At 38.9% G+C, this 142,493-nt stretch overlaps 10 protein-coding genes, 4 long non-coding RNA genes and 1 pseudogene across 19 annotated transcripts; 4 read left to right on the top strand and 11 right to left on the bottom strand.

Annotated features, from left to right (window-relative positions):
• Positions 1-2,494: 2,494 nt before the first annotated feature.
• Positions 2,495-3,043, bottom strand: LOC121808833. Its single transcript, XM_042209409.1, has one exon. It carries the CDS (start codon positions 3,041-3,043, stop codon positions 2,495-2,497), a length of 549 nt encoding a protein of 182 aa, XP_042065343.1.
• Positions 3,044-3,809: 766 nt separating this feature from the next.
• LOC121807074 (probable sulfate transporter 3.5) lies at positions 3,810-9,309 on the bottom strand. 2 transcript variants are annotated; one of them, XM_042207266.1, is made up of 13 exons: positions 9,274-9,309; positions 7,828-8,176; positions 7,321-7,522; positions 7,059-7,230; positions 5,782-5,847; positions 5,579-5,689; positions 5,380-5,496; positions 5,141-5,267; positions 4,784-5,070; positions 4,507-4,697; positions 4,363-4,442; positions 4,206-4,282; positions 3,810-4,140 (listed from the first exon to the last, which is right to left on the bottom strand). In XM_042207266.1, exons 2-13 carry the CDS (start codon positions 8,141-8,143, stop codon positions 3,976-3,978), a joined length of 1,911 nt encoding a protein of 636 aa, XP_042063200.1. In that variant the 5' UTR covers positions 8,144-8,176; positions 9,274-9,309; the 3' UTR covers positions 3,810-3,975. The 2 variants fall into 2 exon arrangements, with proteins under 2 accessions (XP_042063200.1, XP_042063199.1); XM_042207265.1 differs by lacking the exon at positions 9,274-9,309 and having other exon boundaries at positions 7,828-8,256.
• Positions 9,310-15,611: 6,302 nt separating this feature from the next.
• On the bottom strand, positions 15,612-22,815 carry LOC121809282 (probable ADP-ribosylation factor GTPase-activating protein AGD14). The gene is made up of 13 exons (XM_042209817.1): positions 22,616-22,815; positions 22,238-22,381; positions 20,084-20,145; positions 19,886-19,973; positions 19,731-19,792; positions 19,539-19,635; positions 18,964-19,377; positions 18,141-18,632; positions 17,813-18,055; positions 16,626-16,706; positions 16,353-16,497; positions 16,214-16,259; positions 15,612-16,127 (listed from the first exon to the last, which is right to left on the bottom strand). Exons 2-13 carry the CDS (start codon positions 22,331-22,333, stop codon positions 16,001-16,003), a joined length of 1,953 nt encoding a protein of 650 aa, XP_042065751.1. The 5' UTR covers positions 22,334-22,381; positions 22,616-22,815; the 3' UTR covers positions 15,612-16,000.
• Positions 22,816-37,421: 14,606 nt separating this feature from the next.
• LOC121807268 (glucan endo-1,3-beta-glucosidase 8-like) lies at positions 37,422-39,455 on the bottom strand. Its single transcript, XM_042207484.1, has 2 exons — positions 38,965-39,455; positions 37,422-38,712 (listed from the first exon to the last, which is right to left on the bottom strand). Exons 1-2 carry the CDS (start codon positions 39,321-39,323, stop codon positions 37,584-37,586), a joined length of 1,488 nt encoding a protein of 495 aa, XP_042063418.1. The 5' UTR covers positions 39,324-39,455; the 3' UTR covers positions 37,422-37,583.
• A 7,582-nt stretch (positions 39,456-47,037) lies between these two features.
• On the bottom strand, positions 47,038-50,738 carry LOC121808567 (annotated as a pseudogene).
• A 3,749-nt stretch (positions 50,739-54,487) lies between these two features.
• Positions 54,488-70,683, bottom strand: LOC121808564 (ABC transporter G family member 32-like). 2 transcript variants are annotated; one of them, XM_042209119.1, is made up of 25 exons: positions 70,382-70,683; positions 70,002-70,292; positions 61,922-62,042; positions 61,751-61,839; positions 61,588-61,672; positions 61,331-61,490; positions 61,188-61,264; positions 60,430-60,483; positions 59,885-59,975; positions 59,502-59,803; positions 59,136-59,417; positions 58,657-58,973; positions 58,406-58,566; positions 58,213-58,316; positions 57,860-58,013; positions 57,621-57,743; positions 57,406-57,497; positions 56,990-57,322; positions 56,628-56,918; positions 56,417-56,500; positions 56,197-56,330; positions 55,887-56,114; positions 55,599-55,770; positions 55,260-55,514; positions 54,488-55,130 (listed from the first exon to the last, which is right to left on the bottom strand). In XM_042209119.1, exons 2-25 carry the CDS (start codon positions 70,274-70,276, stop codon positions 54,858-54,860), a joined length of 4,257 nt encoding a protein of 1,418 aa, XP_042065053.1. In that variant the 5' UTR covers positions 70,277-70,292; positions 70,382-70,683; the 3' UTR covers positions 54,488-54,857. The 2 variants fall into 2 exon arrangements, with proteins under 2 accessions (XP_042065053.1, XP_042065052.1); XM_042209118.1 differs by having other exon boundaries at positions 70,002-70,683.
• Positions 70,684-76,211: 5,528 nt separating this feature from the next.
• On the bottom strand, positions 76,212-80,176 carry LOC121808565 (palmitoyl-acyl carrier protein thioesterase, chloroplastic-like). Its single transcript, XM_042209120.1, has 7 exons — positions 79,904-80,176; positions 78,638-79,271; positions 78,422-78,555; positions 78,188-78,301; positions 77,745-77,916; positions 77,574-77,642; positions 76,212-76,705 (listed from the first exon to the last, which is right to left on the bottom strand). The coding sequence occupies exons 2-7, from the start codon at positions 79,142-79,144 to the stop codon at positions 76,436-76,438; spliced, it is 1,266 nt and encodes a 421-aa protein (XP_042065054.1). The 5' UTR covers positions 79,145-79,271; positions 79,904-80,176; the 3' UTR covers positions 76,212-76,435.
• Positions 80,177-82,555: 2,379 nt separating this feature from the next.
• Positions 82,556-83,888, bottom strand: LOC121806994. The gene is made up of 3 exons (XR_006051728.1): positions 83,476-83,888; positions 83,267-83,364; positions 82,556-82,667 (listed from the first exon to the last, which is right to left on the bottom strand). It is a non-coding gene; the product is annotated as an uncharacterized LOC121806994 (long non-coding RNA).
• Positions 83,889-88,925: 5,037 nt separating this feature from the next.
• On the bottom strand, positions 88,926-90,223 carry LOC121806995. Its single transcript, XR_006051729.1, has 3 exons — positions 89,838-90,223; positions 89,629-89,726; positions 88,926-89,029 (listed from the first exon to the last, which is right to left on the bottom strand). It is a non-coding gene; the product is annotated as an uncharacterized LOC121806995 (long non-coding RNA).
• Positions 90,224-92,690: 2,467 nt separating this feature from the next.
• On the top strand, positions 92,691-99,421 carry LOC121806993. 2 transcript variants are annotated; one of them, XR_006051727.1, is made up of 7 exons: positions 92,691-92,705; positions 92,809-92,925; positions 97,614-97,681; positions 98,015-98,210; positions 98,903-98,960; positions 99,063-99,137; positions 99,407-99,421. It is a non-coding gene; the product is annotated as an uncharacterized LOC121806993 (long non-coding RNA). The 2 variants fall into 2 exon arrangements; XR_006051726.1 differs by lacking the exon at positions 92,691-92,705 and adding an exon at positions 94,420-94,515 and having other exon boundaries at positions 92,911-92,925.
• Positions 99,422-107,318: 7,897 nt separating this feature from the next.
• Positions 107,319-110,567, top strand: LOC121807269 (protein arginine N-methyltransferase PRMT10-like). Its single transcript, XM_042207486.1, has 7 exons — positions 107,319-107,547; positions 107,790-107,982; positions 108,097-108,202; positions 108,828-109,017; positions 109,241-109,426; positions 109,506-109,589; positions 109,993-110,567. The coding sequence occupies exons 1-7, from the start codon at positions 107,374-107,376 to the stop codon at positions 110,167-110,169; spliced, it is 1,110 nt and encodes a 369-aa protein (XP_042063420.1). The 5' UTR covers positions 107,319-107,373; the 3' UTR covers positions 110,170-110,567.
• A 3,243-nt stretch (positions 110,568-113,810) lies between these two features.
• Positions 113,811-114,742, bottom strand: LOC121808832. The gene is made up of 3 exons (XM_042209408.1): positions 114,197-114,742; positions 113,913-114,140; positions 113,811-113,855 (listed from the first exon to the last, which is right to left on the bottom strand). The coding sequence occupies exons 1-3, from the start codon at positions 114,740-114,742 to the stop codon at positions 113,811-113,813; spliced, it is 819 nt and encodes a 272-aa protein (XP_042065342.1).
• Positions 114,743-130,098: 15,356 nt separating this feature from the next.
• On the top strand, positions 130,099-130,569 carry LOC121808299. Its single transcript, XR_006052170.1, has 3 exons — positions 130,099-130,166; positions 130,246-130,333; positions 130,431-130,569. It is a non-coding gene; the product is annotated as an uncharacterized LOC121808299 (long non-coding RNA).
• A 2,355-nt stretch (positions 130,570-132,924) lies between these two features.
• On the top strand, positions 132,925-137,073 carry LOC121808470 (aspartate aminotransferase, cytoplasmic). Its single transcript, XM_042208982.1, has 12 exons — positions 132,925-133,086; positions 133,272-133,343; positions 133,438-133,499; positions 133,576-133,659; positions 134,139-134,238; positions 134,329-134,449; positions 134,651-134,814; positions 134,922-135,059; positions 135,479-135,600; positions 135,794-135,888; positions 136,324-136,444; positions 136,807-137,073. Exons 1-12 carry the CDS (start codon positions 133,030-133,032, stop codon positions 136,889-136,891), a joined length of 1,221 nt encoding a protein of 406 aa, XP_042064916.1. The 5' UTR covers positions 132,925-133,029; the 3' UTR covers positions 136,892-137,073.
• Positions 137,074-137,195: 122 nt separating this feature from the next.
• On the bottom strand, positions 137,196-139,652 carry LOC121806857 (rop guanine nucleotide exchange factor 9-like). Of its 3 annotated transcripts, none has more exons than XM_042207021.1 (7): positions 139,206-139,652; positions 138,965-139,081; positions 138,710-138,864; positions 138,551-138,625; positions 138,211-138,477; positions 137,825-138,145; positions 137,196-137,726 (listed from the first exon to the last, which is right to left on the bottom strand). In XM_042207021.1, exons 1-7 carry the CDS (start codon positions 139,390-139,392, stop codon positions 137,475-137,477), a joined length of 1,374 nt encoding a protein of 457 aa, XP_042062955.1. In that variant the 5' UTR covers positions 139,393-139,652; the 3' UTR covers positions 137,196-137,474. The 3 variants fall into 3 exon arrangements, with proteins under 3 accessions (XP_042062955.1, XP_042062956.1, XP_042062957.1); XM_042207022.1 differs by having other exon boundaries at positions 137,825-138,076; XM_042207023.1 differs by having other exon boundaries at positions 137,543-137,730.
• Positions 139,653-142,493: the final 2,841 nt, after the last annotated feature.

The following is a 142,493-nucleotide window of genomic DNA, read 5'->3' as shown; positions in this document are numbered from 1 at the left end:
GATGAAGTGGCCAATCCTTGTTGGCAGTAATCGAGAATATAGCACCCTTACAGTGTTAATTTTCGCTTTTCGCCACTCCGTATCTTCTCTTCTTCCCAATCTTTTCGGGGGAATATCTCTTTGGTGGAACTCCTCTTGTACTTCGGGAAGGAAGAACATACCTCCCGGTGTCACTGTCAATCGTATTGTTTTCTTCCGATGGTTCTGCACTCATCGGGTCAGTAGAAACAGTATGGAGATACGGTTCAGTAATTACCTTGGTTATCGGCCCAAGAGGATCGAGGGATCGTGGATGAGATGACTCACTTGGCGAGACATGCTCGGCGGCAGTGACAACTAGTTCTGTTAGATCCTCAATCGAAGAGTTTGGAAGTGGCACGACCCAACTTAGATAGTCCAAGGAATTATCGGGATCACTCTCCCCCTGACTACTAAGGTGGGTGTGGTAGAAGAATTCGGTCTCTAAGAAATTACAATTCATGGTGGTGGTTATTTTTCTGGTATTGGGATCATAGCACCGGTAGCCCTTTTGGTTCACCCCGTACCCGACAAAGACACATTTGGTAGCACATGGGGATAGTTTGGTCCTTTCGTGTTTGGTGATATGAACATAGACCGTGCAGCCAAAGATTTTGGGTTGAAGGTTCAAGTATGGAGGAATTTCGGATAGAGAGAATAGGATATTGATGGGGTTTTTTTTGTTTAGGATTTTTGTTGGTAGGCGATTCATGAGGTAGACGGATGTGGCTATTGCTTCTGGCCAAAAATGTTGTGGAACTTTGGATTCAATCATTAGGGCTCGGGCTATTTCTAGAATTGTCCTATTTTTCTGTTCGGCCACCCCATTTTGTTCTGGTGTATAAGCACACGAAGTCTGATGAACCATTCCCTTTTCTTGAAAAAATTGAGTCATGGGGCTATTAATGAATTCCCTCCCATTATCGGATCGAAGAGTTTTGATTGAGGTATGAAATTGGGTTTGAACCATTTTAAAAAACAAAACAAACTTATCCATAACCTCAAACTCATGTTTCATAAAATAGATCCAAGTCATCCTGGTGCAATCATCAACAAATATAACAAAGTATTGGAACCATTCCCTCCGGCAAAAGGTGCGAGACCCCACACATCAGAATGAACTAAAGAGAAAATAGATTGCATACGAGTGTTCGAGAGTTTAAAAGATTGTCGGTGGCTCTTTTCCAAAACACAAGTCTTACAAAAGAAATTAGTAGGAATATAGAGGTTGGGAAAAAGTAGTTTAAAGTAACCAGGAGAAGGATGTCCTAGTCTTCGGTGCCACAGCCAAATTTCTTGTCTCATGGATCCGTGAGCCAGCATCGCATACCATGTTGAGCTATCTCGTCCACGTAGTAGAGTCCACACTTCTCAGTGCCACGCCCAAGTATCTTATTCGTCCGAATATCCTATAAAATGCAGAAATTGAGGTGCATCAGAAGAGTACAATTTAATTCCTTTGTCACATGACTGATAGACATCAATCGCTGAGATAAAGTCGGAACATATAGGCAGTTTTGGAGACGGAGTGTAGAAGAAATTTCAATCGTTCCAGACCCTTCAGCAGTAATCAATTCCCCACTTGCCGTTTTAATATAGGTTTTAGTGATTTTGCTCATGCTAATAAAATCATTCCTATCTGGAGTCGTAGTATCAGTGGCCACACAATCAAAGATCCAACCCTTCGTTATATTAGCCTCTTTATTTACATGAAATGCAGCGAAAATATTTTCTAAGGGAGCAAAAGGGTTTTTTGTCACATATTCACATATATTGGGGCTAATATCAGAATTTCCAACATAAGAGGGGTCAAAATTTAATTCTCCATAGTTTAGGGGAGGCGAATGAGATTTGAAGAAATTTCTAGGGTTTGGTTTAAAACCAAACCCGATACCTCCTGAGTCTGGCGCCGTTCCCTCCCGTTCGGCGAAATTGTCGGCTCCACGGACGTTGCCGCCACCGGTTGATGCCTCCAGGTTCACCGCCGGTCCATGGCTGGTCATTCCCCCATGGTTTCTATTCTAATTCCGTGGTTGCCCCTCCTCGGTTACTCCGACGGCCATTTTCGCCTGAGGTTGCGCCGCTCTCATCCTCTGCCTCTCCTCCCACCATTCAGGGTATCCTAGTCGTTTGAAACACATCTCGTACGTGTGCTTGGGTTTCTGGCAGTGGGTGCACCAGAGGTCGGATTTATCTGGCCGGCTTCCCGGTCGGCTGGCAGCGGCTGCGGGGTGCGGTGGTCCTCCATTCTGGTATGACGGTCGTTGGCTCTGGGCAGCGAATCCACTCCCGATGCCATCCCCAGATGATGTATCACCGGTGTTGCCGCTGACGGTTTCAGGGGTGGGGGAAGACGACGCCGGTGGCATGATTTGGCGTCGAGCCGCCTCCGTCTTCACCCACCCGTAGGCCGATTCAACTGATGGGTAGGGGTCCTCCTTGAGGATGTCTCGTTTGATCGAATCATATTCTTGATTCAATCCGGCCAGAACTTAAATAATCTCTTCTCATTTGAATGGGTTCGGTATTGATTGACTCCCTTGTCACAACAAGTAATCGACTGCTTCTGGCAGAGGTCGACGTTGATCCACAGTCCGTGAATCCTCCGGTAATACGTTTCCAAGTCCATATTTCCTTGTTTGATCGTGATTATTTTCTCCTCCAGGTCGTAGATGAGATATTTGTCTGCCTTGTCTTCGAACGTCACGGTGAGACAATCCCATAGTGCCTTTGATGTTTGATGATGAGCAAAATCGGTGATAATTTCATTCTCAATGTTATCGACAATCCACGAAAACACCACCAAGTCATCCTCTTCCCAGTCATCATACCCCCTGCTTCCCGGTTCTGGGGGTTCTTTCCGGATGTGTGAGTAGGCGCCCCGGCCTCCTATCTTGACTTTCATGAGTCTTGACCACAGTGGGTAGTTCTTTCCATTGAGCTTGAATGCCACAGTGGCATTCTTGCTATTCTTCAATTTCGATGGTTGCTCTGGATCGGTTTTGTTATCCTCTGTATCTGACATTTTTATTGTAGGGTTGGTTATTCTGGTTCTGGGCTAAGGACAGTCGGGATTGGTATCGGCTGTGATGAGAATTTTCTGAGCCGAAGCTTTGATACCATGTTAAACGAAGAACTAGATCGGTAAGAAGGACTTTGTATTATTCGTTGATCAATTCATCATACATTATACACTATTATATAGGACTAAGATAGATTATACAAGAAAACACTAATTAATTACATTGATTGATATCTCCTATGTTTGGTAAGATATAATCTAGCATATCTTCCGTGATCCTCTCCAACACAAAAGTCGACAAAAAAATATGTACTGTATACCCGAAAGTTAAAACGCTCAATCAAACAAAAATACACTAGTGGATTAGTCATTTTTTTCGATTTCAGCTCGAATATATTGTTGGATCAATTAAATTTGACCTACAGTCGGTGACCTGCTCTAATACTATGATAAAAATCAATGGGTTACGTTCTAAAACCGATTGGTGATAGGAAGAGGGCTATGAGACTACTAAGAGAAGATGAACAAGTTGTAAAAGCAAAGACAAAAAGACAAAAAAGAGCAAGTTATATCAACAAATCCGTAGGAAGCAAGGACGACTGTGCAAACTACCCAGCCTCATACACTTGGCCACACAAATACAAAAGGTAAGTGAGCCGAGATACTATTTATACATACATCACAATGCTAAACACTAAATTGGATTGTTATCCCAATCAATTATTCAAGAAACCAAGAAGAGAGCGTAGCAAAGTAAGCAACCCATGAATTTTATTTCATCACCAAGAAACCCATAAATTTTATTTCATAATCATCAAGCCAAACATTAGCTAGGATATGCCACAGCTTTTGCAGCCAAACAATATCTACAATGAACGGAAACGACGCCTATAAAAGTAAATAACTGGCGTTATTGGTGTGTAGTTTAAGTATCACTACAAAGCTACATCCATAAGGTCATGAGTTTGACTTTGTGTGAATTTGCACGCATTAAGTGCATCCTCTGTTGATAAATACACTGCTTCCCTCCCAATCTTATCCACTGTTCCCATTAGTATCAACTTATCCATCACATCAATTCTTGGGTTCACTAACATTATCTGCAACCACACATCATTTACATATATATTTTTTCTCCAAATCCATTGCATAATTAATTAATTACCTTGATCCCTTTGCTACCTAAGGTTTTCCTAACTTCAAGTACAGCCTCCACTCCGGTATGATCGATCGCCGTCACACCTATCACACAATTAAAACTTTAGATACATATGTAGTATGCAATTTCATCTTGTATTTAGAGTAATTTAATTAGCCTTGACCTCCTAGGTCGAGCAACACATATTCGATGTCTTGTGTAGTGCTTGACGACTCATTCTCATCCCGAACCCATCTCAAGATCCTGCAACATATTCATGTTCATCCAATCAAATCCAGAAACATGAGTTATTTCGTTAAGTAACAACCTTTCTTTTATATAATTCGCGTTCGCAAAATAAATGGGCGAGCCAAGTTGCAAAATCAATGTTCCTGAATGGCCAATAGTCCCAGGATACTGCTCCACATCGCGGTACAAATTCGAATTAGGTATGTTTCCTAGCTTGCAAGTAGCGGGCCTGGCCACGTACAACATTGCGCGGACCAAGGCCAGTCCCACCTAACCAGGACGACCGATTGAATCAGTGAGAAACTAATTAAGCATAATTGAAACGTTTGGAGAGAATAAAATAGATGGAGAATTACTGAAAGGATGAGTCCCATGTCCATGCTGATGAACGATACGCCAAAGAAAGCAGACATGCAGATGACAAAGTCGAATTTATCGGTATGGAAGAGGTGATAGGCCTTCTTGTACTTGATGAGGCCTAGCATTGCGGAGATGATGATGGCGGACAGCGCCACGTGAGGCGTGTAGCTGAAGAGCGGGGCCAGGAAGAGCAGCACCATTAGCATGCACACCGACTGCACCACGTTGGCCATCGGAGTCTTGCAGCCCGAGTTGAAATTCACCGCCGTTTTTGAGAATGGGCCTTCGATTTCATTTCATTCCATTAAATACTGTATTTTGTTTACCAATAAAGTTCAGATAATATATATTACCGGTAGTTAAATAGCAAGATGTCATGGATCCAACAATGTTCATCACGCCATAAGCTATCATCTCCTTGTTACCATCAATTTGCTCGTTTGTTGATAGTGCAAAACTTCTTCCAATGGCTATTCCTTCCTGTTATTCCAAATTGGTCAACAGGCCAGATGTCTCCACTTCCAGTTTTTCTATAGCGCCACCTTTAAAATTTAAATTCATTTATCCATAATAATTAAAAAAAAACACTTACGGTGAGAGCAATCACTCCGGTGATTATTCCAGCTTTCAGTGGCGCAAAAACATAGTTGGAACTGAAGATTAGACGATTCAAGGAAAATGCGTTTAATCCTCTCTTCAGAGGCCCCACCTGCAGCAATTACTTACTAATTTAGTAATTAATTAATTTGATTAGGTCAAAATCAAACGATTAGTTGATAATTGAAAGTTACCGTGGAAAGGCCCAATTTGGGACCAATAGAGTAAGCAAGAAGGCAACCGGAAGCAACCACCACCATTGGACCGATCGCCGACACCCAAAATAGGTTGGACTTCAGCTTTTTCTATTAATTCCATATTTTATACAGATATTATTATGTAATTTTTGTTTAATTGACAGTTATTGTTGTAAAAATTTAACATGAATAATACTTACAACATATCTACTGAGTTGGAGAAATACGAGGAATGACATACCAATGAGTGTACATTTCCAGTTCAACTGCAATCAGTTCAACAAAAATTAAAACATGTCGCTAAACAATTACACTATTTTATTTTACTACACCAGTCCTTTAAAAATAGAAAATTTTTAAAAATGACACAATGAATAAAATAACCACGACAGAAAGAAAAAGTGATTAAAGTAGAACACTAGAGCTAGTAGAGAATGGATCTCGTCTCAAATAAGTTTCCTAAAATAGAAAGTTTTTAATTTTAAAGGATGGACAAAAATGGAAATACTCCCTCCGTCCATCATTAAATGTCTCATTTTTCCTTTTTCGTCCGTCCGCCAATAAATGTCTCATTTCACTTTTACTATATTTGGTAAGTGGACCTTACATTCCACTAACTCATTCTACTCACATTTTATTATAAAACGGGAAATTGGTCCCTAAAACCATAAACTTTTCCTCAAATTTGGTATTTCCCACGAACTTTAAAATTGACAATCCCTCCGTTATATAATAGTGGATGCGTTTCTTTTCTGCACACGATTTAAGAAAGATTATGTTATGTGAGTTAAATAAAGGAAGAAAATAAAGTAGGAAATGAAAAAGGTAGAGATATGAAGATAAAATAAAATAAGAGATAGTAAAGTAAGTGAGAAGAAATATGTTGACTTTTACTAAAAGGGGAAATGACTCTATTACTCTGCAATGTACCAAAATGGCAAAATGGCTCTACTACTAATGAACAGAAGGAGTATATAATATCACAAACTTTGCACTTTATTTGGTATTTTCCACGGCATGTCTATACTATATTTGACTTACGGGTTTTTTTTTATCATACTACACAATTAAATCAACGTGGTTTTCAACGTGACTTTTTATCCTACATGTTATGAACTTAAAAAGTGGTTTAAAATATCATAAAATGTATCACGGTTGCCTACGTAAAATAAGATTTTGGTGAAGATATTTTATTTGAGTGAGTTTGGGAAATACCAAACAAAATGCAAAGTTTGTGATATTATAGACCAATTTCAAAGTTCATGGGAAATACCAAATTTTAGGCAAATTTCATGGTTTTAGAGACAAATATCTCTTATAAAACCAATATATAAAAGTAGGCTCACATTACACTAAATTTTCTACCCACTTTCTGCATAAAGTCAAACAATTTTTTAAACTCCGTACTGATCAAATATGAGATATTTAATTACGGAGGGGGGATAGTTTTTATTTTTAAAGAACGAAAGAAAATAACCTCGTTCCTATTTTCGATAATTGCACGCATAACATGGGGAACGCCGGTGTGCGTGGTGAAATGCTTTAAGCCAAGCAATCCCTTCATCTGCTGAAATATTATAAGCACTGCTGTTCCTCCCATGAATCCCGTGATTGTCGAATGCGACAGAAAATCCACCAGTATACCTAGCCTGCATAGGTTCATTTGAATCGATTGATCAAAATCAATAGACGACTAATGCAATAGTAGAGAGGAATAATAATAATAATAATAAAAAGACCTCAAGAGTCCAAGAACTGTCTGAAACAAACCGGCGAAGAGAGTGGCGGTGAAGACTAAGCTGACGTAAAGGTCTGTGGAGGGCGCGGCTTTCTTTTCAATAGTTTCAGAAATAAGCAACGAGCAGGCCGCCACCGTTCCCACGGCCAGGTGCTTCGAGCTTCCGAATACAGCGTACAAGAGCGGTGGGACAAAGCTCGAATCTGTCAATTAATATTTATGAACCAAATTGATCTAATAATTGTTATTTAAAAATGGCATCCGTGTCTAGTAGCTTACTAAGCCCGTGATATTAAAATTAGAACTTTGAGAATTAAAAATCATATCAGTTGTTTGATACATTAATATCACTTAGCATCACAAAACATATCAGTTATTTACTGATATTCATGAATCAACCGAACTAATATATAAGTAAAAAAGCAATATGTTTTGTGATACCAATGAACTGATATAGTTCTGCGTTCTGATTTTAAGAAAAGTTCTGCCAGAAAAAGAAGAAGCTTACAAAGGCCGATAATGGGGGGTATTTGGGCGAGGTTGGCGTAGCTGATGCCCTGAGGAATGGCGAGGCTGGCGATGGTGATGCCGGCGAGGAGATCGTACTTGAATAAGTCGAAGGAGTAATTTGGCAGCCATTCCAAAATAGGGATGAAATATTGGAGGGCCTTGAGGGCCCCACGCCCGACCGACTTCTCTCTCTTGAACTCGAAGAAAGGGTCGTCCGGGAAGAAGGTTTCCTTCATCTTGGACTTCAGCATGATGCCGAAGCTTCGTGCTGGCCCGAAGTTCACGCACCGAGGATACTCCTCATCCGCGCCCATATTAACTCTCTCTATCGTTACTAATTAATTCACCTGATCATTAATCAACTTGTAATCTACTCCTTATATCTTGTGTAGGAATAGGATTTGTTTTTGGACATCATTTAAAACGTTTTTTTTTTTGGATATTTATGTGTTGGTTTACGTTTAGGTTAGTACATGTGAGTATATAAAAGGAGGAAAGATATGAGGTTCTTTCTTTCAGTTGCAAGAGAAATGTGTTTCAAAACAACAAATGGGAAATATCTACATATGTAAGAGATTTCATTAGAAAGAAGAAAGATAGGAGGGACTATCTATACTAAAAAAAGTAAGTATATTATTTAAATTTGTAAAAAGGATACAACTTCTGTGGTGGCATATACATAGATAGTAACTAATAGACATGTCACATGATGAGATTAGGCTAAAATGGGCTTCTTCAAAAATGAGAATACATTCACTAACACATAAAAGTCGTGAAACATTTCATGTGTTATAGTGGCGTTCGGTTTCCTAGATAAAATAGTACCAAGATATAATTTAGGATAGAATTATGAGATTATTTTAGTCACAAGGGGTTAGCTATGACTAATTATTCCATGATTATCCATCTAGGATTGAGTTGTGTATTGAATCTCATGAACCAAATACACTACATATTTAATCCATACATACAATCTTGCAAACCGAACACCTCTATGTTAATTTGCTTTATCCTTTTAATAGACAATACTATATGATTTATTTCAATGAATAAATTTCTAAACTTTATTGGTACATACTCATTTATTTTGAATTAGGGTATCTCATTTCACAGATAGTTGCAGATCAGAGATATTTTAGTGATGTGTGATCAAATACTAAGTAATTTATAGTAATTAATGAATTTGATTAAGAACGGTCCTGAACTGTAGTAGTAGTACAACTAATAGGAGTATTCTGGAAATCACGACAATACTAAAAACTAAAAGAATTTTTTTTTCTCACATTTGATATAATTTTAACCTAGATCTTAGTTTCTAACAAAAGTTAGAACATAGGTTAACAGAGTGAAATCACATAAAAATTCTATATTTTCACGTTCTAAAAAACCCATGAACTAAACAAACAAACACACAACACAAACAAAAGGAAGGTATGAATATTACCAGGGAACTAGAATGTTGAAATGAGAAAGGAAAGAGAATGCGATAATAGTGAGGTGAAAATGGTGGGGAAAACACTATGTATAGTGGATAAACAAGGCAAAAAAATTAGTTAACCGTTGCAAATTTTTTCGGAAGAAATTCTCAAGACATTGATGGACATTGATAGGAGGACATTCAACGCCTTTTTGCATGGGTCAACAAACTTTACCCAAACCAATTAAGGAATTCTGTAAACTTAATAATAAATTTAATAACTAAGACTGCAATGTTGGGGTATATAGGAAATTGTGTATGATACATGGAGTATAATATTTTATTTTTTTATTTTTTTTGGGGGGTGTCTTGCAGCTTACCTAATATTTTGTTATATTTCCCCCAAAAATAAATTTAATTTTGTTAATCGCTATAATTATTCCCTCAAAATAAATTATTCAATATCCATGATATAATATCTTATTCAAAATCTTATACTCCGTCAATCCGCCATTTATAGTCTCATTTTAACTTGGCACGGGTTTAAGAAATTGTTTGACTTTGTGAAGAAAAATGGAAAAATGAATTAGTGGAAAACAACTTTAATTTTATATATGGGTTTTACAATAGAATGTGAGTGTAATGAGTTAGACGAATAATGAGTCCCATTACCTAAAATGTAAAAAAAACTAAAATCACGGACATCTTAAAATAGCAAGATGGGACATTATTTATAGAAGGAGGGAGTAGTCATGATCCTAAGTAAAAACATAAGTATAGACTTTAATACGTATCTTAGCATTCAACGAAAATAGAGATAAAAAAAACACGACCCTTATTTAGAATTCAATTAGATTGCACATGTTGAAGTTGTCTGAACCATGTTAGAAGTTGTTATTGCCTCATTAAATTTCTACAGTTTTATCTCTTTTCACGTATTTCAATTCAATTTTAACTAGTTTAATTAAAATTAGGGATAACTGCCTTAAAAGTCATGAACTTTGCCCGAATTCCGGTTTTTCCCACGAGCCATTTTTTTGGTGTATAAAGTCACGAACTTTACTTTTTGTCTGGTATTTCCCAACCCGACCCGACCCTGTGATTTCCGGCAATTTAAAATCCTATGTGGCATGCCTGAATTCCGACGTGTCAGGCATCGGAAAAATTCAAACGACGTCGTTTCTGATGGATAAAACGAGGTCGTTTTATACATCATCATTCAAAATTAGGTTATATCGCCCAAATCAAACGCTATTCACTCCTCCTCTCTCGCTCGATTCATCCACCCCCAATCATTTTCCATTCTTGGATTCAAGTCGCGATTCATCCACCCCCATTGGAAGCGAAAATCCCGTAACAAGGTAAGACCATTGCTTCATTTTAGGGTTCAATTCGCGATTCATCCTACCGATTTTTCGTTAAAGATGCGATTGATTTCGTTGGGTTTAGGGGTCGATTTAGGTTTCCAATTTAGGTTTGCGATTTAGGGTTTAATTTCGAGTATGAGATTTTGTGGTGCCCGAATTGTGCAGTTGGCAACCTGCAATTTAGCGATTTCCCGTGTGCAATTGGCAATGGGTATTTAGGGTTCATGACTGTTAATATGAGTTTTGATTGTTCAAATGCAGGATGTCGAGTTCTTCCCAGCATTCGAGCAGAACGTGGCTGGGGTTTGAGGTAGTGGTATGTGATCACGGTCTTGAAGCTGATGTGGTGACATCCAATACAGATGCCAATCCCGGACGACGCTTCTATTGTTGCCAAATCTGGAAGGAGGACGACTGTAAATTCTTTCGTTGGATTGATCCATCATTGTCACCGAATCAAGAGTATTTTTTCAAAAAACTGAAGCTTGATAGGGACAACGTGCAAAGAGCATTGAGAGATAGGGTTGCTAAGCAGGATGCACTCGACGAGAGCGTCCGTTCGAAAACCGTTGAAGTTGAAGCACTCCAAGGTGTTGTCGCACAGTTGCAGCGTCAAAACCGGAACTTGAAGGTTGTCATTTGCATGTTATGTATCGTCTTGTGGATCTTGTTGTAGCTTAGCTAACATAACTTCGGATCTTGTTGTATCTTAGCTAACATAACTTCTATGTAATGATCTATGCATGTTGAACTCCAATGTAATACACTCCTATGTAGTGAATTTTCTTCTATGAATGCATTGAGTTTTGAGTTCAAAAGCAGCATAGTGTGAGTTATAGTACTCTGCCTCATAGTATGTTTTTGGTGCAACACCACACATGGTTCAGACATATAGGTTTGGTTGAACACAACACACGGTTTAACACATACAATAGCATCCAATTCCAAAGTCTCATGCTCCCATACAAATTGATACAGTCATTGTTTGGTGTTCACAAAACACATTGCAAAATCACAGTTAAAACAAATTTGTCTTCCAAATACAGTCACTTGACACTTTCAAATACACAAAATATTGTCTTCAAACATTGTTGTTATTGCTTTGCTGCGTTGGGATTGAGCCACGTCCTCCAGTGCGCCCTCCACCACGGCCTCCTCCACGGCCTCCCCTTCTTCCACCTCTCGCCGTAATTGCGGTGGTGCCACTTCCTTCAAGGGGTGGTGTCTTGTGAGGCCTCCCCATCTTCGCCTATAAGTATAGCAGTTGCAATGTTAGTAGATAGTAGTAACATATGTTAGCAAAAATGTTGAAGTATAAACTGGAGTTGATTAACCTTTGGCTTCGGTTGCACTACAACTGGCTCATTCTTGCAAGTTCCGGAGTTGTGGCCTTCTTGTAAACACTTCTGGCATGTCATCACACAGATCTTCTTCATTCTGTTGGGTCTGGCAGGATCCTTCTCGAACAGATCTCTCCTTCTAACCTTCTTCGGTCTGCCGGGCATCTTCTTCACAAGAGGAGGCACAACCGGGTACCCCTCAGCCTGAGGCCAGAGCTTCTCTCCATTCAATGCTGGTAACCCATATCCATATGCCTTCATGTACTTCCTCAAGGAGTAGTATTCATGCACATAATCATCAACATTTTGCTTGAGAAAATGAATAGCAGCGCATGCATGAATACATGGGATGCCAGTCAAATCCCATTTCCTACACCCACACATCTTTAAGGAAGGAGTCACTACAAACCTATCTTCAAAATGTCCAACTTCAAATTTCCCCCCAACCGCAGGAATTGTGGTACAGTTTCTACTTTCATATACCATAGCTTCTATTTTCTTCCTGACCTTTTTGCACACAGTTGAATCACTTCCCATAGTCTCCACTTCTATCCCCTTTCTATAAAGCCTCTCCATTAGTTTGGTTCTCATATCATCTAGCATATCTAACACATGCTTACTCCTTGCTTCGAGTATATAGGAATTGAAACATTCACAAACATTGTTTAGAATGGCATCGGAGCAGTTGCCAGGGGTTAGAAATGCCTTACAGAATCTACTTGGATTCTTATCCATCAAATCTGCATATGCTTGGCCATCTTCCTTCTCAAGCTCTCTGCAAGCAATCTCATACTCCTCCAGGTAAGTACTCCTAACTATCTTCCAGAAATGCTGCTTCAACAGAGGACCTTTGTGTGTTTTCTTCCAGTTTGCATAGATGTGCCTTGCACAGTTTCTATGCTCAGCTAATGGAAGTAGACTTTGTACTGCATTCTCCAGTCCCTATCCAGCAACAATGTTAGTGTCAGTAGACAACATATAACAAGGTAGAAACTGATAATGGTAACTCCTACCCCTTCACCCAATTCCAACTTTTCAGCAACAATTTGATGAACCAAGTCCAGCAAACTTCATTTTCAGCCTCAACCACTGCCCATGCAATGGGGTACATTTGGTTGTTTCCATCAGTCCCAACCGCGGTTAGCAATATACCACCAAGATAAGTCTTAAGGAAAGCCCCATCTAGACCAATCACAGGTATGCACCCCTCCTTGAAACCCTTTCTTAGACCACTGAACCCAATGTACAATGCCTTGAAAACAGAACCTACATCTACATGTAGTTCAAACCTCCCTTCTCTGTCAGACTTGCTCAACTCCAGAATATAGCTCCTTATTTTAGCATAATGAGCTTCCACGGTTCCCCTCAGCATCTCAATTGCCTTTCTCTTAGAGTGGTATAGCCTCCATTTGGTTGCATCAAATGCAAACCGTTGCATCAAGTCCCTACCCAACTCTTTGTAACTGAACTCTGGCCTAATTCTAAACACATGCAAGTATTTTCTGGCTATCCAATTGGAGGTCACAATCTTATTCCTCATAGCCCTAGGACATGTGTGTTCAGGTTCAAGGTTCTTTATCACTACAGATCCATTCATCTTCACTAAACTCCCGGAACAGAACCATTTGCAAGGACTCTTACAACCTGCCTCAAATTGCTTCCTACTTGCTCTCTTAAAATGAATCTCCCAACCATTTTCCACAGCATTGTCTGTCAAAGCATCCCTTGCTTGAAAACCATCAATAAAACCCATACCCAGACACAATTTCAAACTCTTATGATCACACCGTGGATCATACATCACCTTTGCATGCCTTTCTAACCTTTTCCTCCCTTCATCCTGAGAATCAGTTAAGCTAGAGTATATGTCCCCTTCTTCAGAATTCTCATCCTCAGAAACATATTCACTTTTCTTCCCTCCACTCACTGTGCCATAAAATATGTCATCTGTAACAACAAACTCTTTCTCCTTGTTCTCTTTTACTTTCTTCCTTCCCTGAGTGTATTCCTCATCCTCGGATACCAACTCCTCAGCCTCCATGTCATCATCAGTTTCCTCATCTTCAGAAGATGCAATATAACTCCCATCATCCTCACTGTCATCTCCCAGACCCACTCCCAGACTGTAATCAGTCTTATCCCCCACACTCTCCTCAGTTCTATCTCTCATCCCCACAGATTCACTTATAGTTCCCACATTATAACCCAAATCCTCAGCATCATTATCCTCACCTCCCACACCTTCACCCACACTCTTTCCCACCTCCTTAGCTGCTGCCTTCCTATTCCCCACTGAATCACCCATATTTTCAACCACTGACTTCTTGGAAGACTGGAACAAACTTTTCTTAACACTACTTTCAGCATTCTTCTCCACAACATCTTCGGTAGAAATAGACTTTAACTTGCCAGCCCTTGTAGTTGTTTCTTTTCTACTCCTTCTGGTAGACATGCTCTTATTCACAGTCTCAACCTTACTCATTTTCAATGACTCAAACACTTCCACATTGTCTCCCCCACCCACTGATTTATCTTCATCAATGTTCTCAAGCCCACCCTTCCCACCTACAACATACACATCACAAATTTGTTGCCTAACTGTTGTCAGAAACTTCAACATTAACATCACATATGCATCACCCTTTATGTTAAGAAACTCCATTCCCCATTTTCTCTTGAAGCATAGTCTATCCCAGCTATGAAACCCTAGTTTATTCAGTTCATCCACTAGGTCAAAGTACCCAAACCTATCTTGATCAAACCCACTGACTTCCCACATTTCCCCACCTACGTATTTCTCGCAAATCCTCCCATCAGGTATAAATTTACCCCCATGGTAAATCCGCAGCAGAAAGGGTTCACTGAAAGAATCAACGCAACCAAACTTGAGGATACTCCAAACAATTTTGAAAAAATCAACACAACCAAACAATTTTATAGTTTTATCCGGCCACATACTCCAAACAATGGTAAACACAAACTTACGGGTTCGGATTCGGCTTGTCTGGGAAGAAACCCGGCCACATACTCCATGGCGTCGCCTCAACGTTCCTGGTCGATTGGTTCATCGTCGTCGCAGCAAACTCAATGTAGGTTACTTAGGTTTGAAAGCGGCGAAGAAAGGTGAGTTGGGGTGGGGGATATTAGGTTTAGATTAAAAATTATTAATTTTAAATTGTTTTTTGTGTTTTTATTTTTTAATTTTATTACGAAATCAGCTTCCATGTCAGCTGCCACGATCCGCCAGGTCAATTAAAAGCGACACGTCATATCACTCGTTTGCCGGAAAACACACCATGGGAAATCGGCGACAAAAAGTAAAGTTCGTGACTTTATACGCCAAAAAAATGGCTCGTGAGAAAAACCGAAATTCGGGCAAAGTTCATGACTTTTATGGCAGTTATCCCTTAAAATTTTCTTAAAAGCAAATAGTTTGGGAGCTTGTCAAACTAGACTTTTTATTGGTTCAACGCCTAATTACTATATATTTTTGATGCCATTCTCTTGATTGTCTTCATACGCCCATCAATTTACATAACCACAACATGTGCAAGCCTTGTAATTGGAATATTAGCAACATAATTATAAGAGATATGAAGAGAGAGTGTGTAACATAGTATATGAAGCTGCCTTACCCAGGCAGTTATACAGCACAATATAACAAAACCACCATATGTAGTTTTATTTGACCAAAGAATATGAATATCAATGGTTCTTTCACTATGTAAATTACACCACAATAACAACACTAGAAATACTTGAACTTATATTACACATCTCTGGAGCGCAGGTGCCACCACTCACTATGCTACAGACAAATTACTTGTGTCGGAATGTACACGGCCCCGATAGCATAGATTTTTGTTGAGATACACCGAAAACGAAAATTTAAGTCTAAATGCAGCACACTTTACTTTCACTATTTCATCTACAATAAGTTGAAAGGATGCAACAACATTGGGCTCTTACAAAACTGGTTTTTTATTAGTAGTATTATTTTTTTTCTCTATATTTTTTGTAATAGAAAAAAACTGTTTTACCTTTATCTCAACCAAATGGGTTTACACTGGGGGTACTGAAGTTGCCAGAAGTAGGATGAGCTGCTGCTTGAGGATTTGGTTTAAAAGAAGCAAAAGCAGAGTCCTCGAGGCCGAAACCAGGAAATCCATGTGGCCTAGAATATTTAGATTAGCTTTCATCAGTACAGTAGTTTTAAAATAGAAAGGAAATCATTCATAATTTGAGCTAAAACTGTAATACCTTGGTGCCGTGCTACCACCGGCTATTTCATTACCCATGAACGAATCTGGTTTATGGTTAGACATCAGTAACATGCAAATATTTATGCAACCATGCTGTTCCAAAAAAAACTTAAAAAGGAATTTGTATGATTGTTTACTTGTAGGAATTGTCGGTGCATATGGTGGCGCTTGAGCACCTATTTGTGGAGCATATGGAGGGGCTCCATAATTCGGAGTATGCAACAGCCCAGATGGGGTAGCAGTTTTCGGTAAAGCAGCTTGTAAGGGTACCATAGAAGGAAACTGCATCACAATGACAAATCTCGTGTCAGGCAACTTTCTTTAAACAAATAAACAAGCTGTCGACTTATATTATTAATGAAGACAGATAAAAGAGAATAAATCAGTCGAAGCCCTGGCAGTAAACTTACTGTTGATGCTTGAACAGGAGAAGGTGCACTAACATCAAAAGGATTGGTTGATGTTGGCATTGACTGCTGATTTGCTACAGCCTTCAATCAGAAAAATCAAATGTTGCATGAGGTTAATGAACAATGATTTTGGAAAGAGTAAAAGAGGACTAATGTACTTTGTCTCCCTACAATCATGATAGCTAGTATTCCCATTTCGAAATATAACAGTTCATTCAAACTCATTCAATGAGGTAACCCTGCCTCATCTTTTATAAGTAGGCTTTGTCAGAATATGAGTATCAAACCATTTAGCGTAACAAGGCCTGAAGCATATTTCAAATTAGTTTGGACTTTGGAGCATTCCATTTTTTCCTAACAAACAGGTATCAATTCGTAACTGAAAGAGCATTCTTGACCCTTGAGCATATGGTGGTATGGGTGTCCTGATAGGGACCTTGAGAGGTCACCGCCACGAGCCGTCGACGACCATGACGTGGAAGACGGGGAACGTGAGAAGGAGATAGCTCCGAGCAAGCCAAGGGGACGTGCAGCGAGTACAACCCGCGGAAGGAACGACCGGCCCAAACGTGTGACGTCAAGACCGGCCCGTTTCAAAGATTACACGCCATATTAAAGATAGAGATGGAACTTTAAGCATATACTCTTTTGATATTATTTCCTTTTGAACGTTGTTTAATTAGGGTAGATTTTGATAAATCTTTTCGGGTTTTCTTCTTGATTCTTTCCCGAATCGTAGAGTCGAATCAAGCAGGGTTGCGATCCTATAAATAATAGGATCCATTAGAGAGTCATTATCTCGAGAATTAAGCAATAAAAAGGCCTTCTTCTCAAAAACCCTAGTTTCTCACAAACCCTAGCGCAGCTTGGGTGTTGTTTCATTGTTCTTGCTCGTTTAAAACAGGTGCTCGCTGCTCGATAGGCTCTCAAGGCCTATCATGTCCACATCAATTTTATGTTTAAACCAGTGATTAATTGATAAGTGGCCATCCTTATTTGGAATTCATAACCCCCATTTGTATTTTAATTATAATTTTAAATCATTTGTATCCTATCCCTTTCAAATTGAGAGGTCAGTCAACCCAAAATTCTGAGGCAAGAGTCAATTGACTTGGCAAAAAATGCAGAGCAACATCATAGAGGTATTACTTGATGAGCAAAAAGGTAAAAATAGAAATTTAGCTTACCATGGGATTATAGTAATGCATAGGGACTCTGGCAACATAGGGGGCGCCAGGATACCACCCTGGAACTGGAGATGGACTATAAGAGTAATTCATCGAAAATAAGTTCTCAGGAAGTGCATTTCTTCCGCCATGTTTTCCATCAGATGTAGATACTCCAATAGCAGGGACAGGAGCAGGACCCACTTGTGCAATAGAAGCACCAGGCGGAGGCCCATAAGCATTTTGCATAAGTGGATTCCATGACTGTTAGAATCCAGGGGCGAGATTGATTACTCCATGAAGAAGGCAAAATATAGAAACGAAATAAAATAGCAGACACAGGAAATACCTTGTTGACTGAAGATCCTCCAGAAACAGGATGTGGAATACCTCCAGGGAACAGAGGTTGTTGTTGAGGATTCATGGTAGGCCACTGTCCTTCAGTGGGAACATTTGCAGATACAGAGGCAAAGGATGAAAGAGATGCATCACCAGCGGGAGTAACAGATGGTGGAGCAGTATTTCCAAAGGATGGTCCAAACAAGGAGTCTTGTATACTGGTGGAACTGAGAGAAGACATTCCTGGAGGGGCATAGGGACCAGATGAGGATGTTGGAACTGATAACCCAGAAAGTAAAGATTCCACAGAGTTTGAAGCTGGAGTAATTATTTTGGCATCGGACGGAGAATCAAAATTTGCCCAGTCATTACTGCTAGGTTGTTGGACAGCAACTGTTGGAGGTGGTTCAGGAACAGCATCAAAATCAATAAATGAAGCCTCCACTTTAATCTCAGATGGAGTCGCATCTGATGATGCCAAGCTACTGGAGGATGCGGTTCTCTGCAAGAAAAATATTTGCCACTTATATTATCTGGTGAGAATTAGTGGATTTAGTTTTTAAGAGAATAGTACTCAATTATAGTACGCATGTAATAAAACCTGACCTCTCCCTCACTGCCTGGCTTATATAAATAGATGCTATTTTGCATTACTATAACAGTAAAACCATGAAAATTTTACGAATGAAAAAATAATGGTTTGTTGCAGCAGCTGGTGAGCAATAAAATATGACAAAATGAATATGCTCTGCTTTGTTGTCACTGGGGGGTAGAAGGATTATCAAGAAGAAGAGGCACACAACAAAACACATCTTAGAAGGGATACTACTCACCTGTGTAGGTGGCCGACCATCATTTGACTTCCCACCAGTGGCTTTTAGAGGTTCAATAACTCGAAGTGGAGATACATTATCTCCTAATATATCTCTAACAGGACGGACCACAGGAGGACATGATATGTCCGAATCCTTTTGATGATCAGGGGACCTAATTTCAAGCTTAGAGCCTTCTTCAGACATTCTGCCATTTCCAAATCTATCCTCTCGTCTCCAATCATTAACTACTTCTCGGGTAGGACTTTTTCTAAAATCACCACTTCGCTGATTATCTTGATTATATGATGGACTTCTTCCACCCGAACTTGACCTGTCACTATAGCGACGCTCGAAGGAATCATCATAAGGAGGACTCCGACTACCTTGATAGTTGTCTACCCTCCTGTTGCCATTGGAATCATCAGTTTCTCCCTACATAAAGACAGAGATAATAATAAGGTTGTGAATCATCTTTGTTATTCCCCAAGATACGCTATAACTTAGGAAGTATGGTTCATATGAGCATGCACTAGTTATTAAGCAGCTATCACAATAATGGAAACTTTATAACGAATAAGGGTTATAATATATACCATAAATGCCCTTGGAGGTTTTTCCACATTCTTCTCACCAGTATATCTTCTGTCCACATAGACATGCCTGATGAAATCACGTAGTCTGTCTATATTGCTGGGATGAAAAACATGTATATCAGAATATTTAAATCATGAAAAAAATATTTCCAACTGTTGAAAATATATGGCGCCATATTTCTTTAGTTTTACCTGCCATCAGGGAGGGAATTACGCTGAGGATCCCATTCCTTCAAATAAATTTCTCTACCAATCTACCGGGAAAATAATGGTTCAATCATGAGTACTGAAACATGCCTAAAAAAATGAAGGAAATGTGGGCTTTAAAGGGAAACAGTTTCTAGTACCGCATTTCCACCTCCTTGAAGTGCACTGACTTCCTGTGGAGTAAATTTAGCCATAGATACTGACTTCACTCTGTGCGTGAACTCCCGACTGTAATAAGTGAAGAGAAACATCAATCCCTCAAAAATTACATACTGTATCCCAAAAATGAAGGTTGTTATGTAATATAATATGTAAAACTGCTACCCAAAATGACTCACTGTATCCCGCTGCAGGTTGTACAGACAAATGTCAAGAAGCTAGTACATACATATTGGGGGCCCTGATAGGAAGCAAGAAACAGTTAGCCACATCTCTTGAAAAGCCTTGCCATTTCAGCGTGAAATAGCGGGCAAAGCAAAGCTGATTTACAATATACTATAAAAATGCAAAACTAATAGCATTTGCAAATAATTGAAAAACACAATCTGTCATTATCACACTAATCTTAAACATATGAACAGTGCTATATACTTAGGGGAACATGAGTACACTACTCTCAAGGACATGCACAGTTATAAAATCATGCATGAGTAACTTGTCAATTACAAAACCATGCATTAACACCATCATTTAATTATACCCCCTACATTGAGCCTATGTTATAATTCAATAAATACAAGGTTTTGCATCTGCTCCTAGTAACTGAGTTTGCTGATGAAATTAATAAAGCACTTTCATAACTGGCATCCAAACACAAAAGAGGACTGAAGTCTAATCACCATGAATGAAACTGAACATCCACAGACCACAAGTAGGTCATCATTTCATTATCAGTAGTGCATTAAAAGATACAAGCAAAATATAGAACTGATATAATCTGTAAAACTGTCATGCATCAGAATATAACGCGAATCATGCATAAAGAAAGTTACGCTATTGCCTAATGATATTTACCACTCATGCACCTGTGCATGGAAAAACTCTTAAAACTTAAGCACTTACTATTCACGTGTTATTATGCACTACCTACAGTCCTGTGCGTGCAAAAGCACTTAAACTATTCACATGTATATTAGTTTTCCTTTTTCTCCCCCGCCAAGGGATCACATCATCTGGGCTACAAACCCTGGCGCGAATGCGCCAAGGAATTTATTATTTTTCCTTTTTGCTTAGTTATATACAGAATTAAGAATTAAGGATAAAACGAAAAATAAAATATAATTTCATTAAGCAATTAAAAATTACTACATGATTAGAAAACAGAAATGAAAACAATGCATAATTCAATTAAAATTCTTGCATCCTCAAGGCTCAAGGTGGCCGAAGCGTGCCCAAATTTCTTCAACAAGATCATGACTAACGTGTTGGAAAAACTCTTCCCTCGCCGCCAAGGCGCTAACGTGTTGGCTATATGCATGAATAACTTGCAGCCGATACGGAACCAGCGGTGAAATACTCCCGGCCCTCATCGCAGAAATAATACGCCATCAGCCGTCAACTGGCTTCTTCTCTTTCCTGGTGTATGTATTGCTTAAGCCAGCGTTGATTTCGTTTATTAGCCACCATGTGAGTCGTACAGAAAAATTGGTTGTAATCAGTGTCCGGAAGATCGTAGCCGATGGCAGCATTGTCGCCACCGAATAAATCCATATAGAAAACGAGAAAATTTGGTGGACAAAAATTGAGAAATTGGTGTGGGAACAGTTGGGAGTGAATGAATGAAAATGAGCGTGTATGTATATGTAGATGAAAAAGGCAAAAACACAGCCGTTTGAACATATAGCCGATGGCTATTTTAACTTTTTAATATGAGTAAAATATAATTTCAGATTTTTTTAAAAGGTGGCCACATGTCAGCCATCCATTGGTCGAAGGAAATGCATGCTTAAGCGCGCATATAGGTGTAGGTGCCACATGCTTAGCGTGCTGCAGTGGCATGCTTCGTGCGTGCTCAATGCAGCTGCTCACGCGGCTGTTGATGCACTTATTTACAAGCGTTGAGATATTTCGACAGCAATGTATATTTTTCATTAGTCAGCAAACCAAATCAAAGAGAAAACCAACCTATTTTATTGACCACTGTCGATATCACATACTCCAAGATTAAGGATTGTGTGTTAAGAATCAAAAGCGCAACTCGGAACTTCAAACATCATTGCAAATCAGTCAAAGAAATCAGCTAAATTAGAAGAGCTCACAATACAAACTTCCTAGTTCCCTCCATTCAAATGCATTTAAGAATTGTATTGGGGATATACCAGAAGATTATTTGTTATTGCAAGTTAGTCCTACACCACGAAACGTGCCCCAATTCCTAATGCGCACCGAGTAAAGTGATCCATCATATTGAGTGCTCCAAATAACTCAGAGTAAGTGAAATTAAGGAAATTTATTCAACAAAGCAGCAATCAACAATGAAGAAAGCATAATACCAAGCTGTTGCAGTTAATACACCGGCGGTTCTCAGGAAGCTTTAGAAGATTCCTTATTATTCTCTCATTCTTCGCGTCTTCCATCCGGTTCGCCATTTCAATAACAAAGAACAATCCTCGACACTTTTTCCCCCAATTCGTTCACTGTATAAAAGCAACTACACGATCAGCACGAACCGAAAACCACAAAAATCGATAACTAAACACAGAATCTTCAATCTCGGAGACGATCAGATCTGGTAAATTGAACTAGTGAAAGTTGAATTGCCGGCAATACACAACCAAAAAAAAACTGAACAACAGCAAAACCGAGCGCCTGAAACTTCATTTAACTTTAATAATCCAATCGAAGCGAAAGAAATAGATGAATGAGCAAACCTGGTCGGTGAAACGGAATTTCATAAATTAGTGAATGAGAAGCGATCTCGCGTCTATCCTTTACAGCTCAACTTTACCAAAGAGTGGAGAGAGGAGTGAGGGCAGAGAGAAAGACAGCACCCTTTTGCTGTAGAAAAACGATGGAAAAACACGTAGAAAAAGAGAACGTGGAGAGAGAGAGTATTTAATTCGAGGAAGTGAATGAATGCGAATTGATTGGTTGACTCTGAGGGAAAACAGAGGTCTACCCTCACCAGAAATGAATTATTGGATAAGAATATTTTGCAAAATCAAATTAATAGTAGTAACAAGTTAATTTTATTATGTCTAAACTATATTGCTGTAAAAGGACGTGGATAAGAATAATTAGCAAAATCAAATTAATTCTTGAAAAGGACGTGGATAAGAATAATTAGCAAAATCAAATTAATATAAATTAATTTGATAATCTAGCTAAAATTATACTCCATCCGTCTCATTAAATATGCAACATTTAAAAATCAGCACAGGATTTTATGTAGTGTTATTTTGTGTGTTAATGAAGAGAGAGTAAAGTAAGAGAGATGAAAAGGTAGAGATATAATTATTTTCATTTAAGGAAACGTTTCATTTTTAATGGGACAGATGAAGTATGAAATATCGTTGCCTATAAAAAATGACTACACCCTATTCTAATTCATGCATAAAATTTTTTTATAGCTATTTTTATTTTTATTTTCCTTTTCTATCTTTTATAGTATATCATTTATTCATTTATATTAATTATCGTAATATAATAAGAAGTTGGTGGCCATTGATAATTCAATTTTCCTTCATGGATCAATTATTTGAAGCATAATATATGTGTTAATGTGTGTATATTGTAACTAGAAAATGTTAATCAGACTTGGTGTTTTATTGTACCGGTGCAAAATGCTCACTGCTGTGTGCTCAGGTTATTGTAATAGTATGATTTGGTAGTAGTAACTATTTATTGCAGTCGCCTTAATTTAATAAGCGAGATTAATGTCTCAAATTAAATACTAGTAGTATAATATGAACTGGCTAGATTGTATTAATAGATTTCAATGACTTATGCGACATCTTAACTAACTACTAACGAGTATATTAATGCATAAGATGCTTAGCAGTTAGAAGTTAGAACAATCTTTATAAAACTTGATCATGCGGGTTTTTAGGTGCAAATTTATTAGTATAATCAAGAAAATAAAAAATGGAGTAAGAAAATTCTGGGAAATTTTTATCATTTTTTTTTTGTAGTCTCCATATTTTGTATCCCATGAAAATTTATTATTCTGATAGTTTGCGTGGAAAAATATCATTAAATCAATGTCATATGATAATATATCACGAATTGGGGTGAAGATGGAAAATTAATTTTATATTCTAAGCTACCCGGGAAAAGCTATATCCATTCTGCATGACATATGAAAAACAATGACACATAAGTGAAAATACATTCAAATAGAATACGTACACTATTATATGATTTGTGGTTGTCTTTTGTGAAAGTGAAAATACATTCAAATAGAATACGTACACTATTATATGATTTGTGGTTGTCTTTTGTGAAATTTGAGATGAATATGTTAAACTATATTTTATCCCACGTTCATAGTTTAGAAAAATAAAGGTAAGTTTAGTAATATAATCAATCTAATTGTTCGATTTAGTTACCATCCTATTTATTTGAACTCTCGAGTTCTTTTATGAAATTTGAGATGATATTTTAAACTACATTTATCCAAAATAAAAGGTAAGTCTGGACACAGTATAACAAATTTAATTGTTACAAACAGACATAGAGATCGGTGAGGAAATAATTGGGGATCGAAAAAAGAGTGTATTATTATTTCTTGATGAATATGTGCAAGAGATTACAACTTTATAGGTAAGATACAATTTACATATGGAAAATACAATCTCCTAATTTTGGTATATGATCAATTAGAGATCAATTAGAGTCCCGATACTTAACTTGCTTAGTAGCTCTCTGAATGACTTCGCGTTCACAGCCTTGGTTAGAATATCTGCCAGTTGATCTTCTGATTTTACATATGGGAATTCAACAATCTTGGCTTCAAGCTTCTCTTTGATGAAATGTCTGTCGACCTCCACATGTTTAGTTCTATCGTGCTGAACTGGATTTTCGGAAATGCTAATCGCACCCTTGTTATCACAGAACAGTCTGCATGGTTTTGACACGTGAAGGTCAAGTTCTGTCATGAGTCTTTTCAGCCACAATATCTCAGTGAGACCACTCTTGATCCCACGGAACTCCGCTTCAGCACTAGATAGTGATACTACCTTCTCATTCTTGCTCCTCCAAGTGACAAGGTTTCCTCCTACCAATGTAAAGTATCCTGTCGTGGATTTTCGGTCATTTGGGTTCCCTGCCCAGTCTGCATCAGTAAAACCGTTGATCTCTAAGTGCCCATGTTTTTCGAGCAATACCCCATGCTCCGCAGTGCCTTTCAAGTACCGAACAATGCGTAAAACTGCTTCCCAATGATCCTCTTGTGGTGAGTGCATAAACTGACTCACTATTCCCACGGCATATGCTATGTCGGGCCTAGTATGAGAAAGATAGATGAGCTTCCCCACCAGTCTCTGGTATCTTCCTTTGTCTGTGAGTTTCGCCCCTTCCACCATCTGCAGTCCATGATTTTGTATCATTGGGGTGCCTGTCGGTTTGCAGTCTACCATGCCCACTTCTGCTAGGAGATCAAGGACATATTTTCTTTGATTGATGAAGATCCCTCTCTTTGATCTCAAAACCTCAATTCCCAAGAAGTATTTGAGTATGTCCAGGTCCTTCATTTCAAACTCTTTGAACAGGTTTTTTCTCAATTCGCCAATTTCTTTTTCGTCGTCCCCTGTGATGATCATGTCATCGACATAGACAATAAGACATGTGATTTTTCCATTCTTCTTCTTGAGGAATAACGTGTGATCTGAGTTACTCTGCACGTGGTCGTATTTCTTCATCACTTCGGTGAATCGGCTGAACCAAGCTCTGGGGGTCTATTTCAGTCCATACAACGTCTTCTGGAGCTTGCACACTTCTCCGGGTTGAAACTCATCTGAAAAACCAGCTGGAGGATCCATGTATACGGGCTTAGGTAGTTCTCCTTGTAGAAAGGCATTGGTCACATCGAACTGGTAGAGTGGCCAATCCTTATTCGCAGCGACTGAGAACAAAACTCTAACAGTGTTGATCTTCGCTACTGGTGAAAAAGTCTCAGCATAGTCAATCCTGTATGTCTGAGTGTACCCCTTTGCTACAAGCCGTGCCTTATATCTCTCAATTGAGCCATCTGGTCTCCGTTTGATGGTGAACACCCACCTACATCCCACGGCTTTGACTCCTTCTGGCAGCTTTCCTTTCACCCAGGTATTATTCTTCATCAACGCTTTCATCTGAGCATAGCCTCTTTCCAGTGTTTGTGCTTCATTGCTTCCTCGGCAGTTTGTGGGATCTCTTCTTCCTCATAGAGTGCCGCTTCGAATGCTCGTGCCATTTTACTCAAATTTCCTTGCACAAAGTTTGCAACTCCATATCTGCTTTTTGCACCAATCCTCTCGGGAGAATATCATTTTGGGGGAATGCCTCGAGTACTCCGATATGGAAGAACATACTTCCCAGTGTCCCCATCGACGGTGTTGTTTTCTTCTTTTGCAGTGTTAGTATCAACTACAACATTCTCTTCAGAGATCAGCACGGGGCATACCTGGGATATTGGTTGAGGTTGATCGAGAGGTGGTTGAGTAGACTATGGTGGAGAGGCGTGCTCTGCGGCAGTGACCGCAATAGTCTCTGTTGGTTCATCAATTGAAGGACTTGGAGGTGACACAAACCAACTTAGACAGTCCCCATGATTAATTTCAGGATTTTGCTCCCCCTGACTGCTAAGGTGTGTGGGTAAAAGAACTCGGTTTCCAAGAAGTTGCAGTTTATAGTGGTGGTGATTTTTTTTGTATTCGGGTCAAAGCATCGATAACCTTTTTGGTTTACCCCGTATCCCATAAAGACACATTTGGAAGCACAAGGTGAGAATTTGGTTCTTTCATGTTTGGGTGTATGGACATAGACAGTGCAACCAAAGACTTTAGGTGGCATACTAAGGGTTTCGGGTATTTTAGCTTGTTGGGAGAGGATATCAAGAGGGGTTTTTTTGTTGAGGATTTTTGTGGGTAGTCGGTTTATGAGGTAAATCGAGGTTGCCACGGCTTCGGGCCAAAGAAAGGTTGGTACTTTGGATTCAATCATGAGGGCACGGGTGACTTCTAGAATTGTTCTGTTTTTTCTTTCTACTACCCAATTTTGTTCGGGTGTATAGGCGCAAGAGGTTTGGTGAACAAGGCCTCGTTTTTTAAAGAACTCAGACATGTCATTGTTGACAAATTCTCTCCCATTATCAGATCGAAGGATTTTTATGCTGGTTTGAAACTGGGTTTGGATCATATGAAAAAAGACTAAATTTTTCGACTACTTCAGATTTGTGTTTCAAGAAATAAATCCAAGTCATCCTAGTGCAATCATCAATAAAGGTAATAAAATATCTAAAACCCTTTCCCCCAGTAACGGACGCAGGGCCCCAAACATCAGCATGCACAAGTTCAAACACAAATTTCATACGAGTATCTGAAGGTTTGAAAGATTGTCTGTGACTCTTGGCCAAAACACATGTCTCACAGGAAAAATCTCTAGGAATTTTAAAGTTTGGAAATAAAAGCTGAAAATAACCATGGGAAGGATGTCCTAGTCTTCTGTGCCACAACCAAGCCTCCTCTCTCGTGGATCCTTGAGCCAGCATTGCACTACCATGTTGAGCTACCCCATCCACGTAGTAGAGTCCCTGGTTCTCAGTGTCACGCCCAACGATCTTCCTCGTCCGAATATCCTGTAAAATACAACAATTTGGGTGCATTAGAAGGGTACAATTCAGCTCTCTTGTGACATGGCTCACTGACATTAATCTTTGAGATAAGCTTGGCACAAACAGACAATTTGACAAACGAAGATTTGGGGAAATTTCTATGGTTCCGACCCCTGCCACTTTAATTAATTCCCCATTTGCAGTTCTAATATAAGTCTTAGTGACCTCACTAAAGTCACTAAAGTCTGTTTTTTCCGAAGTCATAGTATATGTGGCTCCACAATCAAAGATCCATCCCCGTGTATCAATTTTATCCCTATTTTGCACGTTAAATGCAGCGGAAATTTTCATCAAAGATGCAAAACGATTTCGGGTTTCAATTTGGTCAATATGTGGGTTTATTTTGGATTTTAGGATATTTCTGGGTGACTTATCATAATATAAAGAGTTCACGGGTCGATTTTTGACAGTGGGGTTGTTGAGTAAGTTTTCACAAATTGGAGGACTTAATTGCAATAAAACAGGATTATTAGGGTTTGGTCTTAGACCAAACCCGTTACCTCCATCCATTGCGTCGAAGCTCCATTTTAGTGACTTCGTTGCTCCTCCAGTTCTTGCCACAAAATTCCCGACCCGAACTCCGCCTCCGCCGCCGCTGTTGCTGCCACCGTTGGTTTCTGGGCGAGGGGTATTCGCCTGATTTTCTCCTCCATTCGCTTCGCCCCTGTTCTGATTTTAGGGATTTTGTCGCTGCTCCATCTCAGCGATTCCAACGGCGGCGAATCTCGCATGAGTTCGTGCCTTTTGCTTCTCATCCCACCACTCCGGATAACCTACACGGAGAAAGCAAGTTTCCCTCGTGTGTTTGTTCTTCCCACAGGGGAACACCATAGTTTACTTTTGTCCGGCTTTCCTCCGAAAGGGTGTGCGGCTCCGGCAGGTGGCGACGCTCCTCGGTTGTTCGGTCCTCCTCGATTCGGTCGATCACTCTGAGCCCCGAACCCATAGCCTATTTCCCCCGATGATGCATCGGCGCTCCCTATGCCAGTGGAGTCTCTGGTGGGTGGCGAGGATGTCGGTGGCAAGATTTTCTGTCGAGCCGCCTCCTTCTTCACCCATCCGTAGGCTTCTTCGATTGAGGGGTATGGCTGCTCCTTCAGGATCTCCCGACGGATGTGGTCATATTCTTGATTCAATCCAGTGAGGAATTTGATGAGTCGTTTCTCGCTCGCGTGCTGCCGATACTGCCTGATCCCTTTGTCACAACACGTTACGGGTTGCTTCTGACTTCGATCAATTGTCACCCACAATCCGTGGATTCGACGGTAATACGTCTCAAGATCAAGATTTCCTTGTCTCATGTATATTATTTTGTCATCCAGGTCGTAAATTTGATATGGATCCGCCTTGCTCTCGAAGGTGATTGCGAGATTGTCCCACAAGGCTTTGGACGTTTGATGGTGAGTGAAATCGGCGTTAATATCATTTTCGATATTATTGACGATCCAAGAGAAAACTATCAAATCAGTTTCCTCCCACTCCCGGTACCCCTTGTTGTTTGGCTCTGATGGTTTGTCGTGGATGTGGGAGTATCCCCTCCTGCTTCCAATCTCGACTTTCACCAGCCGAGCCCACAACGGGTAATTCTTCTCGTTCAGTTTGAACGCCACGGTAACGTTCTTGTTTGTCCTCAATTTTGAGGATTCAGTTGCTGGTTTTTCTTCGTCTGAATCTGACATCTTGTGTAGGTGTTGGAGTCTGTTTTGCTTTTAGGAAAAGGTCGAGAATTGGGTATAAACGGCTATGATGAGAATTCTCTGAGCCAGAATTCTTCCTGCTCTGATACCATGAGGAAATAATTGGGGATCGAAAAAAGAGTGTATTATTATTTCTTGATGAATATGTGCAGAGATTACAACTTTATAGGTAAGATACAGTTTACATATGGAAAATACAATCTCCTAATTTTGGTATATGATCGATTAGAGGTCCATTAGAAATCAATCATATTAATTTCTTGATTTCTTTCCAACAATTGGGTTTTGGAGGCTAACGCAGAAATGAACTTGCATTAATTTGGTGGCATTTGCCAATTATGATCTTATCTATTTGGATATACAGTAGTGTTGTTGATTGATTGCTCAAAAAAGGTAGGAATTGATCCATCTATCCCTCAGCATCAGGTTCTTATCCAGCTACCATAATTATTAACATATTACAACGCCACTTAATGTATTATACTATATCACTGCTATTTTTTTTTCTTGTGATCTTGAGGGAAAAATCTGTTTCTTTCTTGCCTCAACTCATTTTAAAAACAATGAGCGAATAATGCAGTTGGAGTAAGTCATCAAACCGGTGATCGGTGCTCAACAGCTCATTAATTTCAAATCAAATCAAATCTAAAAAAGAAGTAAAACAAAATTCTAAAAGAAAAAAAATACAGAAGATAAAAAATCGATAAGAGCGCGTGTAAAACACTTGAACTCCCTCCTAGTATAATCTGCCAATTCCTGCTTAAGTATAAAAACACAAGAAATCAAGCATCATTACCTTTTCACCAATCACACACATAATATCTATTTATATCAATGTATGCGTAGTGTGAGTGAGGGAGAGATTGAGCTGACCTCACTCTCTTGGTGTCTTGCATTTGTAGCATTCGGTCCTGCTAGCGTAATTGTGCATGGCGCATCCTAGTCTGCGTAAAATTCCCGGCATGTTACTTGTCTGAATTTATTGACGTAGCTTTTTCGTATGTATAAATTAAACACGTGATTGACTAATTGTATTAATTTAACAACATTGTTTAAATAGCTGAACATTATATCCAAATTGTTTGCCAAACATTAGTACATAATTTTCCACAAATATGAGATCATGTGACAATTGAGAAAACATTTTTTTTTAAAATGCAGGATTGATCAGAATTTAACCACTTCAATTGGAAATTTGCCCTTAAATATATATAAGTATAAGAATGAATGGAAAAGAGGAAGAGATGGATACCGGTTGCAAATCCAGTCCCCGGTTTTCCAGCCGGGGACGGCGTCGTATGCATAGCCGCAGTAGCTCTTGGCGCCACCGCAGCGGTAGCAGGTGCTTCGGCTGGCGTAGTTGTGGGCGCCGCAGTTCATGGCATCGCAATACCAGTCTCCCGCCATCACTTCGGTTCTCTGCGCCGCCGCGTACGCCTCCACCTCCGCCGGCGTGGAGTACTTGGGGCAGCCGCAGCGCTGGCACGCCTCCCGTTTCTTGAAGTTGATGTGCTGGCACGCATTGCACATCCAATCTCCTCCGCTCATTCTCTCTCTCTCTCTAGAAATAGTAGGACTATATATTATAACTAGTGTGTGTTGTGTTGTTGGACTTAATTGGAAGTGGTATTTGGAAAGGGAAGATCAATGTAGGTGGTGGTGAATTTGGAGAATGGATGTCTTGGGCTTTATATACTAGTGAGGTGGGACCCCAAACTTAGAGTTGATGACACATTTTTCCTTATCTTTTCTTTTCTATGGAGAAACGTGCTTCTCTAGGTGGTGTGGCTAGGTGGCGCTACATATCATCGATTCCTCGTGTTAGATTTTTACGAGGGCTGGAAACTGTCTCATTCGTTGAATCGTATGATGAATAGATATCAACTAAAACCCTAATAAGGTTTTATCTTAAACCTAATTGCTGATAAAAGAAATAATTCAATATCTACATAAATTCTATATGTAACAACTTATATGTGAATATCTCTTAATGCGCTAGCGCTGGTTACCGATGTTGGTTCATCAAAATTCAGAAAGTTAGCTCCCACTAATAATTTTTCCAAGCTGCATGTTATTGATTTATAAAGTAGACATGTATATAAATCTACTATAGGATTGGATGATGATATTAAAACACGAAACGTAATTTGTAACAAAGGGTTCCAAAGAGGTGTGGGGATGTATATGATTAAAACTATGGAAATTGGTAAGTTGAAAAAACACGTGATGACTAGACCAATAATGGAACTTTTTCGATGATTCGATAAGCATTATTACTGAAAAAGAGTTGGAAATATTATTCTGTATTCTATGCCCATTTGTGGGAGTAGCTAGGTATTATGAGGGGTAGATGTTATTTGTGGGGTGGTTCCTTATACTTATAGTATTTCATTTCACGCCATAAATATTTATGTATACTAATTAATTGTCTCAATCAATGAAAGGTATATATATATATATGAGGGGGGTCGACGCCGATCTTGCTAGTAGCTTGATTCTTGTGTTCCGACACCTAATTAAACCAGTTTTATCTCGAATTTCTATATCTTAAATAGGAGTACATACAATAAATTTTAACTATACTAGTACTACTTAATTATGATATCCCTTTTTGTATATTTGAGGAAATGTGAGTATTCTTTTTTCAGTAGCATTATATTTTTCGAAAGATGGAAATATGCATATAGATTTTATATAGTTCCGGTTAATGTGGTTCAGGCTAGTTTTGAAATAAGTATAAAGAAAGGAAACAGATAAAAATGGGAATCTATTCCTCATAATGCACATACATTGTCAAATTCCAATTCATCCTCGCACCGTTTTATATTCCTTCTTTTCTAAATAATTCAATAGCCATCCCGATATGAAACGACATCTCAATCGACACATTTATTTTTTTAATTTTCAAGTTCCTAAATAATAAATCAATTTAATAAAAAGATTAGACTTCTCATTTGATAACATATTAATTATTAGCCAACTTGACCAAGCTAACTAGGTCATGATCAGGACATTGTAGGGACAATATATATACATCAAGAATATTGCTTTTGAAATATGAGAAACACTAAAAAACCGCAAAATTAACCACAAATATTCCATCTTTAATTGAATTAAGCGTATAAACATGGTCAAATGACTCACCGTGGAAATATATTGATAAAACATAGACTAATGCAGAAAACAAAATACTAGAAGAATTATAAAGAAAATAAAAGACTAATGTTATAGAATCTGACATCTGCTTCACCAGGCACATTTCATGTTTTTATAAACTCGATCCGGCTTGAATAATGATGTAGAAGTAGAACCATCATCTTTGAGCATTTTTGTTTGCATACAAATAAGAGTAACTATATGATCATAATGCAATTTAATTAATGATTACGTAAAACCTTTCTTTGACCATTTTTGTTTGCATACTATTGAATAATGCATGCATGTGGTTACTACTCCCTTGCATTTAACATGCTTGAGTTCATTGAGTAACTAGAAAATCTAAAGGCAAATAAAAGTAGAATCTCATTTTCGTCACTAAAATAAGGAGGCCAAATTCCAATTTAATTACAAACAAATGTTCTTTGAAACATGAACAAATTAAGTTATCATCTATTTGCCTCAAAAATAGATAGGGTATATTCTGCACAACTTTTGGCTGTCTGAAATAATTGAGTGAAGGGCTATAAATTTTCATACATGTAAGATTCCTAGTTATTTTACACCAGAAAAGCTGACATTATTATGGGACTGAGAGAATCAAATAGATCGAGATGAATATATAATACTCAATTATAAGATTAATCTATTGTTTTAAATTGGAGACCATTTACTACGAATCAGGTCACTTAATTTGACTCTGGTGATTAAAAAGCTACTTAGATTAAATGTATCTCGTTGGATCAAATATTCTGTTCGCCGCTCTACTTTAATTTGTTTTGAGCCTCATTGCGCACATAAATATATTTTTTATAAATAACAATTCCCGGAAGGCGAATTCCGATTAACTTCTTTTTTAAGTATAAAAAATTTACTAGCATTAGCAAGTTCTTGCTTCAATATTATTTGTAAGCTTATGCTTATAACAATATGCACGCAACAACCATGAGGTAGAGCAACTTAATTAGCTTTTTACTAAATAAATCAATTACTGTAGTATTGCATTATAATCTAATAATAATAATAATAGTATAACTAGACACACAAATTAGTATTTTTAATAGTATTAAAAAATGTAATTAGCTGTTCTTTTTGTTGCAGTGATATAATAACATGAGTACTTTTCTTAATCTATTTAGAAGCGATATAGTTGTAGCATTCACTAAATAAGAATCATAAGAGAATCGTGGTCAACAATTACTTATAAAATAGTGAATTGGCTATAAATATTTTGAAGAGTTCAAAACTATTTTAATGTATTCGACTGAGACATTTATCTATTTGATTTTTTTGTGGCGTACCTGACGTGGCATGATGATAGACTCTAGATCTATCAAACTAGAGCACCAATGATTTATAGCGAAACGAAGAACAAGATAAACCCTAGTTGAGGTGCTAGGATGCGGGAATGAGAATAAATTTATACTTATTTCTCAAAAAATACGATAGAATTCTATTATATAGAATTCTAAACCCTAACATATGTCTTGCTAATAAGAAAGATAATTAAAATAAAAGATTACAAAAGATACGGAAAATAAATAAAGATAACTAACTAAAATATTGGAGATGATCTTCGGAGAGATTTGCTAACATCGAGGACCCTATCACATGACTTCACATTATGACATGTTGCCTTGCCTCGGATTCGATAAGAGAATCGTGATCACCAAATTTTGAGACCATACACAAATAAATACGACCAAAATAAAAATATGAGGAAAATAATTTTTGAATATTTACCGTCCCTTTATTCCTGAAAAAGAGGATGTTTTTCATTCTCCTCAATAATTACATGAAGGAATCCAAATCCTAAGGCTGAGCGACGTGGAAAATAGCCACAGTTTTTTTATTTGTATAATATATGGTCATAGATATAGAGCTGCCCATGAGACCATGTTCGGTACTCAGTGGCGGAGCCATGTGTGAACAAGGGGTACCACTGTACCCCAAAACTTGTCTTCATAAGGTAATTAGATAACTCGGTGAGTTGGTCCAGCGGTATTTTCCACTTCTAACACAGCAAGGGACCGAGTTCGAATTATCATTCGCTCTTACCATTTGCTCTTTTTCTTTTGTTTATTCAATTATCATCTTTAATATTCTAATATGGATTCCAAAATAGAAACTCATCCTTGCAGATATCTTTATTTTTTTGTTTTATTAAATCTTATGCATTTCTTTTGTTTTTTATAATATTTTAATGCATTTGAAAGTTGAAACCTACACAATTCACATATGTATTTATTTTTTCTGTTTTTTCAAATCTCTTAAAGCATTTTTTTATAACTTCACATTTTAGCTTTTTTAAAAATGTTTTATTACATTTAAACCTACACAATTAGCACATATATTTATTCTTTCAGTTTTCAAACCATTAAAAGATTTTTTTTCATATGTTCATCATTTTAGGTTTATCAAAATATTCTAATGTATTTTAATTCCATATATATCCTTTGGTCATAATACATATCTTTTCAATTCTCTTGTGCACATTGTTTTAATAACAAAAATAAAATCATAAATTTTGATTGAGAAACAAATTAAAGAAAATAAAAAGAATTGGCTAGTTTTGAAGCTTCGAAGAGCTATAATAATTTATCGTTCCCCTAAATGAGAAATCATGGATCCGCCACTGTCGGTACTCCATGGTCGACTGCTAGTCCGCCACATCATTCTCAGTTGAAAAAAAAGTGGAAATAATCGGCTATTAAAACTCTTACATCTTGTCCCACATCGACTTGGTGTGTGATCCTAGTTCATCTATATAAGTGTGGATAACTCTTCCCTTTATAAGGCTTTTTAAGGGGTGAGTGACTCATTTCTAATAGCGGCCCTTGTATCTCCTAGACGGAGGCCTCTTCCACGCCAACCGCCTGGTCTCCATCCTATTTTATTTCATCACCAAATGAGATTATGTCAGGATGATGAGATATAGTAGTATTTTTTAAACTTTGTATAGCTTTAATATATATTTAAAAATTCTAAAAATTATATTAAAATTTATAATTTTTCATCCTCTATAAATAGAGACAACATATACTACAGTTTTGCATACAAAAAATATCATCTTTTCTCCTTCTATAATCCTTCTTGTTTGATATAATTTCATAGTATTTTTTAGTTTCCTTTGTTGCTAACTATAGATGATGATGAGAATAATATATTCTCCAAATTAGGGCTGGCAATTTTTGACACGACACGATAACAAGACTCGAACCGGCACAAAATTAATGAGTTTGGGTCAGAGCTTATTGGGTTCGTGTACTTATCGGGTCGACCCACTTATTATTAAAATCAGTTCATTAATTCTTTTTTTTTCTTTCGAAGTCATCAACAATGTAATACCAACAAATGACTTAGCCGAAGACTTTTTAAATGTCAATGACCAAGCTCAAACTGGAAGTTCATAGCCTCCACATCCACTACTTTTGCTACTTCTTGAAAGCTTCATAGGTTAGACTTCATACATGCTTAATTTGTACAATATACAATACATCAATTTAATTGTTACTTCCTTAAATTATGTGTTTGCAGATAGGAAGATCCTGATGGAGTTTGTTGCTTGCTACATTGACCAAGAATTTGTAAGAAAGAATGAAGTATTTTTTGTTGAATTTTGTGAGATTTTTGTTGGATTTTGTTACTAAGAAATTATTGATGTTTTTATGTTTGGATCAGATTTTATAATCAACAATTGGATGTTTTTGGATGTTTTTAATAGGTTTAACCGTTATCAGATCGTGTTGTTATCGAGTCCTTATCGTGTCATCTCATGTACGTGTTGTTATTGTGTCGTGTTGACCCGAAGTGGTTCGTGTCGTTAATGGGTTCGTGTCGTGTTCGTGTCGTGTTCGTGTCTAAGGGTAGCGGGTCGTGTTCGTGTTCGTGTTTGAGGTTTTCTTAACAGGTCGTGTCCGTGTTTGTTGTTATCGTGTTCGTGTCGTTATCGTGTCGACACGATAACTATCCGACATGCACGATTTGCCACCCATACTCCAAATTTCTATCCTTCCCAAAACTTTAACCCTTCCCAAAATTTTAATCCTTCCTAAGATTATTTTCCTAACTTTAATGATTTTTCAAATTCTGATCAATTTCTAAGTTCATTTCAAAACCAACATTCAAGCCAAGACATATCACAAACCAACATAAGTGTTTCAACCATTCCACATGGTTGGAGTGAGCAAGAAGGCATTGCATTAATGTCTGCTTGGTGTTTCATGAGCACGAATGCAATTGTTGGCACCAACCAAACTAGTGCCCATCTATAGCAAAATGTTCTTGATCTATATGAGCAAACAAGAAAAGAAAATCCAAGAATAAGCAAACAAAGAAGTTCGGAGTCATTGAGACAGTAGTGCTACAAACAACTCAATACAAATGTCTTAGAATGGATTGGTCCATACAAACATGCGCATGATCGCTACGAGTGGCCAATTTTCAAATAATCGAGAGATGCAGGTAACTGAAGTGGGTAATTTATAGCGAAATTTCATTTCATAATTACAAATGAAATTGCAATCAATAAGATGTATTTCTTTATTATACTATGTTGTATGTACATGGACTATTAAATCATTTAATATTATCGGTTAGATTCTAAAGGTCTTAAGTTAGTGAACGTGATACAACAAAATAAGAGTTTATTCTAAACAATATTGCTTAGGAACTCTATTCATAATCACCAAACTATCAAACTAAAATTTGGAATTGCATTTTTCTTTATTTTCGTATTCGCCTCCCCTTTGTTTTATTTTTCTGATATTTTTCTTCCTTTTCAATATTTTAACTGACTATGTTGGAGTTTCTAAGCACATCTATTTTTCACAAATGAGAAACCGTTTCTTTAACTTGAAAGAATTAGGTTTAAGGTTTCAAATTGGCAACTAGGATAGCTCGCTCCTCTTGGACAATTTCATTTGAAAATATTAGGCTCAATTGGCTTTCTCTAATGCTTTTTATCCTATGCTATAGCATCGACCAAGTGATATCAAACATCATGCAAGCCAATTTAACACTCTAAAAAATCAATATAAAAAGTGTTAATACTTTTAAGTTCAAAAAGGTAATACTACTAAAATAGGATAAAAATCCACCTATCAAATGGGGTCCTTAACACAAAACCACACCCCAACAACCTTAAGACACAAGAAGCAAAAACACAACACAACCTTAAGACACAAGAAGCAAAAACACAACACAGCCTTCAGCAACCATAAGCAAAATGCTAACCAATTCCCTCCGCAGCATCAGCACAGGACGATTTCCATAGCCAATCATCACAGGAAACATGCATCTGCTATCCGAGGGGTCCTGGTTCGTGATCATCGCGAGCCCCGAGAAATCGCAATCCCACTCATTCTGATCTTTGAGCTGGTAGTACATGTTGAACGCGTACGACGCGTTCCCCTGCACGCTTAAATGATTGCACGACGAGCCGTACCCCAATGCCGTGCAATCAGACAGGCTGCATGCATAGTCCACATTCTTCGCCAAATCCCACTCCACATCCTTGGCGCGTGGGTCCAACACGCACCACCGCCTCATCATATAACCCACCCCTTGCACGGCCACGAGGCCCCTATTCTGCTGCGAGCCCAAGAGATCGAGCTCGTATTTAGGCTTACCATCGAACTCGAATATCCCCCAGTGTCGCTCGAAGCTTCCTGGGTCGATGCTCTTGGCATCCTCGTCGATCAGGCTGAATAGATAAACGTCTATTCGGCCTTTTCTCAGAGGCGTGCCCTGTCCACTCATCACGTGCTGGATTAGACCCTGATTGAACCTTTCAGCACTCTGTACATTTGCATGCCTGTCGCCATCAGTGGGCCATCCCACTTCACCTACCATGATTTTCATATCTGGGTACCCTGCTCTGGTCAGCGACCAGAGCAGGGTATCCAGATTGGCATCAAACACGTTGGTGTAGATGTTGTTTCCGTCCCGGAGCGGCTTGTTGGAGCCGTCGAAGAAGGCGAAGTCGAGGGGGAAGTAGACGTTGGCGTAGAGGCTGAGGAACGGGTAGATGTTGACGACGAAGGGGGCGTTGTTGGAGTAGAGGTACTGGATGATCTGGACCGTTAGATCACGTATCTCAGGGCGGAAGTCGCCTGCGGATGGGACCGGGTTGGAGTCCGGCGAGTTGTAGATGTCGGCGTTGAAGGGAACCGTGGCCTTGATGTTCGATCCGAGGCCAGCCTTGTCGATCGCTTCCTGGATGTTCTTCAACGCCGGCAGCGTCTGGTGCAAGTAGGTCCCGTTGTAGGTCTTCAGGAAAGGCTCGTTTCCAACGGCTACGTACCTTTGAGACGAGATCAATTAGTTAAGTTAATTAATGATTTACTTCCTTCGTTGCATAGTAGTGCAGATATTTCTTTTCGGCATTGCAATTAAGAAGAAAAGTTGTGTAATATAAATAAAAAGATAATAAAGTGGGTCAGAGAAAAAAGTAAAGCTGGAAAAATATGTTACTTTTTACTAAAATAGAAAAATGACTATAGTACTGTAGAATGAAAAGAAAGGAGTATAACGCTATGCTTGAATTTTTATGTACTTGATGTTGACGCCGCCGGGATGAGCGTAGGAGGTGACGTTGGCGTCGACCCAGGAGGCAGCGGCGGTGGTGTCGGAGCTCATCTCGGCCAGCATGTTGTTGGGGACGGCGAGCATGACCTCGATGGGGGAGCCGGATAACGCGTCCAAGATGGTGTCGTCGGCGTCGAAGAGCTTCACCTTGTTGAAACCATTGGCTTTCAGCATATCAACGACGCTCGAAGGAGACAATAGGTGTGTTGCCATTGTGCCCCAATTCACTCCCACGCTAGTGCTACTGCTTGGTGATGGTGCCATCATCATCACACACAACAAAATTACCACATTTTGATGATGATTTGACTCTGTGATTTTCTGCATCTTGATGCTTTTTTTGCTGGCTGTTTTGAGAGGATTGTGTTGAAATAAAATGGGAGAATTGATTCTTGAATTTCTTAATTCTGTTATTCAGTTATGCATGCAATTGCAAGGAGAGCCACTGAGAAATGTGTGTGAATTGAATTGATGATAATAGAGTATAATGCAGAACATGACAATCCCATGCCAAGGTATAATCTCTGATGCTCAATTTGACTAGGCCACGATTATGTCATGTCACTCTCTCTCCATCTCTACATTTAAGATTTTGATATCATCTTTTTATTATTTAATGTTACATTATCTGTTTGACTATTTAATGTTATATAAGTATAATGTTACATTATTTCTAGTGTCTCCTTATAGCAAAAATCAAATATTTTTTAGCTCTTCGATTTGTAACATTAGATCTCATAATTATATTTGTATTATATTTGATTCATGAGATTGAATTTCATGACTTAATTCTACATACATGGATAGTAATTTGATAATTAGTCACAGTCAGCCCCCTCCTACTAAATAATCTCATAATTTAATTCTAGATTATATCTTGCTATTATTTTATCTAGTAACCTTATGCTAGTAGCATCCATTATTCTTGAAGTTGTGGACTCCGTTAACAAAGCGTTCGTACAAAGGCTTAATAACTTGTCACGAACAATCTGGATTTGAACTTCGTGGAAGCATTTCAATGTCGAGGTCAAACAATACACCTACCATGAGTAGCCGAATAGACAATCAAAATAATGTTGAATATCTATAGTCCATCTTATGACTAACACCAGAGATTCGAGGGGCACGCGATATGCATGAGTATAGAAAGAAAGCGAATGAAAGCACCAATTAATTAATTGTACGTATTAAGTTGTTGACACAGGGGTGTTGATTTGAGTATAGACGTGATTTCTTGAGCTTCTAATATGCTTGGTTGGTGTGATGACTTTGTTACAGCTCTTTCCACCCCAAATCTTCCTTTCTTCAATCACTTAGAATTTCTCATCAATGTTTCAGCTTTCAATTTTTTTCTCAGAAACTTTTTCTATAATAGAATGACTAAAGTCAGAATTCCATATTTTTGGGAAAATATGTTTATATCCACACATTTGATACTCTTTGAATATATTTCAAAATGACTAAAAATGCGTTTGATACAAGTGGGAGTATTTTTTCATGGCAGTATATTCCCAAATTTACCCTTACTTTTTTTTGTTGTGTGGCCAATTTACCCTTCCCAACCCTAGCAATCAACATCAGGCGGGAGACAAATTAAGCACGGCCGACGGCCGACATTCCCTTCTCTTCACTCCAGCGGCGGACAAATCTTAGAAACTGGACAAATCTTAGAAATCAAGGGGTTTATGTTCAGGTATTTCACTCTCGTGCAAGAAGCTTCGCATCAAATCTCTCTCTCATGCGAAAATTGAGGTCCAACAAAGATTAATTTAGATAGGATCCAACCTCGTGTTGTTCGTCTAATGTAGTTTGTAGCTTTCATCCATTTCAAGAGCTTGAATTTGTCGAACCAGAAGCAGCGGATGAGAAGAGAAGAATAGCGTTGAGAAGAAGAGGATAGCTTTGAGAAGATTATTTATTTTCTCGCAAATATTAGAGCATCCACAATGGTTTTGGACAAGCAATAGTCCAGTCATAGCCTAGCCACAAACTCCTCCTGCCACATCAGCAGCCCTAAAAACTCCTCATGCCACATCATCAGGACAAGCAACTGGATAAGCAATAGCTCAGCTATAGCCTAGCCACAATAAACAAAATTATAAAAATAAATAATTAACAATCACACAAAATACAGAATTAAATTTTCGACACAGATACGGGAATACTCAATAATAATATTAAAATTTAAAAATTACATTAATTAAAAAAAGTACATTAATTTTTAAAAAAATTACATAAATAAAAAAAATCCTCCTCCACACACGAGCCCCCCGCCTCCGCCTCACTCCTCGCCGTCGCCACCGTTGTCGCCGCTATCCGGACCCCCAAATCTGCGGCATCTGAGCCTGTGTCTGAGGCCTCTGCCTATGCCGCGGCGGAGGTTAAATCGGCCCGCATACTCACGAGCATCGCGTGGAGAAAACTCTTCCCCTCGGGGTCGGTTGTCGCCCTCCATTCAGCTAAGACCTTCCACATCTGAGAGCGCGTTTGTTGACGCATGAAGAAGGCGAGGTCGGCTGTCGACTGGCTAACAGGGGGGGATACCGACTGGACCTCCTAGGAGGCCTGGCGAGCCCGTAGCGCCCGCCTTTGACCAATCGGGCGAGCACGGCGAGCAAACGCGGGAGGGGACGGGAACTCCTGTGCATCCTCGGGGAGGTCGTGGGAACCGCCGTTGCTGCCGCCGCCGCTGTAATCACCGGTATAGTTCAGGTGCTGCTTCTTCGGCCAGCCAACGTCGACACTTGCCCGAAACTTCTCGGAGTCCATCAGCACCTCGTAGCAGTTCTAGTAGGTGAACTCCTTGTAAAGCCCGGGCACGGGGAACTCTTTCTCCGCCATCCTCCTGCAGTCCTCGTCAGTTTGGCCACTGGTCTGCATTCGGAGGGCGTTGGTGTACAAGCCCGAAAATCAGGAGACCCCAGCCCGGATTTGGTCCCACCCCTTCCGGTACTCCTCCCCGCTGCGTGGCCTCCCCTCTGGGCAAAATGCCTTGTAGGCTACTGCTATTTTAGCCCACAAGTTGACAATCCTCTGATTGTTCGAGGCGAGGGGATCATCGCAAACACTCACCCACGCTTTGGACAACGCGGCGTTCTCCACGTCCGTCCACTTTCTCCGTGTCAGGCTGTCGTCACCAGCCGGTTGCGATGACTCGTCGACCACCCTCTTCCCCTTCTTCTTCTTTGGCGCGCCCCAACCCCTCCCTACTCCCCTCGTTTGAGCGGGAGTGTCCGCGTCCCCGAGATCTATCCCCAACTCCTCTAAGGAGAAAGTATCACACCCAGTGATCTGCGTCTCCGCTGGGGTCGATGTGTGCAAAGAAGCAGTCACAAAATCAAAATTGGGGCGAAAGACGTTGTACCCCCCCCCGGCGTCCCCTGCATCCCCGGGTACCCACCCCAGCATCATCTGCATCCCGGGTTGCATCCCCGGTACCCCCTGCCCGCCCGGCATCGCTGGCCCCCCGGCACACCACCCTCGGGCATCATCTGCTGCCAAGGGTACATGTTGTAGTACCCCGCCATCGGACCCCATCCACCTCCCACGGGTACCGTGGGGGTTTGAGACCCGCTCGTCCCTGGAGTAGGCTCGTTGTTGTGCTCCATTTCGCGTTGTTGCTCTTGTACAGAAATTAAGATAGAGAGAGTACTCGTTATAACAAGTGTTGCAAATGAAAATGACGTGCAAGTCGCGTATATATAGTGTTCCGAAAATTAAATTAAAAAAATTCCGCTCGCCGATCGGGGGCCTGCAATGGCGGCCAGCCGATCGGCGAGCACTTCGGCCAGCGCGAGGGAATCGGCGTGCGCTCACCGTTATTCTCGCCGATTTGGCGCTCGCCGGCTGCAATGGTTCGGCGAGCGGACCGACGACGCCAGAGATCGGCTAGCCGGTGGGCTCGCCGCCATTGCGGATGCTCTTATTCCCGCAAAATATAATCCTACCAATTTTGATGGAAAAGTTAACCGGTGAAAGCTTCTATAGAAGATCGGGCTTTGTGCGGGCTGAGTGTAGTTTAGTGGGCTTTGAGAAAAATCAAGTAGGTATCAAACATTGTAATAATTAAGAAATGAGGCTCTTTTCTGGGTTATTGGATGGTATCAAACCAGCCCTAAGGTGGTATCCAGTTAAGAGGGCGCCAACTGTCAACTTTTCCACTCTCGTTTGATAAAAAAAAGATGAGATATAAGAAGATATGTAAAACAAGATAAGAAATACGGGCTTCATGTCAAGATAAGCAAAGATATGATTTTTTTCATTGTTGTTTGATAGAAAAAAAATTATCTAAATTGTATAGTATATTAAATAACATGGCTTAACTTGACAAATTGATGGGTTACGTAAACTTAGTTAAAGTTATAATTTTGATAAGATTGGAAAGGGCCTTTCTCTTAGATTGGACTTTGAGTTAAGTTTAACTATGATATCACTCATATATAATTCTCTATTTTGATATTACTAACTTATCAAACACGCATGTTTGTTGGAGCGCTGACATCGAAGAGCAAGTTGTTACGCGCTCTCTATCTTCGCACCTTATGTTGGTGTAATTTAACATGTTAATTTTAGTTTTGAGGATCCTCTGTCTATAATCTTCATTTTTGGAGAAATTACTTTCATGTCACGTGTTTATTTTGAAGAAATTTAACTTGCTGCTATTTCTAGGCTACTCCAACATATCCCATTCCTACAAGCACATGCTCTGCCTCGGCCTCGATTCATCTTCGTACCATGCTTTGCCTCGGCCTCTCGTCAAGTCGTCCTAGCCCCCAATCAATCCACAGACATCAGAATCGATGCATAGTTTGACATATCCAAACCATGAGATGTAAAGGAAGATTATGAATTGGTTGTTGGGCTTGGAATTAATTACTCCCTCCATCCCCGAATAAGAGTCGCTAATTTCCTTTTTGGGCCGTCTCCCATTAAGAGTCACTCTTCATTTTTACCATAAATGGTAGTAGGTCTCACATTCCACTAACTCACTCCACTCACATTTTATTATAAAATCAATATAAAAAAATGGGTCTCACATTCCACTAACTTTTTCAACCAACTTTTTTTTACATTTCTTAAAATTCGTGTCTGATCAAACAACGACTCCTATTAGGGAACGGAGGGAGTATGTGCTATTGGCCATTTGAATTTGAAAAATCAATCATGAGACATTACTTTAATTACCGATCATCCTTTTTACTTTTCTTTTCTTATCAATTTAAGAAAAGTTGCACGGATTTTTCAGTCATCCATAAGGCCACCCACAACGCTGTCGGCCGGACTGCACTTGGGTCCCAGCCCGCGGCCCACCGCGTTAAATCCCCCAATTTCCAGCCTTCGGCCCGGCGTTAGGCGTGCCTGTGCCGCAGTTCGAGAGTCTTGGCCCGGCGTTGGATGTCTTGCGGGCCGAGCCGGAAGTCCCCTCCTTTTTTATTTTCAATTTTTCATTTTTTTTGCCGGAGGAGGAAGAAAAATGGAAGAAGAAATGAAGGGGAGGAAGAGGAAGAGGGAGAGGACGAAGAGGGAGAGGAGAGTTTATTTTTATGTTGGGAATTGGGAATTTCGGAGTATAATTAATTAATTTTATATTGGGAATTGGAGATTTGAGATCTCATTTTGATTTTCTCAATCAAAATTTCCACACAAAACTCAGACACGGTAGAATTAAAAATGAAATTTATAATTTATAGTTTATAATTTTCTAATGAAATCAAATTTTTTATTTTTTATTTATAATTTTTGAATTAAAAATGAATATGTCATGTTATAATTATTCAACTCTTTAATTTTTAAAAATAAAATAGGTTGAAGTTATCTATAGTGCAATTTAATAATTATGGTATGGAATAGGATTGTGGGCCAGGGGAGGCTCTAAATATCAAATTAAATAATTCAAATCATAAAATCTAAAAGAGAATACCATTAAGCTACAGATATGGGGTTCCAGGTATTTAATGGCTGTAATAATTGGCGAAAACGCAGGAAGAATTGAATAAATATTATTAAATATCACTAAACCACAGAAATCATTCTCTATAAAAAAAATACTACTCCTAAAAAAAGAATAGAAAAAAAAATTCGACTCAGTGAATTAAATAAGTAATCGCGAGCGCAACAAGCATGAGGATGTAAGCAATTCCCTGATCAATCGCAGTGCCTGCATTTTCAAATACCAAAATATCAGCAAATCTTCCATTTAAAAACCTCAACAAAAAGAAATTAAAAAAAACACACAACTCACCGTCGCTGGAAGGCGCCGGCGCAGGTGAAGGAGCGCCGCCCTGCGCGGCGGCGAATTGAAAAATCGCCAACAGTATAAAGGCAATGATCGGAAGGCAGGCGAAATTCCTCATGGCGATCGAAGTCGGATTACGAGCAGAAAATCGAGAAGAAATTTGGGGATCTGACGACAAGGGAGAGAGAATATTAATTTTTGGAGAAAGAATAATGAATGTATGTTTAATTAGAAAATAGGAGTGGGAAAGGGATATATATATGCAACGTTAGTAGAAGATTCTAAATTCCATGCCGCGTTTGGGTTTGAATAAAATCAAAATCAAAATCAAAATCAAAATCAAATCGTGAGGACGTCTAAACAAGGCAGCGGGATAGTCAATCCATGCCTACTACACCTCATATTTATGATTTTCTCTTAAAACCCATTAATTTTTTTTATATTTTATGTTACCAAGATTTTAATGAATAGATATCACAATAAAATAAAACCAAATAAGCTTTTCCCTAAAGAAATAAATTAATATAACCAGTCTTGGAAAACTTGACCTAACTTAATTATCTTAAAAATTGTGAAAGTCGTTAAACACAACTAGAATCGTTTTCCTTACCTTTGTAGTAGTGTTTGTTTTCAAAAAATATTTTTAATTTTATATAATTCAACAAAATTTGACCGGTACAGGTATACAAGTCCGACTCCTCTCTTTCAACTTGAAATAATTGTTCTAGAATGAATTTTATTAATATCTTTTTTCATATGTCCTAATTTGGTGGAAGTGAATAGATTATTAAGAAAGACTTTCCTCGCAATATCATTTGCAATAACTTGTAGTTTGGCTTATATGTAAACTAATAATCAATTGAACTTAAATATACGATCTACTGCCATGAATAGCCAACTCGATATATATTCTTAATTATGAGTTACTGGCATAACTGAAAGAAATCTTCTCATATCACATTAGGTTTCCTTGATTTAATGTCTCAAAATCAATCTCTAGAAATTGAATATATTTTCTCTGATTATGTGAAAAATATATTTTCTCTATTTAAAACTTGATTTTATTATATCTATTAAAGAGTGATCCCAAAAATTTTGTTATAGTATATTTCAATCAGAACCCACCAATATCCGGTTAAGAGTCATTAACTTTTTTAATTAAAATTAACTTAAAATGAATATAGGGAGTAGTAGTACTAGTATTCAAGTTGTGTTATGACATGTGAATATTGGCCTTATTGGGTTTAAATTGTCTCTATAAATTGGAATTCCGCGTAATAAATTAGCTCGATTAAATCAGAGTAAAAAGTTTACCTTGATTCGGTCAATTTTCAACTCTACTTTATGTTTCGTATTTAAATTTTCTTGTTCGCCTTTCTTCTTATTTCTATCTTCCCATAAATAATAGTAACTCCTAAAAAAAAGGTCTTTCAAATTCAGGTTTGTGACACTCATAAGTCATATCTTCTCACATTATGCACTTTATATTTTAGGTAATAAAATTTGTCAAAATTTATGGCTGCTGATATTTCTATCTATTACAGTATATCACATATTAGGTTGTGATAAGAGGTGCGTTATAATGTTAACTTTTCTTAAATTACAAATTTGCTAACTCATCACGTCTTATTTATAAGTGAAGACAAACATCGAGGGTTCTATTAAGTTTCGATGCTTTAAAAAATAAATATATCAATTTTACCATATTTAAAATAAATGTTATAGTGATTTTACCCTCTAATAAGCATATATAGATTGTTTTTGTATGTTTAAAATTTTTGGGAGGATAAAATTTATTGGTGATAATACTGGTTTTTTTGTACAAAGATCAAATCATAACATTGATCAAATTTAGCAAATTAGATAATGGTAATGCCTCCATCTAAAGGTAGCTAGATCGTAACACTATTTTTATTCAAACAGTCTGAGAGCTTATTTCAGTAACATATGGAGCTAAACAGCATAGAGTCCACCAAAATACACGGGAAGAATAACTTGAAAAACTTTCACCTAATCACTGTTTATCCACACATAAAAATCAAACTCTCTTCTTGTTCCATGATTACACAATTGCAGAGCATCTGTAGTAGTACACCTGGGTATATATTGCAATCACCCTTTACACATTCAATTCCTCGATTTCTTGCCCCAAAGGTTCGAAAAGAGCTTTCACTTCAGCAGGATTCACTTCGTCTAGGCTTGGCGGATTCCACTTGGGATTCTGATAAAAGACAGACATCAGAGATGGACTTAAACGTTGGTTCAAGACTCGCTCGATAATTAAACGCTTCAGTTTCGCTACGCATGTTTGTTGTACTAGAGCAACAAAACAATATAGATCTGCAAATCTAATTGCCAAGCTTCAACAAAACCAGTGAGTTTTCAACTAATAAGGGCAATGGAGGAGTAGGACTTCATTAGATCATAAGTATTTCAGCAAATTATATAGGCAAAGGAGGCAGATAGTTGGATGTGTAAGATGACATGTATACTGAAGATGAATATAATTGAAACCCAGGCAGTTTTTAGGGATTACACCAATCAGATGAGAGTTTCTACTTATTAACCAGGTGCAAAGGATATTAAAGAAAACATGTCATCATTCACCAGATCTTTGTCCACTAAGACAGCCCGCACGCACGCCTTCTGAGAAATCATTTCGAAGAGACGACCTTATTGCAATTCGATATTCAGTTTTCATAACACCAGTCAGCTGGAAAGAGACGGTTACAAAACAAAAGCAACGAGGAAATATGTAGATCAATGTCTGAGTAAGCAAACAAAGTTTTTCTTTTCTCCCTACGAAAGAGAGCTGACGGGGGTAAGAAAAGTAAGGCCACTACCTTGGATAACTCGTCATTAATGTTGCCTTGAGCAGACGAAACTCGTGAAACATGCTCATCTGTGAGGCAAAGAGAAAAGGGGCCTCCTTTCTTGAGCCCTTGCAAGGCATCCTTTGCCCACTTTAACACTGTGGCAATAAGAAGAAGAATGAAAACGCACATTAAATTATTTCCCCGGGAGGAAAAGAAAATAAAATATTTGAGGGCAAAAATAAAATGCATGTTACATTCAAAGATGAGAAAAGAACATAGGGATTGGAGGTTACCCAGTGAATCACCACTTAGCTGGTGATTTTCCAGCTCCTTGATAACCTCCTTCACAGATTTGTTACTTCCAAAGGTTGAAATTATCCGGGGTAAAAGCAACTTCAGACGAGGTTCTGACTCCGGGTTTCTGCTATATTTTTCCAACAGTATTCTGATGTCCTGATCAGGGTCCTCAGAACTACATTGTGTAATAGACAAATTAGAGAATTTATTTAATGAAGGGCACTAAAAAAAGTATCCAAAGAGTATGCACTATTTCCTTTTTCATCCGTCCCCAAAGAGTATGCACTTTCAATTTTGGAAACTTTTTTCTCTCTAATGAGGTGGGACCCATTCTCCACTAACAATACTTAAAAACTTTATCTATCTATCTCTCTCTTACTTTACCAATAATGCATTAAAACTCGTGTCGAACCCAAAGTGCATCATACTCTTTGGGGACAGAGGGAGTAGCATTTTTCCTAGAACAATCTGTCCTCTAGATGTAAAAACAAAAGGAAAAAAGATGGAAAACCACATAGATATCAAATGAGAAACATGTCAACATTTTCAAACCTTTGCATCTCAATAGTGTTAAGATCAAGAAGGTTCCTAAATTTGACTACAAAATGGGATTACACACTCGTGCTAGACCCTGAAGGCAGAAACACAGAAGTATAACATGTAGAACATGTTAGAAGTTAAAATTATAAGCAATTTTCAGTGTAACAGTGTTTATCTTATTGAGACAAACATACAAAGTGATTGCCAGGAGATCGTCCTTTAGTGCAGCCAAGCTCCCAGAAGGCACATAATGAGTTCCCAGACCAACATATAGAGCACAGCTGGCGTTGATACTCTATTTCCAGTCAATCCAAGATAGGCCCCTGAAAATTGGAAAGGGATCAGAAACATAATAGATCATGAAATGAAGAATCCCCAATTCATATCATGATAAAATGGATCGTCTTAGTAAATTTATATATGAATCTCTGTTTTCAAAATATAGAAGTTTTATCATGAGGTATACAGCGTGGCCTTCAAAAATCAGTCAAAAGCTTTTAACAGAAAGGAGTCAGGCTGGGGATTCCCATATGTAACCAATTACAAACCAAAGGACTGACCTACTGCTCCTTCTCCAGGACTTTTTGCTGCTATATATGCAAAACCAACATCTGGAAATAGGCCAATACCAGTTTCTGGCATAGCAAGGACTGTTTTCTGAAACAAATGATACACAACAATAGATACTTTAGATCCTCATCTAATATGCAGCTAGGATGTGCTAGAAAATCAATTACCTCAGTTATGAGCCTGTATCGACCATGACCAGATAGTCCAATGCCAAATCCCATTGTAATACCATCCATGAAGCAGATATAAGGCTTTTTGTACTCAAATATCTTGCATATCAGGGAATATTCTGCAGTAAAGACCTAACAATCAGCTCAAAATGATGAGTGACTTTTTTGAGAAGAAATGGATTTATGTAACTCAACAAAATGCTTCTACCAAAACACACCCTAGACGCAAGAGTTTATCCATATTGGTCTGAACACAATCTTTGCATTATGTGAATAAGCAAGTGCACGCCAATTTAAGACAGTGCAGGAAACTTATTCCAGAGTCAATGGCATGATCATACAAGTTCATTGACTCTAAATGGAAACTTCATGTGATTTTCATAAATTCATTAATAATTTCAACCGCTTCGTTTTATGAGATAAACCAATGCTTTCGAATTCATGTACAAAGTTGTAAGTGCCTGCATGTGTGGCATACACATTAAACCTGCATACAAACAACTAAGTTGACGATAAATTATCACCTCACTGAAACACCACATCTAATGTCTCAGTGCTTGATAAGTACTATTACAAGTAGCATGCAACCCGTTGCAAGTTGTTTAGATGGAGCAGTTATCATGAATCGGAATATGCTTTTATAACATGCAAAATAATTCGATACACATGTTCCTACGGTTATTCTTCATCAATTTTCCACTTTTGGATGCTACAAGACCTTGATTTTTCGTTGTAATCTCCTTCACATCACCACCTGCAAACGAAGTAGTTAACTAAAAGTCTCAGCTGCCAAATCCAGATTCCAGCCAGAAGGCACGATTTATACAACCACAAATCAGGAGGGAAAAGGGGAGGTTCGAAGCAAAACTGTAAAAGTCAGTCTCGCAACAGACAGTTCATGACAATAGAGAAACCTTTTGGACAAGAGGAGTGGATTTATCCTTTTGAATTTCAGCAGCAACACCCTTAATATCCATTCCTACATTGATCATGAATGTTTACCCTCAAAAACTTTCCAACACAACTGGCACAGAGAGTTAACAGAATCGCAATAAGGTAAATATCGATGAGCAACAGCTCTATGACCTGCTGAGAAAGCGCGAGATGAACTGCTTTCAACCAAGACACACTTCACTCTCGGATCCGATTCCCATTCATCAAGGTATGTCTTATATTTGACGTCCATATCTAGGGTTTTTTCTTCTTTTGTTCTAGACTAGAGATATAATTCCGTGTTTGTACTAGACTTTTTTTTTGTTCCGATTTTAGGAGAGACGCATGACGATTATGCGTCTTTCATAACGACGCATGAGGGTCATGCGTCTCTCTTTTTTTTCATTTTTTTTAACGACACTTGATGCGAAGCATATTTCCTATACTTTTCCCCTTAGACTACACATTTTTATGTTAATTATAACTCATCAAGTTGTACTTTTATTGAAGTTTAGGAGGGTTGGAAGCTGGAAGTTCGCCGGAAATGCATGTTGGAGGATTCCAGAACTTACACCCGGCCAGGTGAATTCCCAGATTCAAAACACCCGGTCAGGTGAAATCTATAAAGCATGCGGAGTCCAGAACAAACACCCGGTCGGGTGTTTTGACATCACCAAAACACCCGGTCGGGTGAAATCCACGAGGTGTCCAGAATGCATCGCCCGGTCGGGCGTTATGAATTCTAACTGCAATTCTGTAGTTTCTTGCGGCAGTTTTGGAGGAATAAAAAAGGGAGTACGACTTGAATTTTGCGCGTGACGTTTGGGACAGAGGAACTGGGAGAAAGAAGCAAGAGGAGAGAAGAGGAAGGAACGATCCAAACTCCATCTCGGGGGAGATCAACCATCATCTAGAGTTGGAGAACACCATGGAGTTCACGGTTCACGGTTCTTTTGGTGTAATTCATTTTAGTATGTTTGGCTAAATTTCCTTCGTTGCTCCGAATATGTTGTAGGGTGAATTGTGGATACTTTGATGATTTTTTACGGTTTAATTTATGTGAGATTCTTGTTTATGAATTGTTTAATTATTCTACTAATCTTGAGACGTCTAGATAGGTAGAACTTTGTAGCCATTATTCTATTGTCTCTTTAGCATAGATTTTGGATGTTACTCATATGCAAGGAACTCGAGATTTGATACTTGTTCAGAGAGATAGTCTCGAGTGGATCGATAGTTTTTATCTGTAAATTTGGTTTAGTGTCTGTTGCGCTTCCGTGCGGGCATTAAGTTAATATGATCTAATTATCGTGTTTGACAATTGAAGAAACTAATCTAAAGCTTGCTACGCGACCTAGTAATGGTGATAGGTTAGTGAGTAGAACTTGGGAGACGCATTCAGCTTATCCTAGGTATACAATTCCCTTGAAGTGTTCAACGGATAGGGAGCGTAAAAGAAACTTAATCCTCTTAAGCATAGTCTTGATCGTAGTAATCCATCGAAGTATCCCAATTCATATGCCCGAGACATATAGGAGCAATGCTTTCTTCTTATCCTATTTTCTAAATTTTGTATTTTATTTATCTTTGTGCGTTATCATCTCTTAATCATATTTTTTTTTCAATCTCAAATTAAATAATATATGTCTTCATGTGGTTCGACACTCTTTTACTACAACTACATTTGTACTCTTGCAGAAAGGTTGTAATTTTAGAGCTAATTTATTAAGCTTGTGTGTTATTAGTCCATTGATATAAAAGCTCGAAAAATACACATCAAGTTTTGGCGCCGTTGCCGGGGAGGCAACTGGTTATTTAATTAGGATTCTTTTTGTTTTTATTTTTGTATAGTTTTCTAACATTTTATTTTTTTGTTTCAGAGTTGTAGCTAGAAGACTAAGTCGACCCAACGACTTTAAACAAAGGCGCTAGTTGGGAGGCAACCCAATGAGTTTTTAGTTTTTTATTTTCTCTTAATAAATCGAGGGTTTTGTTTGCTCAATTCTTTCCTTCAATGTATTTAATGAATTGAGTATTTTTCTTTTTATGTTGTTTTATTTTATTTTTTTTCGTGTAGGAGCAACATGGAGATAACAATTACATTGGAGATTATGAAAGAATACACCCGCCCTCCCACCCGAGTGCACTATGGACATTATGCCAAGTTTGGGGGAATATTCTATCCCTTTACTTTTATGTTCTTCTTTGCATGCATTGAGGACAATGAAGCATTCAAGTTTGGGGGTGTTGTTTGAGTTTCAATGATTTTTATGCATGTTTCTTGGGTGTATTGTATGATAAATGTGTTTTGAATCAATGTAATTGACGGGTGCATGCTTTATCTTCGGCTTTCTGGTTAGGAAATCTTGTTTGATTTTACTTGATCTTTGAAGCTTAGGATGGATGGAATTTGTGCATGAATTTATTTGAAAGAGTATTTTGTGATTACAACCGATTTCTTGAGTTGAGGAGAGTATGAAAATCACATGTCTTGTGGAAATTATCTTGGATCGATTTTATGAAAATCACATGTCTTGTGGAAATTATCTTGGAAATTATGAAAATCACATGTCTTGTTTGAAAACCACAATAATTGTCACATCCCACTAACTTTCTCAACCAACTTTTTTTTACATTTCTTCAAACCCGGGTGACTCAACTTTATTTTACCCAATTATTACCCGCAAGTGTACGGGGTTATTGTAGCATTTAACAAGCAAGAATTCAGGGATCTGATGCACAACTCATAGTCTAACCCAATTGAAATAGATTTACCATTTAAAGTCTTTAGAATTGTTGAATCAATCACAATTGTAGATTAAACCCCCTCCCGAGGTGAGAAATCCGTAGATTAGGTGTAATAATTGAAGTCCTCTTCTAATTCTTAGACCTAACTCCTAACAGTTTGATTAGATTAATGATCCCACTAACAATCTCAACTCTCTCGAGTTCTATTGAATTAAGGTGTGAATTATTCCTCTTTCAAGATTAATTATTTCATCTCCCGATTACTCTAAGAAACCCTAACACTTCCAATTGGTGATCAAGTAATTGATAGGAAAAAACACAGGAATAATTCAAACAATCACAAGAGCAAGATAAAACGAAGTCAATTGAATTAAAACTATGAATCAATGCATCTTCACCAAGATTTCTACATGAAAAGTTTAGCTACTCGTGTTCATGGAGAAAACCAAGTTTAACACAAAGTATTCCATCAAAAACATGAAAGATGGATGCTAAGAACTCCTGTGGAACGAATCTATGGAATCAAGCTTCAATCTTCCGATCTAGAGTCTTCAATCTTCAATTCTTTCTCTCAAAGGTGTTCTTGGGGTGTGTGTAGAGTGTGGTAGGCGGTAGGTGTAGAATGAATCTTAACCCTAGCCTTTTTCACCTTCAAAAATCGTGTTTCAGCAAAATTAATTCGCCAAAACAGCGCATCCGGCCGTGTGAATTTATAAGGGTAAAATTCACCGGGCCGCGTGACACTTTCGACCCCTTTCTGTCTCTCCAACGCTGAATCTGCGACACCCGGCCGAGTGCATTTATAGGGTAATAATTCCCCGGCCGCGCGAGATTTTCTGGACAGCGCAGTGTTCGTAAAACGGCCATAACTTCTTCTACGGGACTCCGATTGAGACGTTTAAGATACCCACGCCAAGCTCTTTCGAAGACAAAGAGAATGATATGAATTGGGGGCTGATTGGACTTCAAAATCTCCAGTAAAATAGTCTCAAACCAAGGATGCTGCACATCGACATATTTTGTACCTTTTTCTACAGATTCTTAACAAAATGGTCAACATACCAACATAATATAGAAATAGATATAAACACACCTAATAATAGACGAAATATGATCAAATTCATACAAAACCACCATCTTAAACCATGTAAAATCTAAGTATGTCACCCAGAATGACAATTATTATGGGAAAGAGGGAGTATATTCCAACTATACTCAAAGAAATATTTCCAAGGCTATAATTAAGCCTCTTATCCAGGACCAAAATATTTATAGTTTATTACAAAAATGCAATAATAGTAACAACTAAGCGATATTGATTATACAAAAAAGTCTGCACTCGAATTATGAGTCTAGCACCTGTCTATTCTACTATGTTTATTAGATGCTACTCCAACACACGCTAAGTATATCCTCAACCTTTAACAAATCTATTGTTTGATGTAAAAGTTTATTGGAGATGCATGCAAATCAATGATACAGCATCATCTTGTAACAAAATTTACATTTCTTTAATATGTAATGACATGATCAACCAACCCCCTCCTGCAAATCACCTCCTCTGGAAGTTGAAGGACTTGATGGCGAAGGCGAAAATAACGCCAAATAGCAGGCAGAAACCGGCCACCATGGTTCCTGCAACGCCGATGTAATCATGTCTGAACCCGAATACATGCTTGAGCAATGCCCTTGTTGGCATCGTTCCGACTCCATCAGCGAGTTTCACCGGTGCTTCAATATCAGAGAACTGGGAAGCAACGAGCCCATATAGACTCCAAGCCACAGGGTTTGCCCAGTAATACCATCTCCACCACACTGGAATTCTCTGCAGTGGTTTCATGTACCAGAGTTGTGAATCTCATATTTATCGTGTGGGAACATCGTTCATGTGAGTAAGGATAACCGAGCTGCAAATAATCAGGACAGAAAGAGCAAAAGAATTTGGCTTTGTTACCTTGTGAGGAATCATGAATCCGCTGAAGAGATTCCACAGCATGTAGAAAGGGGCAGCGATGATGGCGGCCACATTGTGGTTGGGTGTCACCGCAGTAGTCATCATGCCGTAGAAGGTGAAATACAACATGGTGAAGTACATAAAAAAGACGTACCACACAAACTTTGTAGTTGTCCACTCGAACGAGGCCATTGAGTAAAAAATGGTGCTGTAAATTAGTGCCTGAGACAGTACATAGGGAAACTCGATTGCAACCTGCAATGGAGAAGCCGGTGTTTATGGACTGGCTGAAAATCAAGGAAAGTGAGATGAGTCGGAGAAGTAAGAGAAGCAAAATACCTGAGCAAATGCAAATGGCAAAGCTGAATATGTTCCTGCTGCTCTCTCTCTATATGAAACAAATCTTTCAACAGAAACAACTGGTTGGACAGCAGTGGCGTTTGTAATTCCAATGAACAGCACTGCAGCATACATCGACCCCATAGCATTGAAAATGTCCTGCTGTGTTTCCCTATAATGCATTAAAAAGAATGAATCTGATAGAATATGGTGGACGTATAAGAAAACAACATGAAAGCTAGATCAACTTCTGAATAATCATAATAACAGCAAGTGTGAAAGGTAAACCTTTTGGAACCGAAGTCCCAGCAAATAGTTCCCAGCATCAGTGCTATCATGACTGTGTAGAAGAACCGAACTGCAGTGTATTGTGGGTTTCGCCAGTAAGAGAGGTGTTGCTTCCAGAGGCAAGCCGCAAATTGATCAAAATGTGTCCGGCAATACTTTGTTGGAAAATCAAGATCTTTCGAGTCAACTGTTGGCTTGCTTAATCTCTCAACCAAACGTTTATTAAACCTGAAACAAGCAAGAGGTGCACATTTATATGGTTGCCACAAACATGAAGCACTCTAGGCAAAACTGTATCCCAGGTACATACTGATATAGGTCCGATTTTCTATAAAGTTCAGCAAAATCAACTCCCAGACGGGTTTCCTCTACTGTTGATGTAACCTCTAACATCCATGTCGATGGATTATATCCAGGCTTGATCTTCGGGACTCCATCAATTGCCTATACAACATGTGTACAGGAAATCCGCAAAGATTAAGTCGATGACTGCATCACCAGATACAAATAGCAAATGGAAAATGTCAAACCTCAAAATACTCGATCAGTTTGGCAGACTTCACACCAAGTGGACCAGCATAAATGAGTTCTCCTCCTCGCTTCATTAACAAAAGCTGCAGCATAAAGTGAGATCACTAGATTATCAGCAACAATCGACATCTTAGAGAAAGATGACCAATTAAAACCAGTATATATGCTCTAATACTGGTGTGGATATCTAAAGATTAAGATAGGAAGAACCTCATCAAAGGATTCAAATATGTCGATGCTGGGTTGATGAATCGTACAAACTATTGTTCTTCCCGTATTAACGATATTCCTGACAGTCCTCATGACAATTGCTGCAGCTCGTGCATCCAACCCAGATGTGGGCTCATCCATAAACACTATAGATGGGTTGGCTACAAGTTCAATAGCAATAGTAAGGCGTTTTCGTTGCTCAGTTGATAATCCATCAATCCCTGGTAGACCTACCAAGGCTCCTTTCAGAGGAATGAGCTCCACAAGCTGCATAACCTCATCGACAAATGCCTGGGAATGTGCATATCCATGAGTTGTCTGATGTGGAGAATATATGATTTGCAGTAACCAAGGTACTATACCTTTTGGGTTTCCAAGTCAATATCAGATGGCAACCGCAGCCAAGCAGAGAACAAAAGTGATTCATGAATGGTTAAGCAGGGAGAATGAATATCATTTTGCTCACAGTACCCTGATATTCTAGCAAATGTATCTTGCTTCTTTGGATACCCGGATATACTGATGTTTCCTTCTATAATTCCACCTGTCTTCCTACCTGCTAATACATCCATAAGGGTGGTTTTTCCAGCACCACTAACCCCAACCAGTGCAGTTAGCACACCAGGCCTGAATGCACCTGTAATGTTATTCAATAATTGCAACTTTTCTTCTGATATGCCCTCCTGTTTCAGTTCCTGAAATCATCAGTACATAATGTTAAATGATGAAACACTTATTCAAAAAATGGTAATTAAAAATCAATGAAGGGCGGGCTCACTATGGGTACATCCACATAGTAACTAATATTGCTGAACGCCATTGAAAGTGGCTCAAACGGAAGCACCATGCCTTTCGATTTAAAGCTCTTCTCTGAGGAATACAGTAAAGTGAAGGTTAGTACGACCAGAATAACTGAGTCTACTACATGCAGGAGAACATGAACAAAATTGCATCTGCATCTATCATACTAAGGTAAAAACCATGTTTCCTTACTAGCAAAAGATCCTGAGTATTGTAAGAAGTCTCTGAGCTGGATAACAACAGGTTCTCCTTTCCGCATCTTCTCCCTGTCATCAAGCTCTTCCTTAGATACAACAGCTTGACGTTTCCCCAGAGCTTAAGGATATTTGAAGTTTTGACAGAATAGAAACGGATTAAGTTAGTAGACTGTGATACAGTAAAATGTTTCTTAACAGCAGAAGTGGGAAATTTTGTAAGGATGTTAGACTTACGATTTAGCTTTGAGAGAAAAAAGGTGAAAAGGGAATTGAATAAGATGGTGTAGGCTGTCAAAGCGCCTATCCCAATCCAATACCAGTAACTTTCTGGGAACAAACTGCGGGATTTTAGCAGTGCAAGGCCTATTGTTGAATTATCCCCACTTATCTACAAAGATAAGAAGTTCAAGTTCAGTTTTAGTTTGATGCATAGCTGACTTCCTTATAAGTGCTACAAAGTACAGTTGTTTTCTGACAGTAACTAACCAAAGAGAAGTCTAACATAAGGGTGGTCTATACATTTTGATGGGTTGATAAACATCTCCAGAATTATCAGAAAGCTCAAGGTACAATTATATAATGTGTACCTTATCCCAGGAATGACCTAGGAATTCGTTCACACTAGCAGCCTCTTGAGCATACATCAATGGAGAAACCCAATACCCCCAGATCCACCATTTAGGAATCCTATCTGTCAAAGGTACAATTGAGACTGAATCTATTAATTTTCAAAGGAATAATAGGCAACATTATCCACTAAGCCATAGGAGATCAATTTACCTCTTGATATGATGTAGCCCCCAAGAGCCATCACTATCAACATAGCAAAGGATCCAAAAGTATTTGCCACAATCATGCTACGGCCCAAGGAACCCATCAGACGGAAAAGAGACAGAGACATTTGATGGAGAAAGAAGTAAAGTAGAAATTGGCGCAGGAATCTGCAATGTCAATTATTACTTGCTTCAAAGTTCAAAGTCTTAGGAAATCAATCATCATTATCTGGAAAAAATCTTACAAAATGGATTCACCTGGTAATGTTTGGATCAAAACCAACCACAAAGTATGTTACTGCTACCCAAAAACCAGATTCTATGAGTGATGTTGGAATGCTCAGGAGCCATGCAGGCATTGTATACGCCCAACAAGGGTATAAGTGCAAGTCCCTGTGCTTGTAAATAATCGGAAGCTTGGCTACCAACATGGAAACCTCAGTGAAGCCATTGAAAAGAATTATCACCATTGAAAAATACAATTCTCCCAAATAAAGTCCTCCATCATCTATTGTATCATGGCTCATTGTAGTCCGGCAAAAGACACTCATGGTAATCAGAGCAACCAAAAGAAGCTGTAAAGAAGCCGTTCCATTTTCATCAGTATATAATTCTTAAGTAACTTAAGTTATGTTGGTGTAGATAGCAAAGTACATTATAATTGTTGATGAATTCAATAACCATGTTAATCATCTTAGTTCATAATTCTTAAGGTTGGGGTTTCCTGATGATATTACCTGTACAAATTTGAAAACATAGATGAACATATTGCGTTTCATAAGCAGCAACTGCCAGTGAAAGTTGGTTCTCAGAAGATCCATCTTTTTTATCCCATATCTCGAAGTTGATAAGGCTGCAGGGTGGCTATACCGCTTATCATATGGGATATCCATCTCATCGGATAAATTCTTCCCAAGGTTGTATGAGCTAAAAGCTTCAGAAAATTTCATAACAGATACGTATCTGTAAGGCTGATCAGGTAAAGCCCAATACTGCTCTTGATCCTTCCTCGAAACAACCTACAAAAGCATACAAATTAAAAACAGCTTGAGCAAAATACACAATTTTGGAAATACAGAGAACTATTCAAATGATCATCATACTTCTTGAAGGAAGTCTGCCACATTTTTCCGCTCCGGACAATGGAAACCCATGTATGCAAAGAATTGAAGAACTGCCGTACGAGGTCCTTGGTATACTATTTTCCCCTCGGACAAGAGAATAACATCATCAAATAACTCATAGGTCTCAGGAGCTGGTTGAAGCAGAGAAATCATAGTGGTTCCTTCAAGTGCATGAGTTGAATGCCTAAGATACTTGATGATTTGGTAAGTTGTTGAACTATCAAGACCATTTGATATTTCATCCATGAATAGCACTCTTGATGGACCCACTAATATTTCCCCTGTCAATATATCAGCTAAGTGAGCTTACAAGTACATAATTTACGTGCTTTAAACCCAAATCACAATTTTAGCACATGTACCTGTTGTCAGGCGCTTTTTCTGACCACCAGAGATCCCTTTAATCATTTCATCTCCAACTAGGGTATCAGCACAAATGTCCAATCCTAAAATCTTTAAGAATACAATGGCTCAACTGGTCAAAAAGACTGGTGTCAAACAAATCAGCTATTATTGCTTATTGCATGAAAAGTTATAGTAGTACACAAACTCATTAGATTGAATCAAACATTCTCAAGAGACAGTTAAACTCTCAGAATTATGATTCAGTATGAGATTCATTTACTGTATGTTAGAATATTGCACACACTAATTTAAAATTCTACAATTTCAATACATATGGAAGACCAAAGCTTGACAGCTACGCCTTGATAGAATTTTAAGTAGTATTAGTGATCCTTGTTCAGTTGAGTCATTATTAGGTGTACAGCATCCGGATAATTCTCAAATGTAATCATAGTTTTTTAAACACACTGCTTCCAAGATCACCATACAGCCAATGCAGGTAGCTTCATAGGCAAATAATACTATAATAAGATTGTTGTAGAGATATAGTATCAGAAAACACCTTCAAAATGTACTCCACTGAAATGTTTGTATCCTTCCCCACCAAAGATAATGCCTGTGGAACAAAACCAAAAACAGTAAAGACAGTTAATAGTCAGGATTATATTGCGCTGTTTCAATGTAATTCTTATATATCAAGGTGTCTTCCAAATAAAGAGTATATTTTTAAGAAAATCAGATTACAGAATCTATATTTCTAACCATGTTGAGAGTTAGAAACAAGATGAAAATAAGTCTTATTTTATCAAGTGGTGACCACAGATTTATGTGCGAGTATTATGCTCATACCTACGGCGGGGCGTGATGTGAAGAGGAATATTATGTATTATCTGTCTTTCGAATTCCTGAATACATCAAATGAGGTTTTGACTTGAGAACATAATGGAGCTATGTTCAAGAACTGCAAGTGTACATGCATTGGGTTTCTAATTTCAGAAGAACAAATGAAATCAACTGATGCTAACGAGAGGTCCCAGTGGTATGGAGGGATAACAAATAAAAGTTAAAAAATCTGTTACATGATGATATTACAACTTTGTATGCGGGACAGCAGTGAGCTTACATACTGTTTTGATATTATATGACGCAATTCATGTGTCTATCAAGATCAAGTAGGCTGACATCCAATCAGGTTTATTCACCTTGAACAGAATAGTTTTTTGAGTAATTTTTGGAGCAATACTTTCTAAGATTTAGTAAAACTGAAAGAATCAAGAATTTACATTAAATAGACTTAAAAGTCTCTCAAGATTCATGCACCTTTATGAAAATGTCAAGATCTTCATCGGGTTTAGTTCCAGAGAGCTTCTCCCTTCTTGTAAGTTCCATAAGCATATCTGGTACAAGTTGAGGGGGTCAGTCCAGGAAACTTATGTATTTTAAAGGACCAATATCACTCTTACCATATTTAGAACCAACACCCTGACAACGTGCTGAAAAGTCAAGTGTTTCTCTTACTGTCATCTCTGCAGCATGCCAATCTTGCTGACTGACATAAGCAGATGTCCTTTGAGGCACAAACTCATTAAGGCCATGCCCGTTATAGGTTACTTTACCCGACACCTAATATCAAAGCTTCAGCGTGTTAAACCTTTTAGTAGCATTCAGTCAAATGCATGTATTTCCATTATTTAAGTACATTCTTAAGAACCTTTAGTACCTTGAGATCAGATTTGAGTTGTCCAGCTAACGCTAAGAGCAGAGTACTCTTTCCAGAGCTTGGTGGACCTAATAATAACGTTAATCTACACGTAACAAGCACAGAATAAGGTATAGGAACAAACAGGACTGTGTAGAGTAGTGTGGAGAAATTAAATACATGCCTTCCTGGTCGAATTATTCCACTAACGTCATCCAAAATTGTCAACTTCATTCTGTCACCGGAGTATATTTTTAGCTGCCTTAGTAAAGCCTGAGATATTTGAGAATATAAAAACAGAAGTAAGATACTATCACGGAATCAATCAGACTTAGTAAGTCAAGACAGTCTGTACCTCAGCCATGTTGATGACAAAATTTGAAATTGTAGGCAAAGCTCTACTACCAATGTGAACAGATGATTCAACTTTCAAATGGTGAAATCTAACTTCAACCTTTGGGAAGTCCAGGTCAACTCTGCAATAACATGTAATAGGAATTAAACATCCATAAACTCAATAATTGCATGCTTATGTTTGGACAAAACAGGAGTTAAGGTTGAGGATATGGAGTCATTGAACTTTAGTGATACGAGAACTAGCATAACCGTCGCCTCAGATGATTTTCAGATATACTTCTCCTACAGATTTGAAGAAAGCCAATTCATAGAAATTTATGGTGGTTGCTTCCAGATACAAACCGAATAAAGAAAGAATAAGGGCGGATAATGAAACAAGTATAGAAATTAAACGACTTGTCACGTAAGTACATGTGTGGCAGCAATTAGGCATCTAACCCTATTACTTTATTTCTACCGGTCACACCCCTAACCTTTCATTCATGTATAAATTGGTTTCTTACTTAGGCAATCAAATACATCTGCCGCGACATGTTAACAATATAAACTGTTATAGAATACATGAAATGCATAATGCCAAATTGCAAACGAATTTAAAACCTAAAGTGAAAGGCAGGAGTATGATCTAACCAAAGCAAAAGAATGTGATCAAGTAGGCTTTATCAATTTATTCTCTCTGTCTCACTCACCATCAGCTCCTCCTATTTTCACCTTGTACTTTGCAAAGCACAAGACTATTTCTAGTTCCATTAATACTCTCTACAGAAGATCTACTTCATCTCAAGGAAATACTACAAAGACTTATGTCACCTCTGCCATATTCCAGAATTAAACTTGTGTAACAAATAGAGTCTCATGCATTATGCACACTTCCACTGCCACACATCAAAATGAGGTAATGAGTTTAACAACTATCATGCCATATGCTATGATATGAGTAGCATTTGGCAATACTAGGTGATGTAGAGGTAAAGACCATGTATGTTCTCCAAAATTAGTTGCTATGCCACCTTATGAACTATTAACTGAGGTCAGTGGCCAAGTAACTAAACACAGTTGTTTAGTAATTTGCCTCAGTTGTTTGTATGTTCCAATTTTTATCTAGGCAAAACTTTATCACCGAGAAAAAGCCTGTGTATTGGGAAAAATAGTTGCAACCATCTAGGATATTCATCTACTAATATTCTTAATCTTCTTTGTTCAAGGCTTCCAAAGTAATTGTGTGTGTGAAGACATGAAGTGTTTGGCGCATACAAAAGTCCCACTGTTTCTTCTGTATTGAGAGTAGATACTAGTCCATTGCTAGCTGCAGAGTGAAGGACACTCCCAAAATTTACCACAATGGTTATTGCTGCCAGACACAATATGATAGAGTAAAGGTACCGGTCAGTAGGAAGAGCACAAGAGGTGCTCTGTAACTTTCGCAGAGGAAGAAATAAACTCCCAACACTCACTCAAAATAGAAGAACTCTTGGCTTTATTGAGATGGAGAATGAAATGAACACCCAAAGGAAATCCTCACAAAGGAGGTCTACGATACTGCGATCGTCCAATACTAAATTCCCAAGATGCTTCTCGTCATTTTGGAACTTTAATATATAGACTTACAATAGAGAAAAATCAGCAACAATTAAACAGAATCTGCAACAACTTAAATTTGAATCTAAATCCCCTAACAACCTAACTATAGCCGAGATTGGTGTGCGCCTTCTCTCCTTCATTCTTCCCCCTTTTCCTCTGACTCGGTTGGCCACAATACTTGACGGTTACCCCTTTTGTAGACCCGCCAACTCGTATCAACTGCCCGGGTTGGCGAAATAGCCTTGCCCGCAAGGCGGAGGTAAGGGAATTGACCTTGTAAATTCGCCGTATCCACCCATGGGGCTTCGTCGACCGATTGGCCCGACCACTTGATTAGTAACTAGGGTATCTGACTCACGTCCCGTGTGACCATCCGCTCTCCCAGTACCTCCTCCGGTAGAAGCGGTGGCTCAGCATCCATCAGAGCCTCTGGAAGTTCGTTGTCCGGCGCTGCAAAGCCAATCGCTCATTTCAACAACGAGACGTGAAATACCGGGTGGATGCGAGAGCCATCGGGTAGTTTAAGGCGATAAGCCGCTTCGCCAATGCGAGCTTCCACTGGATAGGGCCCATAGTAACGAGGAGCCAGCTTTCGATTAGGAGCTGGGAACATAGATGACTGGCGGTAAGGACGGAACTTAAAATAGACTAGATCGCCCACTGCGTACTCAACGTCCCTACGGTGTTTGTTGGCCGATGCAGCCATTCGCTGTTGATTGGTGCACGCCTTCTCTCCTTCATTCTTCCCCCTTTTCCTCTGACTTGGTTGGCCACAATACTTGGCGGTTCCCCCTTTTGTAGACCCGCCAACTCGTATCAACTGTCCGGGTTGGCGAAACAGCCTTGCCCGCAAGGCGGAGGTAAGGGAATTGACCTTGTAAATTCGCCGTATCCACCCATGTGGCTTCGTCGACCGATTGGCCCGACCACTTGATTAGTAACCGGGGTATCTGACTCAAGTCCCGTGTGACCATCCGCTCTCCCAGTACCTCCTCCGGTAGAAGCGGTGGCTCGGCATCCATCAGAGCCTCTGGAAGTTCGCTGTCCGGCGCTGCAGAGCCAATCGCTCGTTTCAACAACGAGACGTGAAATACCGGGTGGATGCGAGAGCCATCGGGTAGTTTAAGGCGATAGGCCGCTTCGCCAATGCGAGCTTCCACTGGATAGGGCCCATAGTAACGAGGAGCCAGCTTTCGATTAGGAGCTGGGAACAGAGATGACTGGCGGTAAGGACGGAACTTAAGATAGACTAGATCGCCCACTGCGTACTCAACGTCCCTACGGTGTTTGTTGGCCGATGCAGCCATTCGCTGCTGGGCTCGGAGCAGATGTTGTCTGAGCAAGGTCAGCGCCTCGTCGTGAGACCGGAGGGAGTCCACTACTGCCTGCGCACGGATTTCACCGGGTAAAAAGCTGTGCAGCGAAGGCGGGGGCCTGCCATAAACTACCTCAAAAGGGGTGGTTCCCGACGCGGAGTGGACGCTCGTGTTGTAGCAATATTCAGCCCACGCAAGCCATTTGTCCCATTGTTTGGGGCGCTCGGATGAAAAGCAACGCAGGTAAGTCTGCAGGCATCGATTCGACACCTCGGTTTGGCCACCCGTCTCCGGGTGATAAGCCGAACTCATTCTTAGTTTTGTACCAGTAGCCCGGAATAATTCGCGCCAGAACGAACACAAAAAGATAGGGTCGCGATCCGAAACTATGGAGTTTGGGATCCCATGCAGACGAACGATCTCTTTAGTGAAAAGATCAGCATTTATTTTTTTGACAAATTGCACATGCGGCCACAAAGTGAGTAATATGCTTCATCGACGGTAAGCACGGTATGCCCCTGCATGACCGCCGGTGGGGGTGGCGTGGAACTCGGCAATTAGCTGCTGAAACCAAGGGGAGTTGGCCGGTACAGCGATGCGCCCCTTATAGAAGAGTGCGCCATGAATTAATTCATAGTGAGCTGGTCCCTGCTGGCCTAGTTCCAAATCAGCCTTGATTTTGGACAGTACTGGGTCCGTGGCTAGGGAAGACTGGACCCTTGACCAATCAGGCCATGTAGGTCGGGAAATAGCCGAGAATTCTACCGCTTCGTCGTCCCGCCGAGACAGGGCATCTGTTGCCTGGTCCATCTTGCCCTCTTTGTAGACGATAGAGAAATCATATCCGAGCAATTTCGCAACCCAATTCTGTTGCGCAGGTGTGGACAGAGGCTGCGCAAGGAGGTGCTTTAAACTCCTTTGGTCGGTGTGGACTATGAAACGACGGCCCAGCAGATAAGGACGCCAGTGATGTATAGCGAGAACCAAGGCCATCAACTCCTCATATGCCGACTTTGTAAGCCAACACCCCAATAAAGTCTTGCTAAAGTAGGCCACTGGCTGCCGATCCTGCATAAGAACCGCCCCCAACCCGTGGCCTGATGCATCACATTCAATAACAAATTCCTTGGTGAAATCCGGCATCCTTAGCAACGGGGCAGATTTCAAGGCCGTTTTTAGGGTATGGAAAGCCTGCTCCGCTTCGGGGAGCCAGGTCCATTTTGCCTTTCGGGCGGTGTCGATTGGCTTCTTGAGGAGCTGGGTGAGAGGCGCCGCGATTTTGCCATAGTCGCGAACGAAACGCCGATAGTAGCCTGTCAACCCAAGGAAACCCCGAACTCCTTTTAGAGTGGTGGGTGTCGGCCAACATAGCACTGCCGAGACCTTGGAGGGGTCCATGCTCACCCCTGCCGCTGACACCACATGACTGAGATACTCAACTTGGCGCCGCCAAAGGAGGCACTTCTTTGGGTTAATTATCAAGGAGTGGTCCTCGAGGACGGTGAAAACCAGCCGAAGATTAGATAAGTGTGCATCCCAAAAGTCGTTGTAGATCAAAATGTCGTCGAAGAAAACCAGGACAAACTTACGAAGGAAAGGTCGGAAGATTTCATTCATTAGACTCTGGAAGGTGGCGGGGGCGTTTGTTAGGCCGAATGGCATAACGAGGAATTCATAGTGGCCTGAGTGCGTACGAAAAGCGGTCTTGTGCATATCGGGGGCGCCCACTCGGATTTGATGATACCCGGCCTTTAGATCGAGCTTGCTAAACCAGCAGGACCCATGTAGCTTGTCAAGGAGCTCTTGGATAATTGGAATCGGGTATTTATCTGGCACTGTGCGCTTGTTCAATTCCCTGTGCGTGATTGGGAGCTGCAGGCGACTGACCAGGTGATCCGAGATGAAAGAGTGACTTACCCCGCTGTCGACCATGACCAGGACTTTTTGGGTATCGATGCCGCCGAACAACTACATAGTGCGGGAGGTATCCAAGCCGTTACAAGATAGTTCCGATAGCTGGAGCTCCAGTTGGACCCCGTTATCAATCTGGTTCACACTCTCCGTATCGTCATACATAGGATCATCTTCGTCGATGACGAGAACGTTGAGTCTTTGGGGGACAGCGATGAGTGGGGCCAAACTTGAGGCCACATTTGAAGCAGGTGCCGGCGGCGATGTTCTTTTTATACTCGGAAGATATATTCTGGAAGCGCCTGGGGCGGTTAGGTCCTGAAGAGGATAACGACGCAGGAGTCGGGGAAAAAACCTTTGGATTCGGGCCGGACATTCCCTGTGGCGGCAGAACCGCGGATCCAGTTGCAAGGCCATTTCCACCGCGTTTGAATAAGAAGTAATCTGCGCTGCCTTCAGGTGCATCCAAATCTCTGGGCGAGAGCTGCCAAAAAGAACCCCAGATATTGGTGATCCGCCAGATCCGGGATTTGGGCAAGACGGGCCTCGAAGCTGTTACGAACTCAACGAGGGAGCCCTCTTGTCGGGTTGGGGCGAAAGCCTCGTAGCCATCTAGAGCCATTTTATCACCGAAATGTTTCATTAACTCCCGTTGGAACTGTTCCCAACTGAGAGCCGGAAGACGGCGTCACAGAAGTTGGAACCATGGCAAGGCTGGCCCAGCTAAAGCCACCATGGCAATGTCCAGTCGCTTTTCAGTGGAGGTTTTGGACACCAAGAAATATTGCTCCGAGCGCGCGAGCCACGCAATAGCATCTGTTCCGTCAAACGTAGGCATAGACATGGTTGAATTCAGTGGCGGACGCAGAAATATTTCATGGTAGGGGCTGTACAATAAATTTTTTTTAGTTAACATACACTCCCTTCGTCTATTTTTTGTAGTTAACATACACTCCCTTCGTCTTTTAAAATAGAGATTTCTGCAGCGACACGAGTTTTAAAGTGAAATTGGTATAGTGTGACGTGTAAAATTTAAGTATAAATAACATAAAAATATTATAGAACTCCCTCCGTGCACGACTAATTGGCATGTTTTACTCTACTCAGATTTTAAGAAATATAGTGAAAAATAGCTGGATTATAATAAAATTTTAATGGAATGGGCTAGTGGAACATGAAAATCGTTATCAACAGTAATAAAAAGTACTCCTTTCGTCCACAAAAAAATATATTTTTTGTTGGGCACGAGTTTTAATGTACTATTGGTAAAATAAGAGAGAGATATAAAGAAAATTAATTAAAGTATTGTTATAAGAGAATGGGTCACACCTCATTAGAGAGAGAAAAGTTTTCAAAATTAGAAAGTACATATTCTTGTGAGACAGATTAAAAAGAAAAAAAATGTATATTTTTTTGGGACGGAGAGAGTAAATGAGATAATTAATTGTGGAAGTGTGAAAAAGAAAATTTACGCCAATTAATTGTGGAGGAGTGAAATTACGCTAATTAATTGTGGACTAAAGGAGTACTACTTTATAGAAAAATCTCTACCCAATAATAATATTACTATAATTTTGTGATCAACTCTTTTAAAATATACCAAGAAGGAAATATTACTAATAAAGCTGAATAAATAAGGGCATTGCGAAGCTATAAACATTTGAACTTAAATTGAAGTAAAATAATTAAACTACGTTTAATACACGAAAAATACTAATAGAAGTATAACACGAATATAGGCATAGCCTATAGGTAGGAGACTTGACATTTGCCAATTTAATTATTATTGTATTAATTTAATTATTCATTGTTATCTCATCTTCTTCCTTAAATTGCAACGACAACCATTTTTTTTTAAACTTTCTTCTGCAATTTCAAATTTCAGCCCCTCCTTCTTATTCAGTTTTTCACATTTTAAACTTTACGTACAGTAGTTTGATGAGGGCTGAAGACATTTTTCAGAAATTTCAAAAAAATTTAAAGTACAAAATATAAAAAAAACATTGGGGGAGGGCTTCCTCCCTTGGCCGTGTGTCCGCCAATGGTTGAATTGCCCCGTCGTGCTCCCGGTTGGATCATCATTCGTAGGTGGATCTGTTGATTTGGAAGAAGATCCTGTGGCGAGAGCGGTTCGGACCTCTGCCATAAAGGTCTCGAGTTGAGCCCCAATCACTGTAACTTGCTCACCCGTTTTCGAACACTGGATATTGAGTTCATCGACCATGGCGGTCAATGTCTCTGTTTTTTTTCCAGATCTCCGGTGACCTTCTCTAATCCCTCCAGTCGCGTGTCCGTATTACGCGTGTTAACCATCGTCACCGCACCAATTGATAGAGTTTTGGGTGATTAATGTAATTTGATCTTAGTATAATCACTGTTTCGGATAATCCATAGGTTGGGTGATAATTATTTTTTATATCATCAACGCAGTTAATGTAGGTAGGGTCAGTGTCATTTCTCCTTTCTTGAAAAAATTACTTTATGAAGATAACTGGAAATTTATGTACAATCCCCTTTTGGAACAGCTCAAAGAAAAAAAGATAAATCCCTTTTGGAAATCATAAAGATAATCAAGGCCTATTTAACTTAGTCAGAAGATAGAATATCCACATCTTGGACTCATTAGGCACAATTGAGACATATAACGTGATGTTCGTAAGTTAATTAGAATCTTTGTCATAGTTTCTTAATTGAGAAATTATTGCACACTAAATCGTTATGACTCATTTTCATAATCATATAGTAATTAGTCAGCATGTTGGACTTTTGTCTTAATCTGTCCACTGAATTCATGATTGGGCCTAGGGTCCATGTCTTGTGAAAACATCAAACAAAAGATAGTGCTTAAACAATTCTTAATTTTTTGGACTGTACATCCACTCAACCAAACTTATTTAATCAATTAGCCAATCCAAATCAGTATGAGAATGCATGTATATTTTCCTTTTTTGGACAATTAATGACATTATATACATCAATAAGTACTTTATTAATCCCAACATAGACCAATCTTAACACGTGTTACTGTAGAGTCTTCTACTACTACCGAAAATCGTTTTAATAGTAGAGTCATGGTTTAGGCATAGAGTATCGCTTCTATATGAGCTAAATTCCTTTTAGCTACAATTATTATGTCATTATATATGCTGTTAATTTAAATTCTTGTGTGATTATCATACTCCATGAAATTTCGGAATGATACGAAAACTCCAAGTGCTAAATCAAACACAAAAAAGTTATACCTAAACGAAAATCAATTAAAACACGAACCTATCAAAGCGACGTCGTACGCGGGAGAAAAACTTCTCCCAATCACCGTCAACCGAATCAACAAGGCGGCCGAGAACGATCCTCTGCTCCTCGGCGAGCATCTCTTCTACGTTGATCTCTTTCGAATCGCCCACCATATTGCGGAAGATCCCGCGCCTGACGCGGCGGTAGGTCGGCAGCCTCTCCAGCGCCGCCCACCGCAGCGCCTCCTCGTCGTCCCCATCCTCCCTAAACGACTCCGAGCGCGCCGACAAATTCTCCGCCGAACTCCACATCCACTCTCACTAAACACTAGAGACACAAAAAAACGGTGCAAAGGTAAATAGGAATTGGAGAAATTCAGCATCAAAATACGGCGGTGGACATAAGTAAAAGGCAACTTTGGGTTGGCATTGTTAGTTGGCAGCATTAATGGCGATGAGTGTTGATACGGTTGAGCTTTCGCATTTATGGCCACTGCAATTCACCACCCTCCAACTGCATGTGGTTGTTGAATTTCTGTCTCATTTTTGCGAATTTTCTCAACGCCAATCTTTGCTCCTCTAATTTTCTCAACGCATATGCCCAATTGCATCTCATTCCCCACCATAGAGATAGATCTCCATCATAGCTGCACATGCTTGACATGATTAAAGTACAACCACAGGAGCACAAAGTACTGCCTAGCTGCTGCTATTTGCTAGTAAGTGTCGGCGACGTAGTAAGAGTGTCCACAGCGTCCACTATGGGGGTGGACGCGGCTATAGCCGCGTCTGGGGCGGGTGGGCGGCGGTGGGCGGGCGGCTATAGTGGGAAAGGTGGGCGGACAACTTTTTGGGGCGATGGGGGCGGCGGACACGGGATAGCCGCGTTCGGGGCGAGGACGCGGCTATGGAAAAATAGCATTTTGTATTTGGAATTTGGGGGCTATTGGAGGTGTCCACTATAGTGGCGGAAATAGAATTTTGGGGCTATGGACAAAAAACTGGGGCTATGGACAAAAAACTTGGGCGAGGCTATTGGGCGTGTCCACCTTATAGTGGACACCCAGGTAAGGCGGACACCCCAATAGCCCCGCCCCAATTTTTGTTCACCGCCCTAAAATTATTGTCCACGGTCCCAAAAATTTGTTTCCGCCCCTATGATAGACACTTCCAATAGCTCTAATTTTTTTTTTCATTTTTTATGTTACTTCAATTATAATAAAATTTATCGGAGTATACGTAATTAGAAGAAAACGGTAATACGTGAAGAAATTAAAATTAAACACTAAATTTTCATCGTATTAAAGTACAGGAAAAATTATACAATGAAAATTTAATCTAGTGTAAATCACAAAGGTGTTCACACTGCGCCGCCTCCCCTACGTGCCCAAACTTCTTCAATCAAATCGTCATGGAGTGTGGTATGTGTTGTGGTCCTGCGCATATCAGTAAAACGTTGGATCAAATATTCATTGCTCCGTGGTACGCCCATCTGGATCGGCGCGGATGCAACACCGTGACTTGTACTTGGGCCCTCTTCCGGTGCCCAGCGCTCTGCCGCAAATCCTTCGTCTTCTATTATCATATTATACAATATGATACATGCTAACATAATATTCGCGACATCATCTTCGTGTCAAACTCGTGACGGGCACCGTATAATGGTCCACCGCGATTGGAGGACACCAAAAGCCCGCTCAACATCCTTCCTAGCACCCTCTTGTTTGCGCGCAAAATATTGTTTCTTCGGTCCAACCGGTTGGCGAATTGTCTTGACGAATACGGGCCACCGCTGATATATCCCATCAGTCAAATAGTATCCCCTACTGTACTGCGTGCCGCTAGCTACGAAGCTGATTTCTGGACCCTCCCCCGACACTCATCGTTGAAGAGCGGCGATGACTGAAGAACATTAATGTCGTTGTTCGAACCTGCCACACCGAAATACGCATGTCAAGGCCGCAAACGGTAGTCAGCAACGGCTTCCAGAATCATCGATGGATGTTTGCTTTTGAATCCAGTTGTGAACTGGCCTTTCCAGGCCACGGGGCAGTTCCTCCACTCCCAATGCATGCAATCGATGCTTCCTAACATTCTTGGGAACCCGTGGATCGAACTGTGCATATCCAGCAGTCTCTGACTCTCATCAGGGGTGGGCTTCCGTAGGAACTCCCCACCGAAAATTTCTCGGATCCCTTTACAAAACTGCCTAAGCACCGTTAGGCTAGTCGTCTCACCCATCTGTAGGTATTCATCGAACATATCGGCTGGACCGGCGTATGCAAGTTGCCGGATTGCAGCGGTGCACTTCTGATGCGTAGACAGCCCGATCCGGGCAGCGCAATCACGCCGGAGGGTGAAGCACCTGTAATGCTCTGCCAAATTCTTCGCTATATGGTTGAAGAGCCATTACGACATTCTGAATCGCCGGCGAAAAATCTCGGGTGGATAACGAGGGTTATCCACAAAGTAATCAGCCACTAGACGCTGGTGCGCACCGACGTGGTCTCGTTGGATGTTCCGCCGATGAGTAATCGCACGAGGGATCGCAGCCTCCGCCTCCTCCGCCAAGCGCGCTGCATCCTCCTAGGCGGCCTGGTGTTGCACTTGTTGAATCAGAGAATTCCACGCGTCTTTCCACAAATTGTCTATTTCAGACCACAAATTCTAGTGAGACAAAGTTTGAGTGATGAAGAGTTGAAATGGTGTGAAAATAATGAATGGAATGAGGTGTATTTATAGGTGAATTAAATTGAAATAAAAAAAATTAATTTCGTCGCCCTTCGGCGCGCCGGGCACCGCCCCACTATAGCCGGCGCACCTATTCGCCGCGTCAGAAATGTGTCTTTATCCTCACGCGTTCACGCCCTAGCCTGTTGCCCACGCTCCATGTGCTTCTTTCATCTGCAATTAATTGTCTTTTTAAACATCACACAAGTTTTAATAGTTAGGTGAATGTGCGATGAAAAAATTATTAGTAGTACATGTTTCACTTTTATATGGAGTACTACATTTTTATAACAAAATAGGAGTAAATGAGTTGAGTAAATTTTGTGTAATGAGATATCTGGTGATAACATTCTAAAGCAGATATTATAATCATAATAATAATAATAATAATAATAATAATAATAGTGGCCCTTTTAGATTATTAATTATAACTTAAACTGATAAAATTAAATCTAGTCTATTTAATATGAAAACAAACGGCCAAGATAATATTCATGCAATGTCAACTTATTGTTATAAAAATGTTCAGATTTTGGTAAGTTATTTTTGTTGACATTGTTTATGTTGGGGTTGCGCAACGCAACGTTAACACACATTTGTAAATCAGACCCAAAACAGATCTATTTAGGTGACTAAATAATTAATTTTGTATTTGTATAAAAATAAATCACATAAAATTCACATAATATACGTAGATTTAGATGTGATTGAACGAATATCCTCCAAAGGATCGACATGGATTGCGTCTTCTCCACGTGAAGAATCTTGACTCAACCTCAGATTTTCTAATTTATTCTCTTGCTCTTGATTAGCCATTTGCGTGGGCAAATATTGGTTAATCACAATAAATCTTGATGTAAATGAAGAGAATGCCCTAGTGTTATGTAGAACTAGAAGAATTAGGTCTAGATATGCACAATGAAAGCTAGAAAAAAATTATTCTCTCTTCTTACAAGTAGGCGCGATTTTTAGGCTTTTTGGCTAGTGTCAAAATTTTGTCTTCATTTCATCTCTACCTACAAGAGTCATGTAGGTTAGAGATCCATGGATGAATTGCATTGAGTCAACCCATTGGATAATTACTTGTTAAATTAATCAATCTATAATTTAAATATATCTTATGTAATACTCCATTATTTTTTACCATTATATAAAATAATATTGACTCCATGTCCAATCTCAAAATTACAAATAATCTGAGTCCTATTTCAATTTACAATATTTTCTCTGTCTAAGATGTCAATATTCATTAAAATATCCTTTGTCTTCAATAGACCATGAATTAAATTAATATATTTTTTAAAGAGTTTTCTAGTTAGGAACCTCATTTATTACTAATGGACTAAATTTTAACTTTCCAGGATATTATCATACTTCGCACCCACATGATTTAATGCAATAACATATAGGACATATATTATACAATGATTACTACTCCATTTGTTCTCTCATAATTGAGTCATTTCTTCATTTTAGGAAGTTCCTCCATAGTTGAGTCATTTCTGTATATAGTAATAATTTTATCACTCTTACTTTACTCTCTCTTACTTTACTCTCTCTATTTTATTCATTTTCTACTATATTCCTTTTACTTTTTCCTAGCTCGGAGTACTTTTTTATATGTCTACTTAACACACTAAGCATCTCTTTCTTAAATTCTGTGCAAAAAGTTTTTACCTCAACTATGAGGAAACGGAGTGAGTACTACCTAAAATATTATGTTTACTAGGTTACGAAAAATATTGCAATATTGATAGATCAAAGTGGTGTACAACTAAATGATATATGTTATATACAAGGATTAAGAAATACTTCCCCCGTCCCACAATAATTGTTATTCTTATAATCATATTATGGGCACGGGTTTTAAGAAATGTAAAGAAAAGTTTGTTGGAATAGTTAGTGGAATGTGGGACCCACTTTTTATATTGATTTTATAATAAAATGTGAGTAAAGTGAGTTAGTGGAACATGAGACCTACTTAACATTTATAGTAAAAATGAAGTGTGGCAATTATGGTGGAACAAACCGAAATAGAAAAAAATGACAATTATTATGGGATGGAGGGAGTACTGAACTCCACTAAATTTCTGGGATTGAAAACTTTCAGCACATAGCAATAAGATTCATCCCACTTAGATCATATTTAGTGTTACACCACTGAACATTCAAAAGAGAAATGAGAGAAAAAAATAGAAAATGAAAATAACAAGGAGAAGAGAAGAGTGGAGAGGAGAGGAAAGATACAGAGTAATAAATAATTGCGTAGAAAAAAGAACACATTAATTAATAAGAAGAGTTGATGACGGATAATATAGAAAGAAAATATAATACATATGGACTTAAATGTCCTTTAGTGTCTGTATTTTAGTAAAAAAAAATCAAAAAATTTAATTCTCACAATATTTTTAAAGTAGGATCATAGTCCATAAATATACGAACCCTAAAGTTCATGGACAATTTTTGTAATTTACTTTGTTTTAAAATACAACTTCAATATTTATGATTGATTACATATTAAATACTCTGTCTGTCCTCAAATAGGAGTCCCCTTTTTTCATTTTAGTCCGTCCGAGAATAAGAGTCCCGTTCACTTTTCCCATAAATGGTTATAGGGTCTAACATTCCACTAACTGATTTCACTCACATTTCATTTAAAACTAATACATATAAGTGAGACATATATTCTACTAACTTTTTTCCACCCACTTAAAACTCATGTCGCCAAGAAATGAAACTATTAATGGCAGACGGAGGGAGTAGTGATTAAGGTAAAGATCAAGTAAATAAATAGTGTTGCGATTTGAACTCACGCCATAACCCTCTTCTGATAAGTACTACTCCAGTTCTCAGCTAGCTGTCATCATAATTATCAACATAATTACCCAACAATAATTATGTAACACTTTTTCCACTAGATTACATGCTACTTCTAGAATAACTGTGAATAGAAGATTCTGGTCTAGAATAGTTTAGATATTGTTCACCTAACCCCAACACCAAGATGCCAAGTTTGAATTTTAAATACTTTGTTCCCACCCTACGGTCATCTTTTCTTGATTATTTTGAGTTGAATTGATGGAGATTCAATTAGTCCAAATCAATATCGGTCTCTCATAATATCATGTCGCCTATTGATTTTAAAATCCAGCCATTTTGTTTTATGTGGTGGCAATCTCTAAGCATTTCATAACTAATTGGGAATTCTTGATGCAATTATAAGCCAACTTAAATCGTCAATGGAGTGTTAATTCTTTCATCAAATCTCATTACATAAATAGATCAAACTCTAATGTCCAACAAGTAACCAAATCAAGATAAGGACACCTCACAACATTTTGTAGCAATTCATGATTCATTAGATTTTCCACAGAATTAGCAGCTGGAAACGTAATTAGCAAGTACTTTTGCTTTAAATAGCGCTTGCGAATAGGAACTTTCATTCACTAGTAGCTATGTGATTGTATAATTGAAGAAAAAGAAAGAAAAAGAAAGAAAAAGACCACAGAAGCCAGCATTCAAAAAGGAGAGGTACTTGCAATGGCTTGAAACCGATTATATTTCGTCAAAAGGAATGAAAAAATAACAAAAATTAACCCAAAAAAAAGAATAAACAAAAGAAAAGCATAAATTAGAATGGATATTACATTGGGAGTAAGAGAGCAGAAATGGGAGAGAAGCAAGTAGTATAACTAGACAGTAAGAAACGGCGTGATGCCAAAGTATCATGGCGCACAGGCGTTAAGCGCTTTCGTGTGGGATCTGTCCAAAGCTTCCAATCTTGTCGACAAACTTTGGCCTCCACTTGGTCCGTCCCTTCACAACTTCCCCTCCACCCTCCAATCGAAGCAAATGCTGGCACTCAACAATGCCGGGGTGAGACGTGTCACCACAACCCTTGTCAACAATTGAAGTGAGAGACTGCAGCACACTGTCCCTCATGCACTCCCTCCTGTATTCTAGTGTCATACCAGCAAGCTCATGAGTCTCCAATATTTCCAGCGGAGCACTCTGCAATGGAAGATAACACACACCTTTAACAAAACTCAACTGCAATCGAGCCAGGGCTAGAAGAACGAGTGCACAAAAATAGTAAATACTGCACGTGCACAACTAAATTTTGCAGAAGAAAGTCAACTGTCCCTAATATAATTGAAGCTTTCGGACTGCAACCGCATATATATCTATGAAAGAAACCCTAGAACAATCAAATTGAAGGATATATTGGCCAGAGTTGAGGAAGTCCAAGAAACTAGTTTACTTACAAGAGCCAGAATCAATGATGCCCACTCCTTTTCTGTGGAAATTCAATGAGTTTCAAGTTTTCCTTTTTAAGTGATAGAAAGGTAAGTTGCAATTGTTTCTCTTTACATTTTTTTGACAAACCTTTCAGCAAATAAAATGGCTTTTAGATCATTTTCAAAACATACATCTAGTCTCTTTGCCAACGAATAAATGATATGATTAAATATTACCAGAGTTGTGGCTGTAGGATTATAAATTCCCATATTCAGAAGCATGAAACTATGCCTAGCCAACTAATATTTTTGACATTAGATCATATCGATGCTGAAATACTTTCAAAACCTGGCTTACTAATACTCTCTCAAAGTTGAATGAAATTGCCTAAAAGAAAATTATTTGATTGTGCCTATTCATGAGTCCATGACTAATGAGATACTCACATTCTATGATTTTGAGAAACTTAACAATATGTCAATATACCAATCTAAGCAGGAATTCAGTTTAATGTATAAACATCAAAGAGGAAGAGGCCACACCCTACATCTCTACCAGTAATGAAAAGATGTTTCAAGCTCAAGGTAAATTAACAGGCATATGACTCATTAAGTAAAATCCAAGTTAATGAAATGTTTACCTCAAGTATCCAACCAACATATTTTACATTATTCACATGTTGATTTACATCTAAATCGCTCCATCTAGGCTGCACACAAAAGACAAATGCTTTAGGATATGCAGCAAGAACTGATTCCAAGAAAATTGTATGAGAAAGGAAAAAAATCAACATAAGTATACTGCTACTTACAGTCAAACCAGTACGAATGTGCTCTGCAGTATTTTCGTCAAGCTTCGGTAACTTCCTGCCATCGTCATCCACTAAGGGAGGAGAATCTACAAAATAACTACCTATTTCTCCTCGGACCTCATCCGGAATTTTGGACAGCCTCCGTGTCTCTTTATTCATCATTACCCATAGACTGACATTATTCCAAAAAAAAAAAACACATTTCAGCTTCAAGCGTGGTAAAATGAACAAATTATGAATCTAAAAAAGGAGAGTGGTTTAACTTCCAGCTTTACTTTCCATTTCAGCCCGATTCAATCAAGTAGAGTATAATAAGATTAATTTTCCATTGTTAATCATTCTCAAACTAGTTTACAATAAGAAAACAACTGCTTCACTCTAAAATTCTTCATTGATGTTTTATGAATATACCAAATTTTGCTTGATCCAATATAATTACTAACCTTGTAGCCCTAGTTAATATCTCTCCCGTGTTACTATCACGCACAAGCCAATCTCGACGCATACCATTCTTCCCTGATGCAGCTACCCAGGTATCTACTTGAACAACATCACCCCTGAAAAACAAAGCATCACCCCATCATATTATAATTAATAAGAAAACACTCATTCAAATTTCTTCCACATATAATAAAATTAAAGCTGCTTTGCTAATTGTGTTGAGAGTAAAAACTTACCATGTAGGATAGCGATCAAAAGCAACCTGCATTTTGGTAACCACCCAAATTAAATTCCGTTTGTACATCTCGGGTGTTGAACCAAAGCCATCAGCCAGCAGCCCAACATTCTTTACATGATTTAGAGCTGTTTCCTGTACAAATTGCGCACCAGAACACTCAAACAATTCATGATTACAGAAATACAAAAAAAACATATCAAGTTTCAGCTTGCACCTGCAAATGATTCATCAGTGTTTCTACCGAAGCAGTCCTATCTGCCCCTATTTCGTAAGACCTAATACTGAAGTTTTGACGAAACACAAAACCATCTTGTACAATCTGCCCCAAACCAAAAGGATCAACAAGCATATCTGCCCGTTTTGGCTTCCAATCAAGCATCATCCATTGCTTTTCTGCTGCCAAAAATATAGTAGTAATGGCAGCAAGAAGCATGCTCCAGTCAGGCAATTGGTTGATGAACGTCCTCGGTGGAGGTGACATGTCCTCAGTCCTCAGAGACTCCATAGACCCAACCTTAGTTCCATTGATCTTGGGAGGGGCTTGTGCATTAGCCTTAACCTGCAATCTTCCTGACGATATGGATTTCGACTTAGCATTGGTGGCAGGAGTATCAATACTTGCAGGGACACCCCCAACAGCATTTCCTGATGTTTTTCCAACAGCATCTGAAGCGGGGGAAGGTATTGGGAGAAATGCAGAAGTTGCAGCAGTGGCAACCATGATGTTAGAACACGGAGGGTGAAAGGATAGGAGACAGTTGACTGATATCTAGGCTAATTCAACCAGCAAGAGTACGACCAATTAGAAAATATATCACCAAAATCCTTTCAAGAATGACATGTCCTCCCTGAAAACAGTGCAATATACAAAGATCAGAATGCAATACTGCCTAATTTCTACCAGGCTGTGCAATTTATTCTCAAAAAATGTTGCTTGAAACCTCGATACTCACATGACAAGTAAAAAAAAAGAACGACTAGGGCAAGAATGTCAGTTAGGACATCCACATAATTCAAATGAGCATTGGCAGTGTTTGTTTTCCACACAGAAAAACGATTCAAATACAGCACCAAGTAAATGATTCTACCACTAACAAACCTCTTCTGCTCAGCTACAAACAAAATACACGAACGGTCACGGTTTTCAAATTTGACTGCTCAGCTACAAACAAAATACACGAACGGTCACGGTTTTCAAATTTGAATTATTTCATGCGTGTGAACTACATAGAAGAGAACAAACAAAGCATGAACACAGACGAAAAATAAAACGGAAATCCGCCTAAGCCAATAGAAACCAAAGCAGATCTGAATAATGAACCAGAAAAGGCGAGAAGCCCAATCAAACGACAATGCAATTAAATTCAAACGCAGAAGAGAGAAATTCAAACACAGGGCTAATCCAACGATCCCGATCTCGATACAAGCCACGAAACAAAGGAAATAAATCCCAACGCATGGAATACCGAGCCACACGCACCTTCACAGTCGAAAAAAACACCGCGAAAACGAGCTTCGAAAATCAATGCGATCAGATAATTGAAATCATCAATGTTTGATCGGCAAACCCATAGCACAACGCCCGCGCAATTCCTAGGGTTTGCGATTTCTACGCTCCTTTCTCGCAGTTGAAATTTCAGCTTTTTTTTCCTAATTACGAAGTTTCTAAACGAATTTTTTCTTTTGCGGAGGTTTTTCTAGCAGCACGGAAAATTGTGGAAGAGAGAGAAACAAAGACAGCGCATTGTTGGTGGCCAGCAAACTCCTTTTTATAGTAACAAAAAATATTACCTTGGCCTCCCCTCCCCGTCCCGCCGTCCCTATTAATGGCTATTATACCCGAATTGCCCTTCCCTTAGGCTCTTATTCATCATTGTTTGGATTGTGCAACATTTATTTATGCTATCAATAATAAATTTGGTTGTTTATAAGTACAAGTTTTGTTTATAAGTACTACTTCTTTTTTCTGTTTCTGGCTGGTAGATTGTGTTTGACTAAGTTTATCCAAAATTATTATAAAATTCTTACGTGATGTTGTTTTATAATGTTTCTTAAAATTTTGATTAACAACTTTGTTGTTTCTTCAATTGAAAATTTAAGCTCGTTATCTTTCAGTTATAAGATTACCTACTATATTTGGAGTTCACGTCTTATTGTACATATTGGCCATGATTTTATGAATAAAATATAATGCGTCATTTAAGTTAATCTCACACTATATATAATGATTTTTGGACACCTGGTCATTGGCCGAATTTTGAATTTTTTTTCATAAATTTAAAATTTCTCTTTATGTGGATAACTAGTATTTACATCCGTGCTATGTACGGGGCATATAATTTTTAAATAATGAATATAAATTTTAATGAAATATAGAAATTATGAAGTAAAAACAATATAAAGATTTACAAAAACATAAATGTGATTATAAATAAAACATTTATAATAAATGAAGAATTTACTCATCAACTATAAATGAAATATTTCATATTCGGCAATCAATTTTATACAATTTTAATTTATGATATAAGTGGAGTAAAATAAATGACAAATAAGAGATGTATGACTAATGATCAATGAGTATGAGTTAGTTAGAAAAAGATACACAAATAAAGAACATGTTATTTGAGTAGAGATTAAAGATAAGAATTAGAAAACAACAACAAACCAACCAATAGTTCATAAGTTTTGAAAAACTTCTTTGTAAACAACATTAACAGTAGCATCGCTTCTATTATCCTCTTCATCTCCACAAACTAAAATCTTGAGATCTCCACGACTCGTAACTCTAGATATAGCAACATATAACTGTCCATAACTGGAGACTGATTTTCGTAAAAATAATCCAACATGAGACAGAGATTGACCTTGACTTTTGTTAATGGTCATTACATACGACACAGCAAAAGGAAATTTGTCAAGTTCTTATTCATTTATATACATACATTATATTAAAACAGGCCCAGAAAATATGATGCACCCAAAAAATATATGATTTCGCCTAAATTAAGTTAAAAAAAAGCCCAAACCCTTCAATTAAAAAATCTAAAACAAAACAACCCAAATAGATAAAAAAAAATGGACAAAGAATAAATTAAATAAGAGGCCGAAAACAATAAAATTGTCCCAAACAATTTAACTACAATTAATCCCTAAACCTAGCTATTAATTTATTCATTAATTAAATCAACTAAACCTAACTTACCGAATAATAAGATATTTGCAGAATCGGTTCTTCTCCTCAATAGCGGCGTTCGATCCTTCATCCCTCTCCCATTAGGGCATTAGCAATGGGGCGCCCTATGGCGCGCCACGTCAGCAGTTTTATCCTCCTACCTCCCCACCTGCAGTGGGGCGCCTTAAGGCGCACCATATAGCGCGCCACGTCATCATTTTTTTAATATTTACAAAATCCATACGAATTTTTAAAAAATAATACATTAAAATACGAATTTCATAAACTTCATTTCATTTAATAAAAATTAATACATTACAATGCGAATTAAAAAAACACAAACTCAGCGACGGCGGTTACGAGCCCACACTTCTTCAATCATGTCACTCATGAGCTGTGCATGCTCCTGTTGGTTGCGCATTGAGGCTTGTCTAGATAGAACCTCTTCGAAGCCTAACGGTAACCCTCTATCGGGTGTGTCGGTCGATGTGCCGGAAGAGCTAGATGCACGGTCGTCTTCATTCCAGTCGGTGATGCTTCCGCCTTCACTCTCGACTATCATGTTGTGCATGATTATGCAAGCATATATGACATCGGCGATGACTTCCTTGAACCAGAAACGAGCCGGCCCTTTCACAATTGCCCACCGTGATTGGAGCACCCCAAATGCCCGCTCGACATCCTTCCGCGCCGCCTCCTGCTTTTGCGCAAATAAAACCCTCTTCTCACCAATTGGGCAGCTGGCCGTCTTTAGGAAAACTGGCCACCGTGGGTAGATGTCATCGGCCAAGTTGTAACGACCCGCTAAACCAATATTATTAGAAACAATATTATTAGCCTGATTATCTATATAAGTGGCTTTTATGCGATTAAATCCGATCTACGTTAGATTGTCGTTGTTTGTTTGACGATAGGGAAGTGAAAAAAAAAATAATTAAGACCCCAAAATTTATTTATTTTAATGTCCGATACATCCAACAAAAGTCCAACAAAATATAATTTATACATTGTATGTTTTAAGAAAGCGGGTACTTCAACGCGGACGACCACAAACTTGAACCGATTATACCTACACCAAATTAAATAAACAAGTAAACAAATATTCAAATAATTATTTTTTTTAATAAACAAATAACATATTAAAAAGAGAGAGGGCCGATCTTTTCGGACACAGCATTAAATGCTGCGTTAATGGTTTGCAGAGAAATCATATCCTCTGACACATATAGATAACATCCCTCTGACAAAGAATATTTTAATGATACATGTCCCACTTGCCATCTTTTTCTGTATATGTACAAATCATTTTTTTCAGTCACACACATCACCATTAGACATCCTAAATTCTCTATACACACTAACACCACATCGGATAGAGGAGTCCGAGTAGAGAGATTTGCACACAAGTCATGCACTACAATCTAACAATACTTTATTTCCACATCAAAAGGTAAATCACAAACCCTTCTTTTCCTTCAAATATGTAAGAGCATGCATATATAAATATGGTTGGAAGTAGAATCTGGCACATCAAATTAAACAGCATATTTCAATTTTAAATCTTCATATAACAAGGCATATACCACTCCAAATTCACCAAAATTTAGTAAATCAAAATAAAATAGAATCCTACTGCCTTAACAACTAGAAGGAAGGAGAAAAACTTACCTCTATGAATCTACCGGATTTCGGCAGCGAGCTCGGCAGCCCGGAGACGACGTAGGCAGCCTCACACCTCTATGACTTTCAATAAAATCTTGACAAATCTATAAAGTTAAAACACAAAACAAATAAATGAAAGATTAAATCTTTTTAGAAGATAAAAAAGAGAGAGAGAGAGAAGAAGAAGAAGAAGAGAAGGAAATTTAAGTATTTACCTTCCGGGAGTTCGGCGAGGAGGCGGCGGCCGGGGCTGGAGTGACGCCGGGAAGCTGCTCCGGCTGTGCGAGACGTGGAGGAGGCCGAAGCCGTCACCTGTGCATGCACAGTGGCGGAGTCGGCGGCGGCTGATCTGAACGGGAGGAGATCTAGAGGTGACGGCGGCGTCTGTGTTGCGCACGGTGGTGACGGTGCGTCGTCGGGCTCGCTGCGGTGGTGGTGGTGGAGTGGTCTCTGAGAGAGAGATAGGAGAGGGAGAGAGAGGGAAACCGACACAGAGAGAGAAGAGAGAAGAAAGAAGGTGAGAAGGGAGAAAGAGGGGAGGAGGAAGGAGGACCACCGCCGGAGGTGGCGGTGGCGCGACGGCGGCACCGGAGGGAGGCTGGCGGCGACTGCGATGTGAGAGAGAGAGGGAGGCTGCTGTGTTCTTTTAGGGATTTCAATTATGAAGAATGTGATTTGGGGAAGGGAAAGTCACGTATAGGAGGCAGTGTAATTTGGGCTTCTCACAAATTAATTAGTTGGGCCTAGAGGTTATAAGTTGGGCCAAATTAATTATCTTTGGGTTAGTTCTTCTTTAACTTGGGCTAATGAATTAAATGGTTTTGGGCCATGAATATAATTAGCAATAGGCTATGCAAAATAAATTCGAGCCCAATCCCCTTCAAATTAATTTAGGGCTGCAATACATAGTGAGTGTGAGGCCCATTTTTGAATTTATTTAATTTCTGGGCTTAATAAATTAATTGGATGATCTATTTAAGTTGGGCTCCCCTTAAATTGTTTTGGGGCTTTAAAATATTAATTTGAGTGATAAGGTGGAGAATTTGGGTTTTGTAAATAAATCATTGGGTTGATAATTGAATTAATTGTGGGGACTTGTTTATTTAATTTTAGAATATTTTTACAAGGCCGAAATAAATATAAATTCTCGGTGGGAAATTATTACGATAAGTTAATCATGGGATTGAATAAATTTTTAGGAGTTATTTAATTAATTTCGAAATAATTTTGAAGTATGAATAATTTATCCCAAGCCCGGAAAACATATAATTTTTCTTAGCAAAGGGGAAATAGTTGCGATAATTCAATTATGCGCTTAAATAAATTTTGGGATTTTTGTTCGATATTATGATGGAAAATACGAGGAGCTAACGGAGGAATTATGAGCGTAAGCGGCCGACCGGCATCGCCCCGCGACGCCTCGGGCGGCCGCTAAGGAAATGGAAAGAAAGAGGGAAACGACGTTCTCAAGTCACAGAAATAATTAAGTTTAATAAAGAAGTGCTATTAATTAAATTTTCCAATTTAATTAATATGCAAGTTTCTAAAATTTTCTAACGGTGAACAAATGATAAAAGAAATAAAGTAGGGGCATGCATTTCTATAAGTATGTGAATTTCTATTAAGTACGTTGTTTGTTTTCAAAAGGCTATCTCCGTGAGTTAAGGGTGGAGTCGAAACGAAAGATTCAAATGAAGGAGTTTTAAGCGAACGAGGTGAGCTTTCTTATACTAAAATACAAATCGTATTTTATGAAAACACGAATACATGTTCGTGATCTTTAAAGATGTTGTCATGCCATAAATGTTTTGTGTATGATGCCTATCTTTTTGGCTAAGGCCAAGTGAATTATGAACGATGATATAAGTCGAATTCGAGTCCCAGTGAGGGTGGTGTCCCCGCTCGGACTAGTGTACACAAGCTACCTCTGACATGTTGGGCAGAGCAGGTGACCGTGGAAGGTGGCCACCTTCCCGGCACAAGAATACCTCTGACATGATGGGCAGAGAAGGTGACCGTGCGAGAACACCGTCTCGACGGCACAATGTGATCAGATATGGCTAAGTACCGAAAAAAGGGTTGCAACCCAATGTGATATTTTTAGTAAGATCGGGTCTTTTCAACAACACCCCGAGTGTTACTGTGATGATGGCTTGACAATATTTTCAAATGTATATGTGTAATTTTTGGCAATGTGTTCACTGAGTACTTTTGTACTCAACCCTGTATATATTTCTAAATGTGCAGGTTGAGCAGCGAAGTGGTGGAGGAAGTGCTATTGAGACAAGATATTTAATTCAGTCAGATTTTGACTCTCGGAGGTTCATGTCTTCACACATGGAACCGCGTCCATTTGCTTCCGTTGTGCATCTTAAAAGACTCAAGTCTATTTTGTTCAAAACTCTGATTTTATTTCGAGTTATTCCCATTTGTTTCGAGCTATGGTCGAATTGTGTTTTCCCCTTTCTTTCCCGCTTCTTTAATCCTCCCCTAGTCGCGATCAACCATGTTTTCTATCCTTAGAAAATGCGGTCGTGACAGAGTGGTATCAGAGCATTCTTCCTAGTTCTGAACCCAAGAGTCTTCTTTGAAAATCTTTGGTCTAGCCTTGTTCCACTAGACTGTCTAATCGATGAAAATGCTCTTAGCACTCCCACCAATCGCACTCAACGAGGAAAAAGGTAACTTGTTCTTTTTCAAAAGAAAGTCAAGATGTTTAAAAGTTTGAAATGGAGAAATAACTCATGCAGTTAATTTGAGTGAACAGATGAAAATACTGAGTTTAAAGAAAGATTTGATGTTTCTTGATTTGGTACCGTGCTTAAAGAAAGAGTTAGTATGTCTTTTCTTGGCTAAAGACTGCGAATGTATGAATAAAAGAAGTAACTTTCCTAAATGGAAAAAGGTACTGAAATATGAAAATATAAAGTATACGAGTCTGGTACTAATTGTTGAAATGATGTCTCCTTTTGAGTTTGTGAAATGATACCTCTTTTTGAGTTAGTCATTGAATCATGTTGCTAGAATGGGGAAATCGAAATTTCCAAAGAACATAAAATACTTAGTTATGCATTCCTTTTAGAACACAATATGAACTCGAACTTAGAAGTACAGTATGAACATTTCTCGCTTTCCCGAGCGACGAAAAGAAAGTACGCAATAAGAAAGAAACTTCGTCACGAGAAAAGCAATCCAGCATAGAACAAAACAAAACGATGTTTCTCGAAAGATGGTACGGACTAAAGGCCATTTTCTACGTCCAATGACATGAATAATCTGGGTTAGCCATTGTCTTTCTTGACAATCCAATCACTCTCAAGGATCGTACCTTTGATCCAACTAAGCGACGTACACATACATAGCAAGAGAATATGATTACAATGTAAACAAAGAACCTAGCTTTACAATATAAGTAAACAGAAATGACGTGTTACGAGGATGAGCGTTACGACGAACCGGGAGTACCAAAGAGTCATAATCCCCACATATGGTCATCCGACGTGATCGTAAGGTGCAAGTAGCTTGTGACCAAAGTTTTCCATAACTCATTTACCATCTATAAAGAGTTAAACAATGGAATACCACCATTGTAATTAACCAAAAAGATTCATCAACAACGCTCACTTGGATTCCCATGAATTTCATTTTCTCGCCTCCCTATTGATCAAAATACTTTTGTTGAATTAAGAACTTAAATCACTCATTTTGCAGGGTAATATGCCATTATTTTTCCCTCTTCTATGTCAAGGTTGTGAATCACTTTCAGTTTTGAGCTTGCTCCCTCGTGTTTTCAGTTTCTACTCGTTCTCTGAAGAAGCAATATTTTGACTCACTGATTTCCTGCCACCAAACTCCTATGCTAGAAGTTGATTTAGTTATGGTCTTCAGAATGGTCATGCTTCTTAAGCAATTGTATCTTCAATGATACCATGTTCTTTAAAAATCGTTAGTAGACCTTTTGTGATTTCAAAAGTGCTTGTTGACAAGCTCTTTAATTTATAAAGAACAATCCCCTCTTCTTAATTCCACTATGATTATTCCATCATGCTGTGAGATCTTCAGCAACTCCAGGTCTAAAGCAAATTACTCTCTCCCTGAACTAGTTTGCTCTTATTGTCTTCTCTACTAGTTAATTTCCGTGATTTGGTTATAAACTGTGAATTCGTTAACATGATATAGTATCACGATATTGTTGACCCAAAAGGGTAGCTGTTTGTTATTCTTCTTTCTCAAATCCAATTGAGCCCAGTCATTTTCAGTCTTACCATATTGGAGCAGCCATCTGGTGAGACCTTAAATTTTTTTTTTTAATTTGACCTTTTGTGTTTTCAGACATACTTATTGACAAGCTCTTTCTTTTATATGAGTACTCTCATCTTCTAAATTCAATTATGACTATTATCTCTTGATTTGAGCTTTTCTGCATCTCCATATTTAAAGATGGCATATTGCTTCTCCCTTGGCTAGTTTCCTCTTGTTGCCCTCTTTATTAGTTGGTTTCCCTGAATTGCTTATAAACTCTAAAATTTCGTTGATATGATCTTCTATCACAGTGTTGTCGAGCAAATTGCAATTGTTTGTTTTTCCTATTCTTTTCAAATCCATTTGTAAACCACCATCTCAGGTCTTCCTGTTATCATCTGGAGATACTGGAAACTTTTCTACTTCACTGTTCATTTTGATTATTTTATTGGCAACCTATTATTGGTATCTGCATTCTATTCATTATACCCCCCACTTTTTCAATTTATTCCATATGACAAGCTATTCCCACAATAAAATTTTCAAACTCTATGAGTATAGCTCAAGGCCTTTGAAGTAATATCTTTTTCTTTTCTGGGAGTGAGCATAATGAGTCCAATTGAGCCTAGTCTTTGCACTTCCTGAAAATCTTTGTTGCAAGCTACTGATGAATGTTTGCGGTGAACCAAACCCTCACGTAATTGAAATAATTATAATCGTTTTATTTTCATGACTACTTTGGAGCCTACACAAAGCAAGAACGATTCGAATATTTCTCTTGGAATCCCAAATTCAGTTCCTATCAAAGTTAAAACGGTTAGATCAACTCCATATTTCCTCGCGTGAGACCCTCATGGGAGGCAAGACATTGACCACTGCAGAAAACGCAAAAAAAAAAAAACTAAATAATCTGAAGTTGACATCCATAAAAATAATGAGCCGACCAATTGTGTCAAGACTAAAACGACAAGTCGAAGGTACGTGTTCGACCCAAAACATGTGATTCGCCACGAAGAAAATCGCCCTAGAGCCTAACCTGAGTTACGAAGAAATGCCGGTAGAAATACTAGACCGAAAGGTGCAGCAAGTTCGGAACAAGTCAATTACTACATTGAAGGTTTTGTGGAAAAACCACGGACATGAAGAAGCTATATGAGAGCTAGAAGAGAAAATGAAGGAGAAATATCCTGAACTTTTTGCCTAAATACTTTCTAAATTTCGGGATGAAATTTCTTTTAAGAGGGGTAGAATGTAACGACCCGCTAAACCAATATTATTAGAAACAATATTATTAGCCTGATTATCTATATAAGTGGCTTTTATGCGATTAAATCCGATCTACGTTAGATTGTCGTTGTTTGATTGACGATAGGGAAGTGAAAAAAAAAATAATTAAGACCCCAAAATTTATTTATTTTAATGTCCGATACATCCAACAAAAGTCCAACAAAATATAATTTATACATTGTATGTTTTAAGAAAGCGGGTACTTCAACGCGGACGGCCACAAACTAGAACCGATTATACCTACACCAAATTAAATAAACAAGTAAACAAATATTCAAATAATTATTTTTTTTAATAAACAAATAACATATTAAAAAGAGAGAGGGCCGATCTTTTCGGACACAGCATTAAATGCTGCGTTAATGGTTTGCAGAGAAATCATATCCTCTGACACATATAGATAACATCCCTCTGACAAAGAATATTTTAATGATACATGTCCCACTTGCCATCTTTTTCTGTATATGTACAAATCATTTTTTTCAGTCACACACATCACCATTAGACATCCTAAATTCTCTATACACACTAACACCACATCGGATAGAGGAGTCCGAGTAGAGAGATTTGCACACAAGTCATGCACTACAATCTAACAATACTTTATTTCCACATCAAAAGGTAAATCACAAACCCTTATTTTCCTTCAAATATGTAAGAGCATGCATATATAAATATGGTTGGAAGTAGAATCTGGCACATCAAATTAAACAGCATATTTCAATTTTAAATCTTCATATAACAAGGCATATACCACTCCAAATTCACCAAAATTTAGTAAATCAAAATAAAATAGAATCCTACTGCCTTAACAACTAGAAGGAAGGAGAAAAACTTACCTCTATGAATCTGCCGGATTTCGGCAGCGAGCTCGGCAGCCCGGAGACGACGTTGGCAGCCTCACACCTCTATGACTTTCAATAAAATCTTGACAAATCTATAAAGTTAAAACACAAAACAAATAAATGAAAGATTAAATCTTTTTAGAAGATAAAAAAAAGAGAGAGAGAGAAGAAGAAGAAGAAGAGAAGGAAATTTAAGTATTTACCTTCCGGGAGTTCGGCGATGAGGCGGCGGCCGGGGCTGGAGTGACGCCGGGAAGCTGCTCCGGCTGTGCGAGACGTGGAGGAGGCCGAAGCCGCCACCTGTGTATGCACAGTGGCGGAGTCGGCGGCGGCTGATCTGAACGGGAGGAGATCTAGAGGTGACGGCGGCGTCTGTGTTGCGCACGGTGGTGACGGTGCGTCGTCGGGCTCGCTGCGGTGGTGGTGGTGGAGTGGTCTCTGAGAGAGAGATAGGAGAGGGAGAGAGAGGGAAACCGACACAGAGAGAGAAGAGAGAAGAAAGAAGGTGAGAAGGGAGAAAGAGGGGAGGAGGAAGGAGGACCACCGCCGGAGGTGGCGGTGGCGCGACGGCGGCACCGGAGGGAGGCTGGCGGCGGCGGCGATGTGAGAGAGAGAGGGAGGCTGCTGTGTTCTTTTAGGGATTTCAATTATGAAGAATGTGATTTGGGGAAGGGAAAGTCACGTATAGGAGGCAGTGTAATTTGGGCTTCTCACAAATTAATTAGTTGGGCCTAGAGGTTATAAGTTGGGCCAAATTAATTATCTTTGGGTTAGTTCTTCTTTAACTTGGGCTAATGAATTAAATGGTTTTGGGCCATGAATATAATTAGCAATAGGCTATGCAAAATAAATCCGAGCCCAATCCCCTTCAAATTAATTTAGGGCTGCAATACATAGTGAGTGTGAGGCCCATTTTCGAATTTATTTAATTTCTGGGCTTAATAAATTAATTGGATGATCTATTTAAGTTGGGCTCCCCTTAAATTGTTTTGGGGCTTTAAAATATTAATTTGAGTGATAAGGTGGAGAATTTGGGTTTTGTAAATAAATCATTGGGTTGATAATTGAATTAATTGTGGGGACTTGTTTATTTAATTTTAGAATATTTTTACAAGGCCGAAATAAATATAAATTCTCGGTGGGAAATTATTACGATAAGTTAATCATGGGATTGAATAAATTTTTAGGAGTTATTTAATTAATTTCGAAATAATTTTGAAGTATGAATAATTTATCCCAAGCCCGGAAAACATATAATTTTTCTTAGCAAAGGGGAAATAGTTGCGATAATTCAATTATGCGCTTAAATAAATTTTGGGATTTTTGTTCGATATTATGATGGAAAATACGAGGAGCTAACGGAGGAATTATGAGCGTAAGCGGCCGACCGGCATCGCCCCGCGACGCCTCGGGCGGCCGCTAAGGAAATGGAAAGAAAGAGGGAAACGACGTTCTCAAGTCACAGAAATAATTAAGTTTAATAAAGAAGTGCTATTAATTAAATTTTCCAATTTAATTAATATGCAAGTTTCTAAAATTTTCTAACGGTGAACAAATGATAAAAGAAATAAAGTAGGGGCATGCATTTCTATAAGTATGTGAATTTCTATTAAGTACGTTGTTTGTTTTCAAAAGGCTATCTCCGTGAGTTAAGGGTGGAGTCGGAACGAAAGATTCAAATGAAGGAGTTTTAAGCGAACGAGGTGAGCTTTCTTATACTAAAATACAAATCGTATTTTATGAAAACACGAATACATGTTCGTGATCTTTAAAGATGTTGTCATGCCATAAATGTTTTGTGTATGATGCCTATCTGTTTGGCTAAGGCCAAGTGAATTATGAACGATGATATAAGTCGAATTCGGGTCCCAGTGAGGGTGGTGTCCCCGCTCGGACTAGTGTACACAAGCTATCTCTGACATGTTGGGCAGAGCAGGTGACCGTGGAAGGTGGCCACCTTCCCGGCACAAGAATACCTCTGACATGATGGGCAGAGAAGGTGACCGTGCGAGAACACCATCTCGACGGCACAATGTGATCAGATATGGCTAAGTACCGAAAAAAGGGTTGCAACCCAATGTGATATTTTTAGTAAGCTCGGGTCTTTTCAACAACACCCCGAGTGTTACTGTGATGATGGCTTGACAATATTTTCAAATGTATATGTGTAATTTTTGGCAATGTGTTCACTGAGTACTTTTGTACTCAACCCTGTATATATTTCTAAATGTGCAGGTTGAGCAGCGAAGTGGTGGAGGAAGTGCTATTGAGACAAGACATTTAATTCAGTCAGATTTTGACTCTTGGAGGTTCATGTCTTCACACATGGAACCGCGTTCATTCGCTTCCGTTGTGCATCTTAAAAGACTCAAGTCTATTTTGTTCAAAACTCTGATTTTGTTTCGAGCTATGGTCGAATTGTGTTTTCCCCTTTCTTCCCCGCTTCTTTAATCCTCCCCTAGTCGCGATCAACCGTGTTTTCTATCCTTATAAAATGCGGTCGTGACACAAGTAGTACCCCATATGGTATTGGCGTCTGTTGGCAGCGAACTCAATGGCCGGGCCGTCGCCGAGATTCATTTTGGTTGGATGTAGAGAGAGAATATGTAAAGAGATAGTCGATATGTTCGTATGCACAACTGAATGAGAAACGAGATTTAAATAGAAAATCAAAACCGCGTGCCATCGTCCGAGTCGATCGTCCCGACCTTCACAATGGGGCGGACGATGGCGCGGACGATGGCCATCGTCCGCGCTATCCTCCGCGACCGAAGTATAGGGCGCGACTATCGTCCGCGCCCTATGGCACGCACCCGCAATGGGTGCGGACGATGCATGGCGCGGACGATGCGCGCCATCGGGCGTGCCATCGTCCGCCCATTGCGGATGCTCTTAGATGATGATCACAAAGTCCCCAATTGGTGATAATCCTTGTATGAATCGGCGACGGATTAAAATCGACTCGCACCATGGAGTAGTTTCACTCCATTCAGCGAAATACTACCTCTCGAAAACCCTAAACGGATTTGTTCCTACACATCGAAGAGTTTCTCCACAAATCTATACTAAAGGTAAAATCCATTTCTTGATTCATGAATTTTAAACGATTCGTAATTAATTTAGATTTCAGATCTATTCTCATAGAACACTCATTGTTTTTCTACACGATAGCAGATTTGTTCTCATCTGTACAATAGCATATATAAGGCAACAAAATGAACGGAAAGGGCACCGATGAAAGCGGTGGAATGTCATATGGGTTTGTAAACTAACAGAGGACGTAAACTGAAGGTAACTAAATCCTTTTCCCAACCTTTGTATTCATGATTTTTGTACATGATTGTCACATATTGGTGAAAACCTACATAGATCTGAGAAAAAATTCGAAAGCATTCATACTTGGCTTTAAACACCTGGCTCAAAAACGTTTAACAACTTCATAACACATAAATCAATTGTTTTTTCAAAGCATGTTTAATTATTAATTATAGCAAGCTTCACAGATTGTAAAAAAATCATATCTGTGTCAAATTCTAGTCAAAATAGAGAACTTATACTGTTGCTAAATAAGTACCTGAACTTGAATGAGTAAACTTCTTAGATGCCAAACTCTTATGTATTACAGATTTTTTTAATTTCTTCATTGATTCAGAGCTGATAATTGAATCCACAACAGATTATAGTATAATATGAAGCTCGGCAGAAATAAAATTTAAGAAAACAATGAGGGATAATGGATACTGGAAAAGCTTATATTTTATAGGTTTAGAACTCCACATAAACCAAGATGACCTTTCAGTTCATCCAACATTCCAGAACCCTAAATCTTGCAAAATGGGCTTTAAAATGGAAATTAGGTATTACTGTTGGGCTTGTAACAAAAAACCAAAGAATAACTTCAAAATAAACATAAATCATTTATATTTACACTGAATGATTTAAAAACATATTTGACTTCAAAGGTGTGAAAAATATATCTACGACACATTTCTTTAAAAATTATACCAAGTGAACAATATCTATGTCAATCTTGAAATCTTACTTCATACTTGCTTTCAACAGGAAATGCCATGAATAACTGCTCCAAATCAAAATCCCACTTTACATGATTGAGAATAAGAAGAATGCCTAGAACGTCCTATGCCTTACACTTTTGTATTACATGTCTTTCACTTCTTCAATGCTTCCAGATGGGATTTCACTGATCTTGTCTTTACATATGTCTTTAACTTCTTCAATGCTTACATCCAATTGAGATGCAATACTAATATTGGGTTGATAAGCATATAAGTACATAAACTTGAATGAGATTTATGTTGTGATGCCTAACACTTTTGTATTACGTCTTTAACTTAATTTAATGGTTCCAAATGGGATTTAACTGATCTCACCTTTACGTATGTCTTTAACTTCTTCAATGCTTACATCCAATTTAGATGCAATACTAATATTGGCCTTATAAAGCTTGTAAAATATGTCATGCCAAAATAGAGATTTCAAAAAACTGTTGAGAACTTAAAAGATGATTCCATTAATTGCTGCAGAAAGTGTGTCTGCATGTTTCTTGAATTTCTGTAATGCTATGTGACAACTTTTCTTTTAGTTGTTTTGTCCTTAAACAAACTATAACTAACTAAAAATCAATCAATTGTGATTTGCAGCGACGACATGGAATGAGGGGATAGATTCTCTCAATTGGATGTAAGCATTGCCAGATTTGATTCACTCCATTTTTAAATGTTGGCTTCTACAATTAAATCTGAAATTCTGCATCTGATATTGCAGGTTTTGATTGTTTAGGATTAAGGTGAATCTGATTATAAGAAACAATGATAGGCATGGCATGCGAGAGAAGAAACTTCAAACTCATTTGAAAAAGAGGTTGGTGATTGAAACCGAGACTTTGAATAGAAATCTAATAGTTTTATCTCACATAGACATTTTTTCACTATTTTAGCTCTAATTATTTTGGGATAAGATCTGTAATACTCCAACTGATTTCTGAATTGGAGCTTGAACAACATACTCTGCCCCACCAGCTTCTTTTCAATTTCTTTAGCAATGTCCTCCATTGGCAAAACCTGCAATATAAGTGATTTTAGTAAAAGCTAATAAAGAATAAAAGCATCATATCAATATTTTAAATTACAAACCTGATTATCATCCCCTACAAATTCATAAACCTTTTTTCCTATCAGTTGGATCCCCTTCCTATCCCACACTAAAAGTGAAGTGTTGCTTGTATCATCAACAATATTGACAATAAATTTATACCTGCATAAGCTAAAAATTCAAAATATGTAACTTATCAAACATTAAACTTATTGTCCTTTGCTTCAACATTCTTAAGATAAAAATTTAATACTATCATACCTTCTATAAGCATGGGAATAACTGCTCTTACATAGTGAACAGTTAAACTTATTATCCTCTGCTTCAACCTTCTTAAAACATGTCTTACATGACATGTAATACCATGTATCATAATGTGATTCCACAGATACAATCTTTCCAAAAACCCAATATAAACCATCCTGCGAATAAATGGCAGAAAAGAACTAATATTATGTAAGACAGTATAATTAACAAAATAAGTCAAGGTAAACTTTTTCATTTCAGTTGGAAAAAGAAGTATTAAATACCTCTTGACATTCTAAATCCTGTAGGGACTTCACTGTAGGATTATCAAACTCATTGCTAATATTTGGTCCAACAGGACCCAAAGAACCATAGTGAATAAATCTCTCATCACCTACAATTCTATATAAATATCATCTAAAATCAGTTGACAATAAGATAATAAATGTAGTAAAACATATTCATTTTAAAAACTGTGAGAACTATATTACAGCTAATAGCTTATACCTTTTCCTAAAATCAGTAACTTCATCTAATTTTGGATTAATTAGAACATTTGATGCTTGAAAGTGTGTAGATATTCTCATTTCACCTAATAAATAAAAACACATTTGATTAATACAGCTTATGTCAGATAAACAAAGAAGAAAAACAAACAACAAAGAGAACAACGTTAGAGAAATGAAACCTCTAAATAAATTAGGCTTGCAAATTTGAACAATAACAATCGGAATGGTTCTTTCACTCTTTCTGAAATCAGAGAGATAAGAATCAACATTTGATTCCCAAATTGTAAAAAAGATTTTATTATGCTTGTACACACAAAAAAAAGTATTAACTTTAAGACAAATTGTAGTACAGAATTTTAATTTACAACTCTTGATACAACTTACTGTTCATCACTAATTTCAATCTCAATAAGCCTATACTTAGATTGATTGAGAACTCTTCCTGGATTAGTGATGACACCAATAACATCTGTAAAATAAGTAATCAGAAACAACATATGTAATGAGTATTAAAAACAAACATATTACAACATAGAATTTAAATTCTTACCAAAAAAGGATGTTTCATCATAGTGTCTCATTTGTGAAATTTCAGGGAATGGCTTGAAAGAAAACATCATTCTAGGAAAAGTCAAATCTTTGACCTCAAACATCTCAGTGTAGCTATTCATTACCAGCCTAAATTGGTGGCTTGTTGCTTTGTTTTTAAGAGTGTTACTCTGCACCAAGAATTTTTTTATAAAAAGACACCATCTTCCCTAAGTGGAGAGGCCATCTTTTGCATAATGTTATTAGTGAATGATGCTTGGATTCTTGTCTCCTGTAACACAACAGACATTAATAATTAGTTCCATTTAGTTTACAATAAAAGCATAGTTGTTTGGTAGAAAAAAGATCATACCGCATTATCATGCAAAACACACTCTAGGCCGTTATCATTTTTAACCTCTGGAACCCCTTCATACCTACGGACACATCTTACTTTAATGGTGGAGGTAGTGATTGCCTTGGAAAGGTTGTTTAAGCAGGTTACAAAAGGAGCCATTACTTCACAATCTGTTCAATTAGATGTCAATCATATAATGTCAGAAGATGAATTGTAACAGTAAATATATGAATTGTAACACATAACAAAGTCCATTTTTGTGCAGGAATTATGCTACTGAGATGGACATAAAAAAGGAAGAAAAGGAAAGTCAAGAAGATGTGGTAACAATAAGAAAACAGTCAATATTTCAGAAATGACAAAATGGTAAGAAAAACACATTCTATCATTTCTTCCTAGCTGAATATTTACAGGAGATATATATCATAAACTAACTTCTAGACAGATAAGTGCATTTCAGAAATAGGAAGAAATATATAAAGAAGATTCAATCAAGGGGAATGCAGATAAGAATTTGAAAAGAAACTCCACCAAGTTTGTGTGCTGATTCGGTTAAGTGTTTTCAGTTGTGAGGGGTTGGTGAGTGGTTGTAGAAGCAGTTAGGAAAGGGTATTTATAGGGTAAAAAATGGCCAACATGCTAATAATTAGAAAGGCCTTCCAAATAACAAAATTAATATATTCTGACATAAAAATCTATTAATAAATAAGTCTTTTCATTATACTTCTTTTAACTACATATACTTAAATATTAATCACACAATACTAATATGTCACTCAAAGAGAATCAGATTAGGTGTTTCAATACTATTATTAAATCAGATTCAATTTATAATCAGTACTATTAGATTTGATTGAGAAGCAAAATACCCTCATAAAATAATCAGTAGTATTAGGTTTGATTGTGAAGCAAAATACCCTCAGAAAATAATCAGTAGTATGAAACACAAAATAAAGTAATGAACTAAACTTAAAGTAACACAAAAAGGTAATAAAGATTGTCCCTATTTAATATATTAGTGCTTAGCTTTCCTGCAAATATAAGATTGAAGAAGGGCAAAAATAATACTTTGATGAATTAAAGAACACTGAACAAATGAGACTTTAATGAGACTTTTTGTGCAGAGATTATGATATTAAGATAAAAAAAAGTAAGCATGGTTACACATATAGCAATATATTTATCATACTTTATAAGATTTGCTTATAAAGTCTACTTTTGTGCAGGTATTATACTACTGAAGAAGGAGATAAAAGAAAGGAAAGGAATGCCAAGAAGATCTTTTAAAAGCATGGTAAGAGTTCTGGAAAAACTAAAGCCAAAATATGATTTGATAACTCCATTCACATGGAGCATTGAAATATATGAACCTTTCATTTATCTACCATAAAATATATAACAAATAATATTTTAACAGATTTATAATTAGAGTGTGAGAGTATCCGAACAAAATTAGGGTTATTAAACAGCCCAGCTATTTAAAAAAGGAATTAAAAAGAGTGGCAGTTGTATCTGGGAAAACGAAAGCATCATTAAAAGCTATTCATTCATTAAATGGCCCATTTAACTGTCCAATAAATGTGTTATTACTGGATATTTGTGTATTTAAAGAAATCCTATTTTGCAGGAATACAAAAGAGGCTCATTGAAACCCTAAAAAAAGCAGCTGCATCCTCTCTACCCAAACGAAAAAGTGAGACGAAAATATCGACATAGGCTGGTATCTACCTACACAGAGCTTGGAAAGGTGCAGAAGAGTGATTCATCCATGAGAAACTCTTCAGCTACACCTGCAGATGTGGAAAATCGGTGCTAATCAAAAGGTAATAGATCCAAATATAATACATAATTCTAGAGCACAAACTATGCCAATCTACTTTCTAAATCTGATTACATAATATATCGATCAGATTTATCAATCTAGGATTTCAGATTTAATTAGTTTAATTCTATAGTACAATTTTGGATTTCAGGTTTAAGTAATTAATTTACTAATAATAACAGTTTTATGCACATATTACCAAATATTTGAGGATGAGAAACTATGTATCTCTTCACAGTTTAAAGTGGTTAGATATTTTGTATCACTATATTAACAATAATAGTTTTATGAAATGATTAGGAACAGATTTACATGATTCTGGAGCACAATTTTGGATTTTCAGGTTTAATTCTGGAGCACATTATCTATTACAAATAATACACTATTAATTAGTTTAATTCTAGAGCACAATTTTGGATTTCAGGTTTAAGTATATTAACGGCTAAAATTGCTTTTGTATAGTAATACTAAGACAAAGGATTAGGAAACTTTTGAAAGTAAAGGTTAGATAATCAAAAGGTAATAGATCTATTACATCTTTGAAAGCAATATGGAGATTTATTAATGCACCATTTCTGTATTATAACTTTTGGATATAGTTGTGCTCATGTTAATACACCACTCTTTACATATATTGCTTTCATCTATGCTTTAGTATTACTAATTTACTAATAATAACAGTTTTATGCACAGATTACCAAATATTTGAGGATGAGAAACTATGTATCTCTACACAGTTTGAAGTGCAAAGGTTAGATACTTTGTATCACTATATTAACAATAACAGTTTTATGAAATGATTAGGAACAGATTTACAGAAGATAATATACTAACAATTATAGTTTATACACAGGTTACCAAAGGATTTAAGGATGAGAAATTTTGAAACTCTCATCGTCTAAGTGCAAAGGTTATGAATTTATTTAAGGTAATAATTTCATGATTCTTTATGTCATGATTTGCATTTAGAGTTAATTGATTTAAGATAATAATTTCATGATTCTTTATGGCAATATTTGCATTTGGATTTAATATATGATTTCTGTCAGTCAAACAGTGACATTATTGAGTTTGTAATTAAAAAAAATGTTGCACAACGTGTACTGCACAAATGAAATACAAAAGGTTATATAGAATGATTATACTTTATTTCTTAGATATAATCAACCACCTAACAAATGTGATTTTTATTATCAGGTACATATGGAAGGAGTGGTGTATTAACATGAGCACAACTATCAGCAACATTGGGAACCTGGAATTTACATTGTTTATTAAATTTTCACAGATTCACATGTGCAGACACAATTTCTGCATTTAATAGTGTATTATTTGTAATAGATAAATAACTAAATGGACAAAAAAATAAGTACACAGCAACTCCCATTTTTAAAATGACCATAAGGGTAAACAAAGATGCTTTGAAGTTTCCCGCCAAAAAGGGCAAATAAGTCCTTTCAACAAACTGGCACTTTAGATTAGTATAGATTTTAGATTAGTATAGATATGAGGCTGTGCATAATGGCATGACATTAAACTTTGGGAGAGTGCGTCGGTGGCAAACTTGTAGATAGAAATAGGGTGGCGACGGTGAAACTTAGAAAAAGAGATAGATTTTGTTTTTTGAACACAAAATTAATTTTAATTTTAATAAATTTTACGATAAATATTAAGTTTATGGAAAACTTTGGAATTGGATAAAAGTTCGTGATAATAGCAACCATTTCTCCATGATCTTGTAAATGTTTAATCAGACTTTTAAAGCAGGCAAAATTGTAGTGCAAGAATATTAGATTTTTGTTTTGTGCATAAAAACATGTAATTCTCCCTTATAAAGGTTTAATCATCAGACTTTAAAAGCATGCAAAATTATAGTGCAAGAATATTAAAAAAAAATTGCATGAAAACATGTACTCCTATTAAGTTAGTGGAATAAACGTTTTGAACTTTGTTAGATTATTAAATCAATCTTGACACGAGTACAAACTATATCAAGCTTTTTAGTATTTAAATATGGAAGACTGACAACCCACGACAAAATAAAACCAAGAAGAAAAACAAAAACAATTTGGACATTTTGGTATTTAAATGCTTCACATCTAATAATATCTAAAATTTCAGTAAATATGTGAGTTTCATAGTTGCGGCGTGATTGATAAAAACGAATAAAATAAAAACAAAGGAATCATTCATATATTATTTGTAAAACGGACTATGTCATTAGAGCTTGAATTCACCAATTATATGGAAATTTGTTTTCCTAAAATATGCATAGCCAATTTCCTATGCCCTTTAAGAAATCCTAGGTCCTCCATGATTTAGGAATATTTCGCAAAATCAAATGTAATTTATCATATAATGTTTCACATAAAATTTAATTTAATAATCGTGTCTTGTTGTATTTGGAAAAGTAAGTTGACTATTAATTAAATAATTGATTTTTCATAATGAATATGAAGATAGCATTCATATAGTACGTACGTGTTGTATCGAACTTTCATTCCCTCTACCATATCAACCTTTTTTTATTTCATTTTGAGTGTAGAATTATGAGTTTACTGCATTTATTCACATGGTAAATTCCGATTTTGGTGGTGTTAATTTATTAGTACAGTAGTTGAGGTTCGCAAAATAAATTCTATAGAATTGCTCAAGTGCATGTACAAAATAAAAAAAACAGTGCTGTAAATACTAAAAAGTTTAGCACATGTACTAAAGATAGTAGTAAATTGCAATTCAATTTCCAAGATATTTAAAATAAAAATAGTCCAGCAAATTAAAATTTATAGAAATGCATGTAGGAAAATATATAATGCATCTTGCAGATATAAAAGTATATGTACAAAAAAAAAGAATATATTTTGGTGCCAAATTAAAATTTATTGAAGTGTACGTGAAAATTATTATATTAAATGCGATTCAATTTATTTTTGGATTATCTTTTGAATTATTTGGGAATAAACTAAAATGATGAACAATTCAAATAAACTACCACTTTTTTGTATATCAAAATTCGCTACGATGTAATAATCATAACATGAATATCATAAATGATTAAAAGATTATTGGACTAATCTCGGGCACAGATTGGGCAGTTTGTCGAATTCGTCCACAAGACTTTTCCTATGAGTTTGTTCTCACTCCTAACTTCACCTCATGATCAGTAAGAATAGCGTAATGTTGCGAGTCCAAATATATATACAAACTTCTCAAAATTAAGGAAATAAATATCGCATAATTAATCCCCATCAAATAACCATGCAAATCATGATATATGCTAGAGGTCTTTGACTGACATAAATTGTGATAAAACCCTTGTACTATAACATGAATTTCATATATAATTAAAAGATTAATAGTATGCTAACATTATCATAATTAAGTGAGAGAAAAATATCATCATTGGACGTGCAACATTAAAATCGGATAAAAGATAATTACCATAACTTAAATCGAAAATGATAACATACAAACAAATATTAATAAAATCATTACAATGTTCCACAATATATTATGAAAAGTGGTGTTGATTATATACAATACATAACTCTACAATAAACAATGCAAATTATATATCAGTATAAAATTTAGATATTTGGACTGTTAGCTGGGCCTTGGCCCAAACTCGCGAATAAACTCAATACTCATGTATTCACGCTCTCTCTCTCGATGTGTGAATATATCAAGATCATATGTACAAAACGTAAATTAAATATTACTTACAATTCAATCAAAAACGATTTTAATTAATGCTATTATAGAAAAGAAAAGTTTATCTTATCAGATCATTCAGATGTTGTACGTAGATGAATTCTTCACATTTTCAAATAAAACTAACACACTCCAATCAATCTGTGGACAATAAGACAGGCATAGAGATTGTTTTTATATTTATAATGATATTTACTTACGAACTACTCCATATTAATTCACTATCGCCATTAATTGTAAATAATTAAATTCCAAACTATTTATATTAAACCAACAATTTGATAAGGTTAGAATTACAAATTTATACCTAAAAAATGCACAATCCGAATAACTGTAAAACGAATACCCCGTAATTTGTAAAATAACTTGAGTTCCATAGAATTGGCCCGAAATTAGTTCATTCTGACTATTTACTTATCAATTTTCATTATTTTGTAAAACTTTTAAGGTTAGTAAAATACTTTTTTATTAACTTTTTTTTTATTTTTACCCTGATTGGCCGATGGATTAACCTGAAATCCAAATTGTATGGTTAGTGTTAACAAATTTGTAATAAAAAAAAATATAACTGAAATGAGTTAGTAACTGAATACCCCGATAATTGATCAACATGCCCTGATTGACATCCCTCACATCCAACCCAACCTATATCATTTTCTAAGAGCATCTACAATAGACCGGACTAGCTGGCGGACTAGCACTAGGACCAGCCAAAAACACCTCATGCCACATCATTAGGCCATCCGCAATGGGATTGTCCGTCGCCCGCCATCGTCCGCCCCATTGCGGGTGCTTGACATAGGCCGCGGACGATCGTCGCGCCCTATACTAAGGGCGCGGAGTAACTGTGGGCTACGCGGACGATCGACGCGGACGATGGTACGCGGTTTCGTTTTTTTATAAATAGAGTTCATTTTTAATTTCATTTCACGATTTCACTTTCGAAACTTATTATTACATTTACATAATTACTACGAAATGGATTCAAGTCCCAATAGTCCTATGTTTAGCGGAGAGGCGCGTTGGCCGGGTACAGAACCCGGCGAATATCGTTCGTTCGACGCCGACACCCAGTACGATCCCGATTTTAGTACGGAATCGTACGGGTTGTCTGACATGGAGCCGTCTTCTGATCCCGATCCCGAACGCGCCGCGACCGCTTCCGCCCAAGCCAAAAAGAAGCGGAACCGGCAGCGGGCGCAGAAGTTGCCGCCTCCCGGAAATTGCGATGAGTACGCCCCCGGTCGTACGAACTATACCGACGACGAAACCCTCATTTTGGCCCGGTGTTGGGTAGATATATCGGAAGACCCGATTTTCGCGAACAACCAGAGGCAGGGCGCGTACTGAGAGCGCATCGCCGGCCTCTACAATGAGGCCAAGCCGCCGACCGCGTACAAGCGCAAACATGAGCAACTCCGCAAGCACTGGGATCAAGTGAAGAAGCAAGTGAACTTGTACGCGGCGGAGTTCGAGAAGTCCACGCGGGCACAGGGGAGCGGCGAGAGCTTGAGCGACGTGCGCGCTAAAGCGCTGTTGTCGTACCGGTCGATGTACGGCGACTTCAAGCACAAGGCCATCTGGGCGCTCTTGAGGGACAAGCAGAAGTTCCAAGGTGGAATTATGCACACTGGTGCGCCGAAGAGGACGAAGACCACCGAAGCTGGTGATTACACGAGCAGCGGCAGCGGTAATCACCCGGTTGACCTCAACCGGACGTACGTGGATGAAGGGAGTTCCGGCACACTGGTGTCCTCCCGGCGTCAAGGCGGCCGCGACCTCATCCTCGACCGCTGCAAACCCATCTCCGTTCCCGGAAACGCTCCCGACCCAGACGGCCACCGCGTTTGAGTCGTTGGCAACAGCGTCGATGGCGAGGACGTTATTGCAGACGCACAATGCCCTCAAGAAGTGTACCGACCCCGACGAAGCCGAATATCTCCGGGCGTTAATCGATGAGCTGCGTCGGAAGTTGGAAATTGCACCGACTTAGTTGTTTTTTTTTTGTAAGTTGAATGGTGTAACTTTTTTTTATTAATGCGTCGCCATTTGTTATTTAGACGTTTTTTATTTACTCTTTACTTGTTATTTGAAAACATTTAAATTAATTAAACAAAACAATAAAATGATGATGTGGCGCGCCATAGGGCAAGCCTTAGGGTGCCCCACTGCAGGTGGGGGGGAAGGAGGATAAAACTGATGACGTGGCGCGCCTTAGGGCGCGCCTTAGGGCGCCCCACTGCTGATGCCCTTAGTACTAGCCAATGCACTGCCACATCACTAGGACATCCCATTGCACAATAGTGGACTAGCACTAGGACATCCCAACAAACAAAATCACAAATTCACACAAATATGGAATTAAAATTTCGACACGAGCCATATATAGAGTTTTGAAAAAAAAAATTAAAAAATCGCTAGTCCGTCGGGAGCCCACAATAGCGAACCAGCGCACGTACTAGCGCCATATGCGACGTACGAGAGGTCATCCATCGCGCTAGTACGCCAACCGCTTGTCGGTCGCAATAGTGGACTAGCGGCTAGTCTGCGTGCTGGTCACTATTGTGGATGCTCTAATAAAATGAAGTATTTATCTCTCCCACCTTTATGTACAATTAGCAGTGTCATAGTAATTCTATTTCCACTTATAATTAAAAGTTATTTTTCTCAACATAATCATTGTAATATATGAACAGGTTGTACAAGAGCAAGTTATTAGAGCATCTCCAATGGTCGGCGAGCGAGCGGCTTGCCGATTTTTGGCGCTCGCCGAACGGCTCGCCGAACTATTGCAGCCGGCGAGCCCCAAATCGGCGATAATTTCGGCGAGGCTATGCCTATTCCCGGGCGCTCGCCGATTCTCTCGCCGATCAGCTCGCCGCTATTGCAGCCTCCCGATCGGCGAGGAACCGGCGAGCGATTATTTTTTAAAATTTTCGAAACACTATATATACGCGATTTGCACGACATTTTCATTCGCACCACTTGTTTTAACGAGTACTCTCTCTATCTTAATTTCTGTACAAGATCAACAACAACGCAAAATGAGTAACGCGGGTGGTAGTGGTGGGATGCTGAGGAGTACGAACGGCGTTTGAACGAACATTTGGATGCCTATACGTCCCGAGAGATAGACCGGCTGCTACAACGGGCCTCGCAGCCGGCGGCACCTCAACCTTGACCCGTTGTCCACCGCCGAGCAGTGATTGACCGGGATCACGTAGCTGCACATCAACGGCTATACGAAGACTACTTCGCACCGGAGCCGCGGTTTAACGCCAACCTTTTCAGGCGGCGTTTTAGGATGAGCAGGGCCATATTTATGCGTATTGTCGACGCTTTGGAGCGTCGATATCTGTGTTTCCGCTTCAGGCACGATGCGGCTGGCAGACCCGGCCACACACCTATTCAAAAGCGCACTGCGACAATCAGACAGCTAGCCTACGGAGGCGCGGCAGACATATGGGACGAGTACCTCCACATCGGCGAGACGACTGCCCTTGAATGTATGAAATATTTTTGTCAGGGCGTGGTTGAAATATTCGGTGAGCAGTACCTTCGAAGCCCAACCCCCGAAGACTGCCAGGAGCTGATGCAGATGCACTGGGAAAAGCATGGGTTCCCGGGTATGTTAGGCAGCATAGATTGTATGCATTGGGAGTGGAAGAACTGCCCTGTTGCCTGGAAAGGGTTCTACACGACCGGCTACAAAGGAAAGAATCCCACGATGATCCTTGAGGCCGTAGCTGATTACCGGCTGTGGAATTGGCATGCGTATTTTGGGTAGCCGGTTCGAACAATGACCTCAATGTCCTCAACTCGTCGCCCCTTTTCAACGAGCAGTGCCAAGGCGTCGGTCCGGCAATCAGTTTTGTCGCCAACGACAACCAACATGATATGGGCTACTACTTGGCGGATGGGATATACCCTAGGTGGCCCGTCTTTGTGAAGACGATCCGATGCGCATCAGATGAGAGGAAGGCCTACTTTGCGGCACGACAGGGGTCGGCGCGCAAGGACGTGGAGCACGCATTTGGTGTGCTCCAGTCTCGATGGGCGGCAGTTAGGGGTCCAACCCGTTTGTGGCATGTCGACTGCATTGCTGATATAATGTACGCCTGTATTATCATGCACAACATGATTGTCGAATATGAAGGTGTACAACTGACTAGTTGGGCCAACGACGATAATGAAGCCGGTCCAAGCCACGGCGCGGCCGCCCCCAATGTACGAAGCGGGGTACCTCACGATGAAGCCGACCGCCTCCAGGCACATGCCGACATGCGCGAAGTGGATGCTCATATTCGACTCCAAAAAGATTTAATTGAAGAATTATGGGCACGGAGGACTGCACGATGATAGGTTTTTTTTAATTATGTAATTTTGTTAAATTATGTACCTTTTTTTAATTTAAATGAAATTATCGAATTTTCCCGTATATGTGGCGTGAATTTAATTCCGTATTTTGTGTGATTGTTAATTATTTATTTTTAGTGCTGATGATGTGGTAAGACTGTGGCTGGGCTATTGCTTGTCCAGTTGCTTATCCAGTTGCTTGTCCAGCTTAGGGGTGGGTCGATACGATATATCGTATCGAAAACGTTGTATCGTATATCGTATCGAAAATATCGATATGAAAGAATTTCATATCGTTATCGTATCGAAAGTTTCGATATATCGAATTTCGATATATCGAACTTTCGATATGGAGGATATCTATATCATTATCGTATCGATATTTCGATATATCGTACCGAAATTCGATATATCGAAAATATCGATATATATCCTATATTCGATATATATCGTATATTCGATATAAATGATATATCGTACCGAAATTCGATATATCGTACCGAAATTCGATATATCGAAAATATCGATATATATCGTATATTCGATATATATCGTATATTCGATATAAAACGATATATCGAAAATATCGATATATATCGTATATTCGATATAAAACGATATATCGCGATATAAGGAAATTCATATCGTTATCGTATCGAAAACTTACGATACGGTATCGTTTCGTATCGAAAATTACGATATATCGAAAATCCGATAATTTTTCGATATTTTTCAATACGATACGAGCGATATATCATTTTTTCGATATTTTTCCCCAGCCCTAGTCCAGCTGATATGACAAGAGGAATTTAGTGCTGCTGATGTGGCGTGGTTGGGCTATGGCTGGGCTATTGCTTGTCCGCCGACCACTGTGGATGCTCTTAATGGGAATAGATCTACTTTTAACATTCAAAATTGAAACAAGACCTAACCGGGTCAGTCTGATATGTAAACCGATTCGGCCGGTTCATGATCAACGGTCCAATAACTCGACCTATAAATACACACAGTTTTGACATGTGCCCTAACCCTAACGCAAGAACCGATTTTTGTATTTTCACTCCGTCGTCTCCAATCCGCTACCGCGTAAATTGATAATGGGAAGCAGCGCCCCCGCCGCCAACGGCGTCGTAGACAAGGGCGTTGATTTCGCCAACTATTTCTGCACCTATGGCTTCCTCTACCACCAGAAGGAGATGCTCTGCGACCGCGTTCGGATGGACGCCTACTACAACGCCGTTTTCCAGAACAAGCACCATTTCAAGGGAAAGGTATACAATTTTTTAATGTCGAAATCTCTAGCTTTTTTTGCTATCATTATGTTCGGATATGTTTGATTTTTTGTCGAAATTTCGTTATTGTTTGCATGAGATGAGCTGTATATGGCCAGTTTTTAGAATGAAAATATAGAAATTCCGGGTAGGTGTATAATCAGTGCAATTTCCGTGTTCCAGTGATTATTCTGATGGAAATTTGAGAGGTTATGGACTGAGTTTGTTTGCTCGCGGACTAGGTTGTTTTGGATGTAGGAACAGGAAGCGGAATTCTTGCTATATGGTCTGCCCAAGCTGGTGCAAGGAAAGTCTATGCAGTAGAAGCCACAAAGATGTCCGAACATGCGCGGGAACTTGTCAAAGCAAACAAGATCCAGGATGTGGTTGAAGTGATTGAGGGATCGATGGAGGACATTGTGCTGCCGGAAAAAGGTTTCATGCTTATTCATAATCACCATTATTTCACTTTTTTCTCTTATTTTTTATTTCACTCATTCTTAATCTTGCATCTTTTTATGCTTCTAAGAAATTTCCTTCTGTGTGTAGTTGATGTAATAATTTCAGAATGGATGGGATACTTTCTTCTACGTGAATCAATGTTTGACTCGGTACTCTTTGCGCGGGATCGCTGGTTGAATCCCGGTGGTGTCATGTTAGTACTCTTTTTATGAGTAAATTTCCGCTCTTATGCTTCTTGCCTTCTTTGTTTTTTGTGCAAAAAAACTTTTCTTTATTTGGTTAGCAATAAGCATCCCCTGTTGGTAAGCTTCAATTGTGATTCCCCCATATATGAAAACATGGAGTACTAGACTGTTTTGTATTTTCCTATAATCTGAGTCTCAATGATTAAAACTACACTGTTTTGATATATTAAATCAGAAATCTGCATGACGTTGCATTCTGGAGATGTAAAATAGTTCAGACTATGACTTGGATATTACCCAATTTGAACCCTCATATACTAATTTTAACTCAACCACTTGATTTGATTATCCAAGAGGATGTCTTGCTCCTTTAAACCAGCAAAATTGTAGTGAGATTACCACACAGTGCAGCCATTATCATTATAATTAATATCCAACGATTATCCAAGCATTTTAATTAAACCTGCACAACGATTATCCAAGCATTTTAATTAATATCCCAGTGTTACTTACATGCGATTACCACACATCTTTGAGTTGATCATTCAACTGCTAATGTGTTGAGTTTGTAATTCAGTGACTTTAATGTTTGATGATATTTCCAGTTATTGATTATCAAGTCCAATCTCACAGGTATCCCAGCCATGCCCGCATGTGGATGTCACCTATCAGGTCAGGGTTGGGTGATCAGAAAATGAGAGATTATGATGGAGCAATGGAGGATTGGTCTGGTTTTGTTAAGGTGACAGAAGCTTATTATGGTGTAGACATGAGTGCTTTGACAAAACCATTTGAGGAAGAACAAAAGAAATATTATTTGCAGGTTGGTGTCGTAAACAATTTAAATCTAATCTAATAGAATCTTCAAATCGCATATTCAATGTTCCCGCATGATATCTTTTCACCACTTCCGCATGTAGTCTTTATTCTGAATATTCATTTATTGAATCACATTTTATTCAGTTTATACCTGTTTAATATTTATGCATTTTTTTTCCTGCAAAGTCTCCTTATAGGACTAATGTTTACTGTTATTAAACTTTCAGACATCACTCTGGGACAACCTTCATCCAAACCAAATTATTGGTACACCTGTTATCATCAAGGAGATTGACTGCTTGACAGTTACTGTTGATGATATACGCGATGTTCGTGCAAGCATTTCTACATCCATCACAGAAGAAAATGCAAGATTATGTGGCTTTGGTGGATGGTTTGATGTCCATTTTCGAGTGAGTTTTAATATTACTGATTTTATTATCTGATGTAGTATAACACTGCTTAAAAATGCTGTTTCAATTGTTTACTTAGGGAAGCGATAAGAGTCCAGCTCAAAAGGAGGTTGAGTTAACAACTGCCCCACATGAAGATCTTGGCACACATTGGGGCCAGCAGGTTGGTAGTAGCTATGTTCTTCATTTTGTCCAATATAAGTGCCATGCATTTACTTAGTAGTATTCATCAGTAAGCTTTTACGTTGTCAAAAGATCCTTCCCGGATTTGTATTGATGGTTTAAAGCTTTTCTTTTCCCCTGTGACCCTAGGCGTAGGAGAGTGGGCATGAACAGAACCCAAAAATTCCCGTTATATATGTTTGTGTCAAATTATAGTAAAGGACTAAATATCCTGATGGTTTTAATGATCAATCATACCACTCAATATAAACGTCCCCTAGGGTTTTAAAGGTTGATTTTCTGCTCTGATTTAATTTAATGATATTGTATGAAAGTGATAGTCGCATTACATTGTTTTCTGGCATGTAGCTCAAGTGAATAACACTACTACTTCATTATTCCAGGTGTTCTTACTGCATCCTCATCGGAACGTTCAATCTGGTGATGAGTTGAATATTAATTTCTTAATGACTCGCTCCAAGGTGAATCACCGGTTGATGGAAGTTGATTTTAACTGTGAGATTAACCGGCCATCTGGAAAACCAGTGCCTCCAGTACAAAAGAAGTTCTACATCGAGTGAGCCAGCCATCTGCTCGTACATCTCATTCAGATGTTCTTGGCTTGAAATTTTGATGAGGTCCATTTTCAGCATCATCTTCGGCTGTGATATGTTGGTGTTTGTTTGTAAGACTCTACTAGGAGATGCAATTAGAGTAAGTGGTATTGGACTCAAAAGGCTCAACGTACTGCACGTTCTCGGGTGCGAGTTGGCTGATGCCCAGAACCCACTCCAGGTAAAAGAGTAAGGGTCTCATCTCATGTGAGGAATTAGTCGAATCTAGCATCTCCCAAAGAAAGCAGTTTTGTCTTTCTATTTAAACAATTTCCTTTTTATTTAAACAATTGCTATCCGTCTGGTTTGGCAGTTTGATGAAAATGAATGATTTTATATTGTTATTATTCACTACATTTAAGATATATTTCAGCTCAAGGTTATGCACTTCTCTGTTTATAATACTTACTAACATATAGATAAGAAATATACCAACATAATCTTAACATTAAAATAGAGATCAGTGCAAGAACAATTTGATGTTGCCTTTGCTTTCCTTTTGTATATTTCTCATCAACTCAATTCTTAAGATTATACACCATTTCTCCTCAAAAAATAGATGACTTGTGGCAAGGGTTTTAATATGTAATTGGTAAATTAAGTAAGAGAGATTGAAAAAAGTAGGACAGAAAAGAAAAAAAGGTAGTGGAAGTAGTGTTATTAGACTTAAACTTAAGTCTAATTTTGGGAGACTGCCCAAAATTAGTCTTATTTTTTTTTAGAATGGAGGGAGTATTTCATTATAACTTAATGAGCGGAAAACAAATGATGAATTATTATGGGTTTATTTGCCTATAAATACACTAACTTTTAACATTTTCTAGTTTTTTTAGCGAGCCTCTTCTCCTGCAAGAACTCATTGCTATTCGCTTGGCTTCTACCAACCTAAGCGAAGAACCTTTCCGAGATATCAACTCTGCAGTTTTTGCCGTTCCTTCCAACAACAGCCTAGCAAATACTATAAGAAGCGCCATTGGCACCTTGAACGAGTGTCAGAATCCGAGCACCCTAGTTCTCTCAATGAACTTCTATGATGATGAGCTGCCTAGTGATGAAATGCTGGTTAAGACCTGAGGCCTTTAGGAATCTCGGAGTTCTTGCTCGAGGGCTCAGTGGAATCACGTTGTCCCATTGTGGTTGTAGCCAATGTAGTGATTCTACAATGATCTTTCAACTATCTTAGAGGAACGATACCTGGTTGGATTGGAGAGTTTCAAAACCTTTTCTACTTGGATATGTCAAACAACCTGCTCTCGGGCAAATTCTAAATTGAGCTTGCTAGACAACTTTCTGTCTGGTCGAAGTCTAGTATCACATGGAAGCCTGCATTTCTTCCAATGTTGCCTTAGCGTAGAACAATCTTGAAGGTCCCCTGCCCACAGGAGCACAGTTCAGAACTCTCTCTTATTCGAGCTATGAAGGAAATCCAGAGCTCTGTGGTCCGTTTCTACAGACCGTATGCTCTGATCATCCAAGCCCATCTGCAGTGGTGAAAGAGACAAGGAAGAAACTAACGTACACCAAACTTCATTTTTTTTTTGTCGAGCAACGGTAAATGGTGAGGGAGATATTACACTAAGCCAACATCATATTTGCAATCATTTCCACACTGTAATACTCCATTGGTACAAATTTACGTTGGCACATGTTAGATAAACACAAAATTTGATTCTTCAAACACCATTCCAAAACAATATTTGTCTGTTACAAACCAGTGCAGTTACAGAAACTCTTTTGCTCTTTATTTTTCATTGGTTGCTGAAATGAAGGGCTGGTTGAGGAGCCAAAGAGAAAGCTCAGACATTAGATATTGCTAAACAATGTTAGTATTACATACTTGATACAAAATAAAGCTATTCTCTCCCTAGCCAAAAATATCCAGCAGAAGAATCATAGGCGTGACTTTGCCGTAGAAGATGTTGTGGCAGGTGCACTCTGCATATAAATTGACTTCCAACTTATAGTAAATATATACGTGTGTGAATAAGGCCACCAAAATTTGAGCAGAGAAAAATAAGTATCCAAGGAAATTCAGCAATTAGTTTGCTGATTATCTTCCCTTAATTGAAGTAGGTGTTTCAGACAAATATGAAACCAAAAATGTTACCATATCCATATGCAAAAGGGCTCGCAAAATCAGATTACAAAGTTAGCATGCAACAAGTGCAGATATTAGATTCTGATTCGCTAGTTTTCATCATATATCACGGCTATGCATTGCCAAGTCAGATATGAGTTGACCTTTGATCTTCGTCTGATGACAAACCTTTGATCTTGCGAACTAGTATTTAATAATTAGCAAGTAAAACAGCCTATACACTACCATGATATTAGTAATAATTTTTCTTTAGGGACACAACGAGGTCCTTTATTCTAAACATTTTCCTCATTTCTATCTTTCCGCCTTTTTCTTTGTTTATCCAGTCAAGAACAAATCCGTGGCTCGATTTTATGTTTTGTGAAGTTGGATCATATCACAATTCATCGTATAACTAAATTAAAAGAAGATTAATGTGGTATTAAGTGTAAAACAATATTTACCAATGGGATGCCTCTGGTTGCTCTTTCTTCCAGAAACCTTGACGGTTTGAAGAAGTTACCATATAATCCATACCACTTCTGGAGACTTTTGTATATATGATCTGCCCCAATGGTGTCTGCCCAAAAAATAATGCCGCCACTGCCACAGAATACAAAAAAAAATCAGTATTACTTTTCCACCATAAACTTGGGGAGTACTAGTAATCTTGGAAGATCCTGTCTGTATTTTTTTAACATAAACTATAGTACTGTACTGGTTATTTTCTTGGAAAGATCTGTTTGGGTATGTAACACAGGACTTAATTCGTTGCATCATAGCCAGAACCTTGACAATTTATCTCAATTTATCAATTATTTTCCCAAGTTGTTTCTCAACTTCACACTTAAACTCTTTAAATTTATCGAAGGCCTCAGATTTATTTTTCATAAGATGCACATATCCATACCTTGATAAATCATCAGTAAAAGTTATGAAGTACGAATAACCACCTCTTGCTTGAGTTGGAAACGGTCCACACACATCTGTGTGAATCAACTCTAGCAAATCTTTGGCACGCACTCCCTTCTCAGAAAATGGTTTACTTGTCATTTTTCCCTTGAGACAGAATTCACAAGCTCCATAGGATTCTAAATCAAATGAAGTGAGATAGTCTAACTTTCTCAATCTTGCTATTCTTTTCTCATTAATATGACCAAGTCTACAATGCCAAAGATAGGTTGCATTATTCGTATTACTTAGCTTAGGTCTTTTGTTTTGCACATTGAGAATATTTCGTTTGTATTTAAACATATATAATCCGTTTTCAAGAGTGACATTTCCATAAAACAATCCATTAAAAGAAAACGAGCATCTGCTGTTTGCAAAATGGAAGGAAAACTTTCAATGTCTAACATCGGAATGGAAATAATATTCTTTGAAATAACTGGAACAAAATAACAATTATGTAAATCTAGTCTATGTCCTGAGGGAAGATCTAATCTATAAGTTTTCACTCGTTCGGCAGCAACTCTTGCTCCATTTCCAACACGCAAATCAACTTCCCCAGGTCTCACTTTCCTGCAGTCACTTAGACCTTGCACATTATTACAAATGTGTGAGCCACAAGCTGTATCTAATACCAAAGATTGTGAATTATTCATAGACATATTTATCTCAATGACAAACATACCTGAGCTCCCACTTTATGCACCTTGTGCCTTGAATTTTGGGCAGTCTTTCTTCCAGTGTTTCTTCTCATGACAGAAAAGACACTCATCCTTTGATAATTTCGACTTCTTCTTGGCCCTCCACTCTTAGGCTTTAGAACAGCATCCTTAGATGCTTTCTTCTTCTGTTGTTGCTTATTCTTCCATTTCGAAGATTTCGCAGAAGAGCTCACCATGAGCACAGATTTTACCTTAGCAGTGGAAGACTCATAGTCTTAAGCCTATTGTGCAGCTCTGGCAGCCCAACCTTCGTGTTGTTCATGTTGAAATACACAATGAAATTCTCAAAACTACTAGGTAGAGACTGCAAAATTAGATTTGTTGAGACATTTGCGGGGAGCACCGTTCCAATCGATGCTAACCTCTCAATCAAACCAATCATTTTCAGCACATGCTCAGAAACCTTGCTTCCATCACGAAGCTTGCACTTGAAGAGATCGCGAAGTATCTCATACTCCATAGTTTGAGCTTGTGAAGCATACAAACTCTCCAAGTGCTTAAGCATTTCATATGGAAACATGTGTTCATGTTGTCTTTGCAGTTCCAAACTCATAGAAGACAACATGACACACTGAGCATCAGAAGCATTATCAATGTGTTTCTGATGAGCTTCAACGTCAAACGTAGCAAACTCAAGAGATTCCTTATCGGGGATGACACCGATTGGTTTGTCCAGGACATACTCAACCTTGTCATGCCGTAGCACCAAGCGCAAACAACGGAGCCAATCCGTGAAATTTGACCCAGTCAACTTGTTTGTTTCCATCAAACATTTGTAAGCAAAGTTTGACATTTTATCTGAACAGAAAATAAAATGAAAGCAAATCAGAAAAGCATATAAAGATCACATTTGTATCACTAATCAAACAAAAGGTTTATTGTAGGTCGCTTTGGCGTCACTAAATAATTTAAGCAAGTCAACCCCATCACACGATGCCAACCATGCATCTATGAATGATCGATCCTAGGCCTTGTAGATTTAGAGTAAACACTTTGGCGTAAAACTCGTGGTCGAAAAGGCCAAGTACATCAAACAATTATGATGGACGATGCGTTTGTTTAAAAAACAAGACTTATATTTATGGGGAAAAGTGTGATACTAGTTTTGTGAATATAATATCCAATATTAAATTTCAAACAATTACTGGGTGCCGCCTACCCAGACATAGTATAACACGGACTACACATACTGGGCGCCGCCTACCTAAACAATAAAACGGTCTCTAACTACTATAGTTAAATAAATGAGCATAAATCAAATATCATGCTTATCACATAGGATATCAAATAATGCTCAATGAATAAAATCAAATTTTATTCTCTAATTAAATGTGGACTTAAAATTTATGTATTAATTCTAAATTAACATAATCACATATTTAATATTAATTCCAAATTAATATTAACAATATATTTATTATTATTAGTATTCAGTAATCGAATTAATGAATTTAAATAATAATCTATATTATAATAATTGTATATGATTAATCCACAAAAGGCAACAAAACATCTTGTCAAAATGATGAGCCCAAAACCCTAACTAAGGTTTGGGTCGCCACCCCACAGCCTAAGCTGTTGCCGCCGCTACTGCCCTCGTTTGCATAGCCGCTGGCTCGCTCCCACTGCAGTAGACGTCTGCCCCCGTTACCTGGAACACCGTGGCTACTGCCACAACCGAAGTCAGGGCTGCCGCTGTCCACAAGCCGGCAGTAAGCACGACTGTCAGACGTGGTGCAGATTGAAGACGACGTCGCTGCTGCCAAGATCTGGAGCTGATCGCCGCTGCTGCCCGGCGACAACACAGCTGCTGTCCGACGAGGACAGCTCCTCCGTCGCCGCCTAAGGACGACGCATCTGCTGTTCGTTGCCTACCGCCGGAGCTACTGCCTGATGGAGCACGTTGAGAAGGAGCTGCTGTCCAGCCCTTCGCTCGCTGCCTTGGCTGCCCGGAAAGCAAACCGCCGTTGTCCGAAGACTACGGCTGCTGCCCGGTGAAGACGATGAAAGAATTTTGAAATCCAATTTCAGAATTTTGATTTTCAAAATCATCCACAAATTAATTAGGAAACAAAATTAATTTGAATCAAACCCCGGGCTCTGATACCACTGTTAGGAATTTTTGTATTCATCTAATGAGCGCAGCGGAAATTGCATACAAGAATAACAGATCTAGATTCATAATCATATTGCAAGTTGAGCACGTAATACACAACGGAACTAAATCTTACTAGTTGTGTTGTTTTCTTCTAAGATTGTGTCCTGCAAGTTGAATCCACTACTATCGAGGTCCACGTGTATTCTGATCCGATGCAGGAACAATTCCTCGGTACAATCGTTCTGTAGAGAAAGCTAGGAAATCTCTTGGTGAACGTAGCGCTGCTTTTCTCTCTTAGAAAATTAGGTTTCCTGTGTCTTGTGTTCTCCACAATAGAGCATATATATAATAGAATAATTATAACATTGGACCAAACCCAATAGAATTATTTCATATTAATCTAATATAGTCCATTAATCTTTCAGAAATCACCATTCTATTTCCTCACCCAAATCGTCATACCAATAAGAGACTCAAGTGTATTTTTCATTTATGAAAATACTTTTTGTAAATGGACATTTATTGAAAATCCAAACTTAAAATCTAACTTTTTTTTGGCATGTTGGAATGAAATGAACGAATGAGGGTGAATTTGTTTTTGGCATTTTCTTTGCATTTTCATTCTATTTCCTCCTCCACTCCAATCCATCTCACCACACCAAGAATGACCTTATATTTCTTATACTTATTTTGTTTTGCACGAAAGGTTTCACCAAACACCTTAAATTCCCCGTCTATTCATTTCATTAGGAAAAAATTCAAAATCCAATTAAGGATTCTTCGCAAATAAGAAACAACCTACGTTCCACTATAAGCGAGTTGTACTAATTAACTTTTGGGACGTTCCATTTAAAGTTTGTCATTTCTCTTTTTGGAAAAATATTACAGAGTACTGCATAATTATTTTCTCTTACTTTATTTTCTCCTCTACTTTATTTCTTCTCCACTCATCTACTTTATTCTCTCTCCTACTACGTTATCTCTTCTCTTAACTCTCTAAACATCATTTTCTTGAATCATGTTCCCAAATGAAGCGACTCGTTCATGATGAGATGGAGGGAGTACTATATAATTAGGTTCGCTACAAAACTATTGTTTTAAAAGGACGTCACCACTCATCGGACCGAGTGCAAGTAGGAGAAATGATGGATTTTCGGGTACCGGTGCAATATTTGCAGGCCTACACGATGTTAGGATGCCTGGCTTTGAACTGGTATCTAGAGCCTGGTTTTCGAACTAGGGTTTTGAATTCCGCTGCTAGGGTTTTCTGGTAAATCGATCAAAGATATCTGCTCTGAACATGAAGGCTGACAAATTCACCGGGAGGAATAGTTTTGGCTTATGGCAGATCAAGATGCGTTCCCTGCTGAAGCAGCATAGTTTGTGGGCGCCGCTCAAAACAAAGAAGACAATGGAGGATGATGAGGAGTGGAAAACCCTAAACGAAAAGGCCCACTCGACCATCATGTTGTGTCTGTCTGACGATGTTATCATTGAAGTTGCTGGTCAGGAGACTGCTGCAGCCCTTTGGACGAAGTTGGAGAGTCTATATATGACGAAGTCTCTAACCAACAAGTTGCTCCTGAAGCAACGTTTGTTTCGATTAGAAAGTATGCCCCTTCGGGATCATCTGGAAAATTTGAACAGAATTTTGCTGGATTTGCGTACTGCTGATGTTAAAGTAGAAGACGAGGATGTTGCTTAATCTTGCTAGTTTCTTTGCCTGAGTCGTACGAGAATTTCGTTGAGTCTTTTATGACTGGGATAGAAACTCTGTCTTTGAAGGATGTTGGATCTGCTCTTCACATCAGAGAGGATCGTCAACAGACAACGAGTTCAGCCACAGAAAATTAATGGAGTAGCGGAACGCAACACAACAACCAGCTTATTTTCCTTCTTTTCGTCTCTTTAGTGCATGTTACCATCATATTCTGTGTACCACCAAGGAAAATTAATGAATGGTAGTGAAAGCATGAAGAAATGAGCGCGTGAAATAGGGTCATGATGTTTCTATCTTCTATAAAAACGACGAAAATCGCAAGGTACAAAAAGAATCTTTGTTAAATGAGTATCTTGGTTTTGTGCTCGAATATTCAATTAACCACAACAGACGCAGGAAACAGTTAAATTCGTTTCACGAGCTCCAATCAATCACCGACTACAATCATATACTATTGCCATGCGCAAAAAACTAAGGAATAACAATCTATGTTAAATTTGGAGAATTGAAAAAGCAGAGAAGAAATCTATGGAAGAAATTGAAGAAACTGCCATGGAGAAATGAGAGAAACCGTCGGTGAAAGAGAGAGAGGTGATGGGGTACGTACTAAACAAGCCCAATAGCAGTGACGGCCCATCAGCCCAAAGCCCAAGGAAGAGTATCAGTTCGGCATTACCAAAGAGTTCGGCCCCAGCCTACAGCTCGGTAAAAGCCGACCAATCAAGCTCTACTCTCAGATTGGCAAAAGCTGCTCGGCAATAGCTCAGCAGTTCGGTCCCCAAGGAAGAGTATCAGTTCGGCATTACCAAAGAGTTCGGCCCCAGCCTACAGCTCGGTAAAAGCCGACCAATCAAGCTCTACTCTCAGATTGGCAAAAGCTGCTCGGCAATAGTTCAGCAGTTCGGTCTCATTATTCGACCGAACTGGGAGATAGTGGTGTCAACTCATGCAGGATCTCATGCAGGATAGCGGACCAAACAAAGAGATAGTGGACCCATGCAGGATCTCATGACCTCCACGACATCCACGACCTAATTACTGATGATGTAAGCCACGACCTACTTAGTGGTGATGTAAGCCACGACCTAGTTAGTGGTGATGTAAGCCACGACCTAGTTAGTGGTGATGTAAGCCACGACCTAGTTAGTGGTGATGCAAGCCACGATCTTAGTTCAATGTATAAATAGAACTTAGATCAGATAGACTAGGGGAGAGAGCGCTCTAGACATCAAATATCATATAGCAAGTCTGTATTTGTAAGCTGAAAACCAGATCAAGCAATACAATCTTGCCCTCCTTTCTTCCCGTGGACGTAGATTTACCTCAGTAAATCGAACCACGTAATTCCCTGTGTCGTGATCTATATTTTTTACCCGCATTCACTACCATCAAAAATTCGCCCAACCATCACTGGCGCCGTCTGTGGGAAACAGAGAACCAAATTTGTGATAAAGCGAATTTTTGACCCTTTTTCCACCCCAAAAAAAAAAAAAAAAATGCATACCAGATCACATAACACCCATAATACCGTTCGTGATAACCCTGAGGAAGCTAGTCCAGCCCGCAGGTCTGGAAAACAGCCTCGGGAGAAATCTACTTCCAGTTCTCACGGAGAAGGAACAAGCCGCTCAAAGACTCATCGCCCCGAGTCTTCCCAGCAGCCCGATTTGAACGAGGCTGTCAAGTTGTTTTTGGCCGAGAAGCAGGAAGAGTTCTTAATTTTCCTGCAAAAGGGCCAAAAGCCGGAGACGAAAACGGTGGATTCTCCCTCCTCATCCAGACATGAAAGTCACTACCGCAGTAGTGCCGTGTCTTCCAGGAAGAAGAATCCTCAACCCCGACATGTTCCTGTTCCTCCTCGGTACCGGAATCACAGGAGAACTCCATCTCCTCCATACCGAAGAGATGTCGGGTTCGCCATGTACGGAGCATTGAAGACTCCGTTCTCGGACGATATCACCCGAACTCCCTTGCCACAGAACTACCGAACTCCGTCGATGACTTATGACGGGTTAGTGAATCCTCATGACTTCCTGGGACGCTATCAGTATAACATGGCGAACCAAGGTCTCAATGAGGTCCATATGTGCAAGCTGTTTCCCGAGCTGCTTATCGGGAACGCAAGAAGGTGGTTCGATAGCCTCCCCCAAGGCAGCATTAGATCTTACCGAGATCTAATGGATGCTTTCCACAGGAGGTTCTTTCAGAAAGCGGAAGCCCGAATCACTTCGGCTCAGCTGCTTTCTATACGTCAAAGTCGCGACGAAAAGATCAGCGACTTTATGACGAGATTCCACAAGGAATGCCTACAAGTAGATGATCTCAATGATCTACTTGTCATTTCGGCATTCCAAAATGGAATCCTGCCCGGAGCTCTCTACAGAAAGCTCGTGGAATGCAGTCCGCAAACAGCTCAAGAGATGTGGGACATTGCGGACCAGTTCTCCCGTGCCGATGAGGCAGACCGTCGCAAACGGTCTTTAGACAGCTCATCCCGAGGAGACAGGAGGAAGCCCGATCATAGCGATCAGGGACATCCTCGCCGAACTCCTTTTGGCGATCAGGGACATCCTCGCCGAACTCCTTTTGAAAGGATTCAAAGGACTCCGGTGCAAGACCGATTGGGGCCACGTCTCAATCCCGAGAAGCCGCCCGCCCAGTTCGTACCATTGAACAAGTCGAGAGCGGAAATTTTCGAACTGCATTCCGATATGTTCGAAAAACCAAAGCGGATGACGAAATCGGCCGCGCGTCGACCTCAGGATCAATATTGCTCCTTCCATCAAGACCACGGTCACGATACCGAGGAGTGCCGACATTTGGCTGCAGGTATTGATGCTCTTGTGAAAGCAGGGACGTTAAAAAAATACCAAAGCAAGCAGCCGAAAAAGAACAAAAAGCAGAGAGGTGCAAACTGCGCTCCTCAGGATCTGAAAAAGCAACAGGACCCCGAAGACGATGACGAGCTGCAATATGATGGAGTAATCCTGACTATTGATGCTCTCCCTGCCGGGAAGACTAAATCGTCCCTGAAGTCAGAGCGCAGAGGCTTCAATCGAGAGGAGCCAACGCATAAAAGGCTGAAGCAGGACGAAGTGATTACATTTTCAGATGCAGATCCCGTCCCGGCCATCTCTCCTCATCAAGACGCTATTGTCATCCAAGCCGGAGTGGCAAACAAACTGATCCACAGAGTGTTTGTGGATACCGGAGCGTCAGTCAGCATTCTTTTTAAAGAATGTTTCGATAAACTAGAAGTGGATCCAGCTCGGCTCAGTCCGGCTCCACTTCCTCTGAAAAGTTTCGCCCAGGAGGACACCCGCCCTGAAGGTATTATCAGCCTTCCGATCACGGTGGGAAAAGCGCCTACAAGCTCCAGTACGATGATCGAGTTCTTTGTGGTAAAAGCTCGGTCCCCGTACAACATCATCTTGGGAAGAGACTGGCTCAACGCAGTTCGGGCCGTTTGCTCTACTTATCACCTCACCATCAAGATTCCCACTAAAGGTGGGATAGCGGTCATCCGAGGTGATCAAAAGAGAGCAAAAGAGTGTCTGCAGATTGCGCTTAAAAGTGCCGAGCAATCAGATCGGCATCATCAAGCATAGCAATCACAGCAGCCGGAGTCAGAGGCAAGCGAAATGACCGAAGTCACACCAGAGTCGAACTCAATGACCGTTCAGTTATACGAAGATGATCCATCCAGAACGGTCAAGATCGGTTTCGCGGGAACGCCTCTACTCCGGGAAAAGACCATCCAGCTCCTCAAGGAGTACAAAGATGTCTTTGCATGGTCTCCGTTGGACATGACCGGAGTGCCCCCTGAGGTAATCACTCATCGGTTAAATATTGATCCTTCAGTCCGGCCTATAAAACAGAAACAAAGACTCTTTGCGGCAGAAAGAAATCAAGTCATCCATGACGAAGTCCGCCAATTATTGAAAGCGGATGTATTATTCGAGGTGAAATATCCTTCTTGGGTGGCCAATCCTGTGATGATCAAGAAAAAAGAAGGAGGATGGCGGATGTGCATAGATTTTACCGATCTAAACAAGCACTGTCCTAAAGATTGCTATCCCCTTCCGAACATAGATAAAAAAGTAGAAGCTTTGATCGGCTTCGAAATTTTCTGTTTTCTTGATTTATACAAAGGCTACCACCAAGTTTTAATGGATGAGAATGATGCTTCAAAAACGGCTTTCATTACTGACTTCGGCATCTTTGCTTATAAAAAGATGCCATTCGGTTTAAAGAATGCCGGAGCCACATATCAAAGGATGGTAGATAAGCTTTTTCGGCATTTGATAGGAAAAGAGGTTGAAGTGTATGTTGACGACATAGTCGTCAAAAGCAGAAGCACTTCGGAGTACGAAGACAACCTCAAATCCACCCTCGACGTGCTCAAAAAAGCCAACCTCAAACTCAATCCCCAAAAATGTACCTTTTTGGTAGATTCGGGAAAGTTTCTGGGTTGTTGGGTTTCAAAGGACGGACTCAAGGCAAATCCCTCAAAAGTTCAAGTTGTTCAGAACATGGCGATGCCGAAGTCCATACATGATGTGCAAAGGCTAACTGGATGTCTAGCCGCACTGAATAGATTCCTTTCCCAAGCAGCCGAAAAGCAACTGCCGTTCTTCAAAGTGTTGAAAAAGGCACCAAAGTTTGAGTGGGGAGCCGAGCAGAAAAAGGCTTTTGACGAGCTCAAAAGTTATTTAGCCAAGCTTCCAATTCTCTCTGCTCCAACCGATGCCGAAGTGATATTCTTATACTTAGCGGCATCAGATCAAACCATTAGCGCGGTGCTTGTACGAGAAGAAGGCCTAAAGCAGCTTCCCATCTACTTTACAAGCCGAGCATTAAGAGGTCCAGAAACAAGGTATCAACCTCTGGAAAAAATTGCTCTGGCGTTAGTAAATGCAGCAAGGAGACTGCGGCCATACTTCTATGCTCACAAGGTATGCGTCTTAACCGATCTGCCACTTCGGCAAGTTTTGACCAAGCCAGAAGCATCAGGCAGAATCGCCAAATGGGCCATAGAGTTGGGAGAACACTCAATCGAATACCTACCTCGGAAAGCCATCAAGGGACAAGCCTTGGCAGATTTTCTTACAGAGGCAAAGTTCGATCAAGTAATCCCTGTCATTGCCGAACAGAAAAATTCTGCCAATACCGAACTAGCACAGCCCCTGGAATCCGAAGTAGAGCCGCCGGATTGCTGGAGCGGATTCGTAGATGGAGCTTCGAATAAAACGGGAAGTGGAGCTGGTATTCTACTTATCGCTCCCGACGGACACGAGGTAACTTATTCACTTCGGTTCTTATTCCCAACTACTAATAACGAAGCCGAATACGAAGCCCTCCTTGCCGGACTTCACTTAGCGCAAAGTCTATTTGTCAAATCTCTCAAAATCCATTGTGATTCACAAGTCATAGTGAATCACATGCTGGGTACAAGTGAAGCCCGAGATGAGAGGATGAAAAAATACTTGGACAAAGCGCAAAGCTTTAGCCGAAGTTTCTCTTATTTTCGGATAATCCGCATTCCCAGAGCGGAAAACAGCCGAGCAGATACTTTAAGTAAGTTGGCCTCATATCCGAGCTCAAAGGTGGAGGAATTACTACACCGAAGCATTGATGAAGCTGAGGTACATTCAGTAACCAGCTCGCCGAACTGGATGACGCCGATCTTACAGTATCTAGATCAAGGACAACTGCCCGAGGATAAGAGAGAAGCTCGGAAAATCACATGCCGAGCACTTCGGTATGAACTTCATGAAGGAGTCCTATACAGAAAGTCCTACCTTCAACCGTTATTGCGATGTGTAGGACCAGAAGAGACGGACTACATCCTTAGAGAAGTTCATGAAGGATCTTGCGGTAGCCACATCGGAGCTAGAGCTCTAGCTAAAAAAGTTCTGAGATGGGGATATTATTGGCCAACTTTGGTACAAGAAGCAATGCAGCTCGTCAAGACATGTACGAAGTGCCAAATCCATGCAAATATCCCAAGGATGCCGCAGACCGATCTATGTGCTATGCAAAGCCCTTGGCCTTTTATGCAATGGGGCATAGACATAGTAGGACCACTACCACAAGCTCCTCGGCAAATGAAATTCCTTATCGTTGCCGTGGATTACTTCACGAAGTGGGTGGAGGCTGAACCATTAGCTACGATAACGAGCTCGAAGGCATTGGATTTCGTCTGGAAGAACATAGTGTGCCGATTTGGCATACCCCACATCCTCATTTCGGATAATGGGACTCAGTTCACCGACAAGACATTCAAGAATTGGTGCCAAGAGCTGAATATTCAACAGCGGTTCACTTCGGTCTCCCACCCACAAGCAAACGGACAAACGGAGGTAACAAACCGTATCTTGGTGAAAGGGTTAAAAGCTCGGTTAGAACAAGCCAAAGGACAATGGGTAGAAAATCTCCCTCAAGTCCTATGGTCCTACCGAACTACACCCAAAACCTCCAACGGTGAAACTCCGTACAGTCTGGTGTACGGCACTGAAGCCGTGATTCCGGTTGAGATCGGCGTACCCAGTCCCCGAACTCTAAATTTCTCCTCAGAAATGAATGATGACGGACTGAGAGCCGAACTAGATCTGGCCGAAGAAAGAAGAGAATTGGCCTGCATAAAAGCAGCCAAGTACAAGGAGCAAGTAGCCCGGTATTATAACCAAAGGGTGAAAAAGCTGCAATTTCAAGTGGGAGATCTCGTCTTGAGAAACAACGAAGTAAGCCGAGCAGAAAAGCTGGGCAAACTCGAACCCACATGGGAAGGTCCATATCGGGTGTCAGAAGTCCTCGGCAAAGGGTCTTACAAATTGACTCACGTGTCAGGAGAACAAGTACCCCGAACATGGCACGTTTCCAACCTTAAGAAGTTCCATTTGTAAGAGACAGTCCGGTCAGTCAGTCTTGTGTCTAGTTCGGTCCTAGAGGTATGTGCTTTCTTTGTTTTCTTTACTTGTTCTTTGTGCTTGTTTTATAAAAGTTTAAAATCTTGTTCGTCCTTTTTATTTGTCTATGTGCGTTTTGTCTGTCTATGTGCGTGTCGTCTCTTACAAATGTTACTGAGGTATCTTGTTCTTCGAAGGCTGATCCCCTTTTTAGAACATGTATAAGCCAACGATTGTGAGTCCAAGCTTCTAAGGAGGATACAAGACCACAATTCAGCTTAAGAAATAAGCAGTTCGTCTGAAACGAACTGCAACAAAGGGAAAGTCCGATCCACGCGATAAAACTCGCCGAATTAGGACAAGGGAAAGTCCGATCCACGCGATAAAACTCGCCGAATTAGGACAAGGGAAAGTCCGATCCCCAAATTAGGACAAGGGAAAGTCCGATCCGAGCGATAAACCTCGCCAAATTAGGACACAAGCTTAGTCCGGTCAAAGAAATTTACTTCATAAGACCAAAGACGAGTCCGGTCAAAGAAGTTTACTTCATAAGACCAAAGACGAGTCCGGTCAAAGAAGTTTATTTCATAAGACCGAGGACCAAGTCCGGTCAAAGAAGTTTACTTCATAAGACCAAAGACGAGTCCGGTCAAAGAAGCTTACTTTATAAGACCGAGGACGAGTCTGGTCAAAGAAGTTTACTTCATAAGACCGAGGACGAGCACGATGAAATTTTTTCGCTGAGCTGTAAATACGCAGTGATAGAAGCGAAATGAAGATTTCATTTATTAAAACTTGTTCGGCATACAACTCCGCTGCCCTACGAGAAGGCGTTACGCTATTACAAAGGACTATTCTACTGTCCACGGTTGCTAAAGTTGAGCCACCTATTCAAAAAATCCTCGTGAAGCCGAGTTCGGGTGTTCCGGGCAGCTGAAGAATAAGCAGGTCGACGAGATGCTCTGATCGACCTACCGCCTCTTCCTTGAGTCCGGGAAGTTCTGGCACCTCGGCGGCGAAGAGTCTCTTCACGAAGCATTTGTTGATCTTGCTCACTCATAATCACAGCTCCTCTACGAACTTCAGTCCGTCCTTGTCTTGACGTTTCTGGTTGCTCCTGAGTCCGTTCTCGTCTTGACGTTTCCGGTTGCTCCTGAGTCCGTTCTCGTCTTGACGTTTCCGGTTGCTCCTGAGTTCGTTGCTGATTTGGAGTAGAATTTTGAGCAAGTGGATCAGAGGTTTGAGCTGGAGTGTGAGCATCTGTTGGCGGGAAATGCCTAAGGAATCTCTCGATTGAAGGACGCCGGGAAAGAACGATGTCGTACCGAGAAGCCCAGCGCCGCAATGATTTCACAACTTGTTGGTAAGCCGAGCTCTCCAGCGCATTGTTCCTCCGGAGTACATGAAGCTCCTCCCACAGTTCATCAACTTGATTCTGAACTTCAGATATGCTCATTCCCCCGCGTCCGCAGATGAAATCCTCATACGCAGTCCTCTCAGCGACGGCAGTATTCAGCTCGGCCTCCAGATCTTTCTTTTCGGACTCTAAGTCCTTATTGTCGGCCTCCAGCTTCACTAAACAAGCCAAGAGTTCGTCATTCTTCATCTGGTCAGCTATGGCTTTTTTCTCAGCTTCGTCTAAAGCGGAAGAGTACAGCCGCTTCCAGTGAAGTACCTCCAGCTCCTTAAGAGTTAAGAATACAAAGCAGCTATGTCAGTTCGGCATTTCAGTTTACTGAGCAGGTAGTAAACCACAACAGGAGTAAAAGAGAGTACGAAAAGCTATACGAAGACACAAGTGTAGAAAGAAGAATTTTTTCATTCATAAGAAAAAAAATTTTACACAAGGAGGGCTTCAAGGCCATTTTACAACAAGGAAGAAACTAAACTAAGAGAAGGGAGACGAAATCATACTCCGCCAGCTTCGTCTCCGGCTCCTCGGTGAGGTTCAGCTTCCTTCTCCTTGTCTGCCTCAGCTTCAGCCTCGGCCTCCCTGCTCCCCCCAGCCTGCTCGGTGCCCCCATCACCGATCAGCAGCACCTCTTGCTCGGCCTGCCTGTCTCCGGTCTGCTGATCAAGCTGCTCGGTCTCACCCTCTCCGTGGAAAATTGGAGCGGGTGAAACTGGCCCTAAGGAGGCAAAGATAGCCTCCATATTCTCGTCCCGGTCAGCTCGGCAACTACGAACTCGGTCAGCAGAAAGCAGGACCGAGGACGAAGCAAGCTCCTCAAGGAGCGGCAGACTCTGGAGACGAGCTGCTATCTCTCGGCCGTACAACGGCAGGACGACTTCGGGCCCCTGCTCGGCATTATCGGTCATCAGTTTCAGCAGATCATCGACAAAGGCCGAAAATTGATTGCTCAGAAAGAGTTTCTCCGCGAAAGCACGGAGAACCTCCCCTTGGGCAACCACGGCGGCAGCATCCCTCCGTTTCGTCTGCTCTCGCTGGATGACGAGCTGGTTTTTGGCAAACTGGGCTTCATCCTGGGCCGAGATCCTAGCAGCTCTGGCCTTCTCAAAGTCTGCCTTAGCCTGTTCGGCCTGGTGACGAGCAGCCGCCAACTTCCTCTGCATCTCAGCATAGTCGCTGGACGCTTTAGAGAGTTCGACCGCGACGAGCTTGCTGAGCATGCTATTCCTCTGAAAATGGAAAAAGGAAAGAGTCAACAGAGGGGCCACCAAAAAAACATAGGAAAGAAGCAAAGCCAAAGAATCAAGAAGAGAAGTTACCTCGGCAAAGTCCGTTGGCCATGCAAAAGGCTCACAGACATGCTCCGAAGGGGGCGCCAAGACGATGTCTCTCTCCGGCGCTCTTGGGGGCTTCTGGGTCTTCCCCTTCCTCTTTGCCGAAGTGGACTCCGGCTCTTTTGGATCCGAAGAAGAGGTCTTCTGCCTCTTCGGATTCTTCTCGGCATCAGGCGCCGAGCTGGTAGCCTTCTGTTTCTCCGGCTCCTTAAGCTCGGAGGATTTGCGGCTAATCTTATTTAGCATGTTCACTGCCAAAAAGCAAGAAAGCAAGGTTAGTTTTCGCCACAAAAGCAGTAAGGCACAAAAAAGAATTCCTCACCCTCGGTCTCTTCGTCCGAAGACGAGGAGTCGAACACGAAGTCGCCCTTGACGAGCTCAGACTCCAGGTACTGCTTCCTAATCATAGGAATCTTATTGAGCTCGGCCTCGAGCTCGTCCAACGGTTCTAACCGAGGATGAGGAATCACGGACTTCGGCCCTCTCCAGGGAAAGCCCGGAGCCGCTGTCCTATTATAAAAAAAGAAGCGATGTTGCCACTTTGGCCACTTGGTTTTGCAGAAGGCCCTAAAAGGCTGTAAAGGGATCAAGTAAAACCAAGATCCTTTTCTCTTAAACTGGAAGAAATTAAGGATTGCCCTCAGAGACAGATCCTTATCTAACCTACGCAGTTCGGCAGCAAAGGCCGATAAGTGCCTCCAAGAGTTCGGAGTCACCTGACCTAAAGGGAGTTGAAAAAAATCAAGCAGCTCTACAAAGGCAGGGGGAAGAGGGAAACGAAGCCCGCATTCCAAGCCGGCTTCATAAACGGTGGCGTAACCCTCCGGCGGCGAGTCAGCCCTATGAAGGTCGTCGGGAATCGCAACCTTCCCCCCAGGAAAAAAATATTTTTCGTGTAGGGATATCACAGTATCCTTACTCAAGATGCTGTGAAAATACTCTACGGTCTTCTCCCCGGATTCTTTCCGGCTAGAAGACCCCTTATCCCCTTTCCTACCGCTACCTGACTCAGAAGAAGAAGAAGAAGACATAGTTCTTACTCTTTGAAAGTCTGAAGAAATTCTGAAGAAATTCTTGAAAGCGGAAGGAAATTTTTACGCGAAAGAGAGAGAATGCAGAAGAAGCAATAGCAAAAGTGTTCAAATGATGAAGAAAGGACGTATTTATCAGATTCGGAGAAGATTTCAAAATCATCGCACCGTTTCGAATCCCACCTTTTCAGGATTCAACGGCCGGATTTTACTGTCGCATTTAATGCAGTCACGCGCAAGGCACGTCCCCTGACGTCAGCCTTCCCCGTACCTTTATCCAGAATGCCGAAGTGACTCGCTTCGCCGAAGTGATTCACTTCGCTTTTCGGGGGGGGTAGTGATGGGGTACGTACTAAACAAGCCCAATAGCAGTGACGGCCCATCAGCCCAAAGCCCAAGGAAGAGTATCAGTTCGGCATTACCAAAGAGTTCGGCCCCAGCCTACAGCTCGGTAAAAGCCGACCAATCAAGCTCTACTCTCAGATTGGCAAAAGCTGCTCGGAAATAGCTCAGCAGTTCGGTCCCCAAGGAAGAGTATCAGTTCGGCATTACCAAAGAGTTCGGCCCCAGCCTACAGCTCGGTAAAAGCCGACCAATCAAGCTCTACTCTCAGATTGGCAAAAGCTGCTCGGCAATAGTTCAGCAGTTCGGTCTCATTATTCGACCGAACTGGGAGATAGTGGTGTCAACTCATGCAGGATCTCATGCAGGATAGCGGACCAAACAAAGAGATAGTGGACCCATGCAGGATCTCATGACCTCCACGACATCCACGACCTAATTACTGATGATGTAAGCCACGACCTAGTTAGTGGTGATGTAAGCCACGACCTAGTTAGTGGTGATGTAAGCCACGACCTAGTTAGTGGTGATGCAAGCCACGATCTTAGTTCAATGTATAAATAGAACTTAGATCAGATAGACTAGGGGAGAGAGCGCTCTAGACATCAAATATCATATAGCAAGTCTGTATTTGTAAGCTGAAAACCAGATCAAGCAATACAATCTTGCCCTCCTTTCTTCCCGTGGACGTAGATTTACCTCAGTAAATCGAACCACGTAATTCCCTGTGTCGTGATCTATATTTTTTACCCGCATTCACTACCATCAAAAATTCGCCCAACCATCAAGAGGGAAGAGAAAGGGAATTTCATTAATGACTACATTGTGGAAAAGTTGGTTTACAAACTACATTAATTTAAAGATAGATAGAGAGACGGATAATTAAGTAAAAATTGAAGCATACACATCATTTATTCTAGTTGGGTCATCAATGCACAAAGACGATTGTGGTGGTGATAATGACGAAAATCACTTTGACAAGTCTTTGCAGGTTGTTGTTGTTTAGTAGTTGTGCATAAACTTAATTAATTTTGTAGTTTAATTGAATCTAAAAATAAAAAAACTTTTCAGGAGCTGAGGGACTTTAGCTCTCAGCTTTACAAGGCTGCTGAATATTGTGAAGCAAATTTCTTGGCGGCAGAAGACAAGAGAATGTGAGTATTTGGTGTTATTACATAGATTTGGGATTCCAATTTTAGTCAATAATTAAGTATTTGGTTGGAAGTATCATGGAAAACACGAAGCAGCATATAGCTGGGGTGGTTGTTTCGGCTGTTGAGCATTTGGTCGGCATCTCAGCTCATCTAGAAACCTCTCTGTTGCAGACCATTTCCATTCCTCAAACAAACTGTCAAATTGAATTGCTCAAAACGGTCACTTTCAACACTCTTAACCAGTATACTATTCTTTTTTTTTCTCCATAATTTACTCATTTAATGATTGTTTCAACAGAGGATTGTGACATGTCAGCAACGCTCTCTCCATAAATTTTGCATCACTACCAATTTATCCAAGCATCACTGCCGCTACATTTTTCCACGTAAAGTTGATTCATAGTACTATTTACTCTTTTTTTTATATATATATTTCTTGGAAATCTTGGTTGTCTGATTATATATATGTACTGCCTTCTTCAGCTTCGGCGATGGCCTATCAATAATGCCAGAACAGCCAGTTTTTTTATATTTCTTGGAAATCTTCTTCAGCTTCGTGGTGATGGCCTATCAATAATGCCAGAACAGCCAGTTTTCCAGTTTGGATTTCATTTCATTTTAACTAAAACTTTTATTTCGTTGAATATTGAAGAAAGCTCTGAAGTTGAAGCGCAACATGTTAAGTTGGAAAGTGTTGCACAACAGAGAGAAGAAGGCATTAGGCATCGCTGGTTAGGCGGGGCAAACGAATCATTGCATAAACATCAAGTCACAGTGTGGTTAATTTAATTGTAATACTCCGTACGTAGGCCAAATATTCCTCACATTTTATGGCAATAATATTCAATTTCTTTGAATAATCGCACATTTAAATAAAAAACATTGAATAGGAAGTAAAGTAGTAGTAGTAGTAATATGAAAATGGCTTGCATACTTAGTTATAAGTGTCGTTGCATGTTCAGGGTAACAGCCCATTACCAGTCACAAATTTTAATTAATGCTCCTACTTCGTAGTAGTACTATTATTTCTTTTGCACAAACTACACTTTTAGCTAGGGGTGAGAAAAAGAATAGGAAAGCTGAATAATCAAAATTGAATCAAACCAAATTTTAAATTTTTTCATATTCTCTCTGGCCCATTTGTTCGCATTTTTTTGTTTCGGCTCAACCCAAATTACTTACACTATTTTTATTTTAAGTAAGAATTATACTAGTATTTAATTAATATTTGAATTAATTAATTCATTTAATAAGTAATCTCTCCTTACATTTAAACTACTAATTTAATTACACTAAAAAATCAATTTCAAATTCACGGCTTAAAATGAAAAGTGTGAGTAACATGAGATGGAATGAGCGTTTCGTTTCGGTTCTTATTTTTTGGAAACTTTCGGTTCAGTTCGATTTGGAAATTTAAAAAATCGAATTAAAACTGATGACTAAATTTACTATGATATATATTTATTTAGGGGTGCGTTATATTGCTAACTACTATTAATGCAGTATATTAAAAATGTCAACACAGTATATTGACGTTCAACAAAAATATGTGTTGACATTTTAATGTCATCGCGTTGACATTTTTAATATACTGCGTTGATGAGTTAGCCGAGTTAGCAATTGATCACACCCCTATTTATTTTTATATATATATGTAATTAATATATACCTACAATATAAGTTAATCAACATTTTTCACTTCGAAATATATGCAAGTCAAATGGAAAATTTTATTTTGAATTTTTTTGGATATTGTTATACAATTTCAATTTGATTCAGTTTTTACTGTTCAGTTTTATTTGGATTTTGATTTGGTTAGGTTTCAATTTTTAGGAAAATTCAATTTTCGATTCAGTTCGATATTAGAAAAAAATACTATCAAACAGAAAATTGAATGCACACACCTACTTTTAAGAGCAGGAGCATCTATTTTCATGAATGATAAAATGTATAATTGACTAATTCACTAATTGAGTATTTTGCAGTATCATTATTATTAGTATTTCTCCAATTACATTATGAATTTATGTCCAAGAGATTTAGATCAAGCAAAATTAGCCAAGACATACTATAATCGAATTGAAATAGGAAAAAACATTGAGATGAAACAATGTTGAAGAGCTTGGGAACTTAATTTTGTGTACTTTATAGGAGAATGCTAATTTTCATCAACCTTATCGAGATTAAATGCAATACTCTATTAACTATTTTGGGAAAATTAACCCTTTATCTTTTTTGTTTTATTTTAATTGTTAAATGAACAAAAATTTTAAAGGCGGTGCACAAATGAGATGTCAGGTATTAACCTCTCAACTGCTTGGCCAATTCACACACACTATTTACCATCTATCATTTGAGGAAAAACAGGTAACAAAGCAAAAAAAGTATACAGATATTAAATAAAAAAATGTGATTTATAAATTATATTCCTAAGATAAATGAAATTGCTAGTGCTGTTTTGCGCAAATTTGATAGTAGTGTGTCATTTATACGGTCATAGAGCTCACAAGTGTGTGTTTAATTGGCTGTTTTTAAAGTTGTCATCATTAGTAGTACTCGTATTTAAAAGAATTGTGCCATATTCTTCGTTGAGCAGATAGACTATCGCCACAATCACCATCACTCCACGTTGTTGGCGTCGCCACCTCTTTTTTTTTAACACACGCCTACATCGGAGTTCGTGATACATTTCATGATTCGAACTTAAGAATCCTGGATGGGCGGTATTTTTGCCTCCCTTCTCAACCAGTTGAGCTAGAAGTCATGGATGCGTCGCCACCTCCTTTCTCTAATCGAATAGCTAAAAAGAAAATAATGAAAAAAATCATTTATTAATAATTCTAAATCAAGCAAGTTTGAAAATTGAAGATCATTAACTATTTCATCTGATCCCTTTTTAATTTTACCATAGAATATTCGTGACTGAAAAGAGAGTAAAATTGCCTAAATCAAATGAAGCAGTGAGCCACAGTTTTAATTCCAGCACCGCCCCCACTTTACTTTTTTCTTAACCACGCAACCTCCATTATAATCACAATTGTTTTTTCACACATTATTCCAATTCTCACAAATTTCAACGAAAATGTCCGATTCTGTTTTCGCCAGCATCGTTCAGGCTCCTGAAGATCCGATTTTAGGGGTAACGCTGCTCTTACTATTTTCGATCAATCCCGCCCTACTTTTATTCCTTTTTTCTTTAATGATCCGATCAGATTGAATGAGTTTTAGTTTTTTGTGATCCTTTGCTTCCAATATCATGCACAACTTCAACTGGTATCATGCTCTGTTTATTCGAGTTTGGATCACTGACTATGAATCGAACAGGTAACTGTTGCTTATAACAAAGATCAGAGCCCGGTTAAGTTGAATTTAGGCGTCGGAGCTTATCGAACTGAGGTGTGTATCATCTAAAGCATTTTGCGCATTGAAAATTAGTATATATATGATGTGGAGAATTAATATTTTTGGCTTTATATTTGGTAAACGACAGGAAGGAAAACCTCTTGTTCTCAATGTAGTGAGGAAGGCAGAGCAAATGCTTGTGAATGATGAGTAAGTGTTTTTAATGCTTTTATATTTTGGTAGAGTGGGATTATCAATATAATGTTTCATTTTCATGTTAATACAGATCTCGTGTGAAAGAATATCTTCCAATTACTGGAGTGGCAGATTTTAACAAATTGAGTGCCAAACTCATTTTTGGAGCTGACAGGTATAGAACTAGAATATAATTGAGGTTGCAGGTTTTATTGTGCATAGAAATTCTTTGGAATTTGTTGTGCCCTGATGAATTCTTAGTTGTATTCTTCCAAAGAGTAATTGATTTTTGTGGTCAAGATTCTATAAGATTTCAGTTATATACTTTTGATGTTGTTTTAATATAGAATGGATCAATATGTAAGTATATTTTATATTGTACAAGTTCTTTTTATAATAAATACTCATGTAATAACAATGTAGTATTGCATTTCTATCGATAACTCGTGATAGATTTTGAACTCCTAAGTCTCATTTATAGGTTTTGTTAAGTTAACCCCTTTTGATAAGCATATACCCCGAAGTTTTCTTTCAAAATTTCTTTTCAATAAACGAACATCTGCCACACTCAAGTAACCTTATAATTGCATCATCCTTTTGAACTTACCTTCCTAGCTTTCAATTGATTTTTAGTCTTCTCTTGTGAATACACAGTCCTGCCATTCAGGAGAATAGAGTGACTACTGTCCAGTGCTTGTCTGGAACTGGCTCATTGAGGGTTGGAGGAGAGTTTTTGGCCAAACATTATCATGAGGTAAGTGACATCCTTTTCACAGTATTCCGTCTGTCAAATATTCCAAATATGTGGCCATATTGATAAAATTCTGCAATTTGTTGTTACCAGAAAACTATATACATTCCATTGCCGACATGGGGAAATCATCCCAAGGTTTTTACTTTAGCGGGGTTGTCAGTGAAGACTTATCGATACTATGATCCTAAAACTCGTGGCCTGGACTTTTCAGGTTCTCACTCTTTTGATCACAGAGCCTTTAATATTGTTTTAATGTAAACAGCTAGTGTAACGATGGTATGAACTTCTTTATGAAAGTATGAAATTCTAAAATTGAAAAGTCAAAATATTGGTAATTTGTTTTTTATACATTTTTTTGAGAGGGTTGTCTTATAGTTTATATTTATTTTTTTGACACCACCTCTCTACACAGGACTACTGGAAGACCTTCAAAATGCCCCTTCTGGAGCAATAGTTCTTCTTCATGCATGCGCTCACAACCCAACAGGTGTAGATCCAACCTCTGATCAGTGGGAGCAAATCAGGCAATTGATGCGATCAAAAGCATTATTACCTTTTTTCGATAGTGCGTATCAGGTTAGCATAGATGATGTAGCAATTTCCGATGATAACTTGGACTCATTTCTTCTGGATTATCAATTTATATAGGGCATGCCATTGATGTACAGTGGTTTGTTATATAGGGTTTTGCTAGTGGGAGCCTTGATGCAGATGCAACGCCTGTTCGGATGTTTGTTGCTGATGGAGGAGAATGTCTTGCAGCACAGAGCTATGCTAAAAACATGGGACTTTATGGTGAAAGAGTTGGTGCGCTTAGTATTGTGAGTGCCACTATTATTTGTCATGCTTTTTTTATAACTGCCACTAGTCTAGTTTTTTTTACAAAAGACTAGCAACCTTATGAAACCTTGAACAAATGTTATCATCTAAAATTTGTAATTAATGCTTTACAAAATGGGGCTGCTCAATGCAACATCCTTGAGATGTTGATTATGAGAGCTTGGCTTGTCAAGAAAAAACAGAGAAAAGTATGAAGTAGCTGTAAAAATCTGCTAATCACTTAAAGTCAGCTTTGTTTTATGCTTACTTATATAATGTTCTTTACATCTTTGCAATTATATTCAACCAGGTATAGAGATGAGGCACTGAGGGTTATGAAATAATGGAAATCTAACTCAATTCACTTAGATTCGATTCACATGTTATTCAATTGATGAAGAAGCCTCATTTTGTTGCACAGGTGTGCAAAGGTGCAGACGTTGCATCTAGAGTTGAAAGCCAATTGAAATTGGTCATCAGGCCCATGTATTCCAATCCTCCTATTCACGGTGCATCGATTGTGGCAGCTATACTTAAGGATGGGTATTTTTCTTGTTCATCCACTCCATTAGAAGAAAACCACTATATTATCTTTATATACTAACCAAACCACTATATTATCTTTATATACTAATCAAATAATAACTTCACGTCCTTTGCTGATGCTCATATCTTCAGTTGAATTGAGTTGAAATCCTGATATCCTAAAGGCTAAAACCTATGAATATATGTGCAGGGACATGTATACAGAATGGACAGTTGAGCTGAAAGCCATGGCTGATAGGATTATCAGCATGCGCCATCAGCTTTTTGAGGCTTTGCAAGCCAAAGGTAAGATGATAAACATTTTTATATGATAGCTTGGCTTATCTTGTACATATCAAAGTATTGATTGTTTGCCTTCAAATTGAAGAAGATAAATAATCTTACCCACGTGCAAAGTAGAAACGTGTGCATGCAAAAAATGTTAGTTTAGATGGAAGGTGAACACACTTGCGGCAATCTTTGAGAGCATGGTCAACCCAGTTTTTATTTTCCCTTTTAGATGAGAGCGCAAAATGTGTTGATGGTATTGTTCTTCTAAATTGATGATAGTTGTAATTTTAAATCAAACTCAAAATACTTTTCTATGCAACTTAACTTTGTCTTCTTTTTTGTATTAAATCCCGTTTGTGGTTTCTAAGCTAATGGGAGTGGTGTTTTATTGTAATGGTGTCCATTGGTGGTTTCTAAGCTAACGGGAGTGATGTTTTATTGTAATGGCAGGGACACCGGGTGACTGGAGCCATATCATCAAACAGATAGGGATGTTCACATTTACAGGATTGAACAGTGATCAAGTTGCTTTCATGACAAAGGAGTTTCACATTTACATGACGTCTGATGGGTAAGGAAATTAGATTCTTTATCTACACTTGAGAAGTGGTAAATCCTAGATGTCGGGGGCTGGGTGGAGGTAATATGTGTAAGAAAAGCTAGTATTGTGCACGCAGCAAGGTGTCACATAATAAATGCAAATTTGATGTTATCTGTTCGACATAAATACATAGATTTAGCCTTCAGGTATTGATCGTAAAGGAAAACTCTGACACATGCCTAACATGCATCAGTTTGCACTCTGGAAACTGCAGTCATCATATTTTCGCAATCTTAATAGCTGAAATGAAATTTTTACTATTGAGTGCTCCATGGTAAATGAATCACGAAAGTTAACTCATTGTCCTTCTCTCGCGATCTTTCTGTTTGCAGGAGAATCAGCATGGCAGGTCTGAGTTCAAGAACGATTCCCCATCTTGCAAATGCTATACATGCTGCTGTTACCAAAGCTGCATAGAACAGTCGGTTAACGGCGCGATTTTGAGCAGTGAATTTTAGTGTCTGTTGAATAAAAGGCTATAATGTGATTTGGAAGACAGTGTGATGAGAATGTGAGATTGATTTGAACAATTTCTCTTTTGAATTGAAACCAGTGGCTGTATCGTTTCCGCCTCAATAATATTTCTCTCAATTTCAATATCTGGTGGCATGAGTTTTAACATTGTAAATGCAAGTTCTGTGACAAATCGATTTAGTTTTAAAAATTATGGTGAAAAATGAGAAGGTAAAGTTTCTCTAACTCTACCAATATGAGATTAACATACATATCTACAGCTTAGTGAACTATAACAATGTTGGAAGCTTTTCAAATTAGACCAGACTTTGATGCCCAAATTATGGTATCCTAGTTTTCCCTCACACAACTCTATGTCTAGAACTTCACCCTATCTACAATATGAAACACTTTTACTACATTCTTGTGTACATAAAAACCATTTTTCCAAGTAATCAACGTCTGTTATCATCTGCTTCAGCTTTCATGCAAATGAAGATGAACTACTAAATACACTTCTGTTCTCAAACATCAAAACAACAATTTCTTATTTCACTTGTGCCTCAGGAGGAGGCTCCACTCCCCACCCAATGAAATCCAAAAGTGTCGCTGAAGTTGGTGTGTTTGCAGCATAACTCATCTTCTCTGCTGGCTCGTCTCCTGCGCTCGGGACGTTGTTCTTTGTTGGCGATGTTGCGGCAGCATCAGCAAATAGTACGTCATCTATACGCGACATCACGGTGTTGGCCAAGGTCTCCAGCACTCTCGAATAGCTCTCGAGGATCGCTAGCCCTACATCCTACCTCAACATAACCAAAAAATCGCAGTGAGTCCCAAACAAGTTTGATGAACCCATAAATAGACCAAAAAGAAAAAGAGGAAGTTTAGTACTCCTACTTTGTTGTACTGGATTTTTGTTATGTCAAGTGAAGATTGTGGAAGACCAGGAAACTGATCCTTCAATAGGAGCAAGATTGTCTCTAATCTCTCCTCAAACATCTCTCTCTTCTCTGCACTGACAGTGAAACCCCATGAAGGCTTGGCTTCCTTGGTATTCATTTTCCTCTTCCATATGAGAATAGATGCCTCAATTCTGTTTTTGATATCAACTACTTTATTCTCAGCTGATAAGTCTAAGGTTGAGAGAAACTGTTGAGGATCAAACACCTCATCGGTTATGCTTTTGTAGATTGAATCACCTAGACATGATTTTCCATTCTACAAGAGCAGAGACAAGGAAAAGTCAAGATACAAGTTTGAGCATTTAAATCATTTGAATGTACCTTTGGAAGAGTTTCCATGTAGCTATCAGGAACACTCATATCAGATAAAATCTGAGCATTGATGGCCATGGATGCTTTCAGCACTTGAATGACCTCTTCCTTCTGCTTCAGCAAGAAGAGGCGCGAGTCTTCTGAGAGGCCGTTAGCGGGAACCTTGATCGTAGGCAACCACCACTTGTCTCCTCTCTGAACTCCCTTCTCAGACTCCTCCGCATCTCTTGAGACATACCAATATTCTTGCTCGTTCTTGAAGTTATCCAACGTGCTCTAACAGTTATTTTCATGCAACCAAATCAAATTCCTTTCACACTATTCATTTATGGATTATGACTAGCCTTACAAGGAGCATCGCGTCAAGCTTCCTCAGCGCTGGGATGTTCGTGAGGAGGTCTTTCCTTTGCTGCGTCACCATTATCTTGCAATCACACGAACACGAGTGATTTTGGATACAAAATGCTCAAAACATGGAGTGAGTATTTCATTTTTGTAAAAAAACTACCTCCATGTTAGTTCCATTTTTTCCTTTCTGCTCAGAAGCAACGAACTCGACTACGTAATCTGTGACAGACACAAGCCACGCCACTTCTCTTCTCCACCTTTCCTTCCTCTCTTCCGACATTGGCTCTAGCTTCGATTGTTCTCCAAATACAGAAGCTGTGACAACAACAACAACAATGACAAAAACAATATTAGTATATATTCATCAAAGTTGAGAGACATAGATAAATGGTGGGAGAGGAAAAATGAATGGTACCGGCGAGATTGGTGAGGGCGTTGGACAAGGCGAGCGCGGAAGAGACACCCTTGCCGGCGCCAGACATGTCCTCGCCGAGGAGCAGCTTGGCAAACCTCTCCTTCAAAATGTCCGATTCTAGACCAAAAAATGGAAGCAACGTCAAATTCAGACAAGCATCTTCAACATCTTTGTCGCGTCTTATTTTTTGGCCAATACTAATAATTCGATGAATGCAATCACAACAGAATGCGAGGAACACCTGAAACTTGGTTCGTCTTTGATGGTGAAGGAGCTTCTGCTTGGATTCCTCCGCCGTTACTATTGCTTGGGGAGGAGGAAGAGGGGCTCTTATCACTTGCCTTCTCATCAGAAACAGCTTCTGCTTGCTCAGCTTCCATAGATTCAACACTTTCTCCATTATCTTGTTCACTGCTATGTGCTTGCATTTTTCTCTCTCTCCTTTGATCTCAACAATTCAATTTCCGGCAGCTGCCAGCATTCCGATCATTTGCCAGAGTGCCAGGAAAAAAGACAATCGATCATTTAATTTCTTCTTCTTCTTTTTTTTTTTCTAAAGTTTTGTGCAATAGGTGGAAATGAAAGATGAAATTCTCTAAAATGGAGAGAGGAAAATGAATGGCGAGAATGGCCAAGAAGCCCGGGAAACCCAACCATAACCAACCGATGCATTTCTTTCTCTCTTAACCTTTTCTCCTCCTCACATCACATGCCCTATTGATTATTGAATATGTACATATAATTAATATTTGCTACGACTGTATGCATATTAAATTCCACTTTACTATTTATTTTCCCCTTTTTGAATCGCATTCATTGACTGATCTATGCAAATTCTAACAATGTACGTATAATGATGACTAAAATAACGTGAAACTAATAAATTTTGATATATACTTTTGTTTTCTTTGGTACTTAACTATGAGTAGAATTTAACTTAAAATTTTATCAAAACTAGTAAGTACTACTCCCTCCGTCCCGGGCTACTCGCTCATTTCCTTTTCGGCTCGGAGAGTAAGGAATGAGTGTATAGGAAAGTCAAAAATGACGGCTGTAGGTGAAATTTTTTACTAAAAATGGAAAGAGTGCAAGTAACTTGGGACGCCCAAAAAAGAAATAAGTGCGAGTAGTGCGGGACGGAGAGAGTATTATTTGAGTCAGTGTTCTAAATATTCATAATGCATACTGTTATTGACGTCAAATACTAAAAAGACAAAACTTAATTGGTTTGTATTGGATCGATGTGATGATCGTCTAATAATCAAGTAGAATAATTGATAGCAAAACTATATATTGTACTCCCTCCGTCCCGAACTACTCGCACATTTCCTTTTCGGCACGGAGATTAAGGAATGCGTGTATAGCAAAGTCAACAATTGCGGCCGTAGGTGATAATTTTTACTAAAAATTGAAAGAGTGCAAATAACTTGGAACGCCCAAAAAGGAAATAAGTGCAAGTAGTCCGGGACGGATGGAGTACTGTATAAATATGTGTGCAGTCCAATTGTTGGTCAATTTATAATAACATTGACTTGTAGTATAAAAGCTCATTACAACCATAGCTGTATGGATTTTTCATAGTTGTTTTTAACATCGTACCTAAATACTCTCTGTAGCTATACCTGCCTATTAAATATTTGGATAGACTGTTGTTCAAAAACTTCTAGCAACCTATTTAAAGGAATAGCTATACCTGCCTATTAAATACTTGGATAGACTGTTGGTCAAAAACTTCTAGCAACCTATTTAAAGGGTAAGAAGAAGAAAAAGACGCAAATTTAATTTCCCCACTAAAAGGACCCCAAGTAAAACAAAAAAGTTATATATATATAGGGCAGTGTTAAACTCCTTTTCACTCCTTAAATTTAAGTTTCTTCGCAATCTCGGTCGTTGGATCAGGAGGATGGACGTTCCAAATTAATAGCATATTTATCATCCTGCGCTTCATTATTTGATCAATTTAGTGCATCATGGGGGTGATTTAGTCAATTTGTGTAATCAAAACGGCTGAAAATGAATTGGGCGAAAATTTAGCGGGATCTTTCACCACTTTCATCACACGCATTGACTCACATCTATCATCACACGCATTTAATCACAATCCCGCTCCAGATTCTCTCTCAACAAGAGTCTTCTCATTTTCCAAATCTGGTAAAAACCCTAGCCGCCGCCCACTCAAAATCGCGACGATTTCTCGGAGATTCCCCGCTGGTTCCCTTGAATTTTAGTGCATTACAACAGCAGGTAGGGTTTGGTCATTTTTTTTATCGATTTTCAACAATCGTTTGTTTTAATCGATTTTCAACAAGCGCCGACCGAAATAAATCGCCCACACCAAGATTCAACCGATTACAATCAAATCCTAGACTATTTGTTGTTAAAATCTTGTAGTTTTTTTTATTGTTTGCTGTTACTCGCAGATTTAATAATGACTAAAAGAGGTAGACCTACCAACTCACAACAAACACAGAATAAGGGTGAGTTTCTGTTCGATTAGTTGCTCTATTTTTCTGCTTCACATATTTTATTTTTGATCCTACATGAGTTAGTCGATTTTGTACATTATTTTAATGATTGTGTGCATTAATATACTTGATGTTTCCATTGTTTGTATGTCAGTGGACATTAATGTCACAAAATATGCTGTAGTAGTGAATCATTACGCTTTTGGATCCGCACATCATTTGATTGTTTTATGCATAAAAATATTCTGTATTATGCATCATTTAAATGGTGTTTTTAATTGTAAAAAAGTACCGGTAATATATGTGGGAGTGCATTATTTGTTAATACATATGCATTATCTGTCTGTCTAAATTCATTATATGCATCGTTAGATGAATTCTATATCTGCTGGTGGTGGTCACTGATAATAGTGGATCCAGAAGTGTATTTGTCATTAATAAAATCAGTTTGTTGGTTAAGAAAATATCTTGTATGATTCATCGTGGTTGTGTTATAAGTGCATTATTTGATTATGTGATTTCATTATTTGGATGGTTAAGTTGTTATATATATATATATATATATAGGGGAGCGTTATTCTCCTTTTCACATCTTAGATCCTTTTTCCTTCTTAATATTACGCGTTAGATCTAAGGCATCAACGGATCAGATTGATTCTATAAAACTAGTTCCGTGTTGCATTATAGAAGGTGGTTGTATGCATTACAGGGTTATTATTGACATTTGACGGAAAAGTAACTGCCACATTTTGGTATCTGCGAATAATGCACCACATGGTCACGAGTAATGCATATAATTGACTATATAATGCACAATATGTGAACTGCAATGCATACGAATAAGATCGTCCATTACTGAGTAAATAAAATCCATTACACTGAAATGTTTCCACATTATGTTAATAAGTTATAACTACTCATAAAATCAGAACAAAAACGTCTCTGAAACATATCCATTACAGGACACATATCGTCCATTACTGGGTGAATAAAATACATTACACATAAATATTTTTACATAATGTCTATTAGTTATAACTACTGCCTAACGTTGATGATATCTA

The sequence above is a fragment of the Salvia splendens genome, chromosome 6 (genome assembly GCF_004379255.2).
Source record: "Salvia splendens isolate huo1 chromosome 6, SspV2, whole genome shotgun sequence".
Taxonomy (NCBI): domain Eukaryota; kingdom Viridiplantae; phylum Streptophyta; class Magnoliopsida; order Lamiales; family Lamiaceae; genus Salvia; species Salvia splendens.
This window is presented reverse-complemented; position numbering and strand designations above follow the sequence as displayed.

Coding starts and splice junctions, on each gene's coding strand:
- LOC121808832 (XM_042209408.1), bottom strand. CDS start 114,742: ATGTCAAACTTTGCTTACAAATGTTTGATGGAAACAAACAAGTTGACT. Junction 114,141..114,196: donor TCAACATGAACAACACGAAG/GTTGGGCTGCCA, acceptor TCCACTGCTAAG/GTAAAATCTGTGCTCATGGT. Junction 113,856..113,912: donor TGCATAAAGTGGGAGCTCAG/GTATGTTTGTCA, acceptor CTTTGGTATTAG/ATACAGCTTGTGGCTCACAC.
- LOC121809282 (XM_042209817.1), bottom strand. CDS start 22,333: ATGGCGAACCGGATGGAAGACGCGAAGAATGAGAGAATAATAAGGAAT. Junction 20,146..22,237: donor GTATTAACTGCAACAGCTTG/GTATTATGCTTT, acceptor GCTTCCTATCAG/GGCCCCCAATATGTATGTAC. Junction 16,128..16,213: donor GGTGGTAGCACGGCACCAAG/GTATTACAGTTT, acceptor TAAATATTCTAG/GCCACATGGATTTCCTGGTT.
- LOC121808470 (XM_042208982.1), top strand. CDS start 133,030: ATGTCCGATTCTGTTTTCGCCAGCATCGTTCAGGCTCCTGAAGATCCG. Junction 135,060..135,478: donor GAGTTGGTGCGCTTAGTATT/GTGAGTGCCACT, acceptor TTTGTTGCACAG/GTGTGCAAAGGTGCAGACGT. Junction 135,601..135,793: donor GCAGCTATACTTAAGGATGG/GTATTTTTCTTG, acceptor ATATATGTGCAG/GGACATGTATACAGAATGGA.
- LOC121807269 (XM_042207486.1), top strand. CDS start 107,374: ATGGGAAGCAGCGCCCCCGCCGCCAACGGCGTCGTAGACAAGGGCGTT. Junction 107,548..107,789: donor AGCACCATTTCAAGGGAAAG/GTATACAATTTT, acceptor CTCGCGGACTAG/GTTGTTTTGGATGTAGGAAC. Junction 109,590..109,992: donor GCACACATTGGGGCCAGCAG/GTTGGTAGTAGC, acceptor TCATTATTCCAG/GTGTTCTTACTGCATCCTCA.
- LOC121807268 (XM_042207484.1), bottom strand. CDS start 39,323: ATGCAGAAAATCACAGAGTCAAATCATCATCAAAATGTGGTAATTTTG. Junction 38,713..38,964: donor CCCGGCGGCGTCAACATCAA/GTACATAAAAAT, acceptor CTCGTCTCAAAG/GTACGTAGCCGTTGGAAACG.
- LOC121807074 (XM_042207266.1), bottom strand. CDS start 8,143: ATGGGCGCGGATGAGGAGTATCCTCGGTGCGTGAACTTCGGGCCAGCA. Junction 5,071..5,140: donor ATCTTGCTATTTAACTACCG/GTAATATATATT, acceptor ATGAAATCGAAG/GCCCATTCTCAAAAACGGCG. Junction 4,283..4,362: donor TGTGTTGCTCGACCTAGGAG/GTCAAGGCTAAT, acceptor ATTGTGTGATAG/GTGTGACGGCGATCGATCAT.
- LOC121808565 (XM_042209120.1), bottom strand. CDS start 79,144: ATGGTTGCCACTGCTGCAACTTCTGCATTTCTCCCAATACCTTCCCCC. Junction 78,302..78,421: donor TTTGATCGCTATCCTACATG/GTAAGTTTTTAC, acceptor TTTGTTTTTCAG/GGGTGATGTTGTTCAAGTAG. Junction 76,706..77,573: donor ATGTTGGTTGGATACTTGAG/GTAAACATTTCA, acceptor CTTCCATTGCAG/AGTGCTCCGCTGGAAATATT.
- LOC121808833 (XM_042209409.1), bottom strand. CDS start 3,043: ATGTCAGATACAGAGGATAACAAAACCGATCCAGAGCAACCATCGAAA.
- LOC121806857 (XM_042207021.1), bottom strand. CDS start 139,392: ATGCAAGCACATAGCAGTGAACAAGATAATGGAGAAAGTGTTGAATCT. Junction 138,146..138,210: donor ACATGGAAACTCTTCCAAAG/GTACATTCAAAT, acceptor CTGCTCTTGTAG/AATGGAAAATCATGTCTAGG. Junction 137,727..137,824: donor CAAAAATCCAGTACAACAAA/GTAGGAGTACTA, acceptor ATGTTGAGGTAG/GATGTAGGGCTAGCGATCCT.
- LOC121808564 (XM_042209118.1), bottom strand. CDS start 70,276: ATGTGGAGTTCGGCGGAGAATTTGTCGGCGCGCTCGGAGTCGTTTAGG. Junction 61,491..61,587: donor AACTCAAATCTGATCTCAAG/GTACTAAAGGTT, acceptor CTTTGATATTAG/GTGTCGGGTAAAGTAACCTA. Junction 59,418..59,501: donor TGGCAGACTTCCTTCAAGAA/GTATGATGATCA, acceptor ATGCTTTTGTAG/GTTGTTTCGAGGAAGGATCA.